This window comes from Bos taurus, chromosome 19 (assembly GCF_002263795.3).
Source record: "Bos taurus isolate L1 Dominette 01449 registration number 42190680 breed Hereford chromosome 19, ARS-UCD2.0, whole genome shotgun sequence".
Lineage (NCBI taxonomy): Eukaryota > Metazoa > Chordata > Mammalia > Artiodactyla > Bovidae > Bos > Bos taurus.
The window spans coordinates 39,736,909-39,843,595 of NC_037346.1; the positions used below are offsets into that span (position 1 = coordinate 39,736,909).

At 38.5% G+C, this 106,687-nt stretch overlaps 2 protein-coding genes and 2 non-coding genes across 8 annotated transcripts; 1 reads left to right on the forward strand and 3 right to left on the reverse strand.

Annotated features, from left to right (window-relative positions):
• Positions 1-501: 501 nt before the first annotated feature.
• On the reverse strand, positions 502-105,910 carry FBXL20 (F-box and leucine rich repeat protein 20). Of its 5 annotated transcripts, XR_003030626.2 has the most exons (16): positions 105,556-105,910; positions 50,470-50,531; positions 33,832-33,886; positions 30,863-30,937; positions 29,597-29,691; positions 29,056-29,124; positions 20,103-20,198; positions 18,397-18,523; positions 16,980-17,054; positions 14,430-14,560; positions 12,757-12,817; positions 11,591-11,635; positions 9,874-9,930; positions 8,662-8,874; positions 5,732-7,294; positions 502-5,176 (listed from the first exon to the last, which is right to left on the reverse strand). XR_003030626.2 is itself a non-coding variant. In XM_024979915.2 (15 exons), exons 1-15 carry the CDS (start codon positions 105,601-105,603, stop codon positions 7,187-7,189), a joined length of 1,317 nt encoding a protein of 438 aa, XP_024835683.1. In that variant the 5' UTR covers positions 105,604-105,910; the 3' UTR covers positions 502-7,186. The 5 variants fall into 5 exon arrangements, 4 of the variants coding, with proteins under 4 accessions (XP_024835683.1, XP_024835686.1, XP_024835687.1 ...); XM_024979915.2 differs by having other exon boundaries at positions 502-7,294; XM_024979918.2 differs by lacking the exon at positions 105,556-105,910 and adding an exon at positions 103,516-104,727 and having other exon boundaries at positions 502-7,294.
• On the reverse strand, positions 21,982-22,443 carry LOC132343066 (large ribosomal subunit protein mL53). The gene has a single exon (XM_059878529.1). The coding sequence runs from the start codon at positions 22,421-22,423 to the stop codon at positions 22,085-22,087; it is 339 nt and encodes a 112-aa protein (XP_059734512.1). The 5' UTR covers positions 22,424-22,443; the 3' UTR covers positions 21,982-22,084.
• Positions 89,635-89,706, forward strand: TRNAW-CCA (transfer RNA tryptophan (anticodon CCA)). The gene has a single exon. It is a non-coding gene; the product is annotated as a tRNA-Trp (tRNA).
• TRNAW-CCA (transfer RNA tryptophan (anticodon CCA)) lies at positions 96,064-96,135 on the reverse strand. Its single transcript has one exon. It is a non-coding gene; the product is annotated as a tRNA-Trp (tRNA).
• Positions 105,911-106,687: the final 777 nt, after the last annotated feature.

A 106,687-nucleotide genomic window follows, 5' to 3' on the forward strand; every position in this document is an offset into this window, starting at 1 on the left:
GAAGCGAGTAAAAGCAGGTAACGTGCTTACTGTATGCCACTGTTACTGCTTTTAATCTCCACAACTCTAAAACAGGTACTGCTGTCCCCACTTTACCAGCAAAGAACTGAGATAGAGGGGCTACCATGGAATTTATTTGATTAACCATTACACTACTCCCTCACTCCTTTTTAGTCTAAGGGCAATTCTCTGCACAGATAAGGAACTCAGATTGAACTGTTACTATCATATTAATTAAGACAAAGGTTTTTTAGAAACTCTGATTTATGTCTTCCATTTTTCTTAGAGACAAGTGGAGTGCAGGGTATTAAGGCTGTTGAAAAGGCTATTGAAAAGATACTAAATACTTAAAAAAATTAATGAAGAGTACTAATTAAAGGATAGTAAAAAAATAAAGATGCCAAAAAGATTGAGCCTCGGGGGCCTTTACACACCAGGGGTTCAAGGACATTAAGAATCTTAGCTACAAGTCAGGCTATTTCCGCAGCAAAATGAAAAGTCTTCACAGCTTATTTCCTTTAATTACATCATAAAACAAAAATTAGAACATACAGGAAACAATAATAGTTACATAACAATTTACTTTATATATTTATATATAAAAAACATTTTTTTTTTTTTTTTAGTCCAAAGATTTTTAAAGCAAAAGGAATCCTCTACTGCCACCTTGGATTTTATTTATTTTAAATAACCCTCCCTCCCCCCCACCCCCCAATCTCAAGCGCCAAAAGTACTGGGTGGAAACACAGTTGCTTGGACAGCTAATGGAAGCTGCTGTTAAGTCACCACGGAGGAACTGTGTTGGCCCCAGGGACTGGCTAAGTGTTGGGGCAGGCCTGGCGGAGAAACAAGCAAGCAGCGGCTCCCACACACCGAAGCTCTCACTCCAGGGCAGGCCGAATGGCTGGACAAGGCTTAGGCCAGACAGCGATGTTGGGGATCAGACCCTGCCAGTCAACTGTTCTCTGCATTTTACCCCTTCCTCAGGGAGTGGGGGTGGAGGCGGGGCCATGAAAGGGTCAAACAGCCTGATTTGAAGATAAAATTTCTCCCACAGCACCATTTACCCATCCATCTCTGTCCCAAGCAGAGTCTGGCAGGCAGGGGGAGTCCTCACAGTTCTCTGAGCTCTGCACAGCCTGTTTCTCAGGTCTGCGCTCTCAGGGTCACTGGAAGGTGGGCAAAGGTGAGGAGAGGAGTTGGGAAACGACCAAGGCAGGTTACTTGGAAAACAATTCCTGGGAGGAGGAAAAAAGAGGCAGCCAGAATGGGAGGCATCTGAAGGGTGATCATAAAACAGGAAGGGAGAAAGGCAAAATTAAGGCCTTTCTCTCCCTGGAGCAACTCTTCGGACTGAGTAGTCACAGATCCTCAGGGGCCAACTCTGAGAGCTGCAGCATGGTGAGGGGAAAAAAAAAATCCCCAAGTATCTTATGATGAGCCCCATCTCACAGATCTTGTATATGTTAGAGGTTAGTGTATTTTTCAGGGGCAGGGTAAGGAGGGAAGTGAGAGAAGAAATCTCAGGCTCACCTCTTCCTGTACTTATTAGAAATTAACAGTCATCAGAGAAGCACAGATAAGAAATTATTCTTAAGAGAAGGGAAGGAGAAAAAAAACAAAAAACTGATGTAAACCCAGAAAAGTAGCAGCAAAGGTTTCACTTATTATAGGTCTATTATATAGCACTAGGAAAGAAAATCATTCAAGTCTTTAGGCAGGGAAAGGTAAAGGAATTAATCAAACCATGCCAGTTAGAGACTCCTTTTTCAAGTTAGGATTTTCTAAGACTTTAGGTTCTCATTCACTAGTGCCATAAAAAAAAGAAAACAAAGAATAATGACATCAGGGAATGAGAAGGGTTAGGCTAAGGTAACAAGCACATACATGTATGTGAGCAGCAGTGTGGGACAGATCTGAGTTAATAGTAATAAGCAGTATAAGAGACGCTGCAAGCCAAAACTTAGTGGGGCAAAGCTTTCTTCCTTCACTTTAATTAAAAAAAAAAAAAAAGAAATTACTTCAAAGGTTTTCCTGCGTTCTTGGGGCTTTGGCAGTTGAGAATACATGTGTCTGCACAGCTCTCTTCCCTCATCTCTCCCTGAGATGGGGACTCTCATTTACTTCCTACCTGCTCTTGCTCTGGTGGAAACCACACCCAGAAGTTGCTGGGAAGCACTGGTGGTGTTCAGAGGTGCCGATCCCTTTCTGGGTGACACTGGTCTGCTGTGTGCAAAGTAGAAGCCCTCCTTGCCAGGAAGAAGGGCATGGAGTTCATTAGATGGAAAGTAAATCTGCCTACAGGCGAGGCAGTTGTTTCTACATATTCAGGACCGATGCTCGTACCTGAAGCAAAGTACCCCAGTTCCAGAACCAATTTTCTCCTTCACTTTGAATTGCAACTACCATTTCCCCACCCTGATTCTTCAAAACAAGACACTGAAAAATACAGAAAACCAAAAGGGTCAACTGATATAGTTTTGGTTGTTCATGGTTCTTTTTCCTAAAAGGGCAGTGAACCACCCTGCCTGAGGAAACACTGAGTCCCGACACCTGGGAACTAACCTCTACCAAGGGCTTACTCAACAAAAACAGGAGGCAGAGATGAAAGAATTGCATTACGGCATTTTTTCTTAACACCCATGTAAACCTGTCCAACAATTTTTTTTTCCTGCTGAAAACTAAATGTACCTCTCTTGGGCTCCAAAGATTCACTCAGACTCAGCTGAGAAGTTCTTACTGACTTTCTTAAGGATCAAAGGTTCCCGAGATGTGGAACTGATGTTCTTAAGGATAAAAATGGGCAAAACAGGTAGACTTGCCTTGGGGTATGGGGAAGGGGGATGGGTGGGCTGCAGAAGCCCTTCATGCAGAAAACTCACTTGCCTCAAATGGTAGAAAGTTTGTTTCAAGTGGGAGGGCAAGTTAGAGCAGCATGCTCTCTTGCTGGAGATGTCGACATGTTACATTTGGACATCTGGACACAGCAAATACAAGCCAAATTACCTGGATTAATTATACCCTACTGAAATGGTTGTATACAGGTTTCTGTATGTTCCAATCTTCTAATTAACATTTATGATAGAAATAAAGGTGAGAGGCTGAGACTTTGTGACTCCCCTCACCCTCCTACCACTTTAGGGTTCTTTGGTTCAAGATCATTGTAAGGGGGAGGGTTCTGCCTCAAGACCTCCAATGAAACATCCTATCTGTCTTCTCAAACAAGACTTGACTAATTCACATGGCTTAGGTTTGAGGTGGTTAAAGATCCTAGAACTGGTGGGCAGATAGAGAAGGCAATTTTTTAATAAAATGTTCTGGAAGCTCAAAGCATACCAATGAAGGAGTGTCAGCCAGGATGCACAACAGGGATAGAAAATTAACCTTAAATCATGCACACAGGGAGGGTAAAAAAGCAGAACAGACCGATTTCCTTTAAACCCTTCCTCTCTCGTGGCAGTTGTCATGAGCAATCTGACTTTCAGCTCAATAAACATTAAATGGACAAGGGTCCACCATGACCAAGTGCTCCTTGCTCTAAATAACATAGTCACCAAGGATACGCTGCCCATAGGCAGGTAGGAAACCAACTCTTCTTTCCTGGGATACTCTCACACTTCCTAACAACTTCAAACTAAGACAGGTTCCAACTTATACTTTGTTTAGCCTCCCATGGCATTTGTGGGTTATCAAACCAGTAACAGTGCATTTTACAAGGCAATTAGAAGAAATAAAAGAACTTGACTGCTACAGCACTGTAGCTATATTGAACCATTCAAACAGTTTGGAAAGCCTGAAATAAAGCATCATAAAAATATTCACCAGATTTCTCTCTAAAAGGTGATATAAGGAATATGAAAAATTTCTGACTTACATGTCTACTAAATCAACTTAATGGATGTGGAAATTTATAAAAACCACTTAAGTAATACTTTTACATCCACTAAAGAACAGAATAAGATGAGAAATATTTTTTACATAAAAGCACAATGTGCTTTCATATTCCAAATATTGGAAAAAAGGGAAGAAGCCAGATTCCCTTATTCCTTATATCTGACAGTTTGATTTCAAATTCAGTAAGCACACACCAAAGATCACTCAGTGAAAAATGGCCTGAGCTGCCTTACAGTTACTGAATTCAAGGTTGCCCAGATCAGGACAAGAATTCAGAGAGGAAGCCAGATTGAAGACATGGAAATAAATTAGCAGTATCACTGGGAGTGAAGCTTTAAATAGAAGGCAAGGATGGGTATATAAAGGAAATGGGAGAAGTCTATGCAAAAAAAAAAAAAAGCTGGAATCATTCCCTTCATAGGTAGGGTCAATGAAGATGTAAAAGATACTGATGATGCTGGAAACCATAAGGGGAAAAGGATGCTTAGAAAAGAGATGATCTGGATGTGTAATAACTTTGAGGATACCTTCTTACTTTGCCCAAATCTCTTCTCACTTTTCACTCTGGTTTTTTTTTTAATTGAAGGCACACTCCAGAATCAGACAAAGAGACCAATAAGTTTTTCCTAATGTTGAGTCAGGAAATATTACGTTCAAATGACAGGACCCTTTCCACTTGACCAAAACTTACCATGGGTTCTCAAAGTCCTGTATCATTAACCGACACAGGTTTCAGATTGGCATAAAAATACATGTCCTTCCAAGCTTTATGGGCCTCAAGTTTTCTTGAGAAAGGAACAAGGCTCCTGCCTGACCATATACACACCAGTGCTGCATACTCCAGGGCCTTTATGCTCTCACTGACTCTGTTCTCACCTGCACAAGCCCGCAGAGACTTGCACAGGGGTGCACTCTTTGAGAAGAGAAACAGCATTTTCAAGACATTCATGTACTAGTGAATAGGTTTGTTCCTTTTTTAAATAAAGAAGTACCTCAAGAACTTCAACTGTTGGGAAATTAAAATCCACACTCACTAATAAATCAAGGTTTTATTCAGGCACTATTTTTTTTTTTTTAAACTTTGTATGTTAGAGCTGTTGCCCCCTAAATACATATACATACATATATATATATATAAGTTTTGTTTGAGTGAGTTACCTGGGGATCTGAATATTTTCAACCACATTTAGAAGTGTGTGTGCAAATGTGTATATGTATATATGTGGGATATAGCCAGGAGAGTGGGTCTCACTTTTAAAAAATATATTCCTTATGTGGTAACCTGAAAAGAGGATAAGGGAAAGGAAATGAAAAATACATATAATTTGAGCTTTTAAAAGGGTGTAATAATAAAATTAGATTTAAAATAAATTTAACATGCTAACTAATGGTGGATAGTAGGTTCCTAGGACCTTTTCAACTAATTGCTTATGGAAAAGTAAATCACATTTTATTCTTACATATGCTAGTATTACTAACACCTGCAGCATTAAAACAAGCCTTTTCACAGCCTGGATCATGTAGAAGATGACCTAAGATTGTGGTGCGTTGCACATTAATGTCCTAAAAAACCAAAAGTCATCCTATTAAAAAAATCACACAAGGTTTCTAACCTTGATGTTTAGAAATCTACTTCTTACACTTCAGAAACTTATTTTATTTCCCTCATCCTCTATGATTTTTTTTTTTTTTTTTTTTGATGGGGGGGAACTTCTTCTTTGACTTTGAGTCATGGACACTGAATACTCTGCTCTAAGTTCTGGTGACCAGGCTGCCCAACACACTGAACCCCCTACTTCCTCTCAATGTTCTATTTCTGCCACCCCAATGCCTTTACCTGGCTTCTCTGATATTTCATTCATGGAAAGTCTGTGCTCAAGAGAGAGATGGCTGATGGGTTCTGAAAAGGTTCTAGTCCTTTGAGGCTCCAACATTAGATATGATACCAAACACTGATGTACAGTTGACCAGCTGTGATAGGGTCATTCTCGCATCCCTGATAAGCTGAAATGGGAGGAAAAAAAGAGAAACAGCCCAGCTCAATCGCACAACTCCTTGAGCAGCATTCCTGCTAAAGTAGAACAAATCTCACAGGCACAAATCAGAGATGCCACTGATCACACCTAGATTTTGGTCAACACACAATATTTGAGCTTTGGTGGCGGTGGCTTTCAGTTTCAGCTTTGGGATTTGCCATTCCACTCTTTTCTAATAATGCATTTCTCTCTCCTCATTAAGTTAGATGGAAGGAAAAATGTGCAGAGGGGAATACTGGGTGTATCATGCATATTATCATTTATCACAAGATACAACAAAGACCAAAAGGCAAAGTTTGTTTTCATCAAAATAGTCTTAGCTCAATTTCTTCTCATAATTTTTCTTGACTGGCAAAGATTCAGGCAGGGTCCCCTAATGGTAAAATTTAGAATTAAAAAAATATTTATTGATAATGTCTCTTTTAAAAATGTTTGGTAACCCCAACTAATTATCCAAAATGCAAATTGTAAACACAACAACAGCAAAGGAGTAACAACTGAGTGTGAGTAAGCAGACTATGAACAGATGACAGATTGAGCAAGAGTGCAGGAGGGAGCAACAGAGAATGAAAGACAGGTACACAGTGTGCTACAGACAGTGACAATTTGAGTGAATAAGTCATCACATCTGGACCACAGTGATTTCAATGCAACCATTTAGCAAACCTCTGGGCCAAATACTAAAACACAGTAGGAGGAATGGACAAGCCTTCTTTGTGAGCATGCTCAGCATGTTGGCATGGGAACAAGGAAGCACAGCAGCTCTTTAGTCATCTCACAATGGATGGCTACCATTTATAGGATGCAAAGAAATTTTCCCTCTGGTCCCTGATACAACATGTATTGTTTTTCTATGCTTTCCTTGACCCTGGAGGACTGCAGTTGCTGTTCCAAAATTGCCAAAGAAACCCCTTAACAAAATAAAGAAACCACAGTAGCAGTAAAACTGGGTTTGCTGGAATGCCCCCTTCCATCTACCTTGCTTATGATTTTCTTCTGGGCACATCCAACAGGAATGGTTAAGTTTTACCAATCCACATGATAAAGCCAGCACGAACTCAGTCCCCTGGTCACAGAGACAGACTGGGTCAGGGTGAGAGTGGGTATGTGTATTTATGTGTGGCTCTGGGGATCTGGACACCGCCCTCACTTTGTAACCTTTGCCCGGAACACTGGGGTTGCTTCCAATGGAGATCCACGGTAACTCTAGAAGTGTCATTAAATACTCAGTTCACCAAGGTTGACCACCTCCATTGTCATAGGATGATGCAGCATCTGCAGAAGCGCTGTCTGCTGCCCCCTACTGATGGGGGTGGAGTGACAGGTGCGAAGTAGGCGTGGACTTTAATATTGGGTAAATGGGTCTGAAACAAGACAGAAACGTTACTAAGAGGGAGGCCTTCAACAGAAACAGCAAGGTTGCTTTTCAGAAAAACCAGAGGGACTGAGTGGACACGAAGGCAGAACAGAGGCTGAGCACGGACAGCATGTTGAGACCTAGGTTCTACTTCATACCATCCCAGATTATTCCAAAAGACCATATTAGTTCACATACCTTTGGCTGCTGCGTCCATAATAATAAAACTGGGGGCAAAGGTCATGCTAATCTCTTAACCTGTCCCAAAGGGATTCCTGGTTGGATTCCCATAGCTGGAAGAAATTATATAAACTTAAAAATTAATTTTTTCCAAGCCATTATGGACAATGTTTCCTCTGATATCTTTAAAAACCCATTATCCTCTTTTAACTAACATGTTTCTAACATTTACTACATAAATGGTTTCTAAACTCCTACTATGTTCAAGGCATTGTGCTAGTTCTGTAAAGGGACAATGGTCAAGATAGAGATCCTGCTCTTAGGGAACTTAGGAGTCTAGACATGCACACAGATAGCTAGACTGGAAGAGTGCTAAGTGATTCTTGAGGATTCAGAGGTGGAATCCCCGGCTGGGGTGGAATCCAGCCAGGCAGACCTAGGGACCATAGGCCACAGAAGCAGCTCTGGATGACCTGTGGCTTTCCTCTTTTGGTAAAGAAGAGATACGGATGCAAGGCCTTCCCACTGCAATTACATTCTCAGTCCTCCAGGTCTAAAGGGAGAGGTGGAATTGAGGTCAACTGGAACTTCAACTTAAATCTGCTGCTCCTTTATGCACTCCGATGCTATTAAGGCCAACACAGATATTTTTAAAGGTTGGTTTTAAGGGCCAAATTAAGCAGAGGGCCTTTCCCACAACAGGTGTGGAGCAGATGTTCCAATAAATGTCTGTTGAGCAGAACAATCCAACACAAAGATTCATCCAGTCTTTTATAACCTCTTTGCTGGCAACCTGTCTTTCAGTGATTTGGCTATACATGAGTCTGTTATGAAGGATGGGGCAAAAATAAAAGGTAAAAAATGGTGATCCAACCACCATTTGCTGTCTTAAAAAAAAAAAAAAAGATTCCTAGCACAAGAGTTTGATATGAAAGGCTATACAAATTAAAAAATTTAAACCCCATTTAACTAAATATTTTTTCATTTTTTTTTTCATCCTGCTAAACTTCCATCAGGAACAACAGGAAAGAACTATCTACCCTTAGGTTTCCCTGCCATCTTTTTTTCTCATTGTTGAAAATCCAAGTAAATACATAAATCACAGGAATCTAAACCTTAGAAAAGGAAATGGAGGGGGAAAAAAAGAAAGAGTGCTGAGAAACTAGAGCCAGAGGATGATGCTGCCATCTTTACCCTGAGTCTCTTGATTCCAGCCCGCGTGATTTGCTGGCAGTCATAGAGTTCTATCCGCTCGAGGCTGTGACAGCTCTTCAAGTGCTCCAGGGACGCATCTGTGATTAGGGGACAGTTGTCCAGTTCAATCACCTCCAGCTGGTCATGGGCGCAGGCCCCGTTCCCCAGGTGACGAATTCCATCGTCTGTGATCAGCTCACAGTGAGACAGACTCTGCAGCCAAATAGAACAGGGAAGGACACTGAAATATTTAATAGCATTCTTTGAATCAGAGGCCTGTGTGTAACCAGGAAAAAGAGCTTGCTGGTTTGATTCCGAAATATATCGAGCCATCACTAGAGCCATGTGGTGAAATGAAGAATGCATATCAGAGTTGGTGGGGTTCTGCTTTTGATAATCAATGATCAACATTTCTCTGGGTGATTCTAAATACATCTTGTGAATTCCTATAATGACCATGAAATAGTTCATAAACAAAATAAGACATCTCCCACAACCCTCTTGACACACAAATTATTAATACTTTTCCTCTCTTACTGGGACAAGGGTGGGGGTGGCACTCAAGCTTTTCCTGTAAACATTTTTTTGAAATTTGGACTAAATATTGAATACCTGATGCAGGGCATGCCCAAATAGTTTATTACCTGAAGATGATTCTTACAGCTGTAAGATGTGGTCACCTGTTAACTTTACAAGTTTTCCTTAAATCCCTGGTTCTTCCATGTGAAACACAGAACCCTTGACTGAAACATGGTTTAATGTGCCACAGAACACCAAAAATGAGCCTAGATACAGAACAGACAACCTGAATTCTTTCTCACAGTGTTACTGGAAGCAGTAGCAGAAACTCCCTCCAAGTAAAGCTTTGATTGGTTCTGTTTTATAGGAACATTTAGTCCCAGTGAGAAGGAAGCAGACTGTATTTGGGGCCATCTCATCTCTTGGATCTCTAGAAATTTAAGCATCATTCAGGCTGGAGTGTAATTCATGCAGGAGGGAGAAAAACTGTCAGTTTTCAATCTCTAAGCATCGATAGAGAAAACATTTAACTTTTCCAGTTTCTATCTTTCTCCCTTAGACAAGTCCTCCCTTGGTCTTCTGTAAGTTGACAATTTGGAGAAATATACTTTCCCAAGATGGTAACCAGACACCAATAGAGCTCAGTTTTGAATAAATTCAATAAATATATAAAATTTCCAAAGTCAAACTCACCAATACTTGAAGTCGAGGACAGTGTATAGAAAGTTGGATTAATGTGCTATCTGTTATCTGAAAGAAACATGTAAGCTTATTTTAGGTGTAACTGCAAAAAACTCATGGGCCATACCACATTTGACTACACTTCCAGTCTGATATCCTGATAATTATCAAACAACAGAATCTTAAGGTTGAAATCCCATCAGCTACCAGAACCTGTTTTTTGAGAATCTATCCAGGCTAGACTTAAATTCATCTAGTCATCTTTGAACAGGTCCGTTGAAAATTGTTTTTGAAATAAACGAAAACTTGTCCCCTCATAACTTCTACCCACTGGACTTTGTTTGATCTCCTTAGAACCATCACGGAAGTGAATCAGAAGACACTGTTCCATGAAAAAAATTAATGTAGGAACATCCTCAAGTTTTTAGATATCTAACCCATATTTTTACAAACAATGCCACAACTCAGGACTGGTAACTGGTATGTCAGTTATTTCCCTCAAGGATGGCAGAAAGAAGCTGCTGGGTTAACTACGAACATTCAATAAGGAAAAACTCCTGAGAAACAACAGTCTTTCATAATTATCTTAGGATGAAAAGTAAATCAGCGTTTCTTTTCAAATTTGTCTCCAATTCTGAAATTATTATTATAAATCACATAACTCCACAGGGGCTAAGAAATGGCAGGGGTAGGGGATTATAGTGGGCAAGCATGTGTGCATCATTCAGAAGGAGTGGACACCGGAAAGGACACACAGGCACGTGCAAGAGACGGACGTGAACATGTTTTAGTTTAATTAGGATTGACAGGTACTAAGTAGTGTCCAGATAACAAACAGTTACCTGGAGTATATAGAGTTACTGAATATATAGCTGCTATAGTTACCGAAGTATCTTTTATTCTTTATTTTTACCATTAAAAAAATTCACTGCTTTTTTAAAAAGTTTTTATTTTGGCTGTGCTGGGCCTCATTGCTGTGCACAGGCCTTCTCTAGTTTTGGTGAGCCTGGGTTACTACAGTTGTGGTGCTCGGGATTCTCATTGCAAAGGCTTCTCTTGCTGTGCAGCGCAGCCTCTGGGGCACACAGGCTTCAGCAGTTATGGCGCATGGGCTTAGTTGCCCTGTGGCATGTGGAACCTTCCTGGACCAGGGATCAAACCCATGTCCCCTGGACTGGCAGGCAGATTCGTTACCACTGGATCATCATGGAAGTCCACCTTCTTTTCAGGAGTCCCCCTTTAAAATTTCTCCCTACCCAACCAACAAACTCAAAGCTCTTAACATTGGTAATAAAAGAAAGTGTTAATAAGGTAGTAAGTCTGCCTGCCTGAAGGACAGGGTTCCACACAGAGTTGGGTCTCTAGGGTTTATGATATATGAGGCTCCAGGTCCAATTAAGCTAAAAAGGGACAGATATCTATCAGTGTCGTGGGGCTTTAATTATTTACTAGTATCATAACCCTGTAGATCTAAAGAAATATCTTAATATCTTTATGATCTGAATGCCTGATCCTTCTTTCTTTCTAATGGCAACCTTACTGATGACATGTATTTTCCTAGCACAAATTGCATGAGCACCTGTGCCTGGTATGCCTGGATGACACCTCAATAAATGGACAGCAAGCAGGCTCTATAATATGTGAGGGTAGGGAATTGAACGTTCCGACGTGCATGTATTATGTACATTTCTATTATACTGTATTTCCGAGTAAAAATCCACAATCTTACCTGAACACACTCTTCCAGGTCCATCTTTTCAAGCTCATGGCAATTCTGAAAAATACAAACAACCCAACATTATAGAAAAAACATTTAAAATACAGGAAAAAATTAAGGTCAAAAAAATAAATGGTATTAAATGTACCGATGAAATCTCAAGAGCTTCAGAACTGGTGTCATTTTAATACCACTTCCTACCTTATTCCATTACTTACACTTTTTTAAAAGGCCTGTATCATAGTGAATTTCTCAATTATTCCACACTTAAAGTATCTACTATCTAAGAAGTCCAAAGGAATAAATTTCCTGAATATTCACTGAGATAATATAGAGATCCTTTCAACCAAAAACAATTTAATGAAAATGATTTCTTTGGAAGCACAGGAAGGGAATCTGTGTCTTAATCTAGTTATGCCAAGCGCTGCCCCCTGTTCCCTCCCCCATTAGTATTCCATTGATCTGCCCTGAAAGCAAATGCCCTTTCTCGTGGTCCATTACACTGGTCAAAGATGGTATACTTTAAATACTATTATACAGTGACTTAAAAGCCCCTTCATGTATTAATATCTTGTGGAGAATACAGAAAATCTCTTAACATCTCTCCATTTATGGAGAAGGAAATGGCAACCCACTCCAGTACTCTTGCCTTGAAAATCCCATGGACGGAGGAGCTTGGTGCAGGCTACTATCCATGGGGTCGCAAAGAGTTGGGCACGACTGAGCGACTTCACTTTCACTTTAAAACCATAAATGTAATTGGTTTTCCTACCTTTTCATGCCAAGTTATTCCATTAAAAATATAATGAAAAAAAAATCTCTCCATTTAGATTAGGCTTACATGTTTCTTTCAACATTCATTCACCAGTTGCACACCAAATAACCAAGTAAATCTTTCACAAAGCACTAGGAAATGCCTGCTCAGTTTAACCTAGCATCTTATGAAAAAGTGGAAAATCAAGTCTCTTGAAGGAGTGTCATGCTCTCCAACCCATGTCTACCTTTCCAGAGCACTTGCCTGAAGCTTCTGCCCAAGAATGCTCAGGAACACCAGCCACAGATGTATTCTCCCACATCCCATTCCTCAATTTTCTGTTCCTTACATTTCCCTATGTTGTTCATTCTTCTGAAATTAAAAATCCTGAACAAAGCCTACAGAACCTGAAGAAAACACTTACCCTGGCCAGAGTGGTAAAGCCTACATCGGTTAATTGAGAACATCTTGCCACTTCTAATATTCTGTTAAAAAAACAAAGTGAAAGTCAACCCCTTGGTCCCTGAAAACTGGGTCTTCTAAAAGAGCAAGAATTTAAGAAAACAACCTCCTATTCCCTAAGGTCTATGTAACACAGAATGACATTCACAGCTAAGCAAGTCTGTATACAGATCTTGCCATTCTCTTTCATGGAGTCATCAAAAAGTGGTCCTGTAAATATATTTCAGGGTGACGCAATCAGAAGAACATAATAGAAGCTTGTAGTTAATGCCAAAATGCATGATAAATGCATTAAAAAGCCTTCGTGATAGCATACTGCTTACCCCCAGAGGGCAGCCTGCTCCTAGAAAACAAAGGAAATGGAGATAAATACTCTGTTTCAGTTAATCTTGCTGCTAAAGTAAATTATTCTCTTTCCCTATTTCACATGTAGGTTCACTCAGATTTAAACAGCTTTTAAAAATACGATGAAGGGACTGGTTAATCACAGGCCTGTCCCAAATAAGAAATTCCATATATATGAAAAAAAATATCCTTAAGCTTCCTGCCTCCTCCCACAGGCTTTCAGGGAGGCCCAGCAGAGAAGGAAGCTGAGCTGGCAGTCACTCTCCTATTCAGGAACTGCTGAACACAACCCTAAACACCAACCACAGGCTTGGGGAATCAAAAGTAGTAGCTCTTTTCTGTGCAAAGTCTGGTGGTGTCTGTATGACAATACCGAAGAACACTGTATGTTTGCTTACAAATTACTAAAAAAGTTAAAGCAAAACCATATAAAGGCCCATGGCCAGATCATTACAAAAAAGTTTTAAGAAAGTTTTTATTGGTTTACAATGATTGTTATAGGTAAGAAAAGTGGTTTTGTAGGTTTTGGAGCTAGACTGCCTGGGAGTGAACACTTATTCCTTCCCTTACTAACTGTGAGACCTTGAACTGTTTACTCCACCTCTTTGTGCTTTGGTTTTCTCATCTATAACATAGAGGTGATAACAGTGCTTATATGGTGTTATGATGATTAAATGAATTAATATCTGTAAGTCGTTTATGGCTGACACGTTTAATATGTAAGTACAATGAAGCTTTGTTTTAAAGGCTGAAAATCAAGATGGGCTTGATGCCATGTGTCTGCTAACATAGCATTCTTAGTAAACATTCAGCCAATCTTGTACTCAGGTAGAGAAGAGGAGCCACAGAGAAATAAAGCTTGCTTTAAAACCATCAGTACAAAAGAGTTGTTTTTTCGCTTTAAATATTCCCCGCTATGTACCTGACATCATTACTACAATAGAATAGGTAGGCCTCTATAAATTTTCTTCAGAAAGAAATTACATGAAAGCATTAATAAGAGAAAATGACTTTATTTCTTTTCTCAAGTAATGAGATAAAATGTTGGTATTTTAGTACTAGTTATATTCTAGTATGGACAGCAAGAAGTAGAAAATGAGGACTATGACCCCCAGGTTCAGGCCAATTACATGTAATCAAATGAGGTAGGAAGCAAGTAGGTAGGCATCTGAAAAGGTAGTAGTGGCCTTGTAGAGTCTACCTTAGAAATTTCAAGTTTCCAAGGAATGAGCATGAGTGGAGGCTGCTGCTCCTTTTCTCTGATTTTTTGAGATAAACAAAAATGTTTACCTAAGCCGAGGGCAGTTCTGACCTAAAGCGTTCAGGATGGCATCTGTGATGTTGGAGCAGCCAGAGGCACAGAGGGACTGTAACTTATGGCACCCTCTGCATATAGTAATGAGACCTTCATCTGTGATTTGCTAAAAAAACAAGAGGGAAAAACCCAGAGTTATCAGTAACTTAGCAGAAGATAAAGACAAAAAAAGTTACCTCTGTGAAGTAAGTGCCAAAAAGAAATAAAAGCAGATTTGATATTAATCACGTAGCAGACCTAAAAGAAAATGAACACTTTCTTTCTTCCTTCCAGTTCCTTTTGATTTAGTTTTCAAGAGAATCTGTGCTCATTGCTGGTGCAAAGGGAAGAAGCTATAATGGGGTTCTTTTAACCTAATGGGAGTAACAGGACTGGGAACAGCATGGGGTGCATCTTGGTGTAGGTTCAATTAAATGATTTTAAAACCTAGAAAACAGATAAGAACAGCAGTATTTTAACAGTATAAACACATTTACAAGTTCAAAATTGATACTAAGTTACTTTAACAACCTGTGGATGACACTACTGCAGTCTTATATCAACCATAGATCCATTTATTTCTAAATTTCAGTTTTATAATATAAAGACTATCCTAATTTAATGGAAACAGTTGTATCCAACTCAAATTTTGTATGTTTCAAATTACTGTTTTAATTTTAAAATGAAAAAGAACACAGAAGATGTTACATTAAAAAAAAAAAGGTGTCACGTATAAACATCTTATATTGGATATAATCAACATTCTAATTTATCCCTATCTTGATAGATTCACTAATTTTGTGTAAGCCTCAGAATAAAGCTTTCCTGTCATCTCTGTTTAATCAAGCAGTATTCTTCGGTTGTAAGGACAACTGAAACAAACAAACAAAAACAAACAAAAAACCCTCAAACTTTAAATATTCATTGCTTAAATCAGTACGCTCTCAGTATTGTAGAACACACAACTGAAAATGGATGCAAAGACAGATACAAGATCTGTCATAAGAATGAGTTGATAAGGTGTATATACACAGGAAAGTATTGTGAGGGCTGTGCTGCCTTTTTTTCCTTCACGTTTTAAATTCTGTAAGGGATTATTGAGGAAAAAAGATGAAGAAAGTCATATTACCAATACTCATGATTTTTAAAAAGAGTAAAAATCTACTAAACTTTTATGTTTTCAACTTAGTCAAGAAAAAGAGACTGCATTAAGTACATACTTCGGTCACTTCAACAGTTTCGGGCAGAAACTTCAAGAAGTCTTATGAATGCTGAGAATCATTTCATCACATTGCACAGGAATGACGGATGGAATGACTCACGCCCTAAGATCTGGGTGAAGGTAAACAGTAAAATAAACACATGACGGAGCTGGTTCTTTATGCCAGAGGGTAGAGGAAAGGAAACCAAAACGGTAAACGCTAGGCATGGTATGTATGTGTTTATATGTAACATAAACATGTAATACCTGTGCATGTGTACATAAATAAAATCTGAAGATGTATCAGTTTTTTCCTATCACTGTAAGATGACAGTTTCATGTTTACAAAAGTTGTGTAAGATCTTTCTTTCAGGCCAAAGACTTTAGTTTCATAAATGAAAGTAGGCAAATTTCTGGTAGTTAGCAACTATGGGAATCAAAATATCATCTCCTTAACTCAGTCTCTAGGAGCATCTTAAACATCACTTTTAGCACCATCCTTGCAGTCTACGGGGTCGCACAGAGTCGGACATGACTGAAGCGACTTAGCAACAGTAGCAGCTTAAGGGCTGGAAGGACAGGATGCTTAAACTGCACAAAACATGGCCCTATATGTGTCACCCTAAAATGACCACTGTGCTCTTAAGTCTCAAGTGACCAAAGAATAAACAGAAAGTATAACCACCAGAAGGGTTAGCAAAAACAAGGAAAACCCTAACTTTTTTCACTGCAACGAGAGGCTCTTACTCCAAAGTAATACACATACGTAATTTTTAAGGCAAGAGAGGAAAGTTAAAGGTGTACCGTCACTGTTCTAGGATCCTGAATAGTTTCAGTTAATTCTACGAGCAAAATCCAAAATCAAAATCTTTTTTGTGATAGACACAAAAAAGTTGATAGTCTAAATAAACAAATCAAATGTAAACTATAAATACTAACTGAGAATAATTTAAAGGGTATACTTTGCTTGTCATCTACTTATATCAGTGGTCCCCAATAGTCATGACTGATAGATCTTAAATTGATGTGACTGCAATTAATTTACCAAAAATATTTTAAAGACCAAAGTTTATGAATAATTTACTTCTAAAAAGTAAGTTTTCCTAAGTAGAAGAGAAAGGGGTGGAGTTGTACTTGAGTTTACTTGGAATTCTGTATAAGCTACTCTCTATCTCATCTACGTCAAAGGCCCTAGGAGTGAGCAATGCTGAGCATGTAAAAAAGCATGATGTTTACTTGAATCCTCAGGGATGAAGTGGACAAACTGCTGGTCATTATGACTGAAACTCTTAACATTACTGAAATGAATTACTAGCACAAAAGAGCGGTTGGAAGGACTGCTTACTAAGCAAGTCTGCAAGTTCAAAGTCACCAGTTCAGGACAGTGTGCACCTATGTACTTGAGAGCTTCATCTTCTAGCTAGAAAAATTAAAAAGAGAGAGAAAAAACTATTACTGATATTGTTTAGAATTTTAAAACTTTAAAATCTTAAAGGTTTAAGAGTGTACATACACACACAGAGTGTACACATTCATCAATACATTTTAAATGTAGCTAACGAAGTTTCAAAGGATCATATAAAAGTGCAATTCATATGATTAGTACAGTTATTAGTCTTTGTCATCAGTTTGGGCCACATTAATTTCGTACCACCAAATCAAGGGAAAGATAAGCACTGCCTAGTGTTCATGGATATTTCTTCTGATAAATTAAATATTCTTCACAGAATTCTCCGGAAGGATTTTGAAACTAAAGTAACTTTCACATTTCTACACTCCATGTAAAGTTCCTTAACAAACTTTTGGGAGCAGGAGCTGAGAGAGGAATCTGCAGTTTATCTACTGCTGGAAGATCACTGCTATGAGTACAGTGCTGAGACCAGATGGCAAGTAACTTGACTATAATGATGCATCCCAATCAATATTTTTCAGGGTTCCATAAATAACCAGAAGTTCAAGCTGTTGTTTTAAGGCAGTCATACTTTCGAAGCTCTGTTTCAAACAATGGGAAATCCTCCCATTATGGTGAAAGAATGAGGGCATTAAAAGAAAAACAGAAACCAAGGCATGGTTTTAGCAACCTTTAATAAAAAAAGGGGGAATAAGAGCATAGCCCTACTTTGTCAGTCACTTCTAAACCCACTCTTGATCATTTCCTTCCACATGTTGTTACCATGTCAAATCCTTTTTTCCCCCACTGTAAAACACTGAGATATTAAAAATTTTAATGACAAAATATGTTGGATTTGTGATGTGACTGGCAGGAAATAAGCATCAACACTATAAAATGTAGGTTGCTATAAACTTTGCACATCCAGCTCAAGGTCTCAGGCAGTTGACAACCTAGCGTGTTTTCTTTTCAGATTAAATTACATGAAACCTTTCTTGCCAACAGCACCTGTTCTATATGATTTTCTCTCCTCATCTTTGCCTCTCATCAAAAATTTTATCTTTGGTCAGGTGTTAATTTTTCTCCTTTTTGGGGGGCCGGGATGGGGGTGCGGAAGGCCATGCTGCATGGCATGCATGATCTTAGTTCCTCAACCAGTGACTGAACCCACGCCCCCTGCAGTGGAAGCGTGGCGTCTAAGGAATTCCCTCTTCTACTTTTTCACTCTAGGGAAAATACTTTAATTTTTGGTAAGCATGGGTTTTTGGTTAGTAACACACAACTACGTATCTCTCTAGCCAACATCCTGGGCTGCCCACCAAGCTCATGGCGCCTCTATCAATCTAAAGTTAAGACAGGGAGTTATTATTACCTGTGTGCAGCCTTTTAAGAATAAGGCTTTAAGACCTCCACAGCCTCTCACTAGAGCTTGGATACCATCCTTGGTTACTTGGTCACACCAGGAAATGTTTAATTGCTCCAACAGTGGACATCCCTCACTTAGGAATAAAACAAATGAAACAAACATATGACTAAATCCAACTCTAAAGGCACCAATGTCTCATTTTATTGGTTATTCCATAACAACAAAAGGCATATTTATCAATGCTTGCGGTGTTCACGTGGGAGACACCACTAGGAGGACTAGCTCAAATCTACCTTAACAAGCTCAAGCACAATGCTGTTTTTCAGATATGTTAGATTTTATGGAGCTTTATACTTTTCAAAATATATTCTTTCTGCACTTATCACAACTTTAACAGTCTCAGACAAGAAATGGAAATTAAGTGATTCATTCATTCAAGTTAACAGAGTAATTAATGAAGAATCAGATTCAATCTCAAAGTTTTCTATCAAACAATTCAAGCACTTATCAAAGCATTAGTAATGAGGACATGGAAAATTTTCTTTTAAAAATTACAAAGGATCTGCAAAATTTTCTTTTCTGGGACATATATAGGGTATATTTTACACAGGCTGAATTTAGGATATATGATATTAGATCTCTGCCTTCTATCAAATACTATTTCATTTTTTGATTTAAACTACAGAAGAATTAACTATACATTTAAATTTAATTTACATTTAATTTAACTATACATTTAAACTATAGAAGAATCCCAAGCTTTAGGGCATTTTTTGGAAAATACTGCTTGGTTTTATAAAATAAAGCCAGGGATCTTGGTTCAAGTTCATTCTTCAGCATTAATAGTGTTACTTCAGGCAGTCACCTCAGGAAGTCTGCCAAAGCCTCTCTCAGACCAAGATTAGCAATAGTCCTTCTAAGTTCTCCTCAAATTGATGCATTCATTTTTACCCTGACACTTATTCCTCTGTACTAAAACATACTTAAGTGTCTTTTTTCTTCTTATAGACTCTGAGAAACTTAAGGATGACTTATTCAGTTACCTCCCATGGTTGAATCACAATAACTGGGATTCAGAAGTGTTTTAGATTTTATCTGGAAAGTGTCTACCTCACAAGATTTTCAAATAAATGAGCTCATTTACATGAAGTGCTATAAACTATGAACACTGTTATACTACCTTATTTACTATACCAACCAGCCTTAGATATATGTGTTCTTAAGTATAGAAGGAGCCACATTTTCATATTACTTACACTCTACTTAACTAAATTTAATTTCTTCTTTTAATAGTTTAATTCTTATTATTCATAATGTAAGTAATGCATGGGACCATAATCATTTATAAAAGGCTGATAAAAAAGTAAAAGTGCAAAGAGAATGGGCACTTCACCCTCCTTTCAAGAAATATCTTTTTGTAATGCAGTTTTAAAAATTACAATCACATTAAAACAATGAAAACCTACTGCGTGCTTACTACATACAGAATCCTGTGCTAAGCACTTCATTCATGTACAAACTACTATTCTGTTCAGAAATCCTAGTTACTGCTAGTCATTTCATCTGAATTTGTCCTATAATTTGGGCAAGTGGTAAAACAAAGGGTCAATTTTGAACCACAGTACATATCTATAAAACAAAAGTTTCTTTCAATTCCAACTTAAATAAGTATTTGTTCTGATTATTGGACATTCTTGTTATAAGAAATTTACCTCAGAGCTTTTAGAGACATGTTTGTTATTGATGTACAGGAAGCCAAGTCAAGGTGCCTGAGTTTGGAACAAAACTTGCTAAGGCTAGTACATGTACTGAAAAAGGAGAAAATAATAAACAAATATGAACACAGTCTACTAAGCATATAATAATATTATACATAATTTTCAATAAACAAATAAGAACACATCTTTAGAATTTCATACATGATTCTCAAGTATTACAAAAACTAAAATTTCCATACCCCAAATATTAATAAAAAGTAGTTATAAATCCAGGGATCTTTAACCTTGAGGAAGAGGTAGGTTCTCAAAGGATAAAAAAAGTTGTGCTGTGTATAAGAATTTGCACAGGGGGAAGATCGTTCTTGATTCACATTTGGAAACATTAATAGCTATTCACAGTGACTACATTTGTGCTGGTAAAAGATTTACAGGCATTTTGTAAATTCACAACACCAGAAAGCTAGCTAGAACATGCTAGCAAGTTGTGATACATGAAAACCAAAAGCTGTCTCTGCTCTTTCACTTAAATCTCTTTCTGTTCACGATAACCTTGTGCATGGCATTAACAAAATAATCAGATTTTTGCAAGGTATACTGAGGATGGACTAGTGTTAGGCTGAAAGAAACTAAGTTATGTAATACTACTGCCTGCTTTCCTTTATGAATTTGTTAAAAGCTCTTTTCTCACAGTGGTCAAGTTCCTCATTTAAATTTTTTTTTCAGGTATGGAAAATCTCAAATATACTCTCAAGACTAACAGAGAATGCACATATACCATCATTAAACTCTGACATTTATCAATATTCTACCAATATTCTACTCTCGCTATTTCATCTATTTCCTTTTTTTCCCTTGTTCCAATCTTTTAGAGGAAATCCCAGACATATTATTTCACCATATATTTCACCAAATATTTCAGACATATTTCTAACATATAAGGATTTAAATTCCTTAATGTCTGACACCCAGTCCCAGTCTGTGTTCAACTTTTCCCAAATGTATCATAAATGCCTTTGTCAAACTTCCTCTTGTGGTTTTCTTCTGCAGTTTAGTAATGAACACTCTTTTCTTGAACATAGCCAATCATCTCTTTCCTTGGTGAAAGGTCTGTCTAAGTGCTTAGGGCTTTTATCAGTTGATTAATTTTCTTTTTTTGGGGCCACATTGTGTGGCATGTGGGATCTTTGTTCCCTGACCAAAGATCAAATCTGTGCCCCATGCAATGGATGTGCAGAGTCTTGACCACTGGACCACCAGGGAAGTCTCAGGTCTATTTTTTTTTTTTTTCCCCAAACCACCACAGATCATGTAGTATTTATTTTAAAAATAGGCATATACGAGTACCCCTGCAGTTCAAACCTGCCGTTGTTCAACGATCATTATAGACAGTATGCAAGATTATCAGTTTTATTTTGGACAGAAAGTGTTGCTGGAATTTGGCGAAAATTGGTAGTAGGTACCCTGACTATATAGCACAGAACTTAAGATTAGAGCCCACCACAAATATAGGATTTAACCCAAGAGGACAGTTCAAGTCATGACAGAAGACAAGATGCCCCAAAAATAAAAGAAAGGAGAGTAGTACACCCTTATGGTTAAGACAAGGGACCGGAGAGGAAGAGAAGTTCCACAAGGAGTGTATTAAGAGTGGCAAATGCGACTGAAATGGAAAGATGAGGACTGAGAAAACAGCATTTCTAATAGAGTAAGAGGTACCTTGAGTAGTGGAAGGAAAAGCCAAATTCAAAAGGGTTAAGCAGTGAGTGACGGTAAGAAACTGAAATAAATTCAAATTTGTCCGCACCCCTCGTCTTTCCTCGTCCCATAAACATTGGTTAGGTTTGTAGTCACAGGCCTCTTCTTTTTTTTGGCATTCTGTGGCCCTCCAGATAGTGATATAAGTAATTAAGTTCTTCTTAAATAAGTGTCCTTAGCAGTCTTGGGTTAAAATCTGTTGACTGGTCTCTTTTGTGCTGTCAGCACCCGGTACTGGCGCTAGGCTTGTCCCTGCTCGCCGCCGCGCCCCTGGCCTGGATGTGGGAGGCGAAAGCAGTGAGCACTTCCTGGGCGGTCAGGTGAGCGCCACGCATAATCAAGCGATGCCCATCTCCGAACAGCACGTCCACGCAAGGCTCGGAGCTGTCATGCCTCACGTCCGCAATCACTGAGCAGTTGAGGTTCGTGGAGCGAACTTTATTGCTGCTCACCGCCTGGAGGAAGGAAATTGTCGATTCCACGTTCTTCTGGAAGGGGCAAGACTGAACCCGAACCTGCTTGACCGAGCGGAGCCAGAGCCGAGCCAAGGCCGCCGCCATGGTGACATCCGCCCCGGAAGGTCAGGCCTATTTTTAATTGGATTGCCTTGTTATTATTGACTGTAAGAATGTTCTCTGTATCAGTTCAGTTCAGTTCAGTTCAGTTGCTCAGTGTCTGACTCTTTGTGATTCCATGGATGCAGCACTCCAGGCCTCCCTGTCCATCACCAACTCCCTGAGCTTACTCAAACTCATGTCCCTTGAGTGAGTGATGCCATCCAACCATCTCATCCTCTGTCGTTCCCTTCTCCTCCTGCCCTCAATCTTTCCCAGCATCAGGGTCTTTTCAAACGTGTCACTTCTTCACATCAGGTGGCCTAAGTATTGGAGTTTCAGCTTCAGCATCAGTCCTTCCAACGAACACCCAGGACTAATCTCCTTTAGGATGGACTGGTTGGATCTCCTTGCAGTCCAAAGGACTCTCAAGAGTCTTCTCCAACACCACAGTTCAAAAGCATCAGTTCTTCGGTGCTCAGCTTTCTTTATAGTCCCAACTCTCACATCATACATGACTAGTGGAAAAACCATAGCCTTGACTAGACAGACCTTTGTTAGCAAAGTAATATCTCTGCTTTTTAATTTGCTGTCTAGGTTGGTCATAACTTTTCTCCCAAGGAGTAAGCATCTTTTAATTTCATGGCTGCAGTCACCATATGCAGTGATTCTGGAGCCCCCCAAAATAAAGTCTGCCACTGTTTCCACTGTTTCCCCAAATATTTGCCACGAAGTGATGGGACCAGGTGCCATGATCTTAGTTTTCTGAATGTTGAGCTTTAAGTCAACTTTTTCACTCTCTTCTTTCACTTTTACCAAGAGGCTCTTTAGTTCTTCTTTGCTTTTTGCCATAAGGGTGGTGTCATCCACTATCTGAGGTTATTGATATTTCTCTCAGCAATCTTGATTCCAGCTTGTGCTTCATCCAGCCCAGCGTTTCTCATAATGTACTCTGCATATAAGTTAAATAAGAAGGGTGACAATATACAGCCTTGACATACTCCTTTCCCAATTTGGAACCAGTCTGCTGTTTCATGTCCAGTTCTAACTGTTGCTTCCTGACCTGCATACAGGTTTCTCAAGAGGCAGGTCAGGTTATCTGGTATTCCCAACTCTTTCAGAATTTTCCACAGTTTGTGGTGACCCACACAGTCAAAGGCTTTGGCATAGTCAATAAAGCAGAAATAGATGTGTTTTTTTTTGGAATTCTCTTGCTTTTTCGATAACCCAATGGATCTCTGGTTCCTCTGCCTTTTCTAAATCCAGCTTGAACATCTGGAAGTTTACGGTTCATGTACTGTTGAAACCTGGCTTGGAGAATTTTGAGCATTACTTTACCAGTGTGTGAGATGAGTGCAATTGTGTGGTAGTTTGAGCATTCTTTAGCACTGCCTCTCTTTAGGGCTGGAATGAAAACTGACCTTTTCCAGTCCTGTGGCCACTGCTGAGTTTTCCAGATTTGCTGGCATATTAACTTTCACAGCATCATCTTTTGGGATTTGAAATAGCTCAATTGGAATCCCATCACTTCCACTAGCTTTGTTCGTAGTGATGCTTCCTAAGGCCCACTTGACTTCACATTCCAGGATGTCTGGCTCTAGGTGAGTGATCATACCATCGTGGTTATCTGGGTCATGAAGATCTTTTTTGTATAGTTCTTCTGTGTATTCTTGCCATCTCTTCTTAGTATCTTCTGCTTTCTCTATATATTCTTGATATATAATTTAATGCTTTTCAGTGTAGAAATCTGGTATTTCTTATTCTCAGTAGGTTTTTCATGGAAGCTTTTGATCATACTAAGGAAACTCCTTTCTATTCTTTGTTGCTTTTTTTCTGGCGGTGCCACTCAACTTGCAGGATCTTAGTTCCCCAATGAGGGACTGAACCTGCGTCCCAGCAGTGAAAGCACTGAGTCCTAACCATTTGAACCACCAGGAGATTCATAAATGAGTGTTAAGAGTTTGTTCTGTGCTTTTACTGCATCTAATGAAGCATCAGTTAGTTCTACTATTGCATAGCAAATTACCTTAAAACCGAGCAGCTTAAAATAATAATTATTTATTATCTCAGTTTTCATGAGTCAGGAATATGTGCACAGGCAGCACAGCAGGGTGACTTGGACTCAAGATCTCTCACAAGGCTACCATCAAGGTATACTAGCCACAGCTGGAACCATCTCAAAGGTCGCTAGATACTGATTCCCTTCCAAACTCATTTAGGTTAAGTGGAGGTTGGCAGACTTAAGATGACCCAATTCCAAGCTTCCCCATTTGGTTTTTGATAGAATTTAAGTTCTTGCTGGCTGTTGGCCAGAGACCTCAGTTTCTTGCCACATGGGCCTCTTCACAGAGCTACTCACAAGAGGGCAGAATGCTTCCAGAGCTGGAGAAGAAAGTAGAGCAAGATAGAAGACACAGTCTTTTTGGAACCTAATCTCCAAAGTGATACACAATCTCTTTTGCAGTATTCTATTGTTAGAAAATGAGACACTATGTCCAGTGTACACTCAAGGGGAGAAGATTACACAAAAGTGCAAACAGGAAGAGGCAGTGATTATTTGGGGGCCAGTTTAGAAGCTGCCCATCACAATGAAAATGATCCTGTGGTTTTTGTCCTTTATTCATTCCAGAGGACAGTAAATCTCAGCAGCTGCTTATTTTTGTATGTCCAGGAAGTCAAGAATGGTTTTGGTATTTTTAAATGGTTGAAAGAAAGTCAAAAGAAGATACTATTTTGTGACATGTGACATTAAACTATGTCTCAGCAACATGAGATAAAGTTTTGTTGGAGCAGAGCCATGTTCATTTGTTAACGTACTATCTGTGGCCACTTTGTAAAACACTGGCAGAGTTGACACTGACAGAGACTACAAGAACAACAAAGCCTAAAATATTTCCTTATCCAGCCCTATACAGAAAAGTTTGTTGTTCTCTGCTTTATTCTAATATTATGGAAAATTACATTAATTGATTTTCAGATGTTAAACCACACGTATTTCTGGGATAAATCCCACTTAGATAAGACCCAACCCTTTTATATGTTGCTGGATTCAGTTTGCTAATACTTTATTAAGTATTTCTCCATCTCTGTGTCTGAGGAATATAGTAGACTTCCTTTTATTGTGATGTTTTTGCTTGGCTTTGGTATCAGAAAAATACTGGCCACACAGGACAAGTTATGAATTATTCCTCTTTTACTTTATGAGTGAGTTTGAGTATTAGTATTCTTCCTTCTTTTGATGGACTCACCAGTGAAGTCATATGGGCCTGTGCTTTTCTTTTTGTGGGACAATTTTGAATTGTTGTATTTACTTCTACAGATTTATTCAGAATGTTAATCTGTACCTTCCCAGGAGTTGGTCCATCTCACCTAGGTTGTCTGATTAAATGTATTTATGATACTACCTGACAAACATTTCATCTTGTCTGCTTTTGACAATTTGAGTCTACCCTCTTATTTTCTTAGTCTAGGTTTATCAATTAAAAAAACTTTTTTCAATGATTACAGATTTTGTTACTGTTTTTGTTTCCTGTTTCACTGATATCCATTCTAATCTTTATTTTTTCCTTCTGCTTGCTTTGGGCTTTGCTCTTCTTTTTGCTAAGTTTTAAAAAAACTTTATGTATTTATTTTTGGCTGTGATGGGTCTTCGTTGCTGCATGTGGGCTTCCTTTAACTGGGCAAGCAGGGGCTACTCTTCGCTGTGGTGTGCCGGCTTCTCACTGCTGTGGTGTCCCTTGTGGAGTATGGGCTCTAGTGTGAGCAGGCTTCAGTAGTTGCAGCGCACGGGCTTAGTCAGTCTGCGGTAGGTGGAATCTTCACGGACCAGGGATCAAACCCTCATCCCCTGCATTGGCAGGCAGATTCTTAACCAGTGGATCACCAGGGAAGTCCTTTTCTAATTTCTCAATGTTGAAGGCTGTTACTGATAAGAGCTTTCTCTCTTTTCTCTTTTGTGACACAGGATTGCAGAGCTGTATTACTATCTTGGCCACATCACATTAATGGTGGTAGCTTTTCATTTTCATTCAGTTCAAAATTACATAGAAGCATGATGCTGAATTTCCAAAGATTCTGTTGAGAATCTCTAGTTTAATTTTCTAGTTCTGGTCAAAGAATATATTTTGAATGATTTTAATCTTCTTAAATTAAGACTTATTTAGTAGCCCAATCTATGCTCTACCCTAGAGAATGTTCCAAGTATGTATCTAAAGAATGTTTATTCTGTAATCATTGGGTGGAGTGTTCTATCTGCACAGTATGCATTTTTCCATCTGTTTACTTTCAACCTATTTGTGTATTTCAATCTAAAGCTTGTCTCTTATAGACAGCACAAGCTGGGTCTTGTTTTTTAATCCATACTGACAATTTGTCTTCTGGGTGAAGTGTTCAGTCTGTCCACATTTAATAAAAATTGTTGGTTTTTTAATCTTTTTTTTTTTTTTTTTTTGTGGAGGGGTGGAAATATGCTGCATGGCATGTAGAATCTCAGCTCCCTGACCAGGGATGCAATCAGCAACCCCTGCATTGAAAGCATGGAATCTTAGTCACTGGACCACCAAGGAAGTCCCAGTAAAATTATTGATATGGTTGCATTTTCTCTCCCATTCTTTTTCTTTTTGTTTCATGCTTTCCTTAAGTTTGTTTTTCTGTCTCTCCTTTACTGTTTTCTTGTATCAGGTATACTGTTTCAATTCCTGTTGATTTTTTTACCTTTTCCCTGAGTTATTTTCTTATAGTTTGCTCACAGAATACAATATGTATCTTAATTTACCACAATCTATTTCAGAACAGTAACTTAATTCTCACAAAAACATTAGCATTTTACTCCAATATGTAATGGTTCTGTTCTCTCTCCTTTGTGCTATTATTTTCGCATGTTCTAACATATTTTATATATTACTCCTATAAATATCATAGACCTATCAATACTGTTGCTGTTCAGTTGCTCAGTCATGTCCGATTCTTTGTGACCCCATGAACTGCAGCATGTCAGGCTTCCCTGTCATTCACCGTCTCCCAGAGCTTGCTCAAACTCATGTCCATTGAGTTGGTGATACCATCCAACCATCTCATCCTCTGTCGTCCCCTTCTCCTCCTGCCTTCAATCTTTCCCAGCATCAGGGTCTTTTCTAACGAGTCAGCTCTTCACATCAGGTGGCCAAAGTACTGGAGCTTCAACTTCAGCATCAGTCCTTCCAATGAATATTCAGGACTGATTTTCTTTAGGATTGACAGGTTTGATCTCCTTGCAGTCCAAGGGACTCTCAAGAGTCTTCTCCAACACCACAGTTCAAAAGCATCAATTTTTCGGTGCTCAGCCTTCTTTATGGCTGCCTTATTTAAGTTCTGGCAATTCTTCTTCAGTTCAGTTTCCCAGCAATTGTTCTTTCCATTTTAGTTATTCTTTGCCCAGCTTTGTGGGGTCTCAATATGTGCATATATAGTTTACTCTTCAGCCAAATTTATGAAGATTTCTGTAGTCTTTTTTTGAGTCAGCTTCCCTCTTTCCAGACACCTATTTGGTCATCCTGGTCTCCCAGAACTTTGATCTTTCTCTTCAAATCAGACAGAACTTTGTGCCCTGCTTGCATTCCTTCTCCTGTACCATTATCTCAAAAATGCCACCAAGCAGAAAGCCACGACAATCATAAGGCTCACCTCATTTGTTTCTCAGTTCTGCTCTGCATGTTGTCCAACATTTCAGACTGCTTGCTTTCTATGTTTTGTACAGTTTTAGAGCTGTTTATAGCAGGAGGGCAGTGACTGTTGTTATCAGAAACAGAGGTCTCCACTCTTGATTTTTGAAGTCTGTATCTTTTTTCTTTTAAACTATATTTAATATACTGCTAAAGTCACTAGAACATGCAAAATTCTGAACATTAACCTGTGGTTATTTGATGATTTTAAGATATTTAGATTTATGAATTTAATGTGCTTATGTTAAAAGCTTTTGTTTTTCAGAAATGCTTATTGTAGTAATGCATGTTGGGACTTCCCTGGTGGAGCAGTAGATAAGAATCCTCCTGCCAATGCGGGGGACACGAGTTCCATCCCTGGCCTGAGAAGATTCCACATGTTGCAGAGCTACTAAACTCGTGTGCCACAACTAGCGAGCCTTCACTCCAGAGCCCTCAAGCCTGCATGCTGCAACTACTGAAGCCCGTGCCCAGAGCCTGTGCTCTGCAACGAGAGGCCACCACAATGAGAAATCCCCACACCATAACAAAGAGTATCCCCCACTTGCCACAACTAGAGAAAGGTTGCTCAAAAGCGACGAAGACTCAGTGCAAAAAAAGAAATGCATATTTACACTGTTTAGGAATTTTTCACAAAAAGATAAAATGAATAAGATAAAAGAGTGGGGGTATAGAGAAAACAAAACTAGCAATATTACTAAATAATATCAAGTAACTTAAGTTTTATTTTAAATTTTGAGGCAGAATTTGAGCCAAATTCCAAAATAAGCTTCTTGTTCCATTTCTAACTTCTAAAGTTGCTTTCTCTTTCTTGAAACATCATTTCTCTATGAAACCAAAATGAAATTTACTAAATATATTTAGCAGCCTGCATTAAAAGCTAGTACAGGCAGGACATAATGGGCTATGACTTACCCTTCTAAAATATAAAATACTTACGCATCTGTAGTCTTTGTACACCCATTGAGATTCAGCACTTCAATGTTCCTACAGTTTTGTGCAAAGGTTCTTTATAGGAAAGAAACAAAGTAAAGGGTCTGAGGCAAAATGTGCACAATTCTCAGCATTAAAAAAATAATAGAAGATACAAAACGGCAAACCTGGATATTAGTACAAAAAGTCATTAAGTTACAAATAAATTAATTTTCAACCATAAACTTTTAAACATCAATCTTTTTGTCAACCAAAGTTAAAATTATCCGAGCTTGAATTAAACAGACAAACTTTACTCAAGGCTCCAAATGAACCATTTATAATATGGGGAAGCTGGTTTTTGTGGGGGAGCACATGTTCTTGTTTTATTCCCAAAACCACACATCCCACTACTGGATACTGGTATGATAAGCAATGAATGTGTATCTGGGTTCAGAACAGCTTAAGAATATGAAAACTATCCCAGCCTTTTCTGGGTGAGATGCTGCTGTGTCTCATGTTGTTCTTTACTTCAGTAAGATCAGTTAATGGGTAGTTATGTTTTTACCTTAAAGCATTGTCTCCTACTCCAAGACACCCACGAAGACTTAACTTTCGTAAAAAGCCCCCACACCTTTTTGAAATATTCTCCACTACCCGGCCCTGTAAAAAAGAGAAGATAGGTATACAAAAAGATAAGCCACCAAGTCTTGAAAAGAACATATTCTCATTATTAAAATGCTTCTAACTCGTTTAAACAACCTAATTAAATCAAATCAGCTTTCTTGGTCTATTTAAAATATGCCTAAACTCTACATTGTTATTTATTTTGTTCATCTTTAAGATACTTTGTATTTGAGGAAATGGTGCTCTGTAGTTCTTTTATGTCACTGTATTATTGTTTCGGTACATTTACTATAGCACTCTAAATACAGCAGAGACTCAATGAGCACTTAACAAAAGCTTGCTGAATGATTTTGTGGGTTATGTTGCTTTACACATTTACATCCATGAAGATAAAAAGAATTGGGAAAAACAAAAACCCACCATGTTGATGATACTTTCTGAAGATAATGGAAAGTTCATGTAAGGTTTCTTAAACTTCTTACATGAATCCTCAAGACAACTAAGCTCCATTAATATGTTAAAAACAAAAACAAAAACCAAAACCCAACCCAGTTGAAAAAAATCTAAACCTAAATCTTACTTAATCCTTGTAACACAGTGAGGAAGCTATGATTTGCACTCTCCAGATGAGAGAACCAAGGACCACAGAGTTAAAATTCAGGTTAAAATAACATAAGCTTAAGCCATTCTCCATTTGAGAAAACAGGCAATACTAAGGCTGAAATATGAGAGAGAAATGAGAAGGGAAAAAAAAAATCTTTCCACAGCAAAAGTAATCCAATACATTTTTCTGGAGAATGAAAGAAAAACTTATCTGTAGGCTCTCCTAGAACCCAAAATGCTCATCAAGAAGAATTTATGCAAATATTATGCCTCAGTAAGTTCTTAACTCCACTTATTTTTCCATAAACAGATATAAAAAGACTTCCTAAAAAGAGCAAACACAGGTCCATATTTCTACAACAAAAATAAAAACAAAAACTTAGTAATAAATAATTTACTATTATTTCAGTAAAATAATTTTGCTTATTCTCAAAAGCTGATCAAGTTCTTGGGGAACACTGCAGGCTCTCATGAAATTCGGATGCACTGAAATTAATGGTTTCTCTCTCCAGGGAAAGGAGATTTATATAGCTGAGGCTAATTTGTTCCATGCTGTAATTACATTCTAACAAGAGAAATGGGGCCACACACCACATAATTATACCTCAATATCCCTCTGGAAATCAAACAGGTCAATTCGCTGCCAGTTACTGCCATCCAAAGCTAGAACATTCCAGGCCTATTTTGAAGAAAAAGACACAAAATGAGAAGCTAAAATGAAGGGAAAAAGCCAGTGAAGTTCAAGTTCAAAAATCAACCTAATAATGATTGAAATTGTCCAAAAAAATGTCTCAGCACACCCATCATTAACTCCCAAAAGGTGAGTCTCATTTCTGATTCATGTTTTATTCTCTAAGTAGATTATCTCATAAATGAGTGGGTACAGAAATTAGCAGCTGTGAAAGATCTTACATTAGGGGGCTGGGGAAAGGACAGGTTGTAATAAGTACCATAGTCATAGACTGTTTTCTAACTGGAATTTCTGATTTCAAAATGAGACGATCCAATTGGTGAAAAGCAAGTCTGTTACTCCAGGAACAAGGTGAGGAAGAAACCAAAAAAAGAAGATGGACTCTGAATGTACTGTGTTCAATACATATATCATGTTTGATAAAAATATGCTAATCCATAGCATCGCTTGTTTGGATCTGAAACTGTGACCTGGGATTTACAAAAGACACTATCATTTCTCTATATACGTGACAGAGACTTTAATGCTTTCCTCATTACCAACGAGCTCACTCAGGCATGTTTTCCAATTGGTTATCTTTCCTTTCAACTCAGTTCAATGGTAATACATTTCTTTAATTAGCTAAAGAGAGGCAAGAAGGCTTTTCAACTTTTCAGGATAAGGTGAAAAATGACTCTACAGTGTTAACTTGCTATGGATCATTCTGCATTGTATTTTAATCAGAAAGCCTTTAAAAGTTTTCCTTATTAAATTTAAAGTGTATGCAAAGTCTTAATCCTGTTAATTCATAAACTGAGAATATCATCTCCTTTTACAACAATTCAAAACACAGATTCGAAACACTGAAATTGTAAAAAGGAAACTGCAGGCACACTTTTAAGTCCCAGGTAACTGTCATACAACCAGCAAGACATATGCCAGGGGTATAGGAGAAAACAAAGTTATTATTCTAGAAATCTTTAAGGTTCTCTTAGGATTTCAATGTTACGTTTCATCTTGTAGCTTCATATTTTTCTAATTTTTTTTTCCTCCTTTCTTCTTTTAAAACATTTTATCTGTCTTTCATTAGCTGTGCTGGGTGTTCGTTGCTGTGTGGGCTTTTCCCTAGTTGCTGCAAGCAGGGGCTACTTTTAAGTTGCAGTGTGCGGGCTTCTCATTGTGGTGGCTTCTCCTGTTGCAGAGTACAGGCTCTAGGGCATACAGGATTCAATAGTTGTGCTTCCCGGGCTCTAGAGCACAGGCTCAGCAGTTGTGGTGCACAGGCTTAGTTGTTCTGTGGCATGTGGGCTCTTCCTGGATCAGGGATCAAACCCATGTCTCCTGCACTGGCAGGCGGATTCTTTATCACTGATCCACGAGGGACGCCCCCAATGGGTTCTTAAATGGCTCCATGGAAGACAAGAACTTGTAAAGATCATGTGTTCACTAGATTCATAGGCTAAATATACCTCTGGTTTGGCTTGATATTTCTCATTTCCTCACACTACTTTTTCCAGCAAGCAGGAAACATGCTAAACTGAGACTAAAATTAGGAATGACAGGTTTCTCTCCAGAGTTTTTTTTTTAAAAGCACATTAACAAAATACTTCAAGTGCAGAGAGTAACAGGCTAACTACTGATGAACCAACTGTACAGATTTAACAAAGACTGGCATTGTGCTTCCTTTTAAGTTAAAACACATTAAGAAGGAAGAAGAACCTGAACATGAAAACAACAACTAAAACTCACTCAAATCAACACTCTTGAGATGAGACTCTGCTACTGAACAGGTTTAGACACCAGTCTGGGCATTTTGTTTCTCAGTGATGACCTCAGCTTCAAATGTAGACAGAAAAGAAACCCCAACTCATTTGTACCAGCTATGACTAGAGCAACGACTCAGGCACCAGGAACAGAAATGTCATGAATAGAAATCATCAAAATATGACTGCCTGTTTCCTAAATAGCTGATACAGTTTCAGTATGGCTTTTAGGATGTAGAAATTATATTAACGTTAGCAAGATAACATGAATTTTCTATGCTAAGTTTTGTGCTTTTTTTTTTTCCTGAGGAAATCAGTGTTGGAAACTTTAAGGAAAACCTGTCTTTACAAAGATAAATACTCTGATATAATCAACCATATTACATATTCAGCACCTACAACTATACCTGGCACATAGTAAGGTTCTCAATAAATATTTGTTGAACAATCAAAAAGCCATTGTCTATTTTATAAAAAGGTGGTAAAAATATGTATTCACTCATGTTATTAAATATTATATATATATATTACAAAAGAGACTAGGAATGGTTCATAATATAATTTTCCCACAGCAGAGACTCTATTCTTAGTATTACTGGCAACAATAGGATTATGATATTTCACTGTTTTGTCACAGTCATGTCAGTTGTCAAAAGTTTGTAAGTAAGAGTAATGCAGAAACTGACTTTGAGAAAGGAATTTGGTTTGTGCTGTAATTTCTTAAAAATTAAATTCTAGTTATAACCTTTTGAGAAAAAAATACCAGGAGATATCAAAAGCTTTCCATGTATATACATAAAATGAAGTAGGAAAACATAATGAAACACTGTATTATTACAGTTCCAAGTAAAGTCTAATCTTTTTACTTTGCACGTTTAATATGCTTTTTCCTTGAAGATGCTTCCTCTGCACGTATTATAGAAATAGTCAAGAGTTTCAAAAAACTAAAGTTAGCAACAATATATATAGTAGAATTCCACTGCAGAATTAACATGGGTTTAGGTATGCCATGGGTGCAACAACATCCTTGGAAACATAACACACAACTACCATCTGAAGGAAATGGTTCGTCTGCTACAGAAGCTGATTATCATTAATGTCAGCAAGGAATCCTCTTCTAATCATGTCAGCCACTCTTACCCTGGAGACCTGAGCACAGCGACACAAGGTAACAACATCCAGAAAAGAAAATATCCTAAAAAGAGATGGAGAAAAACTTTACTATACATTATATGACAAAGGAGTTTCTCTTGATTTTTGCCTATAAATAATTGGTTATGTTAACACATGCAGGAAAAGACAGAAGTCCTTTAAATAATCACACAAAAAGCTGAAGCAATTTATACAACCCATATAAAACATACGGGAAAAAGTCATCTTTTACCTGATAATGTTATGTGTAAGTACAAGTTCAATCATTCACATTAAGGCATGATAAAATATTTCCAATACATTTTTTCTTTAAAGTAAAAAAACAATTTCCACACCATGATTATCAAAAGAAAGAGGCTAGGGGAGAGTTATCTTTATAAAGAATTTTACAGTTATGAAGGGAAAAAAATAAAGTATTGGCAACACCTAAAAATTAGCAAATATAAAATGTTAAATCTCTATGTATTTAATTCCAATTTGGGAAATTGTAAAACTCATTTAACACATCAATGTCAGGAAACACCACCTAAATTTTTTCTTAGGCAGTTTAGTAGTATTGTAGAGACTCTCTTAGAGAGTTTAATATTATTGAAGCATTATTACTTGAAATAATTAACTTGCCTAAAGAACGATAACTCTCTATACCATAAGCCACCCATAAAAACAGGTCAGAGCATTCTGGCAATAAAGTGAATGGGTCACTTGAGCTTCAAGGTCTCCTTACCCATGAATACCTTTAAAGGGCATTTTGATCTCAATAACAAGTGAAGCTCTTCTGCACGTGGCAAAAGGTACAGTATAGCATGTACTTTATACCTGTGGCGGATTCATTTTGATATATGGCAAAACTAATACAATATTGTAAAGTTAAAAAATAAAATAAAATAAAAATAAATAAAGATGATATTCCTTGAAATAGCTGGAGATACTGGAGTGTTACGAAATGGAGGTCAAGAAGCATCAATCTGGAGATGAAGGCTACACTTTCTGTTCCAAGTTACTGTAACAGAACAAACTATTTGGTGATTAGAGGCTGTCAATCACATTTTAGAACTTGGAATAAACTGAGTTAATAATTACATCAGACAGAAAAGTTATGTATATTTTGTAAATAAAGTTTTTTAAAACTATTTTTAAGTTTAGGTAATATACATAACATGAAACTTACCAGCTAACCACTTTTAAATGTACAGTTCAATAGTATGAAGTACATTCACACTGCTGCACAAGCACCACCAACACTAGCCATCTCAAGAACTTTCTCATTTTCCCAAACTGAAACTCTATACACAGTGAACAGTGACTCCTCACTTCCCTTTCCCCAGCTCCTGGCAACCACCACTCTGCTTTGTTTCTCTATGAATTTAACTACTCCACATACTTCATATGAGTGGAATCATATAGTATCTGCCTTTTTGTTACAGGCTTCTTATTTCATGTCTTCAAGGTTCATCCATGCTGTTGAATGTATCTGAACTACCTTTTTAAAAGCTGAATAATATTCCAATGTATACATATACCATATTTTCTACATCTGTCCATAGATGGAAAGTGTGAACACCTTTCTTGATCCCTTGAGGTGACCCTGCTACAACCCTGATGGCTCTCTTTAATAAAATAAAATTTCCATCTTTCTAAATACTGATTACAAACACCATTCCCAAATAAATACATACACTATGAATCTAGGTACCTCAATTCCTAAAACAGTAAGTTTACCTAATGCAACAAACCTTCCTACACTGCTTAATGCTGCTGCTTTTCCCTGTCATCCACTATATACTATCGTTTTTGTGGAGCTTCCTCAAGATCCCATTTCTGCCAAATCACCAGTAATCCCTAAGTAATTTGCATAAATATAATGTTATACATGGCAGGGACACAGGAGAGAAATTTTAGATAACGGATCCTCGTTAGACTAGGTTTAGTAACCTTTCAACAGAAAGGTTCTCCACAAAATAAAGCATAATAGACAGACATGAAACCTCAGGTTAGAGGTCAAATGTAGACCTAGGAGACTCTCTGAAGCACATATCCCAACAATCATAATTCCATTCTTAGAATGTACTATCTGGGGTTCTAATGTCAAAATTCCCTTGAGTTGGCTTTTCACCTGGGTTTGACATTATGCTACATTAAAGAGAGAAAGAAGACAAATACAGTCTCTGTGCCCCTCTGTGGCAATACTAGTTTGGGCTTTCCAGTCCTGATTTGGACTCCTAGTAAGATAGATGTGATAAGCTTCTGTACTTGAAAGTAAAGTCGCTCAGTCATCTCCGACTCTTTGTGACCCCATGGAATTCTCAGCCTTTCCCTTCTCTAGGGGATCTTCCCAACCCAGGGATAGAACCCAGGTCTCCTGCATTGCAGGCACATCCTTTAACCAACTGAGCTATCAGGGAAGCCTAAGATGGATGTGATAAGCCTCTGTGCTTAAATTTCAACCATCCCACAGTCTGTCTAAATGTCTGCTATTATTTAGTAACTTCTGACTTCTACTTATCCTAGGAGATAAGGAGAGACAATTACCTTTAGAAACCCAAATATATGGACTGATGGGATAAGCTGCTAGAGTTTCAGTTACAGTGACTGGGTGCTGGAGGAGGGGAGAGGCCAGTTGGTGAGGATGGTGAAGAGGAGGCTCACAGAGAGCATTTATCCTTCTAAATATGGTTAACATTAATTTAAACTAAAAAAAAATCAATATAATTTTAAGTATGCATTTGTAGGATAAGTCAAGGTGAAACAATACTACTCTTTTCATATGACAGGCAAGAACAGTAAAACTACATTATACTGCTTTTCATCATCTTCAGGCTTGGTACTTTACACTGCAACCCTTTACACAACTCCTTCTTGAGGATACCTATTATCCGTAACCAGAATGGTTACGATCAAAGAGATAAGAAAACTGAGGGCGAATGAAAGGTCTGTTACTATTGAAGCATCCTGCTTGACTGGTTCAATAAAAGTCTTTCCCCATCTTTTATCAAGAGATTGTTGAAAAACTGGCCTAGCTTTAGGCCACCCAAGTTTAGGTAAAGTAGGCCTCATCTTCCCCATTCAAGCAAAAAGACTTTGGCTAGGTTTCTGAAATATAATGCGGAAGAAGTTAGGGTCTAATTATAAGTAGATGTTATTGCCATATGAAAAAAAAAGATGTGCATGGTCCTAGAGAAGGTAGAATTTGTGAGTGTGGAGCCCAGATATCTGCAGAAAAAAAAAACAATTTCTCCAGGTGATTCTTATGAATATTATATAAAGGTGATAATTTATGATTTTCAAAAACATTTATAAAAGATGTGCAATTCAGATATTTTTAAAGCAAACTGCAGACAACTACACCTTCATGTTTTTAACCCGTTGATCATGGACTGAAATACACCAGGGTAGAGAGATGACAACAGTGAATAACAGCAAAGCCTTTTCATTAATTTACAAATTCAAATCTCTAGATGAAGAGGAATTTTTTTGGTTAATCCATACCCACTAACAAAAAATGAACGTCAAAGATGGCATCTGCCTGAGTTTGAGATCTAATACTCAAAAGAAGTCAAAGTCAAGAATCATTCTTCAGTCAGAACTCATTTTTAAGATTCAAAAAGAAGGATGGGGATGGGGCAGAAAGGAGGGACAGATCTCCTGTTGGACAGATCTATCTGGTCTCTGATCATGTTTGTTTTATAAACTCAGAAATAAAATTCGGTTCTACTTCTGGTCATGGCTGAGTAAGTTTCCACTGGACTAACTTTCTAGATACAACATCAAATTGTGAACATAAAAACAACCATCTGAAGGCAACAGAGATGAACAAATGCAGGCAGTTATTAAAGGGGAAAAGGGAACAACAAGCGACTCTGCAGGTGTTTTGTTTTTTTTTTCATGGGTTTTATTCTGAGGACAGGTTGTACTTGGGGCTCTTAGAACTTGCATAGAAACCTGTGAAGGGGAATCAAGAGCAGAGTCTGGAGCAACCATAGGCAACAGGAAGTGAGCAGAGAAAGAAAGTTAGAATGATGTGAGGGAGCACAAATTCCGTCCAAACCCCCAAGAGACCTCTGACTACTGTGAGTGGTGGAAACACTCCAAGCTGCTAAATTTAGAAGAACTGAACTTGCATTTCAGGGGCCACCCACAACATGGGACACAAAGTTTGTAGGCTGGGGACAGCCAAGTTACCTATCTGCTAAAAATAAACAAATGAATACATTCAGTAAAACTCCAAACTGAATACACAGAGATGAATAAAATGAACTAAAACATTTTAAACGAATAATGTAAAAAAAGAAAACCAATGTAACTTTTGAGCTCTGTATTTTCTGTATATCACCAGGAAAAAGACCAAAAACAAACAAACTCATAACAAAAAACTATAAATAATGAACTCTAATTAGATTCCTCAGAGTGTAATGGGTTATTTCATGTGCAATCTAAGATTGAGTAAATAAGTAATTATATTGTAGACAGAGTCATATTTCTCCCTTAGAGAAGAAGAGTCGTATTACACCCATAAATATGGAAAGGAGAGCTAAAATGAGCCTTAAGGTATTAGACTAGGATTGGAGCTGTTAGTATAAACTGGTTATATAAGAGAATTGTCATGTTTAATTTATCTATTCATCTATATATAGATACAGATATAAAATTGCATAAAGATGTGTTCATGCACTACCCACCTCCAAACATGTATTTCTTAGCTCCATCTAATGAGAAGATCTACAAGCAATGATGTCCAGTAGCAATAAACATAGGTAGGGTAGAGATCTTAGTTTCTAAATACCATTCTCCACTCAAAATCATCCCTGTGCTCCTTGCAAAAATGTCTGATTCCAGGACTGGGTCAGGAAAAGTACAAGAAGATCCTAGAGTATCTTGTGCCAAAAAACAAGGATATATTCAAAGAATGATGGGACATATTCAAAGAACATAGAATATAACCCTAAGGGACTCCCACTGGCTAAATTTGCAACATTTTGAGCAGAAAACAAATGCGATTACCACACACTGAATAAAATAGGAATTCATGAGTATATATTGATGTTACTAAAGAAAGGAAAAAACGGGATAGAAGGGAAAACTCTTCTTCAGAGAATTCCAACTAGTAAAATGTAGAAGTAAAGATGGAATTAGAGAATCACCATTTGGTAACCACAACAGTAATAACTGTTTCAAGGAAGAAACAAAAACTTTAACTGACTGAGTTAATGTTTGATGAGAAAACAAGATATTCACATAGTCTCAAAGTATTTCACCACAGGACACTTACTAATGATAAGGGGGAAAATGGTAACATTACAGTGGAGAAATCTGGCAGATACCACCTTAACCTGATGATCTAAGTTAACATCAACAGTAATGGGACAAACAGACATCTTACGCTTATGATACCAACAATGAGGGAGCCTCCCAGATGGTGCTAGTGGTAAAGAACCCACCTGCCAATGCAGGAGACATAAGAGATGTGGGCTCGATCCCTGGGCCAGGAAGATCCCCTGGAGGAGGGCAGGGCAATGCACTTCAGCATTCTTGCCTGGAGAATCCCATGGACAGAGGAGCCTGGCGGGCTGCATTCCATAGGGTCACAAAGAGTAGGCCATGACTGCAGTGATTAGCACGGCACAGCACATGAACAATAAGAATACTACCTAGCTTCTGTGGTATTCCTACAAAACTGTGACAACTGAATTTACTCATGAAGGACATTCTGTAAAGAATCTTCAAAACTGCCAATGGCTACAAAAGACAAAGAAAGACTGAAGGCCTCTTCAAAATTGAAACCAGATGAAGAGAAGTGAGAAGTAAATGCAACCTGTGATCTTGGACTGCAACTTGAATCAGAAAGATTTCTTGCCTTGTACTACAAAGAACACAAAGAACAGGATCATGCATAGGATAACTAGTAAAATAGGGATAAGGTCTATAGACTACATAATAGTATCACATCAACGTGTATTTAGAAATTACAGTAATTTCAATTACTGTACTGTGTTTATAAATGAGAAAGTCTTTGATTTTAGAAAATTCACACTGAAGTCTTGGGTAAAAAGTCTGGTTTGCAACTTAACCCAAATAGTTAAGAAAAAATAATGTAAGTACAGTCAAAGGTTAACATTTGAGGAATCCAAGTAAAAGTTTTATGGAATTTCTTTGAACTACTTCTGAAACTTTTCAGTAAATTTAAAATAATCTAAAAACACAAAGAGGAAAAAAAGAAGTAAAAAATATGTTAAAACTCAAAGGAGTGGCAAGAAATAAAAATACAGACAATAACCACTGGCTTAGTATCAGCTATATATATCTAATTGGGTCATCCTGTATTCTGCAAGCTAACTCCTGCACCCAAGCCTTGAACAATAACACAATTAACACACAGAAAACACAAACTTCAGGAAACAAAGAGATAAAGATTATTTTCCAAATAATGTTTTCTTCTAGGGTTATATTCCTAGGATACTCATGCTCCTTTGTCCTCAAGATGGCCCCAATCTTGACAGAGTCATGATTTTAGGGCTATTAAAAACTGGCCCCACAATATCAAGCTGAGCCTGCTGGGAGTTCATGTACTAGAATGTGTAATGATAGGAAGACAAAAAAGACTTGAAAAAAAACAGTATGTTCACATAGTCAAGTGGCTCTCAGTCTCAAAAGACAAACAGTGTTGTGTCCACATACATAAATAACCTACACAAAGGCAATGAGCCTAATACGTATCTTATTAATAGTCCATCACTACCAAGACATCAGGGCTTCCTCCTGGCTCAGCTGCTAAAGAATGTGCCTGCAATGTGAGAGACCTGCGTTCAATCCCTGGGTTGGGAAGATCCCCTGGAGAACGGAACGGCTCCCCACTCCAGTATTTTAGCCTGGAGAATTCCATGGACTGTGTAGTCCATGGGGTCACAAAGAGTCGGACACGACTGAGCAACTCTCACCAAGACAACAAGGCAAGAGTGGAGAATTGTTACTGGCTAAGAAAATGTGGAGCCAAGCAAGAGCTGAAGTCTCTAAGAGAACTAAAATAAAACAGGCAATTCACTCCCCAAGACTATTTTGTTACTGCTGTTGTAGTTCCTCCAGGCAACGGAGTGTTAGGCTTGGAAATATTAAAACAGCAAATGGCAGGACCTCCCTGGTGGTCCAGTGGTTAGGACTTGCTTCCACTGCAGGGGGCAAAGGTTCCATCCCTGGTTGGAGAACTAAGATCCCGCATGCCACGTGGCACAGCCAAAAAAAAAGGGCAATTATGAAGAAACATGCAAACCAGGCAAGAGATGAAGTTTGAGACAGGCAGCATCCAATTTATTAACGGACTGTATATGCAAAGTTTGTGAATTCTCCAATATAAACAATATCACAAAGAAGAGTTTGTTTGCCAGACAAGCCTTAGGGGGAAAAAGTCCTAAACTACAATACTATGTATTATGCAAAAGAGCCTGAGCTTCAAATCTTGTAGCATGCCTGAATCAAAAACCCTTTGCCTCTGTCCACAAAGAGGAAACAATAATCTCATCTGAAATGCTCTTCCTCCTTACTCTCCTGCAACATCCAGTTAATCACTACTTAACCCTTTATGACTCAGCTCAGGTCTCGTTTCCTTGGAAGCATCTTCTGAACTCTCTAGGGTTGGCTGCAATGTCCTACACGTGAGCTTTGCTCTAGGCAAACCTCCACTATGCCTTTATATTGATTATTTTCCTGTCAGTCTTTTCTACTACCCACTGAGTTTCTTGAGGACAAAAAGTCCCGTTTATTTCTATATCCAACATAATGATTGGTACACTGCATGTCTCCCACTATAGTAAGGTTTAAGGAAATTCCAACTATGTAATATTCCAGAAAACGCAAAACTATGGAGATCAAAAAATAAGTGGTCGCCTGGGATAAGACCCTGGTGCTGGGAAAGACTGAAGGCAGGAGGAGAAGGGGACGAGAGAGGACGAAATGGCTGGACGGCATCACCGACTCAATGAGTTTGAGCAAGCTCCGGGTGATGGTGAAGGACAGGGAAGCCAGGCTGCAGTCCATGGAGTTGCAAAGAGTTGGACGCGACTGAGTGACTGAACAACAACAAGGGATGAAAAGTGAGAGAGATAAACAGGCAGAGCAGAAAGGATTTTTACAGCAGTAAAAACACTATGTATGATATTGTAATGATGGATATGTTATTACACATTTGTACAAACCCATAAAATCTATGGAGAAGGAAATGGCAACCCACTCCAGTACTCCTGCCTGGAAAATCCCAAGGACGGAGGAGCCTGGTAGGCTACAGTCCATGGGGTCACAAGGAGTCAGACATGACTGAACGACTTCACTTCACCTCATAAAATCTACAACACCAAGAGTGAACCTTAAGGTAAACTACAGACTTAAGATAATTATAAGGTGAAGAAAGTAGGGAAAACCACTAGACCATTCAGGTATGACCTAAATCAAATCCCTTATGATTATACAGTGGAAGTGAGAAATAGATTTAAGGGCCTAGATCTGATAGATAGAGTGCCTGATGAACTATGGAATGAGGTTTGTGACATTGTACAGGAGACAGGGATCAAGACCATCACCATGGAAAAGAAATGCAAAAAAGCAAAATGGCTGTCTGGGGAGACCTTACAAATAGCTGTGAAAAGAAGAGAAGCGAAAAGCAAAGGAGAAAAGGAAAGATATAAGCATCTGAATGCAGAGTTCCAAAGAATAGCAAGAAGAGATAAGAAAGCCTTCCTCAGCAATCAATGCAAAGAAATAGAGGAAAACAACAGAATGGGAAAGACTAGAGATCTCTTGAAGAAAATCAGAGACACCAAGGGAACATTTCATGCAAAGATGGGCTCAAAATGGTATGGACCTAACAGAAGCAGAAGATATTAAGAAGCGGTGGCAAGAATACACAGAAGAACTGTACAAAAAAGATCTTCATGACCCAGATAATCACGATGGTGTGATCACTGACCTAGAGCCAGACATCCTGGAATGTGAAGTCAAGTGGGCCTTAGGAAGCATCACTACGAACAAAGCTAGTGGAGGTGATGGAATTCCAGTTCAGCTAGTTCAAATCCTGAAAGATGATGCTGTGAAAGTGCTGTACTCAATATGCCAGCAAATCTGGAAAACTCAGCAGTGGCCACAGGACTGGAAAAGGTCAGTTTTCATTCCAATCCTAAAGAAAGGCAATGCCAAAGAATGCTCAAACTACCACACAATTGCACTCATCTCACACACTAGTAAAGTAATGCTCAAAATTCTCCAAGCCAGGCTTCAGCAATATGTGAACTGTGAACTTCCTGATGTTCAAGCTGGTTTTAGAAAAGGCAGAGGAACCAGAGATCAAATTGCCAACATCCGCTGGATCATGGAAAAAGCAAGAGAGTTCCAGAAAAACATCTATTTCTGCTTTACTGACTATGCCAAAGCCTTTGACTGTGTGGATCACAATAAACTGTGGAAAATTCTGAAAGAGATGGGAATACCAGACCACCTGACCTGCCTCTTGAGAAATCTGTACGCAGGTCAGGAAGCAACTGTTAGAACTGGACATGGAACAACAGACTGGTTCCAAATAGAATAAGGAGTACATCAAGGCTGTATATTGTCACTCTGCTTATTTAACTTATATGCAGAGTACATCATGAGAAACGCTGGACTGGAAGAAACACAAGCTGGAATCAAGATTGCTGGGAGAAATATCAATAACATCAGATATGCAGATGATACCACCCTTATGGCAGAAAGTGAAGAGGAACTAAAAAGCCTCTTGATGAAGGTGAAAGTGGAGAGTGAAAAAGTTGGCTTAAAGCTCAACATTCAGAAAATGAAGATCATAGCATCCGGTCCCATCACTTCATGGGAAATAGATGGGGAAACAGTGGAAACAGTGTCAGACTTTATTTTTTTGGGCTCCAAAATCACTGCAGATGGTGACTGCAGCCATGAAATTAAAAGATGCTTACTCCTTGGAAGGAAAGTTATGACCAACCTAGATAGCATATTCAAAAGCAGAGACATTACTTTGCCAACAAAGGTTCGTCTAGTCAAGGCTATGGTTTTTCCTGTGGTCATGTATGGATGTGAGAGTTGGACTGTGAAGAAGGCTGAGCGCCGAAGAATTGATGCTTTTGAACTGTGGTGTTGGAGAAGACTCTTGAGAGTCCCTTGGACTGCAAGGAGATCCAACCAGTCCATTCTGAAGGAGATCAGCCCAGGGATTTTTTTGGAGGGAATGATGCTGAAGCTGAAACTCCAGTACTCTGGCCACCTCATGCGAAGAGTTGACTCATTGGAAAAGACTCTGATGCTGGGAGGGATTGAGGGCAGGAGGAGAAGGGGACGAGAGAGGATGAGATGGCTGGATGGCATCACTGACTCGAAGGATGAGTCTGAGTGAACTCCGGGAGTTGGTGATGGACAGGGAGGCCTGGCGTGCTGCGATTCATGGGGTTGCAAAGAGTCGGACACGACTGAGCGACTGAACTGAGCTGAAGGTGTTAATATAGGTTCATCTTTGGCAAACAAACAAATAAACAAAAAACATTCTGGTGGGTTATGTTGATAATGGGGGTGGAGGCCTGCATGTGTGAAGGGGCACGTGAGAAACCTCTGTACCTTCCTCTCATGTCACTGTAAACCTAAAACTGCTCTACAGAAGCAAATCCTTTAAAAGAAAGAAAGAAAGCTGAAGGACTACAAAGGACAAGAATGAGGCCTCATTACTGAACTTCAGCATTCTGCTAATGTAGAATAAAAACATACATCTTTTATTCTCTCACCAAGGAAATTGCAGTAGCAAACTCAAATGAAAATGCATCATACATACATGGTATGGGAAAAAACAGCCTAAACATATGCTTATGTTTATAAAGAGTCATATATGTAACTGTGTTAAAAATTACTGTGTTAAAAATCAGTATTAAAAAAAAAAAAATCAGTATGAAACAAAATGTATCACCTGAACCCCTGCCCCCCAAAAGGTTTAAGGGGACATAATTTAATTATTTTTGATATCTCGTGGCTTTCATAAAGAACATCAATTATCATTCTATTCAGTGAAATCCTCACGAGTAACTAAGTCACTAAAAAAACTTCTCTTCATTAAATAAACAACCCTGTACTGTAATATTTTTGAATGTTACTATTTTTAATTGATGTAACTCTGATTTATAACACTGTATAAGTCTCATGTGTAGAACACTGTATTTCTACTTCTGTATACCCTACAACATGCTCACCACCCAAAATTTACTTTCTATTAATTCACCATACAGTTGACCCCCTTTATACCTTTCCCACCACCCTTTCTCATCTGGGAACCACTACTCTTCTCAATCCTACATGTTTGTTTTTGTTGGTTTTCTTTTTTTTTCTTTCTTGTTTTCTTTCCTTTTTTAAGCCACACTGTGCAGCACACAGAATCTCAGTTCTCCAACCGGATGCCCCTTGAACTGGAAGCTCAGAGCTCTAAACAGTGAACCACCAGAAAAGTTTGCTTTTAAAATTAGTTTTTATATATTCTCTCTTATTGTCAGATTGCTAATAATAAACTCAGTGGACCCTCTATCAACATAACTCTTCTGATCCCATATTTACTGATATTCATAATTGAATTTGTGTTAACCGTGTTTAACGAAAAAAATAAAGAGTAAATGGGAACTGAGAAATGGCTGGCATGTATCCTTTAAGTAAAATGCACATTTGATCTTCCAGCTTGCTTTCTGTTTCTCTGATTTGTTCTGGATAATTGAGAAGACTAGAAAATGAAATGGTCAGTAAGAGCAATATTGTTTTTCTGTTCTTTGATTCAGGAACATCTGCCAATGCATCTTAAAGGTAAGAGATGATCACTTTTGGTAGTCTGAGTATCTAGTCACATCTTTTTATGGTCTACGAGTAAAAAATAGAATTAACAGTAATATACATGACACTTTATTGCACTTCCTATGTGCTGGGCACTCTTTCTAGTAAGAACTTCATATTTATCAACCCTTTGGATCCTTGTTTGTTGTTTAGTTGCCAAGTCGTGTCCAAATCTTTCAAGACTCCATGGACTGTAACTCGCCATTTCTTTCCCCAGGGGATCTTCTCAATCCAGGGGATTGAACCTGCCTCTCCTGCACTGGCAGGCGAAGTCCTTACCACTAAGTCACTAGGGAGGATTTTAGTACTTTCCTAAAAGGTAGGTACTAAAATCTTCAGTTTACAGCTAGTAAATGACAAAACGCAGGTGTTGAGATTTCAGAGCTGATGTTTCTAACCATTATGCCCTTAAAAGTAAGAAAACACACTCCCCTATCCACCCTGAACTCCTGGCAATTAAAGTGAATGAAAATACTAGATATTATCAGTGTTGTAAGCTTCCTGGAATAGAATATAATAAGACAGCATGTATACAGAAAAGAGTTCACATAGCAGGCCTATCCTTATTAGAAAGGCCCTTCAAATGTTGCTTGCACTGCTGCATCTTGGATGGCATTTGAGAATTTGGATTGCAGAGGTTTCCCACTATTCCCTGATAAGCTTCCCTGGTAGACATTTTACTTTTTTGTTGTAACTTATTTTTGGAGGAATTAAGCACACCCTGTGTGACTCCACTGGGAAAGGACTCTTAAAGGCAAAACCTGGTTTCCTATTTCACTCCATTCAGCCTTTTTTTTTTTTTTAAGTGAAACAAGTGAAGTTTTATTTACTAGGAGGAAAAGAGTACAATACATTGGACAGACATACGGGCGGACTCTGCTTTGTATCTTTTCCCTGTAATAAGTCATAGCTCTAAGTATGACTATATGCTGAGCCTTGAGTCCTCCCAGAAAATCATCAAACTTAGGAGTACTCCAGGGGACCCAATACAGCATGATTATTTAGACAAACAACTCCAGCCAATTCATTCTTTCCATCTAACTTCAGAAAATTCATCTACCAACTCATATATACACATAACATATTACATGATAATTATGAGTCAACACCCCAAGAGTTGAAAAATTAATGAAAAAAGTTTCAGATTCTTGTAAATAATGATAATCCTCATTCTGAAACTTCATTCTGTTTCATAGCTAAAAGGGCATGTGTGGGTTCAAACAGTCTTACTTACGACTCCTGTTATTTTTAAAGTTATCAATATCATTCTCAGAAGGAATCTTGAGAAACAAGTCACTTTACATTAGCTCTTGGAAAACAGAAGAGTCTCTGTCTTATAAACACTGACATTCATTTTTCAAGAGGTACTCCTAAAGATATGCACATGGTTCTGCTCTGAAAGGAAGTACTGTCAATTCTGCTAACTGAATTTCACATTATGCAAGCAGTGGATTCCAGCCTGCTGGAGCATTACTAATAAACTTTGTTTCAAAAGGAAAGGAGGAAAATCACTAAGTTAAAGTAAACTACAGCTAAGAAAAAACAAGAACACTTCCTTAATTCATTGGTAAATTGGCTGTGGCACTGAATTTGGCCCTAGCAACACAAGTTTTCCCCTTGTAGACTGATACATGTTGCACCAAATAATGTAATATGTAACTTAAAAAGCTAACCAAGCCAAATAGTCTATGCTACTTATTAAACTGTATTTTTTAAAACAGCTAATACACAGACATGGTATGAAATTCCAAATACACACACCCACAAATTTAGAAGCCACACAAAAAATCTGACCAATAAGTAATGACAGTAACAATATAACTCATAAAATAAAACACATATCCAGAAGTCTATACCATTATAAATAACTGAATAAATAAACATAACAGATGTGAAGGGTCTTCCTTACAGTGGAATTCTAATTAATAAATACAGGAAGAATTATGAAAATATAAAACCATGGCAAACATAACAATAGTAACTGTTTCAGGTAACATCAATGGAGGCTAAAATTAGTGGACAAAAACGAGTAACAGTACATAGGCTTAACGTATCTCCCACAAGATATTTATCAGGCTATTTAAGTTTCCTAAGGAAATATTACATTTAATGAATTTCAAAAAAATTACAAATGCCCTGGACAGAATTCATTAATATTTACACTAACTAACTGGCTCCCTGTTTAGTGTAATTTCAAAGATATCACAAAATTTTCTATTTGGCTTAATTGGTTTAAACAAAAAGTTGACCCATTGCCTGAAAGACAAATCAGTCAACCCATAGCTTCAGGTAATGGTAAGAAAAAGCCACTGAGATTCAGGAGTTGTTTGTGGTAACAAAAACTGGTTGATATAGGAATTCCTCTTTATCCAGTCTTCCCCCCAGTACTATCTGTTTTAGCAACTATAGGCCTTACAGTTCATCAACAGTTAACAGAGCAAAGGCAAAACAGTGACTAAATCAAAACCACAGTGAGATATTAACACTCCCCTATGGCTATTATCAAGAAGATAAGAAATAACAAGTGTTGGTGAGGATGTGGAGAAAAGAGAACCCTCATACACAGTTGGTGGGAATGTAAATTGGTACAGACGTTACAGAAAACAGTATGAGATTCTTAAGTAAAGATAGATCTACCATATAATCTCAGCAATCTTTAGCAATACGTGAACCGTGAACTTCCAGATGTTCAAGCTGGTTTTAGAAAAGGCAGAGGAATAGAGATTAAATTGCCAACATCTGCTGGATCACTGAAAAAGCAAGAGAGTTCCAGTAAAACATCTATTTCTGCTTTATTGACTATGCCAAAGCCTTTGACTGTGTGGATCACAATAAACTGTGGAAAATTCTCAAAGAGATGGGAATACCAGACCACCTGACCTGCCTCTTGAGAGACCTATGTGCAGGTCAGGAAGCAACAGTTAGAACTGGACATGAAACAGCAGACTGGTTCCAAATAGGATAAGGAGTATGTGAAGGCTGTATATTGTCACCCTGCTTATTTAACTTATATGCAGAGTACATCATGAGAAACGCTGAGCTGGAAGAAGCACAAGCTTCTAAAAGAAGCTAAAACAGTAACAACAAAAAACCCAACAAATTTTTAACTATGGGTTGTGATGGATATTAACTAGATTTACTGTGGTGATAATTTTGCAATATATTATTTTTTGCTGCATATATTATTATTGTTTTTTTGCTGCACCATGTGGGATCCAGGATCTTAATTCCCAACCAGGATTGAACCTGTACCCTCAGCAGTGGAAGCATGGAGTCTTAGCCACTGGACCGCCATTTTGCAATATATACAAATATCAAATCATTATGTTATATACCTGAAACTAATAGATTATATGTCAATTCTATCTAAAAAAGGAAAAGAGGGGAGGGAGTGGGAGGGGAATGAGAAACGGTGTCTAAAGTTAGAAAGGGCCAGGGCAGGCAATGGTGCAATGTAAAGAATTACAGAAGATGTTATCCGAGTCAACCTCATTTCTTGCCTATATTTCTTTAATAGCCTTCTTATTGCTTTCCACTCCAATCTCCCAATCTGGCTGGCACACAGTACCCAGGCTAATGCTTTAAAAATATAAACCAGATCATATTATTCCCCTGTCACAACATGAGAGGTCTCATAGACCACTGTAAGGAATCTGAGTTTCATGACAAAAACAGAAAAACTCTAATAAAATATAAAAACATAAACACAGTATGATAACAGCATGATTGCTCAGTCATAGCCGACCCTTTGCTGCCCCATGGATTGTAGCCTGCTAGGCTCCTCTGTCCATGGAATTTTCCAGGCAAGAGTACTAGAGTGGGTTGCCATTTCCCACTCCAGGGGATCTTCCCAAACCAAGGATCGAACCTGCGTCTCTTGAGTCTCCTGCATTGGCAGGGAGCACTACCTGGGAAGCCCAATATTAAAAATAAGTGTGTCTTAACGTACTCAGTTTATGGTAACAATGAAGAACATAACCTAACGTACTCAGTTTATGGTAACAATGAAGAACATAACCTAAAGTACTCAGTTTATGGGAACAATGAAGAACGTAACCTAACGTACTCAGTTTATGGGAACAATGAAGAACATAACCTTATTTAAATACATTCTTCTTTAAGATAGCTAAAATTTCACTGAAATTTATGGCATACTCAAAGATATTCAGAGTGCATTTTCCAATGGCTCTGGTAGTCTAGGATGTTTTTTCAACTATAGTCAATCAGCTCATATGTATGTTTTACTTTCATGGAAAAAATCCATTTCAAGTTGAATTCAGTTTGTTTTTTTTTTTTTTTTTCCTTAGCATTTTCAAAGTTTAAGTCCTAGGATTTAATCCCTGCTTCCAAGGATCTTGCAATCTAGTGGAGGACTCAGCATGCAAATACTTAGGAATGCCAGAAATACTCTTTACCAGCACTAGAGCGAGATATTTTTCATCCTGAAGTAGGGACTGGTTATGGGCTAGACAGCAGTACCAGCTATGACCAAGAAGATGCCCCTGAACACAGTAACTTCTAACATTTTGCAAAGACAATGTGCTTTTTTCAGTCATGCTATTCTAATAAAATCCCGAGTGTAATAGAGGAAAGTTTCAAGCAACTTTTTAAAAGGCCGTAATTCCTAGGATAAGACTGTTTAATATAGGCATCAATAAATTTTAAAATTCAGATAATCCAGATCCTAAAGATACACAAAAATGAGCAAAAACTCTTAAGATTATTTTAAACAGGCAAATGTGATACAAAACAAAAAAACCATCATAAAGTTAGACTTACCGTAATAGGAGTTCTTTGGGAAGTTTTTTATTGATTACAGCTTCATCGCTATTTGAGAACATCTGCAAAAACAAAATCATTGTGTCAAGTGCTACTTAACATTTTATTATGTTTAACTCAATAGTTTAGACTACCACCTGGTAGCTCAGACGGTAAAGCATCTGCCTACAATGTGGGAGACCCGGGTTCGATCCCTGGGTAGGGAAGATCCCCTGGAGAAGGAAATGGCAACTCAAGCCAGTTCTCTTGCCTGGACCGAGGAGCCTTGTAGGCTACAGTCCACGGGGTTGCAAAGAGTTGGACACGACTGAGCGACTTCACTTCAACAGTTTAGAGGTAATCCTCTTAGGAGAAAAGAGAATAACCACAATGGATGTTATAAACCAAAGTCATATTTTCAGAAACTCCTTAGGCTAAAAAATGTCTGAGACATTTAATTTGCTCTCTATCTTTATCTTTAGAGAAAAATTAACTAATAGCAGCCAGAAGGATGATATTATGTGCCAGGTGCTATTTTTAGTCTTTTTCATGTATTAATGTATCAAATCTTCTTATGACCCTTAATCTTCATTTTACATATAAGGAAACCGAGGTACAAAAAATTTACTTGCTTAAAATTGTATCAGTACAGAGTGACCATTTGAAAAACCTTAAGGCAAGGTTATTTTTCAGATCTAACTCATATTTATTTGTTCATGGAGTTGTTCAGAAACCTAGGATAGGGAACATTCTCCTTCAAGTTTTATGAATCATGCAGAAAACTAATAGTGCTTCATAACCACAACCATATGCATTCTGGATGCACAAAGGATCACTCAAATTAATGAAATAACTCACAATGGGTATTTTTAAACAGACCCACAATTTCTTCCACTATAAGCTTGTCTAGTAAGCTACATTAAAAATAAAATACCTATATATCCAATAAAAAGTCAGGAAAGACAACACACATGTCACTGAAACTGAGGAGTATGTTCAGTCCCTGCTATTAAGTATCACATAGATGCCTCTTGACTTCACACAGTGAACATTTACTGAACATCTTGTAAGTATTAGGCACCTTTCTAGGCAATTAAATACAAAGATAGTAAGATATTAGCTCTGTACTTAAGGGGTTCCTCCTCTACAATGAGGAACACGGAAATAAGCAAATACTAAATTTGGCTGGCATCAAGGAGATAAGCTAGAAATACGTTAAAATTATAGTTGAAGTAAAAGACGATACAGATCTCTGTAAGATTATAGGAAATGAAAAAAAAAGCTGGAGAAAAAAGGAATTTTAAAGAAGCTACAGAGTTGCTGATGGAAAGCTGGATCATCTACTAAGTTTCAGTGTAGCAAACACACTATGTTATAATAAAGCTACTGACTGACAATCACATGCTTTAGGAAATTACCTGACATCAAAGAAAAATCTGCTTCCCTAAAATCTCTATCCATTAATGGAAGTTACTAAGAAAAAAATCATACTCCTTTTTGGTAAAACAGTCTTTCAAAATGAAGTCATCACACTTCCTCCTAAACAAATCGCAAATTTCACAGTTTCTAATTTTCTAAGACTCTTGACTATTATGATTATTCATTTTTTTTTGGCCACACCATGCAGGATTTTAGTTTCCCCCAGCAGGGATCCAACATACGCCCCCTGCAGTGGAAGCATGGAGTCTTAACCAGTGCACTGCTAGGGAAGTTCCATCATCATTCTTCTCTAGGTACACTTACGGGAAAGAATGCATGAAGGAGTTATAAAGTGTACCCTGAATAATCTAGGGTTGATGACATAAATAACAATATCTTGCAAAGACAGCTAAATGTATCAAAAGTTGACACCTGCCTGGGGGACTTCTTAGCATACAACATGTATCTTAAGCTTGAGATCTTTGGAAAAAATTAAATTTTTAAGTATAAAATATCACTAAAGCACCCAATATAACAGACTATGCCCAACTCAAATCCAGAAAATATAAAAGATAATCGCTTTTATAGTAGAAATGCTGAACTCTTTATCTTGTATATTCAAAGTATTTAATTGAATACCCAGCAAGGCACTTTCTGCTCACTTGAATATAGACAATAATTAAACTGATAAAAAATATAAATCTGCTAGGTATTGTTCACACAACTTGTACAACTCTAGATTTTTTTTAAAAAAAGGAACAAAAATCAAAAAATTTTCCCCCTAAGTTAGCCTAAATGGGCTTCCCTAGTAGCTCAGTTGGTAAAGAATCTGCCTGCATTGCAGGAGACCCCAGTTTGATTCCTGGGTCGGGAAGATCCCCTGGAGAAGGGAACGGCTACCCACTCCACTATTCTGGCTGGGAGAATTCCATGGACTATATACTCCATGGGGTCGCAAAGAGTCGGACACGACTGAGTGACTTTCACTTCACTTCTTCAGCCTAAATAGGCCAAACGCTGTTGTGTCTATATCAACATGAGGTATATGAAAAAGTAAAGAAGAAAAGGAATAGTGTTCTGGGAGTACCTGGGAACCTACTCCAAGTAGAGAAAGATCAATGGTTCACAAACTGTGGTCAAATAACTGCATCAGCATCACACAGGACCTTGTTAGAAATGCAAGTTCTTGGGTTGTACCCCAGATCTACAGCATCAGAAACAGGGTGCCAGATGTGGTGGAGGGAAAAGAGAGGCAACCTGTACTTTAACAAGCCCTCCAGGTGATACTGATGCTTCCTGAAGTCTGAGAATCAATGGACCAGAAAAAAAGGATTGAGGACCCCAGAACTTATGAAATCATAGTTCTAACACAGAGTCAGAATATTTTATTATTTAAAGTGACACAGCAATGGAACTTAGAAAATAATCCTAGAGGTAGACACACATTAATTTTAGATGTTTTCTAGAAAATTCAAATGGTTTCCACTCTAGTTCATGATACTGTTTATAAAGTAAATACTTCACAGAAGCAACAGAATGTTTTAGACATCTTACTATTTCAGCTGAATCCAAACTCTAGATTTCTCATACAACATATAAAGATGTCAAAACCAATTAGACCAAGGATATAATTAATTAGAAAAATTTGTGAAGGTTTTAGGTATTATTGTTTTAGAGAGTCACTGTTCAAACATCTGACATTCTTAGTTATCTCATTTCATATTAATGTGCGGATATACAGTGTTAGTTGCTCAGTCATGTCCAACTCTTTGTGACCCCATGGACTACAGCCACCACACTCTGCTGTCCATAGAATTCTCCAGGCAAGAATATTGGAGAGGGTTGCCATTCCCTTCTCCAGACGATCTTCTAGACTCAGGGACTGAACCTACATCTCCTGCACTGCAGGCAAATTCTTCACCGTCTGAGTCATCAGGGATATATAATTACATATTTTAATAATCTGTCTGCAAACAATTACAAGGATGTGGGTATGGGGGTGGTGGGGGAACATGAGGGCAACTATAATATTCTCTCTCAATTATTTGTTTCAAGATAGGACATCATCCCCTAAACAGACACTGTAACAGCCCTCCTGTTACAGGGAGGGACATTCTTATATATTTATATAAGGGATATAAATATATCCCTTGTATATAGGGATAGGGCATTCTTATATATCCAGGTTTTAAAAAATCTAAGTGATTTGGTTTGTCATACATTAACATTTATTACTGCTTTGTATAAAACTGTAATTGTTTTTCTATAAATTACCTAGTTAAGAAATATTAATTGTGAAACTACTTTTTATAAACTGTAATTATAACAAAGAGCTCCTGAATAGTATGAAGAAGCATTTTTTGGCTATTATTTTAGCTTTCCTGATCAGTTTTGAAATCTTTGGCAAACTTTGGGAATTAGTTTACTAAAACAATGAATTTAAATGCTCAGCACACAACAAAGACACAGGAAACCAATTCAAGAGGTTTTAAATCCAGGATCTGAGTGGGAAATGGCAACTGGGTTTAATAAAGGAAATAGGAAAAGAAACACTTTCTCAACAGTGACCCCTGCTGATTAAAGTAAAGTATAGCTAACAACTCCAAAACCCAGAAATTAAAAGGTCTGACCTATATTATTCAAGCATTATAGAGGAAATAAAAATTTAATATGCATTTTGGCACAGATTACTAGTATCCCCCAATATCCTTTCTACACGTCTAGAGTAACAGAACTCCCATATTTTAGCTAACACATGGCTGTGTGGAAAGAAGACTTTATTTCCCATTACATTCTGGCCAATGGGATATAAGAAAAAGTGATGTGTACAGTATCAGGGGGCTTGGAGTGTCCTTAATGAGAGAGGGTGTGCCCCTTCTTTACTCCTTCCTCAATTATGCTGTTTGAAATGTGGTCAGGATGACTGAACTCCATCTTGTATCATGAAGCTGAAGACTACAGTTTAGAGATAAGCAGAAAACTAGAAAAAGCCTGCAGATGACTACAGAGACACCATACTTCTGGACTTACATATAAGAGAAAAATAAACTCCTATAATAATTTAAGTCATTTAATTCAGTTGCACAATACTGAATGTATTGTACACTTTAAAAAGTACAGGGTGGCAATTTTTATATATATTTTTCCACAATTAAAAATTTTTAAGATTCTTTTTTCACATTTTAAAGTTTCTGAATTTAGGAATCATCTTACAATCAAAATCAAAAGCTTTTTTGTGTGTGATACATAAAATAATGGTACATTTTATAAATCGCAGTAACTTTTAATTACAGATAGCAATTACAGTATGACCAAGAGAAGGAAAACAGAACTAAAATAAGAACGAAGGACCACATACTTCTCTTCAAACAGGCTCTGTGCTTTTTGTTCATGTTATCTTCTCAAGAGCACCCGTGCAACCAAACTTGCCTATTCTGTCAATAGAAATCGATTAACGCCCACTGGACATGTTATCTGTGTCATGAAACCTTTTCCAATCATCCTAACTGGATGTGACTGTTCCCTTCTCAGATAAAATCCCAAAGCACCCTGGGCTGATATGGTGTCCAATATATAAGACTGTAAGCTCTGATATAATGACGAAGGGGGCCTTGTCCGTTTAGTTCACCACAGTACAGTCAGTGAACAACACAATGCCTATAAATTCCTGAACCAATGAATGTCATTTTTACTAAACAGATCAGGAAATATTTTCTGACTGTAAATTCACAGCAGACCTCCATGCTTTGTTCACTTCATATCTATCTCGGTGGTGGAGGGGAGGGGAAGGGAGACAAAGGAAACGGAGGGATATGGTTGGGAAGGGAGATGAGAGGAGGGGAGGGAAAAAGAAATTTAATAAATTGAATGTTACTCTAAATTCATCAAATAACGTGCAAATAACATGAATTTATTTCAGCAACAGACTGAATAATATTACAAAATATAACAGTAATATTATAAAATATAACAAGTAAAACACATGAAGAAAAAAGTTTGGATACTCAACTTATTATCCCCTTCCTTAAAAAAAAGTTGTAATAATTGCAAAGTTTTCACCAGTATGGTATTTCATCTGTATACAGAAATTTTAGCAGCTTTATTAGGGCATAATTCACATAGCATAAAATTCACTGGTTTTCAGTGTACACTGCAATGATTTTTAGTAAATGTACAAAGCCGTCAGACCATCACTACCACTCAGTTTTGATGAATTCCAACATCCCCAAAATATCATTCATGCCCATCAGCAATCAATCTTTAAGTAACTACTCATCTGCTTTCTGTCTCTGTAGATTTTCCTTTATGAGCATTAAAAAAAATAGAATCATAAAATAATGCAATTTTTTTGGACGTGGCTTCTTTTATTCTGCGTGTTTTTGAAGTTCATCTATGTTGTAGCATGTACTAGTAGTTCATTCCTTTTTATTGCTGAATAGTATTTCAGCATATGAAATTACAAATTTTGTTTATTCATTCCTAGCTAACATTTGAATTGTTACACTTGCTTTGGGTTGAAATAGGTTCCTATTTCTCTTGGATAAAATCTAAAATGGAGAGTTTATGGCTTGTATCATATGGTTAAGTTTATTTTAAACTTTTAAATTGATATCCAAAGTAGCTGTACCATTTTATATTCCCACCAGCAATGTATAAGGTTTCCAGTCTGTCCGTATCTTACCATACAGGGCATTTGGGATCTCCAAACAGGGATCGAACCCTGCAATGGAAACAAGGAGTCTTAATCACTGGACCTCTATGGAAGTCTCATGTTGACTTTATCTCAGCTAGTCTAATTTATTTGGGGGGGCTCTAAAATCACTGCAGATGGTGACTGCAGCCATGAAATTAAAAGACGCTTGCTCCTTGGAAAGAAAGTTATGACCAACCTAGACAGCATATTAAAAAGCAGAGACATTACTTTGCCAACAAAGGTCCGTCTAGTCAAGGCTATGGTTTTTCCAGTGGTCATGTATGGATGTGAGTGTTGGACTATAAAGAGGGCTGAGCACAGAAGAATTGATGCTTTTGAACTGTGGTGTTGGAGAAGACTCTTGAGTCCCTTGGACTGAAAGGAGGTCAAACCAGTCCACCCTAAAGGAAATCAGTCCTGGGTGTTCATTGGAAGGACTGATGTTGAAGCTGAAACTCCAATACTTGGCACCACGTGATGCGAAGAGCTGACTCATTTGAAAAGACCCTGATGTTGGGAAAGATTGAAGGCAGGAGGAGAAGGGGAGCACAAGGTGAGATGGTTAGATCGCATCACCAACTCAATGGACATGAGTTTGGGTAAACTCCGGGAGTTGGTGATGGACAGGGAGGCCTGGCGTGCTGCGGTTCATGGGGTCGCAAAGAGTCGGACACGACTGAGCGACTGAACTGAGCTGAATGGGGTGTTATTATGGTACCAATTTGCATCTCCCTAATTACTAATGCTGTTGGGCATCTTTTCATGTGCTTTTTGGCTGTTCAAATGACTTCTTGGGTGAAATGTGCATTCAAATAATTTACGCTTTTGAGTTGTTTAATTTCTTAGATTTAGGGGCTCTTTATATTAATATATTTTGAATACACATTCATTATCTACTCTATGACTTGTAAATATTTTCTCCCATTCTGTGTTATTTCTATTTCTTAATGGTGTCTTTCAAAGAACACTTTTTAAAAAAAGAGTATTTTTAATTTTGGTAAGGTCCAATTTATCTTTTTTTTTTAAACAGATAATACTTTTGATATCATATATGTGAACTCTGCCAAACCAAAGGTTATGCAGTTGTCTTCTAATTCAGAAAAATTTAAAGCCATGCCTAGCTGACTCAACCAGACACAATGGCCTCTAAGCAGCTAGAAGGAATATATGCCACAGCAGACAGACACAACCAAAATAGGGAGAGGTCTGTCTTAAAAAGAGTTATAATGATGTAGCTTTTGGGACATGGAATAATACAAATTAGATTCATAGAAAATCCCAGAAATTTTAAAGGAAGTTGTACCTGCTGGGTACAACTACAACAAGGGACAGAGACTATTTAAAATGAAAGGAGACCTCTGGACTCCCAACTTTCTGTAGGGAGGAAGTACCCTGAGGTATTTCTTATGTAAAAGGAGAACCTCTCAGAAAGCAGTGTTAAGAGCTCATGACGCAGTACTAAGAATCACAGAGAACAGTGGATTAGGGAACCATTCCCAGGAAGTAGAACTGGGCCCCTGTCAAGGCACATTTCCTGCTCCTGTGTTACCAAAAGTCAGATCCAACTGTTTGCCAACACTTGAGAGGCAAGGTTGGTGGAAAGGAAAATGCTTTATTTCAGAAGCAGGCAACCCGGGGACAGAGTAGACTCATGTCAAAAGGCCAACTTACCACTGACAATCAGTGGGCAAGAGGTTTTTGTTTTTTTTTTTTGAATTGAATTATTAGACCCCAGCCTCAGATATCCAATTTATTTGGCTATCTGATTTATTTAGTTTGGGATGGGTTGTTCACTGGTACTTTTAAAAAATATTTATTTGGGGGTTGCGGTAGGTTTAGTTGCGGCATGCAAGATCTTTCATTGCAGCGTGCAAGCTTCTCTCTAGCTGTAGCACCCAGGCTCAATAGTTGTGGCACTCGAGCTTAGTTGCCCTGCAGCACATGCAATCTTGTTCCCCAACCAAGGATCAAACCCACATTCCCTGTGTTACAAGGCAGATTCTTAACCACTAGGCCACCAGGGAAGTGCCAAGGCAAGAGCTTTTGAAGTAGAGTTTCAGGTGTGTTTATAGGCCAAGGGAGGGGGCTACAGTCAGCTCTGACAGGCATCTTGAAATTGGTTATGCAGTGGTCTCGTCAGTGCCATCTTGATTTTATTGCCCATGAAGAAGAACTTAAGGCCCTTGACTTTGCTTAATAACTGAACAATTATTGGTTTTGTTTGTTTTCCTTTGCTTCTGCATTTTCTTGATTCTCTGTTAAACTTACTCTTCAGCTAAAGATTTTCTACAGACAAAAGGCAGGCAGAGGACATGGGGGAGAAGGAACACAGGGTTCTGCTCTGTTTTAGCTGCAGTATGTGACCCTGACAACATGTCTACTACATTTCAGGGCTGATGCGTGCATGTGTGCATGCTAAGTTGCTTCAATCGTGTACGACTCTTTGTGACCTCATGACCATAGCTCAGCTAGCTCCGTTGTCCATGAGATTCTCCAGGCAAGAATACTGGAGTGGGTTGCCATGCCCTCTTCCAAGGATCTTCCTGACCCAGGGGTCGAACCTGAGTCTCTTATGTCTCCTGCACTGGCAGGCAGGTTCCTTAACACTAGTGCCGCCTGGGAAGCCCTGTTACTCCCCCCTTTTTTGGGGAATATTAGCGTTATTTTATCTCTTTGAATAACAGTGTATGTTGAGTGTATGGGGCAGATAACTTTTCTTTTTAGTTCACAAGTCTCTGGATCAAGAGGAATTGCAGGTAAGTACCCTCAGTTCAGTTCAGTTCAGTTGCTCAGTTGAGTCTGACTCTTTGCGACCTCATGGACTGTAGCATGCCAGGCTTCCCTGACCATCACCAACTCCTGAAGTTTACTCAAACTCACGTCCAGGGAGTCGGTGATGTCATCCAACCATCTCATCCTCTGTCACCCTCTTCTCCCACCTTCAATCTTTCCGAGTCTCAGGGTCTTTTCAAAAGAGTCAGTTCTTCGCATCAGTACCCTCATCCACCTCTAAATTTGATACTGATGATAAGTTACAGGTATTCACCATTGTTTATTTACACTTTTTTATTTTTACAGGTTATTTGTCTTTGGAGAAGATTTTGGAGGTCTTGGGAGAGAATGCTTTGCATGTGACAAGAATGCGAATCACTGGAGCCAAAGGGCAGACCATGGTAGAACATTATAATAAGGGCCTCCAAAGAATCTTATCTCCTTGCTACAATACCCTTTGGCAATGGGTACTCCCTTCAATAAGTGGAGTCTATTTTCCCAGCCTTTGCATCCGAGTTCACATGATTTTTGATCTGACCAAAACAAAAAGCAAACAAACAAAAAAACGGTGTGTGTGTGAACATAACACTGATTTCCAAGTAATGGAAACTTTAATTTTTGAAACACTCCTGCTACTATGTTAGAAAGCCCAAGATAACCTTCTGCATGATGACAGGTCTTGTGGAAAAAGAGTACCAGCTGATAGTGACACCAAGATCTCAGACTGTAAGTGAGGCCATCTTAGATGCTCAAGCCCCTGCCAAGCCACCAGAGGACTGCAGCCTCGCCAGTGATCTTTTTGAGTGACTAGCAGAAGAACTGCCAGGCCGGATAACTGTTTCAAGCCACTAAGTTTCAGAGTGGTTGTTAGACAGCAAAAGCTGTGAAAACAGGTTCTCCTTTTAAAAAGTGTATGACTTGTGATCTAAATTTCAAAGATTTGAATAAAATTAGAGATATACAGAAGTAGCCCAACATAGGTAAAATCTTTTGCTGGGAAGAAAATTTCTGGGAGAGATTAAGGATGAACTGCCATAGAGAAGTCCAGAGTTGAAGCTGCAGAGTTTTTTAAAACAATTTTTTCCTATAAGTAATTTTTACTGATTATGCCATTCCCTCACTCAACCAACAGCAGATGTTTTTCCAATTGGTTAGATTTTCTTGCCAAAATCTTAAGAGGAAAAACATTTTTGTATGGCTAAATAAACCTAAAACCAAATAAGTATGTAATTCCTCCACCCAACATCTTGTCCTTAGTAGAAATATAATTGCTTTTTAGAAGCAAACTGCTGCCAGTGCATTACCATCTCATGACTAAATTTATCCTAAGAAAGAAATCTGTAGATAAAAGCACCAATGAAGGGATACATTTAGAAAACAGATACATTACTTAACAGGTCAAACTTTCTGCTTTGGATGCCTTCTAACATCTGATTAAATATTCCAAGATTTTCTTTTATCCTGACTTCTACTTATTTAACCAAAATCAATATCCACTACCAATTCAATATCCAGAATATAAGCACACACTTCTATTCTATTCTTTGGGTTGCCACTTTCTCCTCCTTGGGATCTTCCTGACCCAAGGACTGAACCCGTGTCTCCTGCATTGGCAGGAGGATTCTCTACCATTGAGCCGCTTGGAAGCTCTAACCCATTACATACACACAAAAGAACTAGTAGATACAAAAAGGCCATGATGGGATCTGACTCAGGATTAGCAAGCATTTAACTGAATCTCATATTATCAGAGGGGGCAGTAAATCAAGGGAAAGTAAGGTTTGATTTCCTCATGTACAAACTCTAGTCAATGTGCCAGAAACTGAAAACTGGCAGGATGTGTGGAATTTTCCAAGACATATGTCAGATAGTAATTTTACAACTCAGTCACAAACACACATTCTAAATCATCTTACTGCTATGGAAATATTTCCAAAGCAATGGTATTTTAATACAGCCATGTTACTTATTTGTAGAAAAAGAATTCCCCTGTTTTAGATAATGTAAGAAACAAAGTACACAGTACCCAAGACATCCTAACTGCATGCCAGAAATTATATTTTAGATTTAAAGGGAACAAAAAGAAACAATATGCTAAATTAGAAAGATTCTTTAAAAGGGAAAGGAAGAAATAACTCTGTAAGAAAGGCATTAAAGAAGAGTGATATCAAGTTAATAGACCAAGGAAATCTATTAGACTTTTTAGGCCATGATATGAACTACTGGAGATCAGTGGAGAAATAACTCCAGAAAGAATGAAGAGACAGAGCCAAAGCAAAAACAACACCCAGTTGTGGATGTGAGTGGTGATAGAAGTAAGGTCCGATGCTGTAAAGAGCAATATTGCATAGGAACCTGGAATGTTAGGCCCATGAATCAAGGCAAATTGGAAGTGGTCAAATGTGAGATGACAAGAGTGAACGTCAACATTCTAGGAATCAGCGAACTAAAATGGACTTGAATGGGTGAATTTAACTCAGATGACCATTATATCTACTACTGGGGGCAGGAATCCCTTAGAAGAAATGGAGTACCCATCAGTCAACAAAAGAGTCCAAAACGCAGTACTTGGATGCAATCTCAAAAACGACAGAATGTTCTCTGTTCGTTTCCAAGGCAAACCATTCAATATCACGGTAATCCAAGTCTATGCCCTGAGCAGTAACACTGAAGAAGCTGGTAGAATGGTTCTATGAGGACCTACAAGACCTTTTAGAGCTAACACCCAAAAAAGATGTCCTTTTCATTATAGGGGACTGGAATGCAAAAGTAGGAAGTCAAGAAACACCTGGAGTAACAGGCAAATTTGGCCTTGGAATACGGAATGAAGCAGGGCAAAGACTAATAGAGTTTTGCCAAGAAAATGCACTTGTCATAGCAAACACTCTCTGTCATAGCAAACACTCTCTTCCAACAACACAAAAGAAGGCTCTACACATGGACTTGACCAGATGGCCAACACCAAAATCAGACTGATTATATTCTTTGCAGCCAAAGATGGAGAAGCTCTATACAGTCAGCAAAAACAAGACCAGGAGATGACTGTGGCTCAGATCATGAACTCCTTATGCTAAATTCAGACTGAAATCGAAGAAAGTGGGGGAAACTACTAGACCATTCAGGTATGACCTAAATCAAATCCCTTATGATTATACAGTGGAAGTGAGAAATAGATTTAAGGGACTAGATCTGATAGAGTGCCTGATGAACTATGGATGGAGGTTCGTGACACTTTGTAGAGGAGACAGGAATCAAGACCATCCCCAAGAAAAATAAATGTCAAAAAGCAAAATGGCTGTCTGAGGAGGTCCTACAAATAGATGTGAAAAGAAGAGAAGTAAAAAGCAAAGGAGAAAAGGAAAGATACATGCATTTGAATGCAGAGTTCCAAAGAATAGCAAGGAGAGGTAAGAAAGCCTTTCTCAGTAATCAGTGCAAAGACACAGAGGAAAATAAGAGAATGGGAAAGACTAGAGATCTCTTCAAGCAAAGTAGAGATACCAAGGGAACATTTCATGCAAAGATGGGCTCAATAAAGGACAGAAATGGTATGGACCTAACAGAAGCAGAAGATATTAAGAAGAGGTGGCAAGAATACACAGAAGAACTGTACAAAAAAGATCTTCACGCCCCAGATAATCAGGATGGTGTGATCACTCACCTAGAGCCAGACATTCTGGAATGTGAAGTCAGGTGGGCCTTAGGAAGCATCACTACAAACAAAGCTAGTGGAGGTGATGGAATTCCAGGTGCGCTATTTCAAATCCTAAAAGATGACGTTGTGAAAGTGCTATGCTCAATATGCCAGCAAATTTGGAAAACTCAGCAGTGGCCACAGGATTGGAAAAGGTGAGTTTTCATTCCAATCCCAAAGAGAGGCAATGTCAAAGAGTGCTCAAACTACCACACAATTGCATTCATCTCACACACTAGTAAAGTAATGCTCAAAATTCTCCAAGCCAGGTTTCAACAGTACATGAACCGTAAACTTCCAGATGTTCAAGCTGGATTTAGAAAAGGCAGAGGAACCAGAGATCAAACTGCCAACATTTGCTGGATCATTGAAAAAGCAAGAGAATTCCAAAAAAACATCTATTTCTGTTTTATTGACTATGCCAAAGCCTTGACTGTGTGGATCACAATAAACTGTGGAAAATTCTGAAAAAGAAGAGAATACCAGACCACCTGACCTTCCTCTTGAGAAATCTGTATGCAGGTCAGGAAGCAACAGTTAGAACTGGACATGGAACAACAGACTGGTTCCAAATTGGGAAAGGAGTATGTCAAGCCTGTATATTGTCACCCTGCTTATTTAACTTATATGCAGAGTACATCATGAGAAACACTAGGCTGGATGAAGCACAAGTTGGAATCAAGACTGCCAGGAGAAATATCAATAATCTCAGATATGCAGATGATACCACCCTAACGGCAGAAAATGAAGAAGAACTAAAGAGCCTCTTGATGAAACTGAAAGAGGAGAGTGAAAAAGTTGGTTTAAAGCTCAATATTCAGAAAATGAAGATCATGGCATCTGGTCCCATCACTTATGTCAAATAGATGGGGAACCAGTGGAGATGGTGGCTGACATTATTTTTTTTGGCTCCAAAATCACTGCAGATGGTGATTGCAGTCATGAAATTAAAAGACGCTTGCTCCTTGGAAGGAAAGTTATGACAAACCTAGACAGCATATTAAGTTGAAGCTTTTGAACTGTGGTATTGGAGAAGACTCTTGAGAGTCCCTTGGACTGCAAGGAGATCCAACCAGTCCATCCTAAAGGAGATCAGTCCTGGGTGTTCATTGGAAGGACTGATGTTGAATCTGAAACTCCAATACTTCAGCCACCTGATGCGAAGAGCTGACTTATCTGAAAAGACCCTGATGCTAGGGAAGATTGAGGGCAGGAGGAAAAGTGGACGACAGAGGATGAGACGGTTGGATGGCATCGCTGACTCAACAGACATGAGTTTGGGTAAACTCCAGGAGTTGGTGATGGACAGGGAGGCCTGGTGTGCTGCAGTCCATGCGGTCACAAAGAGTTGGACACGACTAAGTGACTGAACTGAACTGATGAACAAGACAGTGTCACTGTTAAGAACAAGATAGCTAAACAAAGGCTGTAAGATATGGCTAGATATTTGGTTGTTATTAATTGATATATATATATTTATATAGTCTCTATACCATATAACTCAACTGAATTTTTATATAAAATGTCAACCAAGACAAAAGGACATTAGAAAACCATTAGGATCCTCCCTATACCTAACAAATCTTGTAGGGAGTTCTGATATTTACCTCTGTTTTTTTTTTTTTATATGCTTATCAAATTTAGACAATTTCTTCCTAGTAGCTAGGTCGTAGAGAATCCGCCTACAACGCAGAACACCCCTGTTTGATTCCTGGGTCAGGAAGATACGCTGGAGAAGGGTTTAGGCTACCCACTCCAGTATTCTTGGGCTTTCCTGGTGGCTCAGATAGCAAAAAGTCTGCCAGCAATGTGAGAGACTGGGGCTTAATTTTTGAGTTGGGAAGATTCCCTGGAGGAGGGCATAGCAACCCACTCCAGTATTTGTGCCTGAAGAATCCCCATGGACAGGGGAGCCTGGCAGGCTACAGTCCACACGGTTGCAAAGAGTCGGACATGACTGTAACTTCAAGGTACTCTTTCTGGATGTTTTTAGTATAGTCTTCTGTATCCTCAGTTTACTGAAATCATAATCAGTACCTATGATCTGTGTCTTTATGAAACTGCTTCAACTTTGCTTCCAATCTTTGCACTAATTTTTTTTTGGGGTATCAGTTTTTATTTCCAAAAGTTATTTCTTATTTATTGAAAGAGTTTCAAAAGAGTGTTCTCTTCTTTTAAAGATGCAACATTTCATTTCTAACAGATTAATACCCCTTCCCCTCTGGCCCACCCTGTTTTTCTCCCTCTGCTCTCTACCTTGTCTCTTTTATTTGTTCACCCTCTCATCTTAGAGGCTCTCCTCAACTGTTAGGTTATCCTTGGCTGTCTACTTCTATTCATTGCATTAAGAAGCTATATGGAAGTTCACTGTTTGGCTCCATGTCCCTTCCTTTTCATGCATCTGATATACCTGGATCCAGAATATTAGCCTCCATTTTCTTAGAGAAAAAATAATGCCCAGTTTCCTAGAAAGGCAAATAGTTTATGGAGGATTCAACCACTTCATTTAAGACATTCTACAGCTATTATCTACTTTGAATCTCCAGCCTCATCCTTGTATTTTCACTTTTTACTACCAAGCGTTGAGTATTTTCGGAGGTTTTGTAAACCTGCTAGCTAGTCTCCGCAGACAACTCAGAGTGTACCTCCTTCTACTTGCCTAAATCATTTAACACTCTTCTACTAATTTTTTCTTATCTTCTAAAATTTTTTTGTCATTTTTGTTCCTGTGACGTTATACTTCTTTTTATTCTTTTATTGTAATGTCAGTGTTATTTGAAAAGAAAGGCAATAATGTATTAAGTCAAACGCCCATGTTTAACCAAAATCCCCATGCAGCAGTTTTAGATATCTTAAATAAAGTCATAAGTATATTTAACAAAATTTCTGGATACCATGAAACTCATTAGGGTAAATAATAACCTTGGATAACAGAAAGAGGGTTCAACATGATTTCAAAAGGAAAGTAAACGGTAAATTTTAAAAAGTCTTAGATTGAGCAACTACTAGTTATATAAATATGAAACTAGAAAGCTAGCTTCACACACACACACAACAGGGAATTTTAATTTATCATGATTTATTTATGTGACTTACTGTAACAAATTTTAAAAGGAAAGAAGCTATAATCTTAGGATACATTAATGAAAGCAGAGGACCAGACCAGGAGACAAAACTACTATATATTCTGAGTGCTTATCAATAATTTTAACATCATATTTAAGAAAGGAAGTCAACTAAATATCATTTAGAAAAGGGATTCTGGGATATTGAGAGAGCCTAAAACTAAGTTTTGTGGAAAATGGCAAAGATTAGAGGAATATTCAAAATGCTGAATGGAAGAACATTATAGCTGCTATCGAATACCTGAAGAATTGTCCTTTAAGATCAAATAGCTCTATATTGTTCAAGATAACCAACCTAGGAGAAATGGAGATAGTGTGGTTAAGACAGATTTGGCTTAATGAATGTGTAAAGCTGTGATACTCTCCCCATTACTGTTCAGCCAGCCTTTACAATATCAAGGATGTCATACAGCAGATTCTTTCATTGAGAAGGAGTTTAACTAGATGACATTAAGGTTGGTACTAAAGGCAGATAACCACGATAGTGGGATCACTCACCTAGAGCCAGACATCCTGGAATTCGAAGTCAAGTGGGGCTTAGGAAGCATCACCATGAACAAACCTAGTGGAGGTGATGGATTTTCAGTTGAGCTATTTCAAATCCTATAAGATAATGCTGTTAAAATGCTGTATAGATTATCTACATCTGGATGTGAACAAATGCTAAATTCAGCCTGAGAAGCCTCACTGAGTCTCAAACACGTTATAGGTAAGTTTTAGGGCAAACAGTTCCATCCTTATTTGCAAAGTGAGCTCGTTCCTCTGGGTGGACAGGTCACTGGATCATTCAGATTGGAGGGACTCAGCAGGTTGGGAGAGGGAGGGAAGGGTGGAGTGTGGGGAGGTGATTCCTGCTCTGGAATACTTTGGGCAGAGGCTTAGGATCCGAGGCCTCCCTATCACACTTGGGGGGGGGAGGTCAGTGAAAAGTGAGTGTTAGTCCCTAAGTCACACCAAGACTGCTGAGAGAAATACCAATAACCTCAGATATGCAGATAACACCACACTTATGGCAGAAAGCAAAGAAGAACTAAAGAGCCTCTTGATGAAAGTTAAAGAGGAGGGTGAAAAAGTTGGCTTAAAACTCAACATTCAGAAAACTAAGATCATGGCATCTGGTCCCATCACTTCATGGGAAATAGATGGGGAAACAGTGGAAACAGTGTCAGACTTTATTTTTGGGGGGCTCCAAAATCACTGCAGATGGTGATTGCAGCCATGATATTAAAAGACACTTATGCCTTGGAAGGATGGAAGGAAAGTTATGACCAACCTAGAGAGCATATTGAAAAGCAGAGACATTATTTTGTCAACAAAGGTCCGTCTAGTCAAGGCTATGGTTTTTCCAGTGGTGGTGTATGGCTTTGAGAGTTGGACCATAAAGAAAGCTGAGGGCCAAAGAATTGATGCTTTTGAACCATGGTGTTGGAGAAGACTCTTGAGAGTCCCTTGGACTGAAAGAAGATCAAACCAGTCCATCCTAAAGGAAATCAGTCCTGAATATTCATTGGAAGGACTGATGATGAAGTTGAAGCTCCAATACTCTGGCCACCTGATGCAAAGAACTGACTCATTGGAAAAGACCTTGATGCTGAGAAAGACTGAAGGCAGGAGGAGAAGGGGGCGACAGAGGATGAGATAGTTGGATGGCATCACTGACTCGATGGACATGAGTTTGAGTAAGCTCTGGGAGTTGGTGAAGGACAAGGAAGCCTGGCGTGCTGCAGTCCATGGGGTTGCAAAGAGTCGGACGCAACTGAATTGACTGAAAGGCAGACAAATAAAGAAACTCAGAGTCAAAAAAGGTCATATAATGATAAAGGGGGTCAATTCATCCATAAATTACAAATGTAAACATTCATGAACCTAACACTGGAGCACCTAAATATTTAACAAATAAAAGGAGAAACAAACAGCAAAACAATAGTAGCAGGAGATTTTTTTTTTTTGCAGGAGATTTTAATACCTCACTGTCAACAACAGATAGATCTTCCATAGAATCCATAAGGACACAAGACTTGAACAACATCCTAGACTAAATGAATCTGGTAAATACACACAGAACAGTCCATCCATTAACAGCAAAATACACATTCTTCTCAAACATACACAGAACATTTGCCAGGACAGAAAATATGTTAGGCCAGAAAACAAATTTTGACAAAACCAGTTAAGAGAGAAACTATATCAAGTATCTTTCCTGATCATAATGGCATTCAGACGTGTATTTTCCAATACCCAAGCAATATCCCATTTCTCAGCAGACACAGAATGGGTGGCCTACAAATTTAACTCAATTCTGACACGATCTACCAAGAAATAGCATCAGATCCCACAGGTTAAGGGCTTGGTCCTACACGACTGCCCTCACTGCAGACACCAATTACAAGCCCAGGGATGTTACCTATGTTTCTGACCATCTGGCTATAAATTGAAGGTTCCTGCAATTCATTTCTCAGGTTTAAGTAACTTGCTAGAACTGGTTCACAGAACTTAGAGAAACATTAACTCATGTTTATGCCAGTTTATAGAATTCTATAAAAAAATTCAGATGAACAGTTAGATGAAGAGGTACATAAGGTGGATGGGTCCTAAGTGCAGGAGCTTGTGTCCCCATAAGCACTGGGGTGGACCACCCTCCTGACATATGGATCCCACCAACATGGTAGATCTCTGAACATCATTCTTCTGGGTTTTTTAAATGGAGGCTCCATACGTCACAATACACAGATATAACTGACTAAATCAATGGTGGCTGGTGACTGGTTCAATTTTAGTTCCTCTCTCCTCCCGAGAGGATAAAGTTCCAATCCTCTTATCATGGTTGGCTCCCCTAGTAACTGGCCTGCAACATTCGGTTACCTAGGGGCTTTCAAAAATTCACCTTATTAACATAAATTCAGGTGTGATTGAAAAGGGCCTGTTGTAACAGAAAGACACCCATTTCACTTTTATGGCTCTTAACTAAGGACAAAAGGCCACATATATGACAAAAGATGTTTCCCCTGCTCTTATCACTTAGGAAATTACAAAGGTTTAGGGAGTCAAGAATCAAGAATGAACACCAAAACATATAAATGTTATAAATCACAATATCACAGGCATGAAACTAGAGGTCAGTAACAGAAGGAAAATCAGAAAATTCACAAATACATGGAAATTGATCAACTCACTAATCAACAACCAATAGGTCAAAAAAGAAATCAAAAGAGAATCAAACAATATCTTGAGACAGACAAAAATGGAAACACAACAAACCAAAATTTATGGGATGCAGTCTTAAGAGGCGTGTTTATAGCTATAAATGTCAACATTAAAAAAAGAAAAAAAGATTGCCCATCCCAAAAAGAAAACATTTCACCTCAAGGAACTAGAAAAAGAACAGAGTCCAGAGTTAGTAGAAAATAAAGATTAGAGCAGAAACAAACAAAATAGAGAAAGGAAATCAATATAAAAAGTGAACACTTGGTTCATTAAAAAGATAATCAAAATGACAAACCTATAGGTAGACTAATCAGAGGAAAGGAGTGGACTCAAACAAAATTGTAAATTAAAAAAAAAAACAAAATTGAAGAGGAGACTTCACAGCTAATACCATAGAAATAAAAAGGGTCAGTTCAGCTGCTCAGTCATGTCCAACTCTTTGCAACCCCATGGACTGCAGTACGCCAGGCTTCCCTGTCTATCACCAACTCCTGGAGCTTACTCAAACTCATGTCCATCAAGTCAGTGATGCCATCCAACCATCTCATCCTCTGTCATCCCCTTCTCCTCCCACCCTCAATCCTTCCCAGCATCAGGTTTTTTTTTTTTTCCAATGAGTCAGTTCCTCACATCAGGTGGCCAGAGTACTGGAGCTTCAACTTCATCATCAGTCCTTCCAATGAATATAAAGGACTGATTTCCTTTAGGAGGGACTGGTTTGATCTCCCTGCAGTCCAAGGGACTCTCAAGAGTCTTTTTCAATACCAGAGTTCAAAAGCATCAATTCTTCGGTGCTCAGCTTTCTTTATGGTCCAACTCTCACAGCCATACACTGGAAAAACCATAGCCTTGACTAGACGGACCTTTGTTGACCAAGTAATGTCTCTGCTTTTTAATGTGCTGTCTAGGTTTGTCATAGCTTTTCTTCCAAGGAGCAAGCGTCTTTTAATTTCATGGCTGCAATCACCATCTACAGTGATTTTGGAGCAGTGGTTTTGGAGTCATGCAACTATGAGCAATTATACTATAACAATTACAGGAAATGGGTAATTCCTAGAAACATGACCACTTACTATTATTAAAAATAACCAAGCAATTAGACTGAGGTGGCTCTAATGTCTTGGTAGCTGACATAGCAACCAAAACCTAAGCCAGTGTATGTGTACTGGAATATAAGAAAATGAAACTTAAGAACAATCCCAAATAAGGCAAATGCTTAAGATACAACTGATCACTTTGCTTCAGAGTGTTATTTATAAAAACCCTGCCCATAGCTCCTGGGCATGGAGCACTTCTAAAATCACTTCTGGACTGGTGCTCGCAATTCAAACCAATGTTTGCTCAAATAAACTCTTCAAAATTTTAATGTGCACCAGTTTGTTTTTCAACACTTCCAAGAATGAATCATAAAGACGTAAAAAATTTAAATAGACAAAAATTACTCCCAAACTCATTTTATGAAGCCAGCATTACCCAAAGGCAGAGAAGGAAACTACAAGAAAACTATAGGCCTATATTCCTGATGAATTTAGATGCAAAAATTCTCAGTAAAATAACAGCAAACCACATTGGACATCATCATACAGCATGATTAAATGGGATTTATCCCTATGATACAAGGATGGTTCAAGGCACACAAATTAATCAATGTGATGCACCACATTAACAAAATGAAAGACCAAAATAATATGACCATCTAAATAGATGCAGAAAAAAATTGACAAAACCCAACATTGTTTCATGAAAAAACTGGATACTAAAGGAACGTTCCTCAACATATTAAAGGCCATATACAACAAGCCTACAGCTGACACCACAATGGTGAAAGGCTAAAAGCTTTCCCCCAGGATCAAAAACAAAAGCAAAGTACTTTAATCACTCCTAGTCAACATAGTACTAGAAGTCCTAAGCAGAGCAATTAGGTATGAAAGAAATAAAAGACATCCACATCAGAAGAAAGAAGTACAAATATCTCTGTTTGTAGATAACATGACCTTATACAGAAAAATTTTAGATATAACATAAAACCATCAAACCTAGTAAGTCCATTAAAGCTGCAGGTTACAAAATCAACATACAAACATCAGTTGTGCTTCTATACACTAAGAACAAACTAGATGAATATTAAACAATCCCACTTAAAATAATATTAAAAAAAATACCTAATAACTCTCCCAGACTTCAGACAATCTTATAAAGCTACAGTGAGCAAAACAGTGTGAAAGTGAAAGTGTTAGTCATTCAGCTCCTCTCCAACTCTTTGTGACCCCATGGATTATAGTACGCTAGGTTCTTCTGTCCATGAAATTCTCCAGGCAAGAACACTGGAGTGGGTAGCCATTCTCTTCTCCATGACCTGGATCAAACCTGGGTCTCCTGAATTGCAGACAGGTTTTTTATTGTCTTAGCCACCAGGGAAGCCCGTCAAAACAGTTTGGTCAGTTCAGTTCAGTCGCTCAGTCGTGTCCGACTCTTTGCGACCCCATGAATCGCAGCACGCCAGGCCTCCCTGTCCATCACCAACTCCCGGAGTTCACTCAGACTCACGTCCATTGAGTCAGTGATGCCATCCAGCCATCTCATCCTCTCTCGTCCCCTTCTCCTCCTGCCCCCAATCCCTCCCAGCATCAGAGTCTTTCCCAATGAGTCAACCCTTCGCATGAGGTGGCCAAAGCACTGGAGTTTCAGCTTTAGCATCATTCCTTCCAAAGAAATCCCTGGCTGATCTCCTTCAGAATGGACTGGTTGGATCTCCTTACAATCCAAGGGACTCTCAAGAGTCTTCTCCAACACCACAGTTCAAAAGCATCAATTCTTCAGTGCTCAGCTTTCTTCACAGTCCAACTCTCACATCCATACACGACCACAGGAAAAACCATAGCCTTGACTAGATGGACCTTTGTTGGCAAAGTAATGTCTCTGCTTTTCAATATGCTATCTAGTGTGGTACTGGTACAAAAACAAACATACGGATCAATGGAACAGAATAGAGAGCCCATAAATAAATGCACACACCTATGGTCAACAATCTTTAACAAAAGAGGTAAGAATATAAAATGGGAAAAAGCCCCTATAGTAAGTGGTGCTGGGTAAGCTGGACAGGTGCATCTAAATTAATGAAGTTAGAACACACCCTCACACTATGCATTTAAAAAAGACTCGAAATGGCTTAAAGACATAAAAGTAAGACATGAAAACATAAAACTTCTAGAAGGAAAAATAGGCAAAACATTATGTGAGTCTCCCAAGGCAATAGAAATAAAAACAAAAACAAATGGGACCTAATCAAACTTATAAGCTTTTGCACAGCAAAGGAAACCATTTATATATATATATATACACACACACACACACACATATATAAAAGACAACCTATGGAATGGGAGAAAATATTTGCAAATGATGCAATAAACAGAGGCTTAATCTCCAGAATAAACAAACAGCTCATAAAACTCAACAGTGCAAAAAAAAAAAAAAAAAAAATCCAATTGAAAAATGGGCAGAATACCTTAATGTACATTTCTCCAAAAAAGACATAAAGATGACCAGTACACACATGCAAAGATGCTCAACATCACTAATAACTTTAGAAAAATGCAAATCAAAAATATAATGAGGGGACTTCCTTGGTGGTCCAGTGGCTAAGACTCCGTACTCACCAGAGTTTAGTCAATGTTGGGGGCTCGGGTTCAATCCCTGGTCAGGGAACTGGATCCCACATGCCAAAATTAAAGATCTCACATGCTGCAATGAAGATCGAAAATCCAACATGCTGCAACTAAAACCCAGTGCAGCCAAATAAATAATTTTTTTAGAAAAATACAATGAGGTATAGCCTCATAGGAGTTAGAATGATCATCATTAAAAAAGTCAACAAATGCTGGAGAGGGTGTGAGGAAAAAGGAACCTTCCCACACTGATAATAGGAATGTAAGTTGGTGCGGCCACTATGGAAAAAAGTATGGAGGTTCCTGAGAAAACTATAATTTAATTATCATATGACCCAGCAATCCCACTCCTGTGCATATAATCAAATAAAACTATAATTCAAAAAGATAAACACACCCCTTTGTTCATAGCACTACTATTCAGAATAGCTCAAGCATGGAAACAACTGAAATGTCCATCAACAGTTGAAAAGAGAAAGAAGATGTGGTACAATACAATGGGATACTACTCACCCATAAAAAAACCACAAATAATGCTATTTGCAGAAACATGGATGCAACTAGAGGTTATCATACTAAGTGAAGTAAACCAGAAAGAGAAAGACAAATACCACATAGATATTACTCATATGTGGAATCTAAAATATAGCACAAATGAACCTATCTGTAAAACACAGAGATCAGAACTTGTGGTTGCCAAGTGGACTGGAAATTTGGAGTTGATAAATGCAAACTATTACATTTAGAAAGGATAAATAACAGGTCCTACTCTGTAGCACAGGGAACTGTATTCAATCTCTTAGGATAAATCATAACAGAAAAAAATATTAAAAAAAGAATGTATATATTTTTAAAACTGAGTCACTTCGCTCTATAGCAGAGAATGGCACAACATTATAAATCAATTATACTTCCATTTAAAAATTTTACACATACAAAGCAATAAATTTAACCACAGAGGTGAAAGATCTATACATAAAAACTGTAAGACACTGATTAGAAAAATTAAGGACATTAATAAATAGAAACATTTCCATGTTTATGGACTGGAACAATTACTACTGAAATGCCCATAACCACCCAAAGTGATCTACCTAGGCAATGCAATCCCTATCAAAATTCCAGTGACATTTTTCACAGAAATAGAAAATAAAGCTTAAAATTTAATATGGAACCACAAAAGACCTTTAATAGCGAAAGCAATTGTAAGGGAGCATAACAAAGCTGGATGGATCATACTTCCTGATCTGAAACTACATTAAGGAGCATTAGTACTCAAAACATTAGGTATTGGCATAAAAACAGACAAATAGACCAATGGAACAGAACTGAGAGCCCAGAAATAAACCCATAAATATATGATCAACAGATATTTGAAGAGAGTCAAGAATACTCAACGGGGAAAAGAGAGTCTCTTCAACAGATGGTACTGGGAAAAGTGGATATTTACATGTTAAAGAATAAAATTAGACCTCTATATTATATGACTCACAAAAATTAACTCAAAGTGAATTAAAGGCTTATATAAGGCCTAAAACTCCTAGAAGAAAATATAGTGAAAACACTCCTTAATACTGGTCTTGGCAATGACACCAAAAGTACAAGAAAAGAAGGCAAAAAACAAGCAGAACTAAATCAAACTAAAAAACATCTGCATAGCAAAAGAAACAATCAACAAAGTGAAAAGGCAACCTATAAAATGGGAGAAAAATGTTCACAAACTATGTCTGATAAGGGATTATTACACAAAATATACAAAGAATTCATATAACAATAGCCAAAAAAAAAAAACAAAAAAAACGGGTGATGGATCTGAACAGAGATTTTTTTCCCAAAGAAAAGGTGTTCAACATCATCAGGGAAACATAAAACTACAATGAGATATTATCTCAACATTTGTTAGAATTGCTATAGACAAAGAACTGAGAGGGACTTCCCTGGGGGTTCACTGGTTAAGACTCTGCTCTTCAAATGCAAGGGGCACAGGTTCAATCCCTGGTCAGGGAACTAAGATCTCACATGCCATTTGGCACGGTTAAAAAAAGACCTGAGCTAAAAAGTACTGGTGAAAAGGTGGACACTTGTGAAGTGTTAGTAGGAATGTAAACAGGTACAGCCACCACGGAAAACAACATGGAGGTTCCTCATAAAATTTTAAACATAACTGCCATATAATCCAGTCACCCCACTGTAGGTGTATAATCCAAAGGAAATGAAATTACTATTTCAAACACATATCTGCAACTCCACATTCATTGCAGCTATTCACAGTAGCCAAGATACAGAAACAACCTAGGTGTCTGTCACTTAGATTAATGGATAAAGAAAACACACACACACACACATATATATAAACATAAACACACACATATACATACCCACAATGGAATATTATTCAGCCACAAAAAAGAAGGAACTTTTTCTTGCCTTTTACAACGTGGATGAACCTTGAAGGCATCATGTAAGGTCAAATCAAAGAAAGACAAACACTGTATTATCTCACTTATATGTGGTGGCTGCCAGGGGTCTATGAAGTAGGAGAAATTGGAGAGGGAGGGCAAAGGGTATAAATACCAGTTACAAAATGAATAAATTCTGCAAATCTAGTCTATAGCGTGATAACTACAGTTAACATTACTATATGTTACTATATTGAACATTACTATACATAAGTACTGTATACTTGAAAGTACTAAGAGATCTTAAATGTTCTCCCACAAAACAAAAATCACTGGGATTTTCCTGGCAGCCCAGTGGTTTCCACTTCAGGGGACACAGGTTTGATCCCTGGTCAGGGAACTAGAATCTCGTGCCGTGTGGCAGGGCCAAAATAATAAAATAAAAATACACTCAAAACAATATAATTAACCATGTGAGATGATGGTTGTGTTAACTAACCTTATTGTGGAAACTGTTTTGCAAAATACACATATATCAAATCACCATATTGTATACCTTAAACTCACAGTGTTAAAATATGTCAACTATATCTCAATAAAGCTGGATACCAAAAAAAGGCAGGAGGAGACCAAAGAGGGAACCAACACAAATAAATAAATGCAATTTATATAGACGTATAGAATATACTGGGCTTCCCAGGTGGCACTAGTGGTAAAGAACCAGCTTGCCAATGCAGAAGACCTAAGAGATGCGGGTTCAATCCCTGGGTCAGGAAGATCCCCTGGAGAAGGAAATACTCCAGTACTCTTGCCTGGAGAATTCCATGGAAAGAGGAGCCTGGCAGGCTACAGTCCACAGAGTAGCAAAGAGTCAGACACGACTGAAGCAACTTAGCACGTATGCACATAGACCATAATAAAGTAGGTTTACATTTAGTTATTTTTCTTTTTTTTTTAAATATTATTTTATTTGTTTGGCAGCTCCAGGTCTTAGTTACACACAGGGTCTTTTAGTTGTAGCGTGTGAACTCTTAGTTGTGGCATGTGCAATCTAGTTCCCTGACCAGGGATCAAACCAACGCCCCCTGCATTAGGAGCACAGAGTCTTAGCCACTGGACCACCAGGGAAGTCCCAGTTATTTTCTTAAACATTAAAGAAAAATCAAAATTAAAATCAATGAAGACTGAGGAAAAAGCAGGCCAGTGTCATTGCTAGATGTATGAACAAATTAGCTAGCACACAAGCTTGGTCACTCTGTTCTTTGGCAGTATGCTTGATCTCATCTTCCTAAACCAGTGGTGACTCAAGACTAAAGAAAAACAATTAGGACAATGATATTTTTCATAAATCTACATGGATCCCATTTTTAAATGCTAGAATTACACCCTTCAGATTTGGTATAAATTAATCTGTATTCATTTTAAAATATCAATGATATAAGAAACATTTAAAAAATGTTGGCAACATTTTATTAATTAGCCCCTCCCTTTTATTCCCTCCATCTTACTAATCCAAGACTTCTGGAAACATCCTAGAATGTATGTTTTATGGACAGTTCTTTGAAGATTTTGGCCATGAATGTCATGCCCACCAACAGCCATAAAAAATAAACAAAAACATGTTTATAGATTAAAAAAAAAAAACACTGATAGGCACAAGAATGCTGATATACAAGCAGAATTTTAAATTCATCTCTCTCTTCTTTGGGGCGTTCTCCTACTAGAAGGGAGACTCTCATCTCTCACCTGCTGACGGAATTCTGGAACTAGGTGAGGGAAGGAAACTAGGAACTCTCACTGCTCAATGTGCCACCTTAGCTTCATTCTCCTCTGGGTTTAGGTTTCAAGGTCCTGATCTTCTCACCTTGTTTCTTCAAAGAATAATCTCCTGACTTCTGTAAGGTTGATGGCAGTTGTTCAACTGATTAGGATAAAAGGGATGCGTGTGGAGGTGGTGGCACCATGAGCTCAGCAGCAGCTCAGGTCCATCTCCCATTACAGATTTCCAATGCCCCCTGTTCTCAGCTTCCGTCTGTAATATACAATACTTTTATGTTCTGAGTTTTTCAGGGGTCCTGCAGACAAATCATGATCTGTCTCCTGCCAGTATTCTCCTCTATAGGGTTTGACCTTCCTCTCCTCTGTTAGGTCACTTACTTTTAAATTAATTTCCTTGCTTTCCTTCTTCCTATAGAAGGAGGATTACAGACGTCTCATCCTTTAAAACATGGGAGCTTATTCCTGTCTTCAGATGATTTTCAAAAAAGCCTGAAAGTAATTTTACTTTGCTGTCTTAAAAGGGATGGGTTTTGTAATCTTTTAAGTCAAACAACTTTGAAATAGAGCCAACTACTCTTCAAAGGCTAAATGTTTATGTTTGATAATAACTCCCAAAGGATAACACAATTGAAACCAAAAACTCAAATGCTCTGTTAAATTAGACTACTACCTCTTTTTCAAACAGAGCCTACACTTTCTCATCTCTATGGCTTTATATCTTCTACCTAGAAATTGATTCATTTTTAAAACGTTCTCCAATTTCATATCCTTCAGGAAAGCTTCACTGAGTCTCTCTCCTAGAGGGGAATGCCTTTTTCCCACTTGAGGTTTTCCAGAGGAAGAATTTTCTACAAACTCACTCCTGACTTCTCTGTACTTCTTTACTTGTAGACACAGGGTAAATTATCTGAACCTATGTGACTACTTAATCTCACAAAAATGAAGAGAAAACTTGGTTCATCTCTGTGCTTCTACTTTTTCAAGCTGTGGAGCAAGGATTCACCACTTACTCAGGGCCAGACTCTCCCTTGCATAGAGAAGCCTGAGTCAATATAGCACTGCTTTGAAGCAAGTGGGGGTCTCCCTAAAGGACTTCAGTTAAAAGGCACAATTTAGCTCACATACTGAAAGCTGTATCCTTCAATATGGTCTCTGTTAGTACGAAAAGTGGTATTTTGAACCTACGAGCCACCCTTGTTTTCTCCATTTGTTCAGAACTTCAGCAAAGATAAAGGAAATTACTTGAAATCTCTTCAGAAATTCCAACAAGCTCTAGGTATTTCCTACTTGCCTATTATCCAGCACTCTGTTTATAATTCTATTATAGATCTTAAATTTTGTCTTACTATGTTGATGGTCTTCTAATCTATAAAATTGTAAGCTTTTAGAAAGTGGATTAACCAGTGTCACACATGTAACAAATCATAACATAAATATTTGTTGCACTGACTGAAAGGCTAAATGTTTCTCTAAACTAAAAGTAAAGAGAATTTATGGTTTCTTGCTATTTCAGGTTCTACTCATTCTAAAGTCACAGCAACCACATATCAAGACTGTCAGATTATAATTAACCTTATAACTAAGATGTTATTTTTCCTTGTCAAATTTCCTCTACAATACGTTGGGTCATTATCACCAGTCCTGTTTTTTGCCTGCATTCTCTAGGATTTTTAAAAGCTAGTTATACATCTTATAAATGTAAAATTGAAAATAATTTGGCTTACACTGAGGAGATAAATTCAAATGAAATGGATAGAATTTAAGCTAATATCTCAAGATATCTTTCTATGTGACAAAGACAATAACCACTCAAATTCACTGTATTAATATATCATCAGTGATAGTAGCTGTTAAAAATTAGTACATAAAAAATGATGGACATGATATGGCCAAACTAGTGGTTGTGGTCACTCTTCTACAGAATAAAGATTAGAAAGTGACAAAGTACATTTTTAGTATAATTGAAGTATTTCAAAATTAGGAAGCCAGAATCAGGTCTTTTATAAAACTTCATATCAAAAGTGTACTCAGAGTGACATCAGCAAAAATGATGGAATAAGAAATTTTGAAATCCCACCTTTCTATGTGCTGTGTTTAGATGCTCAGTTATGTCCGACTCTTTCTGACCCCATGAACTGTAGCCAGCCAGGCTCCTCCGTCCACGGGGATTCTCCAGGCAAGAATATTGGAGTGGGTTGCCATGCCCTCCTCCAGGGGATCTTCCCAACCCAGGTCTCCCACATTGCAGGCCAATTCTTTACCATATGAGCCACCAGGGAGCCCCCACCTCTCCACAAAATTAACCAAAACCTGGCAAAATCAAATGTTCTTGAACTTCAGAAACTAACCGAAGGCTTGCAACAATCCAAGGAGTGTATATTCAAGCACAAAGCCTGAATTTCACTAAGAACAGAGAGCTTTGTGGCATTTAAGTTACTCCAAGCCCCAGAACTGTAGTAGCAGTATCCTGAAAAGAAGAGCCTGCATTGCTGGTAAACGAGGAACCAGAATAGATCTCATTTTCAAAGTGTTATAATTATTTGTCTTGATTGTTTGGTTGCTCCCTGTAAGGCCAGCTCAAAAGGCCTGTCTTTATTTTGCTGGACTAAAAGGGCTGTTTTTTAGTATTACCCACTAAGTCATGTCTGACTCTTTATGACCGCACAGACTAAAAGGGGCCTAATGCTAAAAAAATTACTCTACTTTGTTCAAACCATTTACAGGCAAATGTTTTAGTCACTGCTGCCTAAGGAACAGATAACAACTGGAAAAGACAACAGACTAACCAAAGAGCTTAAGGGGAAAGGGCTAGAGAATGAGATACCCATAAGGGTATTCAAAGTTCCAATATATTCCTGGGAATCTAGAAGACCACATGCACATCCAGGGTTGCACACACACTCAGGAAAGACCTGAGAAGACCCTAAGCTGTCACTTCTGGTTGATTTTGAGGCATTGCAGAAACAGGAAGTGAAGGCTAAGGCATAACTGTAAACTGCCTGGATGAGTACGGAAGGCATGCTCTAACATGTACAAAGAGCCCCTCAGCAAAGACTGGTTCCAAGTGTTTAAAACTCTGCTTAATCATGAGCTGACTACTAAGCTAATTGAACAGAGATTTCAGTGGCCACATGCAACAAAGAATACAGAGTTTACAGGATTAGTTTAGAAAAAGACACTAAACAAAACAAACACTACTACTACAATAAGCAGCAGCATCAAAACCAGGAGGGGAAAGAATGTGATTTCCAGAGTTGCCACATTTTACATTCAAAATGTTTAGCTTTCAACAAAAAATTACAAAGCATGCAAAGAAACAATTTGCAAATCATCTATATGATAAAAGTCTAGTATTCAAAATAAAGAACTCTCACAATTCAACAGTAAAAATACAAAAAACCCAATTAAAAACTGTACAAAGAATATGAATAAACTCTTCTTCAAAGAAGATATACAAATGGCCAACAAGGACATGAAAAGATGCTCAACATCATTCATTAGAGAAATATAATACAAAGCTAAACCAGCCCATATGAGATAACACCCCATATACGCTAAGACGTCATAATTTGAGAAAAAGGGGAGGGGGGAATGAAAAGAGTAACAGTAAGAATATGGAGAAAGCTAAACCATAGCACACTGCTGGTGGGAACGTAAAATGGGCAGCTGCTGTGGAAAATAGCTTGGCAGTTCCTCAAAATGTTAAATATAGAATTACAGCATGACCCAGCAATTCCACTCCTAAGCACATGCCCGAAAGAACTGAAAAAAGGTTTCAAACACATACTTACATCTGTTAATAAAGGAATGGAGAAATAAAATGTGGTATTTTCATACAATGCATTCACTATACAGTCATAAAATGGCAAACATGCTAAAACATGGATGAACCTTGGAAACATGCACAGAAGCCAGTCAAAAAAGATCACACACTGTATGATTCCATTCCTATGAGAGTCTGGGCAAGAGAAATCTAAAGAGACTAAAAGCAGATAAATGGGTGCTTAGAACAAGGGAGTGACAGGAGATAGGGAGTAATGTGTAAAAGTTGTAAGGTTCTTTCTGAGGTACAGAAAATTTCCCAGAATGGACTGCAGCAATAGTCAGCAAGTATCTGTGACTGAATTATATACTACAAAAGGAAGAACATTCTTGTCACATAAATTATCTTAATATAAAATATAATTTAAAACTGTGTACTCAACAAGGTCTTCGAAGAAAGGTAAAATAAATTCACAGTCAACTTCTCAGTAAAAACAGAAGTCAAGAGACATGGGAGAAAAATCTTTAAAGTGCTCAGAGAAAATAACTGCAACTTTGTACCTAGTCCACCCTAGATGACCCAGGCAATAAGGAAGGAAAAAAGATGTTTCCATACATAATTAGGTAAGTTCATCATCCACAGGTCCATAGTAAAAGGACTTTTTAAAAGGATCTACTTTCAGAAGAAAAGTGAAACAGGTACTTCTGCTTATAGGAGTAATAAACCAGATTATTTTCATCAACTTTGTAAAGACCACTAAAAATTTGATGAAATACTACTACTACTACTACTAATAGTAGATATTCTTAAAGCATGGAAGAGCAAAAAAAAATAGCATAAAGAACCATCAGTCCTAGGACCTCCCTGGTGGTGCAGTGGTTGAGAATTCACCTGCCAATGCAGGAACACCAGCTCAATCCCTGATCTGGGAAGATCCTACATGCCACAGAGCAACTAAGCCCGTGGGACTACTGAGCCTGTGCTCTGAAGCCTGTGTGCCTCAACTACTGAAGCCTACTCGGGCAGAGCCTGTGCCCCCCGAGAGAAGCCACTGCAATGAGCAGCCCACACACTGCAACTAGAGAGTAGCCCACACAGCAACAAAGATCCAGGATAACCAAAAGTAAGTAAACAAATAAAATTATTTAAAATATAAACATATATATGGAGCAGAAACTACGCTATAAGAAGAAATCAACACATACAGAGATGGCCGGAGAACTTTAATACTCTTCCAATGAAACCAAGAGACAAAACAGACAGAACGTTAATAAAAACCTAGAGAATCTGAATATCAAAGCTTGATCTGAGATATGTGTAATGAACAGAGTCAAATAATAACAGTAACTTAAATTTAATGAATGCATATTGTATACTTGGCAGCCTTATAAACACTTTTCATACATCAATTAACTCTTACAACAACCCTGGATAGATTCTACTATCTCCATTTTCTTATTAAAAAACTGAGGTGCAGAGATGACATGTATTCCAATGTCTCACCACTGTAAATAGCGATCTCAGTCAAAATGCACTGATAAAATGTTACCTTTGCCATAATTTGACAGTACTGTACGTCATAATTAGGAATCATTAAGACCCTAAGAAAATAATAGATTCTTAATGTTTTATTGGATAAACACTATGATCCCTTTCAAAAGTGTCATCAGCCCTTTTGAAATTACCATCACCCCTTTTGAAGTTTTCCAAGTTTAAATCCACTTTTAAAATTTTCTCAGTCATAAATATGAGGTCCCCTGTGTACTTCGGGTTCATCATTAGGTGTTTCCCTCATCTACCTAAGAGTCTTCTTTTGTTTACTTAAGAGTTCTGAGGCCTTACTGTTCTGTTGATTCATCACAATTTTATATTTTGATATAAACAGAAAAACTATAATTTTAAGAAATGTTAAAAAAGTGGAGTATTCTGGTCTCCAGTGTCTGATGGGTAAGCAGTTCTTCCTTCCTGCAATGGGCCCTTTAAAAGGCAGTCTCATTTAAAAATTTTGTGTATGATATTTTCCCCCTACATCAAACCTAACCAAGCATTTAATAAACAAAATTTTACTTTGTTCCAACACAGAATATTTACAAAAACTGATGATGTACTTGGCCACAAAGAAACTTTCAAAAATCTATTAACATATAAGTCACTAATACACTTACATATAACACAATAAAGTTAGAAATGAATAACAAAATAGCCCCTCGAGATCAATATACCTGAGATTTTAAAATACAGATAGGAAATAGCAGAGCTGAGATTTGAACCCAGTTGATCCGGTTCCACTGTCTTGCTCAAACCCGGAAGTCCTAATTTATCAGGCTCCAAGACTGTGTTACCCAGTGTGGTGAAAGTCAAGTGTTAGTCGCTCAGTCATATCTGATTCTTCGCAACTGTAGCCTGCAAAGCTCCTCTGTGCATGGAATTCTCCAGGCAAGAATACTGAAGTAGGTAGCTATTCCTTCTCCAGGGGATCTTTCTGACCCAGGGACCAAACCCAGATCTCCCGCAAAGAAGACGTTCTTGACTGTCTGAGTCACCAGGGAAGTCCGTGGTACTCAGAAAAGCAAATTCACGGGCCCAGGTAATTTGCCAGTTTTCCAGGTGACTGTTAAGCAAATTGAAGTTTGAAAAACCACCTCTCTAAACCAAGGCTCTTAATCCTGGGGAAAAGCTTTGCTTTGGACTCATAATTTGAGATAATTCTTTAAGCCACTAAAAGGGTTTTCTACTGTGCAGCTCAAAGCATGCTAACTGGACACAAAAATGAATATACAAAAATCAACAACAATTATAGCTCCCTAATGGCAACAAATTCTATCATTTCTATCTTTAAAATATATCCAGGATTCAATTACTTCTTACATCTCCACCACAACCAACTTCATACAAGGTACCATTACTACTTTTCTCAATTACTCAAAGAACCTTTAATACCAGTTATATACTACTTCTCTACAAAGCAAGAGCGATCCTTTCAAAGCTTGAATATTCTTCTGCTCAAAAATCCCTATGACTTCCCTTGTTAGAATAGAAACTAAAGGACAAAATGGTCAATAAGTCCGTTTCTGCTCTGCCCTGCTCACCCGTCCTCCCAACCCTCACCTCTACTCCTAACTCACAGCTCTCTGACCTCTTCCCTACCAGTTAACCAACCTCTCCATGATCTGGCCACAGTGATGGACCTGTTCACTCCGTTCCTAGAATATATCAAGAACACTCCCATCTTCCTTTCTACATTCCTTTGCCTGTATGAGTTTTCTCCGTTGTTCCCTTCAGTTCAGTTCAGTTTAGTCGCTCAGTCGTGTCCGACTCTTTGCGACCCCATGAACTGCAGCACGCCAGGCCTCCCTGTCCATCACCAATTCCCGGAGTTCACTCAGACTCACGTCCATCAAGTCGGTGATGCCATCCAGCCATCGCATCCTCTGTCGTCCCCTTCTCCTCCTGCCCCCAGTCCCTTCCAGCATCAGAGTCTTTTCCAATGAGTCAACTCTTCGCATGAGGTGGCCAAAGTACTGGAGTTTCAGCCTTAGCATCATTCCTTCCAAAGAACACCCAGGGCTGATCTCCTTTAGAATGGACTGGTTGGATCTCCTTGCAGTCCAACGGACTCTCAAGAGTCTTCTCCAACACCACAGTTCAAAAGCATCAATTCTTCGGCACTCAGCTTTCTTCACAGTCCAACTCTCACATCCCTTAAGTCTGCTCAAATATTAACCACCAGCAAGCTCTTCCTTAACCATTCTATATAAAATATGAACCATGCCCAGCTCCCTTCCTTCCTCTTTTTCTTATCCCTTTTTTGTCCATAACATTTATCAGCATCAGACACATTATGCATTTACTTTTTTATGTTTCATGTCAATTTCCCTTCACTAAATTTTAAACTCTATTTAGGCAGGATTTTGTGTTCTGTTCACTTTTATAGTCTTAGCATCTCTAACAATATCAAACACATAGAAAGTGCTCAAATATTTGTTGACTGAATTAATGATTAAATAATGTTTAAAAAAACAGAAAAAAAATGAAATGTAACAAAAAAAAAGCCCATTTGTAGTAACATCAAAAACAAGTATGCAAAAATAAAAAGAACAAAAACCATGTAAGATCTTAAAGGAAGAACTCTCTATCATATTCACGAATGAGAAGGAAATTATAATAAAGATATAAATTCCCTCAAATTAATATGTAAAGCCCATTAATTAAAACTGCGGTACTGGCAATAAAAAACAGATGAAAGAACACAGTTCCAAAAAGGCCTTTGAATTCATTTACTTAGTTTTATGATAAAAATGGCATTTCAAAACTAGTGGGGGGGAAGTGAAAGTGAAAGTCAAGTCGCTCAGTCATGTCCAACTCTTAGCGACCCCATGGACTGCAGCCCACCAGGCTCCTCCATCCATGGGATTTTCCAGGCAAGAGTACTGGAGTGGGGTGCCATTGCCTTCTCCGAATAACACAGATTAGAAGAACAATTTTATGAGTAAAACATACTGGTTTGTTGAGACCTTCTCCGTTCTGAGTCTTAGGCGGAATGGACTTGAAGAAAGACAGAATCTAGGGTAAAACATAGTTCATTAACATAGCTTAAGAAAAACATTTCCATAAGAAAAATGCATTGGTTGGCTCAAGGTTTGAGAAATGTTAAGTTCAGATGGAACCAGGTGTCATCATGACAACAGAGCATTTTAAAAGAAGCCTCCTTTTAATTTTGTATAGAGAACGGGGAAAAAAAATCTGACACTTGTAATTTGTTTCCTCCTGTGCTGCTTAAGAGAGAGATAAAAATGTGTAACACTTGCAGCCTATTTCCTCCATTTGCAGGCCCCTAGCCTTCCTGCCTCTTACCCTCTCACTTGTTCCTTCTCAGACTAGCCCTGTTGCTTGTGTCTCTAAGATGAACTAAATCATGTTGGGACAACTGGCTATCAAAGTTCAGTTAATACTCTATCTTATAAAACAAACAAAAAACTCTATCTTACAAACAAGCTCCAGGTAGGTTAAAAACTACACTACATGGGATTGCAATGAGTCTGACGTGACTAAGCAACTAATACTTTCACTTTTCATCTTCATGGAAGAATATAAGGAAATCTTGAGATGTCATTCTCTAGTCACTAAGTTGTGTCCGACTCTTGTGACCCCATGGACTATAGCCCACCAGGCTACTCTGTCTGTGGGATTTCCCAGGGAAGAGGAATGGAGTGGGTTGTCATTTCCTTCTCAAAGGGCTCCTCCTGACCAAGTGAACCGGTGACTCCTGCGTTGCAGGTGAATTCTTCACCACTGGGCCACCTGGGAAGCCCAATCTTGAGATAAGGGACACTTTTTTAAAATAAACACCAAGAGGAAACTGACAAGACTATTCAATGAAAACCTTTGCAAATACATGGGTACATAAACGGTCAGTATCCAATACAAAGAATATCTAGAAAAAAAAAAAAAAAAAGACAATCTAATTTTCAAAATTTAACAGAATAAAATAAGCAAGAAGAAATAAAAATTTCTTTCTTATGGAAAAAATACAAGAGATCAATAAAACATGAAGAGTAAAATATGAAGATACTGAACTTCAGCAGTAATGAGGGAAATACAAAATACAATAAAACACAATTTTCCTTCTATCACTGAAAAAGTTGGGAAATATCACATGCTGGTGAAGATGTGGAGAAACAAGGTCACTTACACACTAGTGGCCAAAACATAAATTAAGAAGTCAGTCTGACAATATCTAATAAATATAATAATCATATATTCCCTATATGATTTTTCCCTATAAAACTCTCTTCCTGATACTTCACATAAAGGAACATATAAAAGAACATTCACTGTATCTGCGTTTGCAATGCAAAGGACAAAACCTAAAGGTCCATTAATAGCTAGCTAAACAAACTAGAATATCCATATAACGGATGATTATGTTGCTGTGAAAAGAAGTATATCTAACAGACTCAAAGACATATCGTAGTTAAGTTTTCCCAAAGTCACAGTATGAGGCTACTCACATAATCATAAACACAGAAAACTAGACGGTAAAAGCACAGGGAAAAAAAAAGTACAGAAAAAGGCTTTACAAGGACACTCATCAAGTTCAAAACTGGTCCTTCTCTCTCTTTTTGCTTCTCCTCTTTAAATGAATTTTTATTGAAGTATAGTTGATTTATTAATACAACATTGTGTTAGTCACTGCTATACACTGTAAAATGATTCAGTTATACATATACATGCATTCTTTTTTTTTTTTTTAATTCTTTTCCATTATGGTTTACCTCAGGATACTGAATATAGTTCTCTGTGCTATAAGGAATACTTGGTTGCTTATCTGCTCCTTATCTATAGAGGTGAAGAGGATCAGAATTAGGGGCAGTATAAGAAGGAATGATCATACTCGAAATGTCTTAGCTTTTAAATAAAAATTTATGCATGTATTTATATAAATTAAAACACTATAATTTTTTTAAACTTATTATAATTTTTTAAAAGAGAAAAAGCAAGGTTCTAAACCTTATGTCCAACAATCTTGTTCATTCATAAAATGTGAACATGTCCATACATAATAATAATAGATACATACATTTATAAAATTATTGAACCCATATCTCCTGCACTGGCATATGGGTTCATTACCACTGAGCTACTAGGGCTTCCCTTTATAGTGAACAATTAATTATAACTTAACTTCTCTTCCAAGAACAAATACTAAAGCAAAGGTGGCGCAGTGGTCAAGAATCTGCCTGCTAATGCTGGAGACACAAGAGACAAGGGTTGGGAAGGGTCGATCCTTGCCCAAATTAAACCAAAGGCCTATAAAAACAGAAGTGGGCAGAAGAAAGACCCATCCCTGAAACACATTAAACTAAGAAACCCGAGGCTACTTTAGGACAGCCAAAGCAGATAATGCTCAAGCTGACTTTGTCTAAAATAATGGTACACTTCAGAGACTGCCAGTCATTTAATCAGCCACAGTCCAACTTCAGCCGTAGTAAATAAAAGCTACAAGAAGGTTTACAGAGCTTATTTTTGGTTGTTTTTTTGTTAGTCGCTTAGTGGTGAACAACTCTTTGTGACGCTATGGACTGCAGCCCACCAGGCTCCTCTGTCCATGGGATTTCCCAGGCAAGAATACTGGTGTGGGCTGCCATTTCGTCCTCCAGGGGAATCTTCCTAACCTAGGGATTGAACCTGTGTCTCTTGCATCTCCTGCATTGGCAGATGGGTTCTGCCATAGCGCCACCAGGGAATTTTTGGTTAAATTATACTTAAGATTTAAATTTGATCATTTCCTTTCTAGTACCACTGGCATTAAGCAAAACAACCTACTTATAAAAACTATTTGGCTGGCTATGCACCTTCAACCTGAATGTGTATCCAGGCCTAATTTCACAAGAGAAAAACATTATTTCCAGTTAAGATAATGTGGAGCATATATATTTTCCCCTGGCTCCCAGCCTAATGCTAAACTGAATCCTGTCATTTTCATTTTGTTAATTCATCTCTGAAATAATACTGTTACTAGAAATACTGACAAGTCACTTGACAACAGTCAGGATATGTAAAACCTAGAAAAATAAAGCTGGATCCTAGGTAGGTGTGTAGTACTGTTAAGACTAGAAAGGTAATGTTATGAATTATCACACATTTCATATGAACATGTATTTGATAGATGTTAGAAGGGTCAGAGGGGCTTTCCTGGTAGCTCAGCTGCAATGCAAGAGACACCGGTTCGATTCCTGGATCAGGAAGATCCCCTGGAGAAGGGATAGGCTACCCACTCCAGTATTCTTGGGCTTCCCTGGTGGCTCAGCTGATAAAGAATCCCCTGCAGTGTGGGAGAACTAGGTTCGATCCCTGGGTTGGGAAGCTCCCCTGGAGAAGGGTCAGAAAGATCTTGGCCATAACTCCAGAACACCTTGCACTTTACGGATGGGATTATTTTTAATGCAAATTTCAAATTATTGAAATAAATAATTTAAACACTCTTCTTGTTTCTCAGTATTCTTCCTGATATCAATCTTTTATTCTATTAAGCCTAGTTGATCTTTGACCTAGAAATGTATGTTTATTCATAAAATACTGTATCCTGAATTTTTATTATTTTTCACTCAACAGTGGTGTATTGTTTATTACATAGGTATCTAAAAGGAATTTATGACTTGGTAGGGTTTATACAGAATCTTTGTTCACAGTTGTTTAAGAGTTACTTAAGTTGGCTAGTAAACCAAAGAACAGGTTCAATGTCCACGCTTTCCAGTTCACATGAAATTAACTCTGCTCAATTCTTTTGGCCACAAATTTAGTGTTAATCAATCCTAACCAAACATCTTATAAATACCTGCTATGGATCAAAAGAGTAACTAACAATGGGTAAATTTTTCAAAACAACCCATTTTCAGTTGGCATGCCCTACAGGCACATATAGGAGACTTCAAGTCAACTGGATGGATTAAAGTTCTGGCTTTTAAATACTTAGCTATTTAATGTGGGAAATGACAGCCTTTCAGAGCATCTGCTTTCTTACAATAAAACAGCAGAAAAATATCCTCTACCTACTACATGAGACTTTTTTCTAAGTTCAAATGAAATCATAAATGGGAACATGTTCTTTAATGTGTAAAACACTGTATTAAGCTGTTACTTAAGATACTTCTTAAGTAACACAGGGCTTCCCTGGTGGCTCAGAGGTTAAAGCGTCTGCCTCCAATGCAGGGGACCCGGGTTCGATCCCTGGGTAGGGAAGATCCCCTGGAGAAGGAAATGATAACCCACTCCAGTATTCTTGCCTGGAGAATCCCATGGACGGAGAAGCCTGATAGGCTACAGTCCATGGGGTCACAAAGAATCAGTCGGACACGACTGAGCAACTTCACCTTCACCTTTAAGATAGTTCAAAATATCTGTCCTAGTGAAAGCAAGTTAGCAGGATGCCCTCCATATACAAGGGTCAGCATTTTTCAATCCTTTATAAATTCCTTAAAAATATTTATTATTTGCCTTAAAAACAAATGGAACAGTATGTGTATAACTACTTACTATATAATGAATTCCTGGAATTACTGGTGGAAGTGTTATTTTCCTGTTACTAGTTTTCTATTTTTTAAAATGTATTAAATTTTTAATTGAAGGATAACTGCTTTACAGAATTTTGTTGTTTTCTGTCCAAAGTCAACATGAATCAGCCATAAGTGTACATATGTCCCCTCCCTCTTGAACCTCTCTCCCATTTCCCTCCCCATCCCACTCCTCTAGGTTGATACAGAGCCCCGGTCTGAGCTGCCGGAGACAAAGAGCAAACTCCCCATCTATTTTACATATGGTAATGAAAGTTTCCAGGTTACTTTCTCCATACAATCTTACCCTCTCCTCCCCTCTCCCCAAGTCCACTCTTCTTCTAACCTTGATTAATTTCTGCTTAAACTTCTGAGAAATGTCCAGCTTTAGAGAAAAGCACTTACTCTGATTAGCTCTCTCTTTAGTAATCCTACTACTCTGTTTCCCAAGAAATAAAATTGTTTCTTCTAACTCTCCCATATAGCTAACACTGCCGGAACCCACTAAATTATTTTTCTCATGCACTTTTCTTCCTATGTAGATTACAAACTCCCTGAGGAAGAGACGTTGCTTTGGAGCAGCTGTGCATTTCTAACACCTATCAGTATTTAACACATACTCAGTTCAGTTCAGTTCAGTCGCTCAGTCGTGTCCGACTCTTTACGACCCCATGGACTGCAGCACGCCAGGCCTCCCTGTCCATCACCAACTCCCGGAGTTCACCCAGACTCACGTCCATCAAGTCGGTGATGCCATCCAGCCATCTCATCCTCTGTCGTCCCCTTCTCCTCCTGCCCCCAACCCCTCCCAGCATCAGAGTCTTTTCCAATGAGTCAACTCTTCACATGAGGTGGCCAAAGTACTGGAGTTTCAGCTTCAGCATCATTCCCTCCAAAGAAATCCCAGGGCTGATTTCTTTCAGAATGGACTGGTTGGATCTCCTTGCAGTCCAAGGGACTCTCAAGAGTCTTCTCCAACACCACACTCCAAAAGCATCAATTCTTCGGCGCTCAGCCTTCTTCACAGTCCAACTCTCACATCCATACACGACCACAGGGAAAACCATAGCCTTGACTAGACGGACCTTTGTTGGCAAAGTAATGTCTCTGCTTTTGAATATGCTATCTAGGCTGGTCATAACTTTCCTTCCAAGGAGTAAGCGTCTTTTAATTTCACGGCTGCAGTCAACATCTGCAGTGATTTTGGAGCCCCCAAAAATAAAGTCTGACACTGTTTCCACTGTTTCCCCATCTATTTCCCATGAAGTGATAGGACAGGATGCCATGATCTTCATTTTCTGAATGTTGAGCTTTAAGCCAACTTTTTCACTCTCCACTTTCACTTTCATCAAGAGGCTTTTTAGTTACTCTTCACTTCCTGCCATAAGGGTGGTGTCATCTGCTTATCTGACGTTATTGGTATTTCTCCCGGCAATCTTGATTTTAGTTTGTGTTTCTTCCAGTCCAGCGTTTCTCATGATGTACTCTGCATATAAGTTAAATAAGCAGGGTGATAATATACAGCCTGACGTACTCCTTTTCCTATTTGGAACCAGTCTGTTGTTCCATGTCCAGCTCTAACTGTTGCTTCCTGACCTGCATATAGGTTTCTCAAGAGGCAGGTCAGGTGGTCTGGTAGTCCCATCTCTTTCAGAATTTTCCACAGTTTATTGTGATCCACACAGTCAAAGGCTTTGGCATAGTCAATAAAGCAGAAGTAGATGTTTTTCTGGAACTCTCTTGCTTTTTCCATGATCCAGCGGATGTTGGCAATTTGATCTCTGGTTCCTCTGCCTTTTCTAAAACCAGCTTGAACATCTGCAAGTTCACGGTTCACGTATTGCTGAAGCCTGGGTTGGAGAATTTTGAGCATTACTTTACTAGCGTGTGAGATGAGTGCAATTGTGTGGTAGTTTGAACATTCTTTGGCATTGCCTTTCTTTGGGATTGGAATGAAAACTGACCTTTTCCAGTCCTGTGGCCACTGCTAAGTTTTCCAGATTTGCTAGCATATTGAGTGCAGCACTTTCACAGCATCATCTTTCAGGATTTGAAATAGCTCACCTGGAATTCCATCACCTCCACTAGCTTTGATCGTAGTGATGCTTTCTAACGCCCACTTGACTTCACATTCCAGAATGTCTGGCTCTAGATGAGTGATCACACCATCGTGATTATCTGGGTCATGAAGATCTTTTTTGTACAGTTCTTCTGTGTATTCTTGCCACCGCTTTCTTAATATCTTCTGCTTCTGTTAGGTCCATACCATTTTGAGCCCATCTTTGCATGAAATGTTCCCTTGGTATCTCTCATTTTCTTCAAGAGATTTCTAGTCTTTCCCATTCTGTTGTTTTCCTCTGTTTCTTTGCACTGATTGCTGAGGAAGGCTTTCTTATCTCTTCTTGCTATTCTTTGGAACTCTGCATTCAGATGCTTATATCTTTCCTTTTCTCCTTTGCTTTTTGCTTCTCTTCTTTTCACAGCTATTTGTAAGGTCTCCCCAGACAGCCATTTTGCTTTTTTGCATTTCTTTTCCATGGGGATGGTCTTGATCCCTGTCTCCTGTACAATACCACGAACCTCAGTCCATAGTTCATCAGGCACTTTATCAGATCTAGGCCCTTAAATCTATTTCTCACTTCCACTGTTTAATCATAAGGGATTTGATTTAGGTCATACCTGAATGGTCTAGTGGTTTTCCCTACTTTCTTCAATTTAAGTCTGAATTTGGTAATTTAGGAGTTCACGATCTGAGCCACAGTCAGCTCCTGGTCTTGTTTTTGCTGACTGTATAGAGCTTCTCCATCTTTGGCTGCAAAGAATATAATCAATCTGATTTCGGTATTGACCATCTGCTGATGTCCATGTGTAGAGTCTTCTCTTGTGTTGTTGGAAGAGGGTGTTTGCTATGACCAGTGCATTTTCTTGGCAAAACTCTATTACTAATGCTAAATAAAATTTAAACAGAACTGAACTCCTACCAACAGCATGCCCTGGTTTTCTAGACTGAGAATTTCTGTGCCCCAGACAAGGTCAGATTAGCTTTGTTGAGTTCCCAGATATATTTGTTCTTGGTAGTTTGAGAGGCTGTAGCGTGGTATGATGGTTTCATTAGTATAACTGAATGTGTTTCAGTTGTAAAATGTGCAAGTTGTAAAATAACCGTATTTTAGGTGCTATACATTAGCTACTGCTCTTGCTTCTAGGGCTAAAACATCTAGGACAGGACAGAAACCTGAAAAGAGCTATTGGTTTTATGATGGCAAATCCGTGATATGTAAACTGATTTCCCTATGGAGTTCAAGTTGTAAATACAAATTAACTTAGTATTCTTTCAAGGGATTAGTATTGTACAAAAAACTTCACTGGTGAGTCTAAATGTCTAATTCAGATTGCTACTTATTTATCTCTACTGTGCAATTCGGTTGCCATAAATTAAATCCAGTTTCATTTATTCCTCCTTAACGCTGTCCATTTAAGTCACAGAGTATTATTTTAGGGGCTTCCCTGGTGGCTCAGTGGTAAAGAATCCCTCTGCAAATGAAGGAGACACGGGTTCAGTGCCTGGCCCAGGAAGATCCTACAGGCTGAGGAGCAACTAAGCCCGTTTGCCACATCTATCCAGCCTGTGCTCTAGAGCCCAGGAACCACAACTGTTGAGCCACATCTCCTGAAGCCTGCACATCACAACTGGAGAGCAGCCCCTGCCCACCACAACCAGAGAAAAGCCTGTGTAGCACGGAAGACCCAGCATAGCCAAAAATAAATTTTTTTTTAAAGTAAGAGTTTTAGGTTTAATCTTTTTTGTTTCAACAGAGGTATAATGGGCATAAAACACTGTATTAATCCAGTTTGTAATAAGGTAGGGAAATAGATACTGGAAACGTTATTTAAGAGCTGTAAAGACAGAGAAGTTTTCCCCAGTGTGCAGTGTGGGTTTACAGTAGTGCAAAGAGAAGGTCCCTTGAGTTCTTCACTCCTATATTTAGGCCAGATTTTTCTGTCTGGACCAGAAACTGATGTGCTCAGATGAAATTTATGTCATTTAGGGCCTTTAATCCACCTTTTGAGGCAAATAATCTAAATACAATTATTCTTTCTTAAAGAATGTGTTGACCTCGGTAAAATTGCATTTTTTGTTGTTGTGTAGATCTAGATTTGGGAAGCTGCTTTTGTATAACTCCAGTCAGCTGTGACTAAGAATACTGAATATTAAGTCCCTTTTCTTCCTGAAGTTACCATTCATGATAATGTGTTAGGAATGTTACATTATTAAATAAATGCTTCAACTTATGCAAGGACACTTCCAAAATATATCAGGTTTCCTTCCTACAAATGGGCTGCAGAAACAAGCTACGATGTGATTTTTGCAACAGAAGTGTCTTTATATGAAGGCATGTAAATAACTTTCAAAAAAAACCGATAAGGATGAGTGTGGGGAAAGGGTATTAGCAATGCAGTGCTCTTAAAAATAAATAAATAAATGCATCTCTACGTACTTGTCCATGTTCAGTCATGCCATAGCTTTATTTTCTACAAACCAGAAAAGGAAGAATGACCAGTTTCTTGGGTAAAAGCTGACTGTTTTAAATGTCAACTTACAATTTGGTTCCAGATTCTCATCTTAGGAGACATTTACCCACATCTGCCTAACAGTGAACACAATAATGGTTACAGTATAAACTCCATATAAACATCATCAAATTATTACTGATTAAACTTCATAGGTTCAACTACACTGATTAAAATTCATAGGTGTTCCTGTCCAATAAACCCAACGTATAAAATTGAATCCGGTGAAAAGAAATCATTAGTTACATTCCTTCCTTTATAATACTTTTTCCTTTAAATAGTATATTCCTTTAAAGCATTTAAAACAATGATTTACGAAGTCTACTCAAAACCACTTTCACTCCAGAAAGTAATATCATAATAGGCATCATTTATTGAGCCTTTATCATACAACAGATCATGCACAATGTTTGCTCAATGTTATAAAAACATCACAGAATTTAATCTTTATTACCCAGTGTAGTAGGTTTTATACCCATTTTTTAGATATTGAAAATTTGAGAATTTGCGAGATTAAATGACTTGTCTTAGGTCATACAGGGCTTCTTCCCACATGGCTCAGTGGTAAAGAATGCGCCTGCCAATGCAGGAGACCCAGGTTTGATCTCTGGGTCGAGAAGATCCCCTGGGGGAGAAAACGGCAACCCACTCCAATAATCTTGCCTGGAGAATCCCGTGGACAGAAGAGCCTGGTGAGACACAGTTCACGGGGTCACAAAGAGTCAGACACAACTGAGCAACCAAGCACACATGCACACTAAGGTCATACAGATGGTACATGGCAAAGCCAGGGTACAAACTCAGACTTAAAGCTAATGCTTTTAAAAGGTTCTCTTTATACAAGTATATAAATTCCAAAAATATTAAAAAGTGAATCGTAACACATTAAACTCCAGGATATCACACAATCATACCTATTCTTCACTCCTTGGCAAAAATCATTCAGACAAATATACCGTATCTGATGCTATTAAAGTGCTGCACTCAATATGTCAGCGAATTTGGAAAACTCAGCAATGGCCACATGACTGGAAAAGGTCAATCCTCATCCCAATTCCCAAGAAGGGCAGTACTAAAGAATGTTCAAACCACTGAACAATTACACTCATTTCCTATGCTAATAAGGCTATGCTCAAAATCCTCCAAGGTAGGCTTCAGCATTATGTGAACTGAGAACTTTCAGATGTTCAAGCTGGGTTTAGAAAAGGCACAGGAACCAGAGATCAAATTGCCAACATTCGCTGAATCATACAGAAAGCAAGAGAATTCCAGAAAAACATCTACCTCTGTTTCACTGACTACACTAAAGCCTTTGACTGTGTGGATCATAACAAACTGTGAAAGTGAAAGTCAAGTCGCTCAGTCGTGTCCGACTCTGCGACCCCATGGACTGTAGCCTACCAGGCTTCTCCGTCCATGGGATTCTCCAGGCAAGAATACTGGAGTGGGTTACCATTTCCTTCTCCAGGGGATCTTCCCAACCCAGGGATCGAACCCGGGTCTCCCGCATTGGAGGCAGATGCTTTAACCTCTGAGCCACCAGGGAAGCCCCTATAACAAACTGTGGAAAACTCTTCAAGAGATGGGAATACCAGACCACCTTACCTATCTCCTGAGAAACCTGTATGCGGGTCAAGAAGCAACAGTTAGAACCCTGTATGGAACAACTAACTGGTTCAGGATTGAGAAAGGAGTACGACAAGGCTGTTTATTGTCATCCTGTTTATTTAACTTACATGCAGAGCACATCATGCAAAATGCTGGGCTGGATGAAGCACACACAAGCCGGAATCAAGACTGCTGGGAGAAACATCAACCTCAGATATGCAGATGTACCACTCTAATGGCAGAGAGCCAAAAGGAACTAGAGTCTCTTGATGAGGGTGAAGGAGGAGAGTGAAAAAATCAGCTTAAAACTGAACATTCAAAAAACTAAGATCATGGCATCTGGTCCCATCACTTTATGGTAAATAGAAGGGGAAGAGGTGGAAGCAGCAACAGATTTCCTCTTTTTAGGCTATAAAATCGCTGTGGATGATGACTGCATTAGAAGATGATTACTTCTTGGCAGGAAAGCTATGACAAACCCAGACAGTGTGTTAAAAAGAAAAGGCATCACTTTGCCCACAAAGGTCCATATAGTCAAGGCTATGATCTTTCCAGTAGTCATGTACGGATGTGAAAGATGGACAATAAAGAAAGCAGAGCGACAAAGAGCTGATGCTTTCGAACTGTGGTGCTAGAGAAGACTCTTGAGAGTCCCTTGGAAAACAAGGAGATCAAACCAGTCAATCTTAAAGGAAATCAATCCTGAACACTCTTTGGAAGGACTACTGCTAAAGCTGAAGCTTCAATACTTTGGCCACCTGATCCACACAGCTGATTCGTTGGAAAAGACCCTGAAAATAGGAAAGACTGAAGGCAAAAGGAGAAGAGGGCAACAGAGGATGAGATGGTTGGATGGTATACCGATTCACTGGACATGAACTTGGACAAACTCTGGGAAATAGAGTCGGACAAGACTTGGTGACTGAACAACAACCATATCTGTAAACAGATATACACGTATAGGTTCAGAGGGGCTTCCCTGATGACTCAGTGGTAAAGAATCCACCTGCCAATGCAGGAGGCACACGTTTGATCCCCGATCTGAGAAGACCCCACATGCTGCAGAGCAACCAAGCTCCAGTAACACAACTATTAAGCCTGTGCTCTAGAGTCTCAGTTCAGTTTAGTCACTCAGTCGTGTCCAACTCTTTGCAACCCCATGAATCGCAGCACGCCAGGTCTCCCTGTCCATCTCCAACTCCCAGAGTTCACCCAAACTCATGTGCATCGAGTCGATGATGCCATCCAGTCATCTCATCCTCTGTCGCCCCCTCCTCCTCCTAGAGTCTAGGAGCCTCAACTACTGAGCCCATGTGCTGAGACTGCTGAAGCCCATGCCCTAAGTCCAGGCTCTTTCCATGCAAGAGAAGCCACTGCAATGAGAAGCCCACACTGCAACCAGAGAGTAGCCCCTGCTGGCTGCAACTAGAGAAAAGCCCACATAGCAACAAAGACTCAGCACAGCCAAAAATGAAATAAAGTGTATATAAAATAAAGAATATTTATATATAATAGTATTTAATAAATAAATATAAGGTCAGGTCACAAAGGCTGTTTTGTGTTTACTGTAATAGAAACAAATATAAGAACACTGGCAATAAACTGAATATCTAATTTCCAACTCACAGCAACCTGGGGGATTTATTTAGAGAGAATCATACAATCTCCATGCTAGAAGGAACCTTAGAGTTGAGACAACGGAGGTACAGAGAGACAATCTACCCTCAGACACACAGATACACATGTATATGTGTATATAAAACACTTATGGCAAGTGTTTCCTAGTTAAGAAATTATTCCTTTCTATAAAACCCTAAAGATGTCATCTTAATGTTTTCCTTCTCTCCTTACTCAAATTAATTTCAAAATTAGAACATTAAAATATGTAGGTGATCTGGCTCAAAAAATAAGATGACAAAAAAAGGATAACATATTCCAACAGAGAACTGTAGCTAACTAACATTTATACTTAACATTACATTGTTAATTTTCAAGGAACTGTAAATCTCTTCTCTTTTTCTTCACCCCACCCATCTGAACAAAGCAAAACAGACAAAAAATAAAACAAACCTGGCTCTTTGTTGGTAACTGCAATTCAGAATAAAAGCAGTTGGCAATGACCTTCCCTAGAGGGAAGAGGTATTCTACATTTAAAAGCCTGCTCTAATCTAGAAATTTTACTGCTTTCTTTTTGCCTGTCCCTCCTGTCACATAAATTCTCTCATTCTGCATACAGTAAAACAAACTCAAAGCCACTCAGAATAGCCATGCTGCTGCTAAGTCACTTCAGTCGTGTCCGACTCTGTGCGACCCCATAGACAGCAGCCCACCAGGCTCCTCTGTCCCTGGGATTCTCCAGGCAAGAACACTGGAGTGGGTTGCCATTTCCTTCTCCAAAAATAGCCATAGACTTCCCTGGTGGCTCAGACGGTAAAGTGTCCGCCTACAATGCGGGAGACCTGGGTTCAATCCCTGGGTCAGGAAGATCCCCTGGAGAAGGAAATGGCAACCGACTCCAGTACTCTTGCCTGGAAAATCCCACAGATGGAAGAGCCTGGTAGGCTACAGTCCGTGGGGCTGCGAAGAGTCGGACACAACTGAGCGACTTCACCTTACCTCACCTTATGGCATATTCTTACTATTGCAAATTACAAGTAAGAAACTGAGAATGCTTTTCTGTTTTTTATTTTTAAATGATTGTGAAATTATATCTGCCTGCATACTTTGGTTGATCAGAAAGTTTCGCTCACCAGCAAATATCATAACAGGTGGTATATCTGATAATATAAAATTGGGCAGGCATTTGATATATTGCCTATCTTCACCTCATTAGATAGGACTTGTGTCTTAGCACCAAAGTAATGCATAAGATCAATATACTATTTACTTTCACAGTGTTCTATTTCCCTTTTTTAGTTTTTACTAGAAATTCCTGGGATCTAGGACAAAAATGACAGAAGACACAGCCAATATCTGTTTCATAACTGATAATCCTTGTCTACCACGTTTTATAAATAGGTGACTTTTACTTCATAGAAACTTAAAAGACAGCAAAATGGATTAAATTAATTATATTTCCACCTGATTACAACTGTCAAATATGAGGCTTAATAAAGACAACAAAATATCATAAAATCAGAGGAAATATGATTAGGGAATAAAGAGATTACTTACCTATAGCTTTAAATCACATGCCTGCTAAATAGTTATTTGATATGTGCTGAAAATAACTAGCCAGCAGTGCCACTCTTTTAACAGAAATAGTCTTCAAGAGCTAATGCAAATCTGTTTTGGATTTATTGCATTTAAATACATATATTTGTTAACGTTATATAATTAAGCCACATGAATCAAGCACAAATACTACTGCGCAGTTCAATACTACCACCTACTGTTAGTGGCTATTATCAAGTTAAAATCTTTTTATCAAATGGGTCCCAGTGCATTAAGATATAAAACCACCAGTTGGAAAAAAAACAAACCACGTTGGATGCCTTCATTTTTCTGAGGCGATTTTTGGGTGGGGGTCTGATCTAAGAATTTATGAAGTCTGGGATATTAACTAGGAAAACAGTGTAAAGGCAACTATGCACAAGAAGCTAAATTTGGTCAGTTTAAGGGCATTCTTTCTTCTTCCTCCCTCCCTTGGATTTTCCTAGTGTAACGGAATATTTTATTTTGGACATCTAAAAATACCCTTGCAAAACCACAGTACTAGTTAGATTACTGAAATTTTTAATTTAGTTTCCAATCTGTCACCAGTTGAGAAACAGTAATCTAAGGGCTAGGAATTTAAAAAGTACTCATTAATCTGCAAGAAAAATAATACCAAAATTTGAAAAGATACAACTCTGAAGATGAAAATAGAAGGACTTTTAAAATTAAGATTAAAAAAACAACACCAACAGCTAAAAACTGACAAATGGCCTAGAACATGAAGACATGACTTTAAAAGTGTGGATACTTCTAAGAGAAATACTGCTTTAATGAATGAAAATCTTCAATGTAGAAATAGATTACATCTTATAATGAAGGACTTAAATATCAACCATACATTTTGTAAAGTCTCTGCCAAGTTAAAAAAATTTAATGACTTAATGGATTAAGCACAATTTCCAGTACCTAGCTGTTTATCTTATGCATACTGAAGCAAGATACAAACATGTTTATTTTTAAGTAACGAGTGAACACAATATAAGTACATGACACAATGTACTGTGCTTCAAAAGCACCTATGATTGTAAAATAAAGAAACATCAGTAACACTATTCGAAAAAGAACAGATTGTCTGAATGAGCCCAAAAAGCACACTTCTGATTTCGATTTTCTATAGTAATGTTGGTGCCGCTGCTGCTGCTAAGTCGCTTCAGTCGTGTCCGACTCTGTGCGACCTCATAGACAGAAGCCCAACAGGCTCCGCCGTCCCTGGGATTCTCCAGGCAAGAACACTAGAGTGGGTTGCCATTTACTACTGTTAGGTAATAGGTAATTGCTTTCAAACTAATCTCTAAAGTGTTAAAAACAAAATTCCTTACTTTTACTAGTTCTCTTCCCATTCATTGCAATGCCTTTCAAATAGAGTGAAACAAATGACTCTGACCCACTGGAAAATATACACAACATTTTCCACATGTACCAACTTGGAAAATACGGTTATTTACTATGCAGAATGTTCTTTAGATTAGAAGATAAAACCTTAAGGGAAAAAAGGGTCATTACTGCAGTCTTAACTAAACTGTGTGACTGAGCCTACAAACTCTAACAAATACTGAAGTGGCTATTTCAGAAGAAATGACCAAGGTCAGCTTTCAATAAAAAATTAGATTCATAGGATCTGGAATAAATGGAACCTCAGTAATTGATTTTAACTTCTTTTTCTTACAGAGGAGGTAAATAACCAAACCGGAGAAGTGAAAGAGATGACCAACGCTACAGTCAGTTGGTTGACAAAAATCAATATTAACTAAATCAAGTTCTGGTAACTCCCAATGAAATATGTTCTTTCTACCACAAAACAGTTTATGATTTTTCTTATTTTGGACAAACTGAAGAAGTAAAATGAAGCAGGTAAAGAAATATTACAACCTAATCAAGCAAACTTTAGTATTATAGATTCATCAGAGCAACAGCGATGTGTAATGAAAAAAATAAATAAATACAATGATGCCCAGTGTTCCAAAATACCCAAACTGGAACTTATCACTTCCTAACTATATGAGTCTTAACTTCTCTAGGCACTGATTAAACTGTAAAATAGTATGAGAATGTCAGTGAATGTTACTACTATACTTTTCTTAGGTTATACTTTTTAATAAATCCAAATAAGATAGAATTTTCCTCCAACAGTACTACATTCTTATAATGGAGCTAACTAAGAGTATGACAAAGTGGAGAGGCTTAACTGAAAAAAATCTAAACTTGGATTCAAGGGCTAGCCAGACACGTGTCTGTCATTAATGTCACTATGTTAAGATAGTACTAGTTACAGTGCTTAAAATGAAGGGCAGCTATATTCTCTCAATAGCAAAGCAAAATAAAACATGCTGGATAAAGAACTTCAGAAAAGCTCTTTTTCACATTTTATGAGCTTGTATGCTATGTAATGCTAAAAACAGACCAGAATGATAGAGTGGAGTAAAAAAAAAAAAAAAAATGCAGATTGGAATCTTGGCTTCCCAATGTACTAGCTGTGCAACTTGAATACTTGTCAGGCCCTAGCTTTCCTCAAAATAGAATTGTGAAAATTAGAAGTAACAGAGGTAAAAACATCTAGCCCAGTGCACCTGACATACAGGACACACTGAATAACCATTTTTAAATTTGAAAGGTAATTATCAAAAGTTGCCACAAAACAAAGTGTACTATAAGTAATATACAAGTATTTGAATGAGTTTCAATTAATAGACTAAAACAATTTAGTATACACTATTTTAACTTATAAGCGTTATTAGTGTGTAATCTAATGCCAAAGTGACACAACAAAAACAATTTTCACATCTGCATATCTTTTTTAAACTCTTTTATCCAACAGTCATCTACTTGGCTATTTCACAGGATGCTATACAGCTGCCTAATAGGTAGTGTTCTCCTCTGATTTAACTTAAAAAAATATTTTGTTTTGCTTTTTACCGTTCTAACTGAGTGTGAGATTTAAAGTGTGTGGCCGGCACTTAACATCCAAAAGCATAATACACAAGAATATTCCCTATAAAAACACTTTAAATAATTAAACAAAAAAGTTTTAGTTATCCCCCCCAAAAAAGTGGCCAAGCAAAAGAAAATAATCTTTCACGTTTTGTATTAACCATTGCTAACTTGAAATTAGTTGTTATATATTTGCTACAGAAATTTCCTACACTCAGAAAAATCCTCAAAGCTACATACTTAAAATTGTAAAATTATCACTCTTTTAAAAACCTTCTGAGATTTTGAGAATTAAAAAAATGTGATGTAAATTTTTAGATACTGAAAGCCTGTTTATCTTATCTACATCTTTTATCCACTGAAAGTAAATATTTTAAATGTTTTCAATGTATTAGCAATAAGTGTATTATTTCATGAGAGACCAAATAGTTTACTGTTTTATTATTTGTGAATTAGGTCATTAAGGGGTACATGATTTAAAAAAATACTCAGATAATGAAACTCATTAACAGGTATCATTTGCAGTTCCTTCTCATTTGTATTCCAGCATGAACACTTCCATGGGGTCATGAAGAGTCAGATACTGACTTGGAGAATGAACAACAACAAAAATTAACACTTCACATCATAGTAAGAGTAGCTTTTTGTTTACAAATAAACATTTTAATCACAAACACTGTAGAAGGAGTGGTGTTCCCTCCCTCATTCTTATTGTTCTTCTCAGACATTTTCAGAAAACTTTGGTTCCCAGTTAATACCAATCAACACAAACAGATATGCTTAATAAAGCAATACATTTTCTTATTATTTTAGAACCACCAGTACAGATAAACTACAAATTAAAATATAAGTATAAAAACAGGATACAGTGATACAATTTTAAAGTACAAACTACAAAAGAACTCTTTCCAACAATCACTCACACAACCTAAAAGTGAATAGCAAAATGATAAAGAACTGACTGCAATGGCAAAAGGCTATCCTCCACTCAATTCTTCAGTATTTGGGTTTCCCTTTGAAGATTTCTGTTAACTGTTAAATGTCTATTTGGTAATTCTAACGACAGTCTGGCCTTTTACAGTAGTACTGAATATGAAACCATCATAAATTAAGCTTTCTGGGTCTCTCTACATCAACATAAAGTTCTATTAAAGTAAACACAAACATAAACTACCTGATTTTCTCCACTCCTGGCGCTGTAGTAACGTTGTAGCTCTGAATTTAAACTCTCCCCAAACACTTCCTGTCTTGATCTTTGTGGGTAAATTAAAATATTTTCTCCATAAGCATAAAAAGAAATGAAGGAAAAGATTAAACTGAAGACCCTTAGGTAACGATTTCATCCTCTACGCTTCGTTGACAAGTTTCCTGAAACTTTTGTCTGTCTTACAATTTCATCCTTCAAATGAAAATGAAGAAAAACATTAAGTGAGGGCCACACTGAATGTGAGTGATGCCAGGTCAACCTGATTCTCTGTCCAAAAAGGCCAGGTAACATTTACTCTTCTTGCTGTTGTTTCTCTTTCTTGTTCACTCAACAAACCTCCCAGTATATTACTATACTACAGTAATTCACCTGTAGTTACAATACTTCACTTCCCAAAGGAATCATTTCCCAACACTGCCTACTCCCTAAAGACGCTTTCAGATGTTTTATTTCTTCATCCATTCCATAATTCCATTACTATAAACCTCTCTCGTCAGAGGAAAAGTTCTCAGAGACCAAGGGACTTGAAAGGATTTTCTTAAGTCTCTCAGACCTTCGTCCCAATCTCGAAGCCTGTACACATCTAAGAGTTCCCAGAAACAATGAGCTCAGAAGTACGGACCACACGGGAAGGAAGAGGAAGTACCAGAACAATACCCAGACCACACAGCACCGAAAATCCGTGGACGTTTCTATCATCTCAGTATACCACCCCTACTCCCCTAGTTTAACCAGTCTCTCAAACTCAGAGAAAAAGTCCCGGGCACATAATTTCCCCCTCGCTTCAAGAATAAAGTGGCAGAAAGAAAAGAAACGAGGTCCCTCCGGTCGATCGCAGCTGTGATGCTTTTTCTGCCGGGTGAAGGGAGGCAAGCCAAGGGTTGTGTAAAGAATGGAAAGCTGAATGATATTGGGGGGAGGGGGAATTAGGGCGCCAGAGCTAATCCCCCGCCGGGGCCCGCGAGTGGAAGACGCAGGAGGCGACCAGCCGGGAGGACAAGGGAAGCCAGGCTGCACTGAGCTTCTGGGTGGCGAGAAAAGGGAGAGAAGTGTGGCAGCCCGAGGCCAGTGGGTGACGGCGCCAGGCGAAAGAGGAGATTCGGTGCGGAGCGAATTTTCCGGGGCATGAGAGCGGAAATAGTCTTCCTCACGGGACCCTAGCACCCGCCCCCGCCCCCACCCCCCCGCGCCCTAAGCGCACACCTCAAACCTGCTCTTGGTCACTCCGTTCACGTCCCTCCTCATGGGGCCGGCGGGTGCGGCCGGGGCCGGGCGCTGCGGCGTGCAAAGACTGGGGGCCCCGGGCAGGCCCCGGAGTTCCGGTACCGAGACGAGGCAGAGGACCAGCGGGATGGGGCCGTCGGCGGGGAGGAGAGACCTCTAGACTCCAGCAGGGCCTCCTCCTTCTCCCGCTGTGGTGGCGACGACTGCTCGTCGCTAGCTCTTCTCTCTTCTCAGCCTCAACTTCAACCCAAAACAAAAACACTCCCCACCTGCCAGCAACGCCGCTCCTCATTGGGCAGAGCCGCCCGGGCATCGGAACAGCGTGGGGAGGGGGAGGAGGAGGAGCGCGCAGCGGCGCAGGACCACCCCTCCCCCATCCCCGGGCAGAGCCCGCGGCCGTCAGCCCAAGAGCTACGGGAGCGCGGCGGCGGTGGCGGCGGCGCGAGCCCGCTCTCGCTTCCAAGGCAGACAAGCCCACCGCGAGAAGGAGAGGCAGGGAAGTGCCTATGTGTCTGTGTGTATTTGTCTATGGGAGGGGCTGTGGGGCGGGTGCGAGTGCGCGCGTGCTCGCCGACCGGTGAGAAAGAAGAAAGCAGGACAACTGCACACAGCACCCGAGCCCCCACCTCTCCCCTCCGCGACAGACAGCACGCACCAACCCACCAAGCACTTGAGCTGCCTGTCTTGTCCTCCCAGCCCCTTAAGTCTTGTCGCTTCCCAGTAGCCCGTGTTGGCACACATGTCCTTCCCAGCCACCCAGCTCCCTTCCCCTATATCACTCACTGTCGCCTTGAACCCAAAGTGCAGCAGGCGGTCCCTGCTCGGAGCCATTTTCCTCCTTTCTGGTAGTCTCTAGATTGGGGCAGTGCTGCTGCTGCTTTCGCCGCCGCCGCTGCTGCCGCCTCCCCCGCCTCCGTGGATTGCATTACCGGGTGTTGCAGTGAGGCTTGGGGGGCCGCTGTGGGGCGTGGATCTCCCTGTGCATGGATTCGGGGGGACAGTTGCGTTGCCGTCTGCTCTGGGGACCAGCAGCGAGGCCGCACCTCGTGCCTTGTGGTCAGGGGGTGCAGTGCAGAAGCTGGGCGACCATTTCTTTAGCTGGGGGAGGGGCGCGCTTTGGTGGAGGTGGGGGCGGGTGAGACAGAAAGGCCTTGGCTTCCCCCGCCCCTCCGCCGCTGGCACCCAATGAGCTCTAGCGCTTACCCGCCCTCCAATCAGCGCTCTGGTTGGTGAGAGCCTGATCCTGACGCCACTTTGGCGGGAGAAACAAGCGTGTCTGAACGAGTAGGCGGTGCGGCGCGGGGGTTGGGGGGAACCTTGACCAATGGTTAACATTCTCTCTCTTTCCATAGAAGCTGGATTGTGTCATGGTATGTCATAGTATACTTTAGCAATTCCAGGTCTCGAAACTTATGATCTGATTTCTATGAAATAAGGAATGTTTACCTTTAGAGCGGAAAACCACATAATTATATCTCAAAGATAAAATATTGGAAACTGTATCACAAATTCTAGCAGTCCTGGCTGGACCACTTCTAATTGTATTCCGAAGTAGATGATTTTGTTTTCCTACCACTTTTCCTTTGCACTTTCAGTGACTGGCTTATTATGAATGTCTGATTTAAGAGATGAGCTTACTTTAAGAGCAACAAGTGCAGAGATCTTTTAAACGGGCACATTTTACCCGAAAGGCTTATCCTTCCAAGCACTTTTTTAAATTAACTTTTTTTTTAATCTTAGAAATTACTTCCTAAGCAAGGAAGCCAGCTTCAGAAACCTGTTCTCAGGCCCACACACCCAGGTCTAGATGCTACAGCCTCCTCCTGTCCCAGACACTGTTAATGTTACTGCTTCACGTCCATCAAATAGAAACAACCTTTTAGTTGCATCTCATCTCAGAGCAGTTTTCTCTCAG

Excerpts from the sequence above, each read along its gene's own strand:
- LOC132343066 (XM_059878529.1), bottom strand. The coding sequence starts at position 22,423 with ATGGCGGCGGCCTTGGCTCGGCTCTGGCTCCGCTCGGTCAAGCAGGTT.
- FBXL20 (XM_024979915.2), bottom strand. The coding sequence starts at position 105,603 with ATGGCTCCGAGCAGGGACCGCCTGCTGCACTTTGGGTTCAAGGCGACA. Across the intron at positions 12,818-14,429 it reads CAGAACTGCCCTCGGCTTAG|AATATTAGAAGTGGCAAGAT; the intron begins GTAAACATTTTT and ends TTTTTTTAACAG. Across the intron at positions 8,875-9,873 it reads GTCCTCGACTTCAAGTATTG|AGTCTGTCTCACTGTGAGCT; the intron begins GTGAGTTTGACT and ends ATTTGGCTGCAG.